Source organism: Phoxinus phoxinus, assembly GCF_949152265.1.
Source record: "Phoxinus phoxinus genome assembly, chromosome: 13".
NCBI lineage: Eukaryota > Metazoa > Chordata > Actinopteri > Cypriniformes > Leuciscidae > Phoxinus > Phoxinus phoxinus.
Window position 1 is genome coordinate 2039376 of NC_136888.1, and position 144179 is coordinate 2183554.

The 144179-nt window shown below is 40.1% G+C and overlaps 5 protein-coding genes and 2 long non-coding RNA genes across 8 annotated transcripts; 6 read left to right on the forward strand and 1 right to left on the reverse strand.

Annotated features, from left to right (window-relative positions):
• The first annotated feature begins 6920 nt into the window (after positions 1-6920).
• Positions 6921-8247, forward strand: LOC307009212. Its single transcript, XR_013799966.1, has 3 exons — positions 6921-7204; positions 7288-7376; positions 7466-8247. It is a non-coding gene; the product is annotated as an uncharacterized lncRNA (long non-coding RNA).
• An 8121-nt stretch (positions 8248-16368) lies between these two features.
• On the forward strand, positions 16369-46229 carry LOC307009381 (nuclear factor 7, ovary-like). The gene is made up of 6 exons (XM_079633087.1): positions 16369-17029; positions 42929-43024; positions 43237-43467; positions 43544-43566; positions 43648-43766; positions 44747-46229. Exons 1-6 carry the CDS (start codon positions 16628-16630, stop codon positions 45235-45237), a joined length of 1362 nt encoding a protein of 453 aa, XP_079489213.1. The 5' UTR covers positions 16369-16627; the 3' UTR covers positions 45238-46229.
• LOC307009398 lies at positions 20675-23305 on the forward strand. The gene is made up of 4 exons (XR_013800026.1): positions 20675-20731; positions 21058-21102; positions 21876-21985; positions 22955-23305. It is a non-coding gene; the product is annotated as an uncharacterized lncRNA (long non-coding RNA).
• A 982-nt stretch (positions 46230-47211) lies between the features above and the next one.
• angel1 (angel homolog 1) lies at positions 47212-79213 on the reverse strand. Of its 2 annotated transcripts, none has more exons than XM_079633075.1 (11): positions 79060-79213; positions 75467-75639; positions 69613-70057; positions 68102-68319; positions 65735-65804; positions 62685-63115; positions 60016-60142; positions 56293-56418; positions 56002-56032; positions 53734-53897; positions 47212-47895 (listed from the first exon to the last, which is right to left on the reverse strand). In XM_079633075.1, exons 1-11 carry the CDS (start codon positions 79121-79123, stop codon positions 47738-47740), a joined length of 2007 nt encoding a protein of 668 aa, XP_079489201.1. In that variant the 5' UTR covers positions 79124-79213; the 3' UTR covers positions 47212-47737. The 2 variants fall into 2 exon arrangements, with proteins under 2 accessions (XP_079489201.1, XP_079489200.1); XM_079633074.1 differs by having other exon boundaries at positions 47213-47895; positions 56239-56418.
• A 1345-nt stretch (positions 79214-80558) lies between these two features.
• Positions 80559-97196, forward strand: lrrc74a (leucine rich repeat containing 74A; the record flags this gene model as incomplete). Its single annotated transcript, XM_079633287.1, has 13 exons — positions 80559-80673; positions 83212-83393; positions 83466-83573; positions 83668-83761; positions 85661-85710; positions 86843-86924; positions 87009-87094; positions 91298-91492; positions 92003-92098; positions 92785-92928; positions 93187-93291; positions 93903-93988; positions 96632-97196. The coding sequence occupies 13 exons, from the start codon at positions 80559-80561 to the stop codon at positions 97194-97196; spliced, it is 1908 nt and encodes a 635-aa protein (XP_079489413.1).
• Positions 97197-103673: 6477 nt separating this feature from the next.
• On the forward strand, positions 103674-105853 carry olfm4.1 (olfactomedin 4, tandem duplicate 1). The gene is made up of 4 exons (XM_079633121.1): positions 103674-103900; positions 103985-104197; positions 104687-104834; positions 104912-105853. The coding sequence occupies exons 1-4, from the start codon at positions 103721-103723 to the stop codon at positions 105745-105747; spliced, it is 1377 nt and encodes a 458-aa protein (XP_079489247.1). The 5' UTR covers positions 103674-103720; the 3' UTR covers positions 105748-105853.
• Positions 105854-111873: 6020 nt separating this feature from the next.
• olfm4.2 (olfactomedin 4, tandem duplicate 2) lies at positions 111874-120433 on the forward strand (the record flags this gene model as incomplete). Its single annotated transcript, XM_079633084.1, has 5 exons — positions 111874-112036; positions 112168-112335; positions 113495-113707; positions 113782-113926; positions 119628-120433. The coding sequence occupies exons 1-5, from the start codon at positions 111980-111982 to the stop codon at positions 120431-120433; spliced, it is 1389 nt and encodes a 462-aa protein (XP_079489210.1). The 5' UTR covers positions 111874-111979.
• Between the last annotated feature and the right edge of the window lie 23746 nt (positions 120434-144179).

Genomic DNA, 144179 nt, shown 5'->3' on the forward strand with positions numbered 1-144179 from the left:
GATGTACTGTATGACCACTAAAATCATTTACCTTATCAGTGTCCTCTTCAACTACAAGTCTTTTGCCGAGCGACAGTTTGGTGATGGGGGATTTTGACACCCTAAAGACAGGCTCAGGGGTTCCCTGAAGGAGTCGGGATGCTTCTTTTGTCCAGTATGCAAATCTCTGTCCATGATTTTGGAAAATATGTAAATGTATGCACTCTATTTGTATAAAACCTTTTTAGTGTCACTTTTCTAACAGTGATACTGATATTTTATCTGTAGAGTCTGTCATACCCTTCTAGGCAAAAACCTCTCCATTAGCTGAGTGCACCACCACTGGCGAATCAATGTCACCTCCTCCTAAAAACAGACACGGCGACATGTCAATGTGAAATATCAAAGGTGGCAAAAGTTGACACATTCTTAAGTATAGATACTTGTATAGAAAAAAAGAACTGCCAAAAGTAAAAGTAAAGTACCACCTCTATAGTACATTACCCATTCTTTCACGTCCAGGGGTGTTTCCCGTAGAACGCCGTAACTCGCCACTTCACTACAATAGTGCGATACATCGTTGGAGAAATCAACTAGTCACGACTGTTTCCCGAACCCATGTTGTCGCAAAGTGGCCGTTCAACCACTTGGTTAGTGATGTCACGCAGGTGGTGGAGTAATAATGAAACTGTTTGAGATTGAATAAACGCTAAATGTTTTGATATAAATGACAAACATGGCATCTGAGGACTATTTCGCATTTATAATTATTTTGCTTTATTTCCATATTCAATCATAGACTCGTTCTTGCGCACTAGAGCTCGATCACACACACACACACACACACACACACACACTCTTCAAAAACTACGTTTTAAATCTGTTGACGAACTAAAAGACGTAAATTACATTTGTACGGGTTCTAAATAAAAGACACAGATTGCACTGAATGTCAGCTTGCTTATTCTGCTCAAGATTTGTTGAGTCCACATGTCATGTAAACTAGAAATATGCTTCTAACCACAGGTCGAGAGCTGTCACTCAAACACACAACTCTGCGATGCTGTTTGCGAATTTTCGTTAGAACGATGGTTTCGGGAAACGCCGACTCGTTGAACTGCTGATAACGACAGAACTTGCGAACATAGTCGGCTAACAATGCTTTTGGGAAACGCACCCCTGGATAGTTGTAGACCAATAGTAGCCAGCAATAACCCAATTTTGAGTGCTTCTGACGCCACTGATTGCCAGTCCCAGGGTTATTGTGGCTGTCCGTAAGCTTTTCCTCTGACAGGACAACTAGCCGCATGTACGGCCTACTGGAGCCGATGTAGAAGAGTCTGTCGTCTGTTTTAAAAGGACAAAAAGAAAACGTCTAAAAAAGTTGAAGTTCTATGTAAAAAAGAAAAAGATCACATTACTATCTGATATCTGACAGATTAAAAGTCACTTACATATTAATTAGAGATGTTCCGATACCCTTTTTCCCTTCACGATACCGATCGCTGGATTCCGAGTACTGATCCGATACCTGGGTGTGTCTACAGCTGCAATTCAAACTAGCCCTGTATGAATTGATATAATTATGTTATGGTGTTCTTCAGACTCTTAATAAAACATGAACAAATACACACAGTGAACTAGAGTATTTTTATTACCTGACATACATTTTACCGAAATCTATAATTTATTTTTCTAAGTGAAAAAGACCTTCAAATGCAGCCACAAATCTAATACTGTAAACTGAAAAAGGTATTTTAGTTTTAAATAACTGTATAAAAAACAGTGCAACAAATAAACCTTGTCAGGGTTCTGTCACTTCTGTCTGGTCTATTTCTTGGTTTTGTGACAGAGCCCTGACACTCCTATGTTGTCTTGTCTGTGTGCCTGGTTTCATGTGCTTTCATGTCTTGTCCTGTACTGTGTATGCAGCTTGTGTTCTACACTAGCTGTGTGCTTTCATGTTGTCATGTTTTGTGTGAACACGTGGCTTATGAGTGTTTTCATTAGCTGCGTGTTCATGTCTCGTTTTGTGTGAACACGTGGCTTATGAGCTTATGGCTTGCCATGCATGTTTCCTTGTGCCATGTGTTCTCCAGTTAATTGTCTAGCCCCTCCCATCTTGTTACCTTATTATTAATTCATTTGCCCCACCTGTCCTCCCTCGTTATCTCCTTATGTTTGTTCTCCCTATTTATTCTCCTTGTGTTTTCAGTCCTGGGCTGTTTCGTTGTCATATGTACACTGTGTGTTTTCCTGTCAAAGTCAAGTCAAGTTGAGTCAAGTCTAGTTAAGTAGTGGTGGGCAGATCGAGGCTCACTTTTTTAGATATTTTTATTCAAAAATATGAATTTCTCTGCTGTGGAAGGACTTAGCCTACTTCTTTTTTGACAGATAATTTCTCCAGCCTTTGAAAAAATCCTCTCACAAGGGACACTTGTTGCTGGCATGCAAAGATATTTTTTAGCTAGGACATACAAAAGAGGAAAGATTAATGCTCTCTCTTTCCAGTAAGTTAGTGGATCATGAGTTCTGGGCAAATACGCATCGTTGATGTATTTTTTCTAGAGCTGGGACTTTAACGCGTAAATTAAGATGAATTAATTACACAAAAAATAACGCGTAAATTTTTTAACGCATTTTAATCGCACTTATTTTTGCACCGCGGAACGTTTCTCACTGGATGAGTTTAGGCGGACCGATTATACTGGAGCACCAATAGCGTTCATAACCGTCTATGTTCATAACTTGATAACTTCAGACAACAACAAACCACAGTGAACATGAACACAGAAGCTGACGAGACTGCTTTGGTCGGCCCCGTGGATGGGACATTTTGTTATAAAAAACGAACGGATGGAAGCGTCGATAAGAGCATGCTTGTGTGCAAGCTATGCAACAAGGAATTCGGAACGGCTAACGTTATTGCTACACTTAATGGCAAAAATAGCACTGGTCTGCTGGACTTGGTTGAACAAAAATAAACAATATTTTGTTGCTTAAGCTTATGTATTCAGTCATTATTCAATGGTATACTAAAAATCCATGTGAAAAAAATTACTTCTCACTGTTCTCAGGTCAAATATTTATATGCGATTAAATTCGATTAATTAATTACAAAGCCTCTAATTAATTAGATAAATTTTTTTAATCGAGTCCCGGCCCTAATTTTTTCACTTCCACTGTGGCATCAGCTGTAGCATTGTGTATCATTTGGGTTTGATGGATACGAGTATCAAAAAGTTCCCATAAACAAATCTATCTATCTATCTATCTATCTATCTATCTATCTATCTATCTATCTATCTATCTATCTATCTATCTATCTATCTATCTATCTATCTATTAATCTAGCTGTCTATATATATTTATATCTATGTATCTATTAATGTGTCACTACATAGCCTACTCTGTCTCTAGCCTATCAGTCAATGTGTTGTGTAAATTTAAATGTAAGCCTAAATATAACTAAACAAATCGCACTATAAATGTCACTATATCACCAAAAATCCGCTATCTCAAAATCAAACTCCTCTCACAGAAACCCACGAGTCAAGATGCGTTGACTTCACTTTTATACAGATGTGCGATTGTGTGGTCTGTTCCCGACCTTGTCAATCAAGCGCTGATTCGGCGGATCACACCTGACGAAACACTTTAGTGAAACACTTCGAGGCTTCGTTTGGCCATAGTCACGTGACATGGGTGTTTTGAATCACGCTTCGGATCAGTGTTTCGAAACATCTGCGCTTCGGGATCTCGCAAAGCTTCGGAACGACTGTTTCGCGTCAGCCATCCCTATAGTTAAGTCTGTCTTGTTTTCCCCCTCGGGGTAGTTTTTGTTTGTGTTTTGTTTTTTCTTATTATTAATAAATTCTCCTGCAATTGAGTCCTCGCTTCATCTCCTCAACCCCAAACCCTGACAAATCTAGGAATCTAAAAAATGATAAGAAAATAAATCTCTTTAAAACTTAAAGTCCAGAAACAATTGTGTTAAATAAACAGCATTTCAGTTTAAATACAAAAGTAAAAAAAAAAAAGTGCAACAGTAACTTATACTCAATCTAAGTAGTCCTTACTAAATGCTGCCACAATGTAGTGAAATAAGATACTTGAGTAATAGAGTACAAATAACCCTCAACTAAACAAGTTAAAATTCAACAAGAGCAGTATTAAACCCATAATAAAAGCATACATATTTCAAGTAACTTAAACTAGGTTACACACTGCTGTGAGAACTTAGTATTGCTCACAATTTCAATAACAATGGCAAGTTCTTCTTCAGAAAAATTAGAATTTCAGCGTTCTCTCCTCCTAGCATCCACAATGTTAGATAGTTAGTCTCTCACTGTCCACACTGGTACGGGGCACAGAGAAACATGCAGCTGTGGCAGCCAGAGTGGGAAGTTAACTGGCCAGTACTGGAATGGGCTGCCTGAGTGTGAGATAGTTTGCTTCATCACTATTCTGTCCCTCTGTTCAAAAGTATTGTATTAGTTCGCTGGTGCATTTCTTTATCGATGTTGTGATGTTCGACAAAACTGTTTTTCTTATATTTGTTCAATATTTTTTATACTATTATGTTGACTATTGTCATGTTTATTGTTTGTAATATGACTCACTGGCATCAAAATAATTTTTTTTAAAGATAAAACAATAAATAAAATGAAGTGTCCAACATTCCAAACTTCGTTTTTTCCGTTAATTTAGTGCATCATCCGGGTATTTAAAGTGCACTATCTTTTTGGAATTTTCAAAATGTTTGAACAATCATCGCAGTCGAACCAGTGAACTTCTACACGGACTCCAAAGTAGTGCTAGGCTACATCTTTAACAAAAAGAGACGCTTTCATGTTTATGTGCACAACAGAGTGGAACGTATTAGGCGCTTCACACAAGCTCACCAGTGGCATTATGTGCCCACTCATTTAAATCCTGCTGATCATGCCACCCGAGCACTACCCGCTGAGCAGCTCTCTAACTCCACATGGATCACTGGACCCGCTTTCCTTTCCAGTGGACTAGTTGCACGGGTTGGTGTTTTTCTATTTCCGCTTTATTGAGTGTACGCTTGTACACTTCCGGTCCCGAGATACAAGCGACGATAAGAAGGATGCCGCTTCTTTACTCAAGATGCCTCCAAGATTTACCGAAGATAACTATCAGCGATGTACACCGGCTAGTACAAGCGGCAAGCGCAGCCCCGAGGAGTAAAAGGGAAAAAGGATTCAAGATGTATATATCTAGTTACATCGACAACTATGAAGGTAAGTTATACAACAGCTAGCTGACTGGCAAGCTAGCTAGAGTTAGCTCTAGGTAACGTTACTGTCTAACTTTGACAACTTGACAGGCTATTTGATCCAGTGTAGTGTTTTGATGATGTGCTATTAGTGTATGATAACATGAATGATGTCCAATTCCCCACAGTTTCAAACAAAGATTCATCAGGGAGAGTGAGCGTCAGGGCTGCCTGTTACAGTCGATGAGAAAGAGCGAGAAGCCTCACGACCTCAGAGTAGGGAGTAGAAATAACAAGTGTTCATTAGTTCAAAGCCTCAATCAGGTTAATGTTCTGTGGTTTTGATGTGGCTAGTGGAGATTTAGGATTCAAATAAGCCTAGCTAGCTGACGTGAAAGGGCTAAGTTATATATTTATTTTCGTTTTGCATCCCTGTGTTTAAAATGACAAATTAATGACCTACATCTACACCTAGCCTTCATGGAAACCCAGAAAGCTAGAAAGCTTTGACGGCTGCTGTTCTTTACTGTATGTTCAATGATCACTGTTTTACTAACACTATATGAAAGTGAGTAAATTGAGACTGGTGATAAAGGCTTATCTATTTGGATGTCCTTAGATTACAGTATTGTGTATGATGCCATTGATAACCTGACATGATTGAGCCTATTCCCATACCTACTAATTACCTGATCAGCCTGCTCTCAGCTTTCTCATTTTCTGTGTTGTTTTTAAATAGTTTCCTAAATGTGAAATGACAGACATTTTGTTTTAATGTGTAGATTGTCTTTGAGGACTGCTCACCAGTGGACATTTCAGTGGCAGAGTGTTCCTGTGTGGCTGGAACAGCACTCTGCAACCACAATGTTGCACTGTTGTTCCAGACCGCGCACTACTCCACACTGAACCTGGCTGCTGTACCCCCCGTCCTTAGCTGCACTGAATCACGCAGCGCTGGCACAAGCCAAGAACCATGGTAAGTATGTGTTCACAATCACATGAAAAAATATGTATTTAGTATATAGTATTTACTATAGTAAATTGTATTATATATATTCTAGTTTTTACAACACTTTAATGAATGCTACAGCATACTGTAGTGTTAACTATAGTGAATTGATAAACTAATAAATACTGTAGTATACGTTAGTTTTTACTACAGTAAACTGTAGTGTGGTTGTAGTATAATATACCCTATAGTTGTAGAAAACTTAGTACAGTATTGGGTAAAGTAATTTGTTTATAGTACTATAGTTGTTATATTACCGCAATAAATTAATTCAAGTACTTTACCATAGTAGTTTTTAATGTGTGAAGAGCTGATCTAATATGTTGCATCAACAACCATTTCAATTAATTTGATCATTATTTTGTGTAATTAATAGGGTGTGAAACCAGGCAGAGTGAGTGACATGGTGTTCATTTCCACTAAGCCGAAGCAGTTCACGATTGTTGACGGTGTAAGGTAATATCTATTGTTTTATGTAATTGTACAGCCTACTATACAGTATAACTTTGTGATTGTTGTTTGTGTAAAATTGATCTTAAAGTCCTAATTGTGAAATTAAATTATTCTGTAACACTTTACAATAAGGTTCATTAGTTAACATTAGTTAATGTATTTACTAACATGAACTAACAATGAGCAACACATTTGTTACAGTATTTATTAATCTTTGTTAATGGTAGTGTAACCGAATGAATGATATGAGTGGTGGTGATTGACGGTTGTGAACACCAATCCGCAAGGAGGATCCACTATTTAAGAGCTGGTTGGTTATGGCCTGGGATGCGTCACGTCCGGCTCCTCCCGTTCTTCCGTTGTTGACAGTGGACACAGGTATGCTTCATTAGCCTGTAGCAAGTTTTGTTGTTTGCTGTGTGCATGACAGTAATGATTAATGGTGCATTCTAGCCTGTCTTTTCTCCGCCCGGGTTCCCTCGGCTTGTTTTGAGTGGATGCTAAGACAACTAATCTCTCAGGTATGTGCAAACTGTTTTATGGAAAGCAGATTGGTTAGCCTTGTGGGGTTTGGGGATTAGTTGACGTTTCGCGTTGTGTGCAGTATTCCCTGTATCTCAGCTGAATGGCCGTTAGATGAATACCGTATACCCGTGCCTGTAAAGGGATAATAGAGCTCATCTCCATTTTGTGGTAAGTGTTATGCGCACAGTGATATGCGAAGAATTTTAGCAGGTGAGGTACGCATTTTAGTAATTATTTTCTGTGTGGATTTGTCTCAGGATTCTCTCTCTCGCTCGGGAGCGATTTGTTTCTGCTGTAGTTGCAGTTCCGGTTGCTTCTCTGTTGCCATACTGCGAGAACGCCGTATCGTCCAACTAATCAAGAGGATTGTCGCTGTTTGGTTTCTTTAAATTATAGTTTAGTGTATTTGAGGTGACGTTCACTAATTTGTGAAATAAGGAGAAGATAACCCCGCGGTTGCTTCTTTCAAGCTGGTCTGAATTGAGTTAATTTGTTTCTTTTCTTTTTCTATTGTATTAATATCTGTATATTGTTTGATTTGATATTACTTTATTTTGCCCTGTTCTTGTGATCAGTGATGTAATCAAATTGTGATTTATTGTAACTGTTTTGAAGTTTGTTTCTTTATTTTCTTTCAGTCGCCGGGGTCCCACGGGTGACGGTCTCTTGTGGTGGTGGTGGTGCTCCTCCTACTGTTGCCGTGCTACACTTGTGAAGTGTTTTGGTTGCGTAATCTGAGTGCACGGTGTTGTGTGTGTGTGTGTGTGTGTGTGTGTGCTTTTGCTTAACTAGCTTAGTGACCCCTTCTTCGTGGTGAACCCCGGCCCTGTAAGGTTGTATTTCTTTTCTTTTCAGTGTGTACTTGATGGTGATGTGAATCATTGTATGTCACTTACTGTTTCTTTGTCTTGAAGCCGATGTCAGCCATGCACTGAGTCATCAGACACATGCTGGTGCAACGGAGGTTATTTTAATCTGAATTTCATTCTCTTTTTAAATCTAACTTAATATCAATAAAATTTTGTACTACTTCATGATACCCACGTTTCTGCCTACCTTCTTAAAGAGAGTCGAACCTGTGTGACCTAAATTTTTAGGTATCATTCATATTTCCCAGGGTGAAATTCCCATGGGTGGCGTAGTCGAAATTCCTTGTGTCCGAAACCTGTACTACTCCGTCACAGTAGTTATTTTTTAAAAAGCTGTTCATTGTTTGTTCATGTTAGTTCAGTGCATTAACTAAATGTTAACAAACACAAACTTAGATTTTTCACGAACACTGATTTTTACTATTATTCAAAGGAGTACACGTTACAAGGCAGTGCGAGGGGAGCTGCCAGATCCAGATGTCCTCAAAGTTGACGAGGTGTACAAAGACTTCTTGCCTGACATTGCTTCACTCATCACCACCATGGCGATAAATGCGGACGTCCCACTGGTTGACTCCGCTTTGGGGAAAGTCCAGGAAGGCAGTCCCATATCCTACCAGCATCCATTACCAGTGAGCCGGGTTGTAGTACGCCACCCAGATGCCCCTCCAACACCACCTCTACCTGTAGATAACTATAGGCTGGAGCCTACCAGCTGTCAGTTTGTCTGCAGTCACCAACAACACCTCCATCTACAGTCACTTGTCACTACAGTAGACATGGCAAGGAAAATAGAGGTTGCCACCAGGGAGCAGAGCAACACTGTGGAGTGGCACCGTGTCAGGAGGCCAAGAATAACTTCTTCCCGATTCAGGGAAATATGCCATGTCAGAGGTCAGAGTTCTGCTGAAAATTTGGCACAACGAATTAAAAAGGGAGTGGCTCAAACAGCTGCAATGAAGAGGGGACTGGCACTGGAACCGGTTGCCATCCAGGAGTACTGCAGAGTAAAAAACACAAATTACTGGCCTTGTGGGTTCATCATCCACCCAGACGCCCCCTGGTTAGGGACATCTCCTGACGGTCTGGTGTTTGACCCAACTGAGAGCCCACCCTTCGGACTGCTGGAAATGAAATGTCCTAACACAAAAAAAGCTATGTGGACTGTAGCTACTTGAAAATGCAGAGTGGCACATTGAAATTAAAGCAGACTCACAGCTACTACTGGCAGGTGCAAGGCCAGCTCCTACTCACAGGGATGGAGTGGTGTGATTTTGTTGTTTTTGCCGAGGAAGATATTCTCATACAACGCATCTACAGAGACTGCGAGGTGGTTAAAACCATCAGGGAGAAGGGAGATTATTTTTATTTTTACATGTTAGTTTGAACGGGGTTCTCTACCACTTTTCTGCATTTAAAGTTGCCTTTGATAGATAAGCACTCATTTTTTTCTATACTGTACTGTACCACTATACTGATTGCATTATTCATAACATTATTTATTACAAATCACTCCTGTTATGTATAATAAATATTACCTTAAATGTGCTTCTATGTGAGGGCTCCTCTTAATGCTATCATGCTTTGAGCCAGGTGTGTAAAACAATGCAGAACTCTAAACTTAGTTGTAACATGTAACTGCCCGTCTCATCACCAGTTGTGGAGGAGGGGGTTTAAAGAATGCATATACATAGTTATTTTTAAATAATTACTTTTTTAATAATGTAAGAGCTATGTCAACAAAAGGCTGCTTAATGAATCAATTCTGGTAAGTAAATGTTTAACAAAACTATAGAACATTCATTAGAAAATGTACAAGAAACTATTAGAATTAGAAATACATTCATTCGAAACTATTAATTAGCAAAAAGTGAAATGTCATTAATACATGAGTCCAGAGTTATTCATTGTCGAGTTGCCCATGCCTTTACCAGTGGTCCGTACTGGTAGTTGACCAGGAAGCAAGCCACATTGAATAGCTCCTCGATGCTTCCACACACAGAAAGTGGTATTTCTCTGTCAAAAAGTTTGTTCTCTTTCACCCTCCTGATGCACCTCTCCACATGGACCCTCAGACGTGCAATGGATTGAGTCTGCATGACATCCTCTCTACTCATTTGGGTGTTTCTTGAGAGAAAGGCAGGCCGGTAAACCTTGCAAGGAGCCAGATTGTCCACAAGGAACCCTTTGTCAACCATAATTGCCATGTCCGGTGTGAGTAGGTTTGCGATGCCAGACAGCTTGAAGATCTCACGGTCACTCATGGATTCTGCATACAGACCAGACACAAATGTAATGGCACCATGGGGTGCCATGCCGATCATGGCCTTGAATGTAGCATGAGATTTGAATGCTGAAAACACCTCACTCTGCAACAGGAGAGAGGATGGAGTCTGGCAGAATATTTCAGTGCAGTCAAGCACCACTTGTGTGTCAGGGAAAGCTGAAAACTCTGGTGGTAGGTGAGCTATGACAGTTTCACGTGGAATCCACAGACGTTGGCTTCCAAGCAGGTTGTATAGGAAGTGCGTCCAGGTGGCAATAATCCTGCTGGCTGTGGTGCGGTGAATGTCAAACCGTTCTGCTAGATCCATGAGAGGCAGCCCCACTGACAGATGCATGAGGAACAGCAGCAGCTCATCTATGGGTTGAAGTTTCTGTGAAAATAAAACAAGCGTTAAGTACTGTTATTCACAGTGGTGGAATGTAACTCAGTACATTTACTCAAGTACAATTTCATGGTTAACAGTTTTTTACAGTGTGGTATTACTACTTTTATTAAAGTAAAAGATCTGGATTATAATTATTGTACACGTGCATACCGTTGTTGGTTGAGAAAACTCAGAGCTGCTGGCAGATGCAGCCTTGGCGTTGGTGATCCGCACCATCTTGGTGTTGACTGCAGGCTCCACTAGTTTCCAAAAGGCCTGGAAATGTTTGTATGAGGCAAATCTAATAATGAAATAATCTTCATGTTAGGTTTATAATTTTTTTATTTAGCTTCCTCAAAATCAAAGACGGGACGTACATTTGGTGTCCAAAAGGCCATTAATTTAACATAAAAGATAAATGTGTCATATAATATGTATAATGTATAAAATTAAATCACTTAACTTTTACCCTTCTTTTGACCCAGAAATTGTGTGATGCAAACTATTAAATTAAGGGAGTTACTGAGCTCTAAAGTGTCAACTTGTCATTAATATCAAATCACAATAACAATTATTATTAGCTTTATTGTCGGATATAACTAATATAAGGGCATAAGTGACACTCCAATGAACATTAAAAAAAGCCTTTTAGGGAATTATAATTGCGGTTTTATTTTTTGTTACTTTGAAAACATTATACGTATTTTGACCCACAAAAAGTTATAAACCAACCTGGTGTAAAAACGAATGTGCTCGTCCGACCCTGCGAAGCGTTGTATGCCGAAACGGGTTCGCAGCTGTAACACTTCCAGTTGGTGCTGGAGATACCTAACCTTCCGATGTAAGGCTTCATTCTCGTTGGCCATCTCATTTGCCATCACTGGCGTCGCTGGAGTCACACAGTAATCATGGTCAGGGGCTGCTGTTTCCATCTCGGACTCTGAGCTTGCAGTCAAGAACGGGGTAGGGCTTAGGGTTTTCGAGTTGGAAGATACTGCTTAATGCTATATCCAAACTCCAACACATTGCCCAGTCATTTAAGCCGAACACAGAGAGCTCCTGTCATGGCTGGCACAGCTGTAATGAACATTTGACTGAAAAACAGCTCAACCAAGCCAAGAACACTATCATTCACACTGTTCAAAGAGAAGTTTACGCAGAGGACATTAGACAAGTTGAAAAAGGTGTGCCCCTTAAAAACTCAAGCCCACTTAGCAAACTGAGCCCTATTGTCGACACTAATGACACTCAGAGTGGGTGGAAGACTAAAACGCGCACAGTTGACATCGGACGAAACAAATCCCATACTTATCCCTGGAAAGCACCCCTTTGCCCAGCTCATTATAAAACACTTCCATGGGAAAGTATGCCACCAGGGCAGGCATTTTACTGAAGGGGCAGTCAGAACTGCAGGTTTTTGGATTGTGGGAGGTAAAAGAGCAATAAGCAGAGTGACATTCACCTGCGTCACATGCCGCAAACTAAGGGGCAAGACAACAGGAACAGATCATGGCGGAGCTACCAGAGGCAGGCTGTCCACGGACCCTCCTTTCACACATGTAGGCCTTGATGTGTTCAGCCACTGGCCTGTCATAGTCAGGAAAACACGTGGTGGGCAATCGGATGCTAAGCAATGGGCAGTCATATTTACATGTATGAGCACACGCACCATTCACATTGAGATTGTAGAATCGATGGACACGTCGTCGTTCATAAATGCCTTGCGTCGTTTCTTCGCCATCAGGGGTGCAGTCAAACTTCTTAGATCCGATTGTGGGACAAATTTTGTGAGCGCCTGCAAAGAACTGCAAATAGACAAACAGGGCTGTCACAACAGCAAACTTCACAGCTTTCTCAAAGACTCTGGCTGCAAATGGCATTTTAATCCCCCACATGCATCTCATATGGGTGGCTCCTGGGAGCGCATGATTGGGGTCACACGCAAAATCCTTGATGCAATGCTCCTAGAACATAGAAATGCAAAACTTACTCACGAGATCTTAGTGACATTAATGGCTGAAGTCACTGCAATAGCTTACCCCTGCCATGCTACTTACACAAAAAGTTGCGACCCCACCAGTCCCACCAGGTCAGTTTGAAAGTAGGGATCTTTTCAGAGCGCAATGGAGGCGCGTACAATACCTCGCCAATGTTTTCTAGAGCCGATGGCAAAGGGAATACATCTCAGGACTTCAGAACCGCCACAAATGGAAAACAGTAAAACCAAATCTACAAACAGGAGATGTTGTTTTGCTAAAGGAGGCACTTGAACATAGGAACAACTGGCCACTTGGACTCATCACCAAAATCTTCCCAAGCGAGGATGGACTTGTCAGGAAAATAGAGGTAAAGATTTTCCGCAAGGGTGAACTCAGATGCTACATAAGACCTATAAGTGAGGTCGTGTTATTGGTATCTAAGGACAGTACTTAGAATCATGGTACTTTATCTGTATTTACATGCTAGTTATGGATGACATTCTACAGATGTCAGACGGGGAGTATTCTGTCCCTCTATGTTCAAAAGTATTGTATTAGTTCGCTGATGCATTTCTTTATTTTCCCACTAGGGGTCAGTATCTCCGTTAGTGTTTTTGTTACACGCTGTGTGAGGAAATGTCCGGAGGTGCTGACATTCTACACTCCTCTCAGACCCCTTATATCTTTGGGAAGCTTTGACATGCCATAATCTGTAAGTAATTAGTGGTCAGTTTTGTTTTTTAAATGTTTTGTTACTTTTCTGTAACTTAAGAGGTTATTTTAACTCTTACAAGCAAAACATTGTTTGCGATCTAAGCCAAGCTAATGTTGCTAGCTTCTGTTTAGTATGTGGTTGCAAGTCGATGTTAACACTGCTTTTCACACAATCCAGGTTGTACATACAGGTTGTCTAAAGTAAAAATAAGTAGTTTTTGTTTTTCCTGTGTAGCTTTAAAGAAGGCTTTCTGAATTCATGTTCTGCTAAATCTAACTAAAGAGGAAAGACCTGTTATACTTTTACAGAATAGTGAAGAAAGAAACGAATTTACAACTTTCTTCTACAGTAGCAGTAAATAAATGTTGGGATTACAGATGTTGAACAGTGTTTTGAACTGCCTGTGAATATGTGCGCTGAAAGCTGCAATTAACACCATCCACATGGTGGCAGACTGACACAAACCGTAATGTAAAAAATGTAATCTTGTGATTCTTATATCTTGAATTCTGATCACTTCCAGTATTTAAATTCACAGCAATGTGTCTTGGTTTGTTAAATTATGTATTTTTAATAAAGTTTGTTTGTATGTTCACAGTTTTACAAAATCAAAAAAGAGAGAGGTCTTCAGTAAAGGCACTAAGAAGAAATCTGTGTTCTGTCATTCCTGGAACCACCTTCTCTTACTGAATGTTTAGCTCGCTGCATAGGCTGAGTAGCCACTCACTCAACCGAGGGCAGAAGAATCACATATGTCTGAAGTTGAACATGTGTGCTTGTAGTACCTGCTCCTGTTTCTCATCATGCTCCTGCAGGACTTCCTCAAACAGGCCTGTAGTCTGGGCTACACCGCGAGAAAGCAATAGGCTCTCCTGAGAATTAACATCTGAGCTCTCTCTTGCATATAACAGCAACATCCGTGACGGGCCACACAGTGCAGCTCACACCTCACTCTTACCGTCTCATAATTTCCCCCTGCTCCCCCTCTTCTCCTCCTCACCTAGAACTCACTAAAAACCTATGCAATGTTAAATGTGTACAATAAGTAATTATACATGTTTGGTATCATTTGAAATGTTTTAGTGTGACTGGTACAAAGGTCGCATTCCCAAAGAAGTAAACCAAAAGGTAATTTATTTATTCTATTTATCCTTTATTTTACCAGGATAGTCCCATTGAGATATAAAATCTCTTCTTCCAGGGAGTCCTGGCCAAAATGGCAGCATAAAAAAGTTTCACATAAACAACATACAAACGCAAAATCTTACATAACATTTTATCCAGCACTCCTAAAATAAAATAAAGAATACTTAAAGCCACACTGTGGACTTTGTGACCTAAAGAGTTGACACATACGAGTTATTTTAAATGATTCCTCAGGCCAATATACAGCGTTTGACACTATTAATGCTCCGAGCGGGGCTGCCCTCTTGAAATACCGCCTATGTAAGTTTGGAAAAGACGGACCGTCATTGGCCAGGTCATGTGACCTGGAGAATGTATCGCTTTACGGCCGTCCATTTATTAAGTGGATGTCTTCTAGACTTTTGCGACAGTGCTGCGGCGCTTGTGGCCTCTAGGGGCGCTAGACGTGAAAGTTCCGCAAAAGTTCCGCGGTGTGGCTTTAACAAAACATACACACGTTTCCTTTAGATTGGTCAATAAGAGATTTTTTAAAACTTTTAAAGAGGGGAGTGTTTCTATCATTATTATACTCTGCAGCTCAGTCCATAACCAGGGAGCATAGGAAGAGAAGGCAGTTTTACCCAGCTCTGTACAGTAAAAAGACAACTTTGTCGTCTTTTATCTTATTACACCTGTAATTATAGCACTAGATCTAATGCTAAATTGCTTTTAAAGGTTCCTAGAGTACCTAGGAACCTTTTAAAGCAATTTAGCACTAGATCTAGTGCTATAATTACAGATGTAATAAGATAAAAGACAACAGATATAAACTGGTAATTTGCCTAACAATGCCTTAGCAATAAACATCAACATGTGTATTTTTCTCCTTTGAAACAAAGAAGTCCAAATCCCCAATTCGTACAAGGTACAATGATGAGTGCGTGAAGAGGCACTCGTCACAAAACGTAAGGCAGCATGGTATACACAATCTAACTTTTTTAAAGAAGATGATCTTGCATGCATATAAATCACATCACCGTAATCTACTACGGAGAGGAAACCACTTTGAATAATTCTCTTTCTTCAAAAGGAAAACATTTCTTTAAACGAAAGAGGAAACCCAGTACAAAAAGTACAGTACAAAGATGACACAATCTAACACGTGGTATTTTATCATTTAATTATATTTAATTTAATTATTATGATGGCCTCTCTGTTATGTCTGAGTCTGACTATTAAAATATAATATGTCTCAACCAACATTATAAAACCATGTCAAAATGAAGATACGTACCGGTACTCATAAAATGTAGGCTATTGTGGATAACGTTAAACAGGCTGACTGAGCATGTGACAGTGAAAACATTACGATTATTTTAACTGAATTAAAATGGAAAAACAATGAGTAATTAACAAGCTTTCAGAACGAACATGCTAAAGTTTATTGTGCTGTCAATAAGTCAACACAGGCTTATCATGCAACAGTTCCGTTAAATGAATGTGCTCTAGCCTAGTGTATGCATTCAAGACTATTTACCAAATCACCATTACGTTGGCTACGTTAACTTTCCAATGAAATGCATCACAATTGTTTTTAAAGTTAAACTAATAAAAATGAATTTGCATTTGATACTCACACTCTGATTGTAATCCATCTTCGCTGGTCCCCTAATTCGGTAGGTGGTGTTGTCACTAAAAACCTAGGGTCCTAGAAATGCGGTCCTAAAATGCGGTCCTAGAAATGCAGCCTCCGGGTTTGCAGGCAGATGCTACTCAGAAATCCTGATGTTGTTCTTTGAACCAAATGTGATCATAAACTCCGCCCTCTTACAACACTAACTAGGAAGAGACTGACTTATTATTCCTCTTTCTGTCACGCTGACTCACTTCTCTCTCGACAAAAGCAATAAAGAAGCAGCGATCAGTGGAGAATGAAGACAAACACTTTCAAGAAGGATTTGTGAGACATTTGTTTCTGAACAGACAGCAGATCGTTGTGATTCTCAATGTGATTCATTTTTAAAACCGTCGTTCAGAAAGTGAAAGTAAAGTTTATGTTGCTGGAGCTCAAACGGTGAAAATGGCTTCACTAAATGTATTCGCAGAAGAGCTTTCTTGTCCCGTGTGCTGGGATATCTTCAAGGCTCCTGTTGTTTTATCATGTAGTCACAGTGTCTGTAAAGAGTGTCTTCAACAGTTCTGGAGAACCAAGAAAACTCAGGAGTGTCCTGTCTGCAGGAGAAGATCCACAATAGATCAACCTCCTCTTAATCTGGTGTTAAAAAACTTGTGCGAGTCGTTCCTGACGGAGAGAAATGAGACGCGTTCATCAGGATCTGAGGAGATCTGCAGTTTACACAGTGAGAAACTCAAACTCTTCTGTCTGGAGGACAAACAGCCTGTGTGTGTTGTGTGTATTAATTCACAACAACACGACAATCATAAATTCAGACCCATCAGTGAAGTGGTTTCCTCATATAAGGTAAGACAGATATCTCTTGTTTTACATGTAAATGAAACTAAAACTGAAAGTGATGAAGAGGGTAGTACACACACACACACACACACACACATGGTTTTTATACTGTACAGACTGTATATTCTATCCCCTTACACTGCCCCTATCCCTAAACCTACCCATCACACACACACACACACACACACACACACACACACACACTGCCCCTATCCCTAAACCTGCCCATCACAGGAAACATTCATTCTGCATTTTTACATTTTTAATCAAACATTGTTTTTTATGTTTTTGAATTATGAGAACTCATGAAATGTCCTCATAAACCATGTTTAAGTTGTAATACCAGTGTAATACGCATATCATCATTATACAAATTTGTGTCCTCATGAATCACATAAACAAGCACACACACACACACACACACACAGCCCTATCATACACCCAGAGCAATGCAGCGCAGCGCCAGGCGCGACTCAAGTGTGTTTTGCTAGTTTAGCAAAAGTGGATTCGGACACGCCCTAAGAAGTGCACTTGCGCCCTTGTGCTATAGACCATGAGCTTAGATCATTAAAGGAACACTCCACTTTTTTTGGAAATAGGCTCATTTTCCAACTCCCCTAGAGTTAAAGGTACAATATGTAAGATTTTTGCATTAAAATATCCCAAAATCACAAGGCCAGTGTTATATATATTGTTAAGTTGATTACTTACAATATCCCAAATGTTTCCAACTATTTTTAAATCGTGAGAAAATTGCGATTTTAACCGAGGAAGTGGGGCGTGTGAGCGCGGGTGAGCTGGAGTCGCCAGTCAGTGGCGTCATATCCGCTTTACCCTCGGTTTCCACTCGTACTGCGCGGAGTCCTGGACAAATGCGGAAGTTGTACCGTCTATCAAGCAACAAACGTCAGCTTGTTTCATGCAGTCGTTATAGGAACACGTTATGGAGCATTCAGTAATAGGCTAGTTATGTTTATCACATCGTCATCAAGCTACGCTGTTGTTGTTGTTTGGAATGTAGCGCCCTCTAGCGGCAGACAATCTTGCATATTGTACCTTTAAACAGTTGAGTTTTACCATTTTCCAATCCATTCGATCTCCGGGTCTGGCGGTATTCCTGCGTAAAAATGTAAGGAACTGCTGCCGTACCAGCAGCATAATGATATTACACACCGGCACTAAGTGTGTAATATCATTGCACTGCTGTACGGCAGCAGTTCCTTGATTATTACGCAGGAATGAGAGTATAGTTCCTAGTCTATTTTTAACTTTTTATTTTCTGTCGGTCTTAGTTCACGATGTAACTACAGAAGAGTCAAGTTTTAAATAGGAAAAATATAGAAACTCTTTGGTCATTTTTTTGAGAGAGATGCTAACGGTCTAATCAGATTCAATTATCTATGCTAAGCTATGCTAAAAGTGCTACCGCCAGACCCGGAGATCGGCTGAATGGATTCGAAAACGGTAAAACTGTTTAACTCTCGGGGAGCTGGAAAATGAGCCTATTTCCAAAAAAAGTGGAGTGTTCCTTTAAAATAGGGCCCATACTCACAGACACACACACACACACACACACACACACATAGCCATGACTTCCCTTTACTTTGATTTGTAAAGAACAATACACAAAGCATTGGAAAAACTAGTTATTCAACCCGAACCTCCATTGCAAGGACGACTTGAGCAGGACTGTTTAACGCTACTCAGTTTGAGAAACATTAACATTAACAAGAGTATGTCCATCAACAAATGTGTATATTTCTAATTTATTGTGGTGCACATGCAGGAACTGTATCAATAACAGCGCAAACGTAGGCCTGTCGCGATATATACGTAGGCCTGTCACGATATATGGAAATGAGCGCGATCAGTTTTGGTGCCGCGATATATTGCGACTGAAAATATTTATTTTTACATAAAAATGAATGTCACAAACATTTTAGTCGATCGCGCTGTCATCTTGTCTGCTCTATGTGTCGGAGGCGGGGCTCAGGCAGCGTCTCCGTCTACACACACACACACACAGAGCGGACACCGACAGGTGAAGAGAAGGCGTGAACCCACTGTGTTATAAAGTGTTCTGTTTCGTGACATCTAGGTTAGGTTATCAGTTATAAGAAAAAGTCCAACATGGACTTGGTTTCAAAGCCGCAATCTTCAGCTCCGGTGTGGGAACATTTTGGCTTTAAGCCGAATGAGAGAGGAGAGCCAATTAATGTGAATGAGCCGGTATGTCGACTTTGTTTTTAAAACAGCGGCAACGAAAAGAGGCAACACAACTAACCTAAAATCTCACCTAAAACATAACCATCCCACCACAGCTGGTAGCATTGTTACCCAAGAAAGATCCTGCCTTAAAGGGATAGTTCGGCCAAAAATGATATTAAACCCATGATTTACTCTCCCTCAAGCCATTCGAGATGCATATTGTTGTGGCAAAAATTCATCAAACAAACATCACTGCGTAAGAGACAGTCAGAGTCAAATTATAAAATAGAAGTATTTATTCTTGCAAGAATAGGAGCAGTCTAATACACAGCTGTTACCCTGTGCAGAAGAGTGACACACCCCTTGACAGACTGAACCACCTTTTATCTCAGTTCCAAGGCCTTCTTCCTGCCAGAGCCTTCCTACCAGTACTTTTCCATAGACTAAGCCCTCCTTCACCAAATGGCCTTCTGACATCTAGGTCAGAGGTCCTTGTTCGTCTGTTCTCTGGAGTGTCTCTCCCTTCTGCCTTCCCAGGTACATAAAAAGAATCTTCTCTCACTACAAGTGAGAGTCACACATGTGACATTCTTTGAATCATCTATATTTTACTAAAGATCAGTGAATATCATAAAACTTCCACCACAACTCCTCACTTTTTATCATTATTAATCAAACATAATAATAATAACAATAATAATAATTCAAGTTCAAGTCATTACATATCACATAAAAGATCACTCTCCTTGAACCTGTGAAGAAAAAGTTTAGAATGAAGAAGCATAAGGCTGTTTTTGTTGGGGGAAAGCCCCATAATTATTTAGCAAGCAAGTAAACATGTTTACTAATGCCGGGCTGAACTGAAAATCTCTGTTTTCGCGCTCCTGTAAGCAGACCCTCAGTCACACTAGTAAGGAATAAATAGTTATAACACAGTAGTAAAACAAACAGATAAAATACAAATGGTAAAAGCATAAAAAAAATCAAATTAAATTCAAATCATAAAGTGTAATAAAAATCCCTGTTTCAAAACCCTGTCCTTGTACGCCATCTCGTAACACGGATGACTGCTGCTTTTGACCCTCCTTACATATCAATCGTTCTCAGAAAGAAAAAGAAAACATCAACTGTAATCTCTACTTGAATCATCTGCATAATTTTGTTCATCATCATCATCATCATTCAGATAGACTGTCATTTTCACCAATTGAACAGACATTCCAGTTTTCTCATATTCACCCACACTGTAAAATATTTCCAGGATTTCACAACATATAACTGTAATATTTCACAATAAATTGCAGTGTTACCAATTCACAGGCTTTAACTGTGATATTTCACAATATAATACTGTATTTAGACTTTTATTGTGAAAATAATGCAAGGCGGGACTATTACAATAAACTACTGTGAATTCCGTCTTTTTCGCGCTGCAAATCTGAGATCTGTCATCTGAGCTCTCATCTCCTCCGTGCTCTCACTCGATGGATTCAGCGGCCGGTAAGTGTTTAAAATATCAAACTTTGTCATTTTGGTGGCTGTTTTTTTATATGATAGTGCATGTTATTTAAAAGTATGAACCAAATTAGCGTTTGTTGTAGGTGCTGTTGTCATGTTTTTGTAACTTAGCCGAAGCAGACTCGCGTCTAGGTTTGAGCGCGCAAATTTGAATGAACAGACGTTGGTTGTAGTGTTAACGTTAATTGTACCGTATTAAGTTAGTAAGGTTAACTGTGAGACACGTTAGCTAAAGTTACATCGTCGAAATTTGTACTTTTGCTTAATGCTTTTCTTAGTTTCTCTAACAGCGTTCTCTTTTCCCACAGCATTTTTCTATGGTGACCACCGGGAAATAAAGTTAACGTTATAAGGTAAGCTGTGGCCTTATATGTGGGTATGACAGTTATTATCAACTAGATCAACTATAGTGTTGTCAATTTGGGCAAATAAATGCTCAAATACAGTTCAAATGTCATAAATTCATCTCAAATTAGTAACGTTAGCTGAACTTCATCATTTTCTCCCCTGCTTTGTGTGTGAAACGGAGCAGCCATTTGTCTGTCTCGTCAACAGAAAAATTAAGTGTGTTGCAAAACAACTGGATGATTTTATTGTGAAAAAGATATAGTAAATTAAATGTTTATCACTGAATTAGGGGAGCTTCGTTAGTTGTGCTATTCTACATTAAAAACAGGTCGACATCTGGAGATATTAGGAGCCATTTTGTCTGAACGGGTAATAACGTTAACTAATTCTAGAAGGAAGAGTACGTTCAGTTACAAGCAGAAACAGACATAGGGAGATGGACAGGCCAACATGCTCTTACTCCATCCTCTGCAAACAGTACGTGCACGTTGTTGTGTGCATAATGCTTGACCTGGGTAAATCACACACCTCTACTTTGTTGCCAGACTATTTTTGACTGTGTTTGTGATGGAAAAATGTTTTTCAGTTGCTGTTATTTAAATGTTTGCTGTTTAACTGAATCACAGTAACTTAATGTCACCTTGTTAAAACTGAGCTAACTTTAGTTTAGCTTTGTACTGTAAATGCAGTGACCCACTAAAGGTGGTGACTGGGACTGACACCTTTTTCATCCCACTTGAATAAAACTAACAGCTTTCTTCTGTCTTTTTGTTTATAGGTGCTTCTTGGGCATCAACCCAGAGATGGCAGAGGCAGAGAGGACACATAAACCAGCAAGTCTGCACACTGATCAGGGAGCTCTTGACTTAAAACGGATGTCAATCTAATGTAAGCAATCTAAACTTCAGAGCGGACTAACGAAACACTGTCTCTGTGTTAAGCTAGATGTAGTTATGCAGTAAGATGTTTATTGAAGCTATTAAAGGGTTAGTTCACCCACAAATTAAAATTCTGTCATTAATTACACTCCCTCATGATGTTCCAAACACTTAAGAATTTTGTTCAACACAAATTAAGATTATTTTAAGAAATCCAAGAGCTTTCTGATCCCGCCTATAGACTGCAATGTTATAACAGAAAGTTAGTAAAAACATTGTTAAAATAGTCAACTATAATAGTCCACTAGTCCAATATAATAAAAAAGTGACCACAGTGGCTCAACCTTAAGTTTATCAAACGACGAGAATGCTTAATGTGCGCAAAAAAAAAGAAAAAACTTTAGTGCTGCGCTGTTACACTACATGAACTCACTCAGAGGCCCACACAGAAGAAAATGAATAAAGTCGTTGTTTTTGCGCACAAAAGTGTTCTTGTTGCTTGATAAACTTAAGGTTGAGCCACTGTGGTCACTTGGACTATTTTAACGATGTTATTACCAACTTTACTAACTAACTTTCAATTACACATAAGCCTATGGAGGAGTGAGACAGCTCTGAGATTTAATCAAAAATATCTTCATTTGTGTTCCGAAGATGAACGAAAGTCTTACGGGGTTGAACAACATGAGGGAGAGTAATTACTGACAGAATCTTAATTTTTGGATGAACTAACCATTTAACCACAATCATGTTACTTTCAGTCCTGTTACTCATGAAAAATAACAGGACTGAGTAAAAGTAACAGGAGTGAGTAGAGTCCTTGAGTAGAGTTTGTTGATTTAATATTAATTGATATAGTACTATTCACATGATTTATGAGTTACAGTTTTACAATTGAAATGACTTAAATTGTAGACATTTTAGGATTAGTTTTACAATATGAGTAACTTAAACTTTTTGTCTTTCTTATCTTTTGTAGATAGTGGACGGAACCCATACTATGCAGATGCCAGCTGCAAGGGAAGGAGCGAGACGCATGCAACACTCTTTTCCCACCCTAATTCTCTTTTCACCTCCTACGTTGTGAAGTACCATTATCACATAGTAGACACATGCACACACATATTGACACACATTCCTGTTACCCAGTGTTCATTCCTGTTATTAAATTGTATTTTTCAAGTACCATTATCACATATTAAACATATGCATGCATGCACGCACACACATTAATGTTACCTAGTGTTCATTCCTGTTACCCAGTGTTTATTCCTGTTATTAAATTGTATTTTTCTTCTACAAAATAAAAGTTAAACCACTGTTTTTATCAGTTTTGTTGTTTGGTCCATAATTTTTGCTAAATCACAGTAATATAGACATTCACAGGTAAATACAGTAATTATACAGCAGCCTACTGCTAAATTACAGTAATAAGAGACACTAACTGTAATTTTACAGTTAAATACAGTAATTCTACATTAGCTTACTGCTAAATCACAGTAATAAGACAGCATAAATACTGTGAAGTCACAGTATGCAGCGGCCATTTCACAATTATTTACTGTAAAAATATTACAATATTTTACTGTGAAAGTCATGCAACTGGTAACCTGCAATTTATTGTAAATTGTAATTTACAAATAATTAACAGTGCATGAATAACAAAATTATCAGAATAACACATACAATCATAACTCCTACACATTCAACATTTTCCCCATATCCATTTCCCTAACCATATTTTGTTCTTTTACTTTTAATTCAATCAGGCAGTGGTTCTACCTCAATAATAATCCCTATAATTTACATTAATTAATAGATATTCTCTTCCTGAAAACATTTACCTTAAATATTTTCTAATAAATCAGTAACCAATCAAATCATTTGTCATATACCAATATCAATACTAAGCCCTATTTCAATATAATCAAATAAAACCACATTCTTAAACCATTAGTTTGGCCACATCCTCCTCCAGGCGTGTTTATCATCTCGTTCGCCCCATGGACCTGAATGGAGACCTTAAGTATTTTGTTAGTGACCGCTTGTCTTTCCCTCGTCCCTTTTGGTGTGACCTGTGGAATTTTCAAAATCATTATTTTCATTTCATTTTCAATTATCATTAGACATTTCTTGCTTATTAGAGTCGAAGTCCTTTTCCCCTGAAAAACACTTTGCTTAAGTTAACAAGTCAATATTCATACATTTGGAAAACAGAATCAGTTCAGCTTGATGCAATCCATCCTGACATTCTGCAAAAGGAAAATTTTAAAGTTATGCTCTGCCATTATTTCATTGGGCACATTTTGCCCTGTCTCCCAATCCTGCATGCTCTCTGTAAAGAAAAACAAATTTCGAGGTTATTGTCAGATAGTAAAGTACGTCCTGCCACAGCCTTCGATGTCCTGGCGTTTCCTGTTGAAACAATCCAGACAGCAATTTTGTTAGGCAGAAGAATGGCTTCTTTCAGGGCTTTTACCCAATTACCCCTTAATAAACCATATTTGGCAATTGTTATACCATCCCCCTTTTGATGGTCGACACAACTCGATCATCAATTTAACATAACATTTAACAGACAAATTTCCTCCAGACATCTTTCTCTGCCTCTGAAACAAAATATTACATTCTTCACTTAAAGCCACCATTTCATTTTCTTATCGAAGTATTTGAAGGGCAACGGCCCTCAGTCTCACTGCGTATCCTGCTTTTCAGGCCTGCTCGCAACCATTTTTAAAAGTCGTCGCTGTACAGACTTGGTCAATGTCAGTCAAAAAAAAACATTCTCCTCCTGTTTACGATAATCATAAATGGTTCTCTGGATAATTTGATATTGACTTAGCCAATGTGTCACATCTTTGTTGTTGCTGTCAAATCTAACATCTTCTTTTATTTCAACCCACGATCTACAACTCCACAATTCCAATTTATATAAATACCAAAACTTATCCAAAAGTAATTCAAATCCACATCATAAATGACAAAAGTAATTACTACCAGACGGAGCGTGATGACCAATCAACTTAAAGCTCGTCCCATGTTCTCTATCATCTTCTCATCAGATTCACTCAGCATTTGCCTTCTTTAAAATTTGTCACTTGCCTTAACCCATCTGTAATGATAAAACACTCTCCAGAGGTTAAAGACACAATATACACCTACAAGACATAAAGTGCTGTCACCATCTCACACACTCATGCTAGACACACATATGCTAACTGCTCATTTCCAATGTTCGCTTTTTTTTATTAACTCTAAAAGTATAATATTTAAAGTTCAAATTAGATTGAAGACTTCACATTCTCCTGTAGCTTTTATATAATTTTACATGGCCTTTCAAACAAATGTTCATTATTTTGTCTTTAGAAAAGTCTGGGTTGTTTTGGTTCATTATCATTATTTTGTTTAAGCTTGCCTTACCAGGCCTGATAACAGAAAGACAGACAGAGTACCAATCCCTTCCTCCACTCAGCAGCCTCTCCCTCTATACACAAATAATCTTTTCAAACAGCCTCCTAAGACTGAAACTTAATTAATCATAGTCTAGAACCCTTAATAGTTCACAAATGTTAATATACAAATGTTTAACTCAAATTAGAACCATTACAATAATCATAAAATACATTATGCTATGAGTATTTATAAGGTTATCTTTAGTTTGAATACTTATATAAATTCTCGATTCACCTAACCTTTGTTATCCAAAACTCTACAAAAACTGTCTTAATCTTTAGCCACCCACCATGTCTAATGACCTTCAGGAGTTAAAACCATCTTATAGACATATTAGTTCAAAATCAACACTTCTATAATTTTCCTTGCCCATAAGGCAACAACATCATGTTCCTGATATAAATTAATAAGTTATGTTACTGTCTCCCCAACAAATAATGACAATGCCTATGGTCTCAGCTGGCTCTTGAAAGCACATTTCCCATTAGCTCTTTATCTATAATTTCCATCAGACTTGTCACAATTGAAAACAAGCCATACAGTGAATTGCGGGGTTTTTTCTCTGGTGAGTGATATAGAGGAACTCACATTTTCTCGGGTCAGAGCGTCGCGATTCCTCACAAAGCATCTGACCTCTAAATGCTCTGCTGACCCCAGTTGGCCTCCAGTAATCAGCGCTCAACTCTCATACCTTTCTCACATATTAACACCTCCATGCGGAGATGCCCAGTGTTATTGCGTGACCTCCCTGCCTTAGGTATAGTCCCCTGGCCAGGAAGATCTTCCCCGTCGTTGGGTAGGCCACTCGTACCCACTGGTGACCCGCTCACACAATCAGTTTTCTTCAGCTGTTTTCTGGAGCTTAGGAAAGGCACGTTTAAGAGTCACCTCCATCTGGACTGCCTAAGTTAAGGGAGACAGGTTAATAACAACAGTATTTAATCACTCAAATCTGTTAGACCTGTCCGAATCAACAAAATCTCAGTGAACTTTATTCACATCCGTCTATTCAGTGTACATCTATAGCCATGGTCATAGGTCCTGTGTCATGGTGAAGGCTAAGATCAGACAAATACGTTACTGGTCCTAAAATAACAAGTACAAAAATGTCACTTCAATTCAGGTCTACATTATTATTTTAAAGACTTCCTTAAAGTCATTCAGTTTTACAATCTAAAATATTTAAGTACTAATTGCCCTCTGAATGGCAATGATTTCCTTTAACATGATTTCTTTTAACATCTCATTATGCTATAATTTTCAGCTGAAACTGTGCTTTACTATAAATAGCTTGTTGTCATGACAGGCTAAGATAACAGCCTTCTGACACTGAATGAGAGAGAGACTCTGAGGCCTTCAGGACTTGGTACACTGTTTCTCATCCCTAAACATTCTCTACTTTAGCTACTTTATCTTTTAATTCTAGCCCAGTTTAAGGCATCTTTGCCAGCAATTACATACATTTTCAATATAAAATAATTTTATAGTTGTCTTTTACTCATACAGGGAATTTAGACATTACAAATTTCCACTCATATTGAGACTGTCATACTGGCAGTTTCAGTCAAGTCCCAAGCTTATCTTTTGAAACCAAAACATCAGCTTCTTCCTTCATGGTCAATTTCCAAGCTGTTTGTTTAATCAGATCCATTTCTACAAAATTGTTTTTACATTTAGCAACCCAGTGCTACTTCTACTTATTTGATCTTAAATACAAATAGATATTCTAGTTCTCAATAACGTTTCATTAAAAGACAATCATCTTTTTAGTTATCTTTACTTTTACAAATATTTTTCTTATCCGTAATTTTACATTTACTGGTACTTTAGTTATTTTCCTTTTAACCTTCATGCTGTATTAGGCCATTTTTGGTCATTTTCAGTTTAATTTCTTTGACCATTTTGGCTGTTTTAATGCAAATGGTATGTAATTTGGCAAAATTATGACTTTTTGGATAAATTTAAAAAATTTGATCCCATGTTGCATAATATGTATAACACACACGGTGTAGATCAAATATGAACACCTAGCACCATAATGACCAAAAATGGCCCATTGAAACCCATTAAAACATTGTTTAAAGCCGGGGCCGTCATTAATACATGAATCATGACTTATGTTGAAACATCCTTTCATTTTGAAGCAAAAGCATTATATTTACATTATATAGTGTATTCCACCAGATGACGTCACTACATAGGTATTCCCTATGGGGGGAAATGCACGTTATTTTCCTGGTTTCCACTAGGGGCACTATTGAAGGTGTTATGAAGCATTTTAATGGCTCAATGATCTAAAATGATGTTTCTGAGTTGGTGTGGATGTCTGAGAGCAATGTGTGTCTGCGTTGACAAAAGTGTGTGTGTGTGTGTAGGGCCTAAATATAATACATGGTGTTTAGGCGAGTGAAAAAAAAACATAATATCCTGAAGGTCATATTTTACCCTTTCTGTCTATACTCTCTCTCTCCCTCTCTGTGTGTGTGTGTGTCGGTGGTGTAGGATGTGTGTGTAGGCGTGTATGTGTGTGTGTGCAATAGAATTTATAAAAATAAAAATTCATGTTCATTGTGATCTTGTAGTTTTGCTTTCTTTCTAGAGTAAATTTTTATGTGTAGGGAGACAGGCACAGGTTATAGTCACCTAGTAGAAATCAGGAAAATGTTTGCAATACTGCAGATGTTTGCATTATGTCAATTATATGAAAAATGGTACCAACTGGTAACCTGGGTTTCCCCATGCTGCCTTGCGCGCAGCTCGATTTTATTCACGCTGCTAGGCAGCCTGGATTAGCCTGACTACGTCAGACTTCGTACTACCGCTCAATTTCATTTCGCTTCTGTACTTAGTCTGAGACATCGACATGTCTCTCAGTTTTCCTCCGGCCTGAAAACAGCCGGCCAATCAACGAACAGAGGGCGGGCTGAGAGCCGTGACATAGACGCTAAGCGCCGATGTCTATGCGACACACCGTCTATGCGACACACCGAAGCAGTTTGTTTATATCAACATGTGCACTGCAGATTTACCTATGGAGCTAAAAGAGTCTCAATAAAGATAAATGCACACACTACATTCACATATGCACACACATGATTCATAAATACACACACAGGATACACAAATGCGCACAAAATTCACAAATGCACACACAAAATTTTAAAAGCACAGAAGATTCACAAATGCATACAAAATTCACAAATTCACACAAAATTCATAAATACACACACAATTCAGAAATGCAAACAAAATTTACAAATGCACTCAAGATTCAAAAATGCACAGGGCAAGATTCAGATGTGTATTTCTGATGCACACACAAATATATATTGATTTACAAACTGCTTGCGGTCTGTGAACTTCACTGCATTTGTGTGTGAATTTTGAGACTCCCTTGACTTGGCTCGACACACAAATGCCTTTTTTTAAACAGGGAATGATCAGCAACCAATCAGATATCTCCCTTGGTTTAGCCAATCACAAGAACGCACCCCGCGTGGGGCATTGTTTACTCATAAGCCAATCACATGAATGCGTTCACACAGCGCGATATGCATGTGGCGCGGGCGCGGTGGAGTTCTGTCTGTCAGTTGGTTGAGACCTCAACATGGCTTCTGGCAACGACAGGGGAGCGGTAAGTCGTTGCCAGAAGCCATGTTGAGGTCTCAACCCATAGATATTATATAGAGACTTAGAACTGGTGCGGACCAGGGGAATCCGACTGTTTAATTAAAACAAAGCATCGGAAAGGCCCGCGGCGGGTGTTGACGCGATGTGATTTCTGCCCAGTGCTCTGAATGTCAAAGTGAAGAAATTCAATATATCTATATGATGTCTAGGCAAGGTTGCCATGAACCGGGCCCGAGTGCGATTGTCCCCCCTCCCCCTCTGGCCTGCACTCACATAGGGTTTCAGCATTCGTGCCGGAGCACGCTTACGTCATTATGGTGCATAATGAAGAGAAGTGTCACACCATGAAATGTAAACAGAAAAAAACAGCAATGAATTCGGCAGTTTAGGATATCGCACAAGATTTGTCAACACAGAAAACATTTAATCATTTGGAGTTTTTTTTCTCTCGACACCAGTGGCGTAGACAGGGGAGGGGCCATGGGGGCACTGGCCCCTCCTGAAAACTGATTGGCCCCCCAGTGTGCCCCCACCAGTGATGCGCGGGTCAATGTATAAACAACCCGCACCCGACCGACGTTTTCAACTAACCCGCCCGCAACTCGGACCGCAAAAAAAAAAGAAAGAAAATATTGTACCCGACCCGCTTCCTGACTCGCGTTTTTTTAAAGTAGCTAGTAAATGCTCATCGTAGCGTCATTAGGCCATAGACGGAGGAACTAGGGGTGCGCATTTTTCTGAATGCTGTATGATATAGGCTAGCCTAGTGTTTTGTAATAAAGGCTTGATTTATTCATTTATTTCGTTTCATTTTATTAACAATTAAGATGCTGCATGTGTTTATCCAGTCTAATCGACTTGTGCGTCTCTCCCCCGACTTTCCCAACAAAAATCCCCCCGCCCCCCTCTCAGCAAATAGCCTACATAATAACATTACAGAGCTATATGCGTTTAAAAGTAGCCTAAAATGGCACAATGGCATTGCTCAGTTCAACGTGTTGGGAAATCGGGCATTTTGTCCCGCGTCAGCTTTTATTCAAAAGTTAATAACGCGCTCAACATTCAAAAGGTAAATAAGGATTTCCCTCTTTCATCTCTGCAGACTGAGCTTGTGCGTCATCCTCGCGCAGTTATTCAGCCAATAAAGTGCAGTAGACCTATGTATTTCATAGAACATTGTGTCTAGGCCTACTATATAAATGACAAATGTTTAATTGGCATCTTTATTTCAAACGACCCGACCGACCGCGACCCGAATATCATTAAAAATATTTTTGGATGACTCGTAACCGCGGGTGACCGCATGAGTCATGACGCGGAACAACATGGGTAACGTTAGAGGAGAATCTACGAATATTGTTTGTTGGGTAAACACCAGAAACATAAACCTATTATAAGCCACATTATAGCCTACATGAACTACATCCACTGTATTTAGTCTGTAGGACAGTGGTTTTGTTGTTGTTGTTTTTGTTTATTTGTTTGGTCAGTATTACAGTTGTGAGGCTAAAATAGAGTTGTATGTAATTTCTATATCTTGATGTTTACTTTTCTTGTTGTACAACAAGATTGTAGTTTTGTTTTGCTATGCTGTGTGGCACAATCAGGCGAATCGTGTGTCAAACAAAGTTAATGAAATGAGTCTCAAATTTGGTGTGTAGTGTGTAGCCTACTGTGTTTTCACAGAAGTGACAAAACGTCCTTTGATGACATCCAGAAACATTCTCAAAAAAAAAAAAAAATCATAAATAAATAAAAATGCATGATTAACCCTTGTGCATTGTTCAAATTATCATCCTTTTGTTATGTTCGTGGCTGAAAACAGCCCCAACAGCACATAAGGGTTAAATAGCTAAATAAATAATTAATACTAAAATAACACTGGATTAATTAAGCCATTCTAAACTGTTTCTAGAATTCACATATTTTACGTTAAACTAAAGCTACCTTTTTGAAAAAGTAGCTGTCTAACAAAGTAGCCTATTGATATATGATATTTTACAATCAATATGCTCAAGACTAATTAGCCTTCCTCGACATAAGTAGATTTGGTCTATTCATCAATGCAAATTTACTGCAACTGCTGATATGCTAATTGAATAGGATGTGGGAAAAAAAGATTTATTATATAACATTTTATTACAGTTATATGAATTCATTAATTGTGTTTATTATATGAATGATTCATATAATTATGCATTTATATAAATAAGGCTACTATTATTATTTGTGAGTTGCACACTAATACATTGGATTATTTTATTTATTACAGTTTTTCTTTCACTTTTGTAAAGTGAAAAGTTAATATAAATTGTATTTTATTGTTTGGATTTAGAGCAGTGAATAACTGCTATTAAAAGATAATAGGGTATCACTGTTTATTGCTGATTTTAAAGCTTACTGAACTTGAAATGATTTGGATATCTACAGTTCTACATAAATACACAACATAAGAATGGCCCCTCTGTAATAATTGTGGCCCCTCTTGTGCCCCCCAGTTGAAAAAATCCTAGAATCGCCCCTGCTCGACACCATCGTATGTCGAGAGAGAGAGAGAGAGAGCAGACAGCGCTCGGGTGAGTGCGCGCGCGCGGCCTGGGCTCTCTCTCTCTCTCTTGCTGCTATGCCCTGTCAAGCGCGCCCTCTTAAACCGTGACGTCCTGTTCCGTGGTCCAGCACGGTTAGCGCTCACACTGCATGCGAACCGCGCCCGAGTCCAACTGAACCGTGCTCTGGCCCACCTCTTCCAAGCGGGCCAGGGCCGGCTAATCGAGCCGCGCCCGGGCACGGTTCGGAGAATCGGAGCACTCACACTAGTCAAACGAACCGCGCTTTGGTGGTCAAACGCACTCGGGCACGGTTCAAACTGGCTAGTGTGAGTACACCCTATGTCTCTCAACCAACTGACAGACAGAACTCCACCGCGCCCGCGCCACATGCATATCGCGCTGTGTGAACGCATTCATGTGATTGGCTTATGAGTAAACAATCCCCCACGCGGGGTGCGTTCTTTTGATTGGCTAAACCAAGGTAGATATCTGATTGGTTGCTGATCATTCCCTGTTTAAAAAAAGGCATTTGTGTGTCGAGCCAAGTCAAGGGAGTCTCAAAATTCACACACAAATGCAGTGAAGTTCACAGACCGCAAGCAGTTTGTAAATCAATATATATTTGTGTGTGCATCAGAAATACACGTCTGAATCTTGCCCTGTGCATTTTTGAATCTTGAGTGCATTTGTAAATTTTGTTTGCATTTCTGAATTGTGTGTGTATTTATGAATTTTGTGTGAATTTGTGAATTTTGTATGCATTTGTGAATCTTCTGTGCTTTTAAAATTTTGTGTGTGCATTTGTGAATTTTGTGCGCATTTGTGTATCCTGTGTGTGTATTTATGAATCATGTGTGTGCATTTATCTTTATTGAGACTCTTTTAGCTCCATATTTACCTTCTACCCTCATGTTTGTCTTGGACAAACGGCAATAGTCGCTGAACACCATCGGGTACACATAAATCTACGACCTATCGTCTTCTTCCTCGTCGAATTTCTGTCGCTCTACATACGTCATCTGGTATATTTGAAACGATTGGCTATGAGCTACGTACAGGTGCATTTGATAGACCTTCGTAGCGCCCAATAAACGGCTCTGGGCATTCGTAAACCACGCCTCAAATACGAGAAAATTGACATGTGGTTTCACGTTAGCCAGGCTAACCAACTGGTGGAAACATTAAAAAGTAAATATTTTACCCCAAGGCTTGGTAATGACAGGGTAATTGAATAGAAATTATGATTTTATGATATTATGACAGTGGGTTCAAATGTTTTTATTTTAATGGGTTTAAATAGGATCAACTTTGTCCTTAACGCGCTATGTGTGATTTTGGAAAAAATCTGACATAGCACAAAAAATAAAAATGCACCAAAAATTATTTTGCTGTTAATCTTTGACATACTCAAGACTGTGATAATCCAAAGCTAAAGTTTTCTCTTTGCATTTAGTGTATGGAAAATAATTACATTTTTGTGTTTTTTCCTCTTATACAAATTGATGGTATCGTCACCAAAACTGGAATTTAAAGGGTTAAAATCCTGAAATTAAATAAATATTTGGCAGTTATGATAAGGACTGATGCTGGTTAAAATATTTAACTCAGTAAAAGTGGAAAATAATGATAATATATAATATTTTAGGCAGTGTTTAATATGTGACCATTTTTGGTCCTTAACGCGCTAAGTGTGATTTTTTTTTAAAATCTGACATAACACAAAGATTAGGGGCAACATTATTTCTGGTGCATTTACAGATTTTTACATATGCAAGACTGTGATAATCCAAAGCTAAAGTTTTCTCTTTGCATTTAGTGTATGGAAAATAATTAAATTTTTGTGTTTTTTCCTCTTATACAAATTGATGGTATCGTCACCAAAACTGGAATTTTAAGGGTTAAAATCCTGAAATTAAATAAATATTTGGTAGTTATGATGAGGACTGATGCTGGTTAAAAGATCTAGCTTAGTAAAAGTGGAAAATAATAATAATATATAATATTTTAGGCAGTGTTTAATATGTGACCATTTTTGGTCCTTCATTAGCTAAGTGTGATTTTTTATTATTATCTGACATAACACAAAAAATAAAAATGCGTAAAAATCATTGTTGCTGCTAATCATGGACACATACCAGGCTGTGATAATTCCCTCCCAAGAAATCCACCTAGCATGTAGTACACAATTGTTTTTAATTTTTTTTATGTTTTTTCCATCGATAAAAACAGTGGCATCATGTAAACAAATGGCATTTAAGGGGTTAAAATTCTGAAAATTAAATAAATATTTGGTAGTTATTTTCAGGACTGATGTTGGTTAAAATATTTAACTCTTGAAAGTGGAAAAAAAAAAAGTAATTTTATGGGAGTGTTTAGAGTGGACATTTTTGTCCCTTAATGCACTCAACGTCGTAAAATATATAATGAGTCATAAAGGTTAAAAGAATTTCCTTACGACTTAAATCTTTCAACTTTCTTTTTTCTTTCAATCTACTTACGACTTAAATCTATCAACTTTCTTTTCAACTTTCTTTTCATTTACTTGCACATTCTTTTCACTTTCCTTAGCACTGCATTCACATTCTTAGTTCTTTCTCAGACGAAAACTTTAATATCGTCTTCAAATCCTGTTCTACTTTCAAACCCACATTAATACACGTCACTTTCACATTCCATCAACTTTCTTTTACACCTTTCTGAGTGGGCATTTAACAGTTACTGCTAAATGACCCCACTGACCACAATTAAAACATTCTCTGTCCCCTTGCCTATAGTTCGATCTCTCTGTGAGCTTTCAAAACAGCTCCAACTTACTGCACACACTTGAAGCAGTGTGTTCCACTCAGGAATGTAAACACAGCTGATAAGCTGTTCTCTCTATTCTTTTAACAGTCCACCAGTGGCGGACTCAATCACTAGCCAAAACATAATCTTCATCATTATTGGCAGAACATTCATTTTCATAAACTGCACGGAAATGCATAAATTGTTTCTAAGTTGTTTTCACAAGTTTCTGTTTAAACTTTAACACTTGTCCAGGGAAATTATCCCCGACCCATAATTTCCTTTATAAAACAGACAATGTCTTTTTTTTTCACTCAATGACTTAATATCAAACAAAATATCCGACATTTTACATTATTGAATTCCAAAATATGTCTTTACATCTCTCTAATTCGGTATTATCATCAACAACACTGATTACAATAGCAAATACACATTTAACATCCGGAAGCCGGGCTGAATAAGCACACGCTGTTGCTGTACTCCCAGCTGGAGTCTTTAGGTTCAAAAGATAATGGTTGTCAAACCAAAAATAAACATAATTTCACTCTTTATTTTACCACTAAAATATAGAATTGTTCCCCATTTTGCTTAATGAAACTGTCACGACACACACACAGGAAAAGGTAAGGTCCAGGCGCAGTATTTATTAAGGGGTAATCCGTACTCACAATCCAGTCCAGGCAGAGGTCAAAACCACATAAGCAATCCAAAGAAACAAGACAGGGACAAGAAACGGGCAGCAACAGGAACGGAAGTGTGGGGACATCAAACAAGGACTCCGTGACAAACACTGAACCTGACAGGGTATATATACACAAGTGCTAATTAAGGTGACAAGAAACAGCTGAACACAATGAACACTAAGTGACAGACAGGATCATGGGAAATGTAGTGAGAATGTGGATGACACCGTGGGGAAGAGGACATCTAGTGGACACCAGGAACACACAAACCAGACACTGTGACATAATCCCCCCTCTACGGAGCGGCTACCAGACGCTCCAAGACCCACAAAAACAAACAAAACAAGAGTCCAGGCGGGAGGTGGAATGGTGGAGGATCAGGGGGAGGGATGGAGGGCCAGGACCATGAAGGGGAACAGGAACAGGGGATGACAATTTAACCGGCGGCCGTGGCGAAGCAGACAGTCCATCGGGCGGCCAGGGCGGAGACGACAGTCCATCTGGCGGCCAGGGCGGAGACGACAGTCCATCTGGCGGCCAGGACGGAGACGACAGTCCATCTGGCGGCCAGGGCGGAGAAGACCCCTCGGGCGACGACAAGGACGAAGACGACCCCTCGGGCGGCCACGGCGGTGAAGACCCCTCGGGCGGCCACGGCGGTGAAGACCCCTCGGGCGGCCACGGCGGTGAAGACTCCTCGGGCGGCCACGGCGGTGAAGACCAAGGCGGAACAGAGACAGACCCTGGCTCAGGAACTGGAACAGACACCACCGGCTCAGGAACTGCAACAGACACCACCGGCTCAGGAACTGCAACAGACACCACCGGCTCAGGAACTGGAACAGACACCACCGGCTCAGGAACTGCAACAGACACCACCGGCTCAGGAACTGCAACAGACACCACCGGCTCAGGAACTGCCACAGACACCACCGGCTCAGGAACTGCCACAGACACCACCGGCTCAGGAACTGCAACAGACACCACCGGCTCAGGAACTGCAACAGACACCACCGGCTCAGGAACTGCAACAGACACCACCGGCTCAGGAACTGCAACAGACACCACCGGCTCAGGAACTGCAACAGACACCACCGGCTCAGGAACTGCAACAGACACCACCGGCTCAGGAACTGCAACAGACACCACCGGCTCAGGAACTGCAACAGACACCACCGGCTCAGGAACTGCAACAGACACCACCGGCTCAGGAACTGCAACAGACACCACCGGCTCAGGAACTGCAACAGACACCACCGGCTCAGGAACTGCAACAGACACCACCGGCTCAGGAACTGCAACAGACACCACCGGCTCAGGAACTGCAACAGACACCACCGGCTCAGGAACTGCAACAGACACCACCGGCTCAGGAACTGCAACAGACACCACCGGCTCAGGAACTGCAACAGACACCACCGGCTCAGGAACTGCAACAGACACCACCGGCTCAGGAACTGCAACAGACACCACCGGCTCAGGAACTGCAACAGACACCACCGGCTCAGGAACTGCAACAGACACCACCGGCTCAGGAACTGCAACAGACACCACCGGCTCAGGAACTGCAACAGACACCACCGGCTCAGGAACTGCAACAGACACCACCGGCTCAGGAACTGCAACAGACACCACCGGCTCAGGAACTGCAACAGACACCACCGGCTCAGGAACTGCAACAGACACCACCGGCTCAGGAACTGCAACAGACACCACCGGCTCAGGAACTGCAACAGACACCACCGGCTCAGGAACAGACGCGGGCACCGGCTCAGGAACAGACTCGGCAGGCGTGACGTGAAGCTCAGGCTCGGCGGGCGTGACGTGAAGCTCAGGCTCGGCGGGCGTGACGTGAAGCTCAGGTTTGGCAGACGTGTGCTTCCTCCATGCATGCAGAACCGCTACTGCGTAAAAGAGGAACACCGCCCTCTTGGCTGTGGCCGGACTGATGGTGGGCAGTTCCGAGACGACAGCGGGCTGCACGGGAACGACCTCCGGGACGACAGCGGACTGCACAGGGACGACAGCGGGCTGCACGGGCACGGCCTCCTGGATGACAGCGGACTGCACGGGGACGACAGCGGGCTGCACGGGCACGGCCTCTGGGATGACAGCGGGCTGCACGGGAACGGCCTCCAGGATGACAGCAGGATGCACGGGGACGACCTCCGGGACCACCGGCTCAGGAACTGGAACAGCAGACACTGGCTCCGGCCCTGGAACAGCAGACACTGGCTCCGGCCCTGGAACAGCAGACACTGGCTCCGGCCCTGAAACAGCAGACACTGGCTCCGGCCCTGGAACAGCAGACACTGGCTCCGGCCCTGGAACAGCAGACACTGGCTCCGGCCCTGGAACAGCAGACACTGGCTCCGGCCCTGGAACAGCAGACACTGGCTCCGGCCCTGGAACAGCAGACACTGGCTCCGGCTCTGGAACAGCAGACACTGGTTCCGGCTCTGGAACAGCAGACACTGGTTCCGGCTCTGGAACAGCAGACACTGGCTCCGGCCCTGGAACAGCAGACACTGGCTCCGGCCCTGGAACAGCAGACACTGGCTCCGGCTTTGGAACAGCAGACACTGGCTCCGGCTCTGGAACAGCAGACACTGGCTCCGGCTCTGGAACAGCAGACACTGGCATGTCCAGGATCCGAGCCAGACGCTCCAAATAGTCCATCACTGCCCTGGCGGCCCCACAAATGGGCATCTCTAGACCAGTCTCAATCTGAGCAGATGGGACGTGAACAGTCTCTGACTGGGCAGACGGGACGTGAGCAGTGTCTGACTGGGCAGACGGGACGTGAACAGTCTCTGACTGGGCAGACGGGACGTAAACAGTCTCTGACTGGGCAGACGTGACGTGAACAGTCTCCGACTGGGCAGTCGTGACGTGAACAGTCTCTGACTGGGCAGACGTGACGTGAACAGTCTCTGACTGGGCAGACGGGACGTGAACAAACTCTGGCTGGGCAGACGGGACGTGAACAAACTCTGGCTGGGCAGACGGGACGTGAACAGTCTCTGGATGGGCGGACGTACGTCTTCCCCTTCTCCGCCTGCGATGGCGAGATGGTGGCTCTAATCCGTCCCTCACCAGTCCAGGGACGAAGGGGGGCCAAGGTGGAGGGTGGTGTTGGTCTTGTTCTCGACCACCTCCTCCTCTGTGACCTCCCCGGGTCCCACGAAAAATAGCTAGGCGGGTCCCCTCAAAACAATCCCTCCTCTCCCGCTCGATGGCTGGGGAAGAGAAGTTGGAACACATACCGCTGGATCCTTGCATTGTGACGGAGTCCTTCTGTCACGACACACACACAGGAAAAGGTAAGGTCGAGGCGCAGTATTTATTAAGGGGTAATCCGTACTCACAATCCAGTCCAGGCAGAGGTCAAAACCACATAAGCAATCCAAAGAAACAAGACAGGGACAAGAAACGGGCAGCAACAGGAACGGAAGTGTGGGGACATCAAACAAGGACTCCGTGACAAACACTGAACCTGACAGGGTATATATACACAAGTGCTAATTAAGGTGACAAGAAACAGCTGAACACAATGAACACTAAGTGACAGACAGGATCATGGGAAATGTAGTGAGAATGTGGATGACACCGTGGGGAAGAGGACATCTAGTGGACACCAGGAACACACAAACCAGACACTGTGACAGAAACATTCATTATCTTGGTAACACTTTACAATAAGGTTCATTAGTTAACATTAGTTAACTACATTAGTTAACGTTAACTAATAATGAACTGCGCTTATACAGCATTTATTCATCTTTGTTAATGTTAATTTCAACATTTACTAATACATTATTAGAATCTTGTTAACATGAGTTAATGCACTGTGAACTAACATGAACAAACAATGAACAGCTTTATTCATATTAACTAACATTAACAAATATTAATAAATACTGTAACAAATGTATTGTTCATGTTAGTTAATACATTAAATAATGTTTAATAAATGAACCTTATTGTAAAGTGTTACCATTATCTTTATATCATGTTAATCCCTGTTAATCATACTCAATACCTTATTACTATTATTATTAATCTGAACCTCACTTTTCATACCATTTCTTAATCTGACTTAACAGCCGTTCATATATAGTTCCATAAATTTTATCAGAAATGTTATTTTCATAACATACATTTTCTACAGTTGTTTTCTTCTCAAAATGGTTAGTCTGCCGATTCAACAACTATTATCATTACTGTCTCTGTACCACTTATCTCTACTGTTTTACAGAAACCAAAATATCATATTACTCATATCTCAATCCTTCACAAAGACAGCCTTATTGCTGCTTGCTACTTCAACTTTTGTTACAAACAAAATCTTCTGACATCTAATGTCATGCATCCATCTAATGGATGAAAAAATAAAAACCCTTTTATCAGTTATATTCAATCTTACTATATGGCAATACATTCTACATCGACTCTGTTCTCTTTTATCTGCTTCAAGCCAACAACTCATTGTCTTTTCACACTTTTACACACGTTGAACGCAGACACAACAACCTTTCTGTTTCTCACTGCCCTGTTCAACTGCTTCCCGCACCATCTTTAATCTTGTTGTGCTCAATATCATACATTTCTGCCCTTAATTTCTATCTCATTTGACAAAACACCGGTGTACCAAATTTCGCAAGCTTGCTTTTGAGACTTCCCCATATTGGCTGCTTATCTGTTTTCTGTGGATTTCTCTTTTACGCGCGTTCTCTTTATTTGTCAGGCGTCCCCGACAAACCCGATCTTTCTTTTAACCCAAATCGGACGGGTTACACTATTAGTGCACTCCTAATTACGGTTTACCAAAAAAAAATCTGTTACGACTTTCTTGGCTCCCCCTAATTAGCCTCAGCACCCAAAAATAACTTGCTCCGTGGTGGAACAATTAATTTCCAGGTACCTATCTGTATGAAATGTCTTGGTCTGTCACAGTTCTCAATTAATTCCAGATTATTTTCCTCGTATCTGTTTGAAATATCTTGATCTGTACGTAGATCTCAATTAATTTCAGATTATGTACCACAGAAACAGTTCTCAGCCAATATGGTTCAATTTCACTCTCCCCCCAATTAAACTGAATTTAATTATACATTACCCAGAGATGTGTTGTTCTGAGCCACCTCGAGTTCTTTTGATTCCAGTGTCCGATTCTCCCGGCCCTGACATCCGTCGGCCTCTCTCTCTCAAGTTTACGAGGTAGAGCTGGAACTTACTCAGTCCAGGTGGCCAAACACCGTCCGATCTCAGGTCCAGGAGGCACGTCCAAGGAATCCCACTATTCTGACACCAAATTGTTGTGGCAAAAATTCATCAAACAAACATCACTGCGTAAGAGACACTCAGAGTCAAATTATAAAATAGAAGTATTTATTCTTGCAAGAATAGGAGCAGTCTAATACACAGCTGTTACCCTGTGCAGAAGAGTGACACACCCCTTGACAGACTGAACCACCTTTTATGTTCCAAGGCCTTCTTCCTGCCAGAGCCTTCCTACCAGTACTTTTCCATAGACTAAGCCCTCCTTCACCAAATGGCCTTCTGACATCTAGGTCAGAGGTCCTTGTTCGTCTGTTCTCTGGAGTGTCTCTCCCTTCTGCCTTCCCAGGTACATAAAAAGAATCTTCTCTCACTACAAGTGAGAGTCACACATGTGACATTCTTTGAATCATCTATATTTTACTAAAGATCAGTGAATATCATAAAACTTCCACCACAATATGTCAATCATTTTTCAGACGAACACATTTTCAGTTATTTTAGAAAATGTCTTAGATCTTTCAGTGGTTATAATGTCAAGTTATGGGCTCCACCTCCTTCAAGTCCCAAAAATGTGCATGCATCCTTCACAAAAGTAGTCCATCCGGCTCCAGGGGGATAAACGAAGGCCTTCTGAGGGTAATCCGTGCGCTTTTGTCGTAAAAATATACATATTTAAAACTTTATAAATGAAAATAACTGGCTTCCGGCAACGGTCGACGCGCGTTCACGGGAGATGGTTGCCGACATAGGACGTAGCGTAGGAAGCGTCGTGATGTAGAACGAACGCGACAGCGCAGCCAGAGAGCAAAACAAAACTCCACTCAGGCTTTCCGCCATTTAAAAAACGTGTATTTAAAAAAAAATGTCGGAGGATTTTGATATTAGAGAAGATGATATTGAGTTCTACGTCACGACGCTTCCTACGTTATGTCCTACGCCGGCAACCATCTCCCATGAACGCGCGTCGACCGTTGCCGGACAGAAGCCAGTTATTTTCATTTATAAAGTTTTAAATATGTATATTTTTACAGCACGGATTACCCTCAGAAGGCCTTCGTTTATCCCCCTGGAGCCGGATGGACTACTTTTGTGAAGGATGCATGCACATTTTTGGGACTTGAAGGAGGTGGACCCCATAACAATGTGTGCTGATGAGTCCAGGCAGAGGATTATGGGAGATGTAGTTGTGAGGGAATGACAAAAGTCTGATGTGGAGTGACCTCTGCTCTCAAGGGCACTCCAGCTGGTGACGTTACAGTTACGTACACTGTAAAAAATAAAACATAGATTTTATTTATATTTAATTAATTAAAATGAGGCAACAGATTACAAGCAATATTATTCATTAAATTTAACAAATTAGAATTGAGTAATAATTAATCAAATTAATTCCTTAAATGTTAACCATTTAAAATGAGTAAAAATTACAAAATACATGTCATTGCCAACATTGAAGACACCTGATGTTAACAAGCAGAATCACTGAAGGAGAAAACCATAATTAAAGTCACCATTATGGAGATGAGTGTGTGTTTTAGTTGGGCTCTTCACCCTTAAATTATTAACTTTAAGTTTTGTTTGGCTGCTGTACATGAGTTATAACAGCCAGATGAACAAATAGAAACGTTGATCTGATGGTGTTGGTTGTGTTTCACAATTTCACAATCATTGACTTGAATTACTGATCTCATGTAGAGTCCAATTTATAGATTTAGTTAGATTTATTTTATTAATTCTAGCTGCATAATATGATTAGCCTTTTCAATGAAATCAAAATGATCAAATCAATAATAATAAAAAATATATCTGTGTTTTTATTTAGGCGTACACAGACATCAAGATTTAGCATATGAATCTCAGCAATGGTGACAACCTCTGATCATAAGCTCATTATTTATTCATGCAGCAATACATGATGGGAGCCATGAATGAGTTGTGATTGGTGCAACACAGAATATGCCGGGCACAGAAGTGAGACTGGAGTCACTGACGACTCGTTTAGCCGGATCTGACTCGATTCTTTCTATTGGGAGACAATAACTTTATTTATCGTGCACTTTCCACTTTACAGAACATTTACATTCACAAACAGCCGTATTACACACTGCATGAAAGGGAATATTGGAAAAAGCATAATAGGGCATTTTAAGACCTTTTAACCAACTTGATGCTGTTGAAAAAGTCCCATTTAAGTGTAGATTAGATTGAATAGCTGCAGTGATCAGGACTGGTTGTGTTTAGTCCAGCTCAACCACATTATACATACATTTCAGAGATCTGAGGAATTAGGAACTACAGGGGCAAATACATTTTCACGTTGGTGTTGGATAACTTTTTGCTTTAATTAATAACATTGTCTTTTACAAACTGTACTTTGTGTTTACTCAGGTAATCTTTGTTTTATGTTTTAATTTCCGAATAAATTTAATATGAGATGTGCAGAAAAATAAAATAAATCAGGATGAGAGAAAATACTTTTTCACTGCTTTATATGATCATATCACTGTATTGTCGTCTCTTCTTCTCTTCACTGTAATCTTGTGTTTTATGTTTTTTGTTCAATTCTAGGAGGAGTTCAATACAGCGCTGAAGTCCTTACAAGAGAAACTTACACGCAATGGAAAAATGAAAGGAGAGTTTGAGAAAACAGTTCAACACATCAGGGTGAGGAAACAGAGTCAAGATCATGTATAGCATCACTGTATACAGTTATGATTTAATATAATGGATTCCAGTTGATCATTTCTGTAAATGGCGAGCATTAATCTGCTTCTGGATCCGTTATATGTCGGGTATCCGAGTTCATCTCTGATATGAATGATGTGAAGTGTTGATGTGTGTGGATTGAGATTGAAGTGAATGTGATGTGATTTCAGACTCAAGCTGAGCACACAGAGCGTCAGATTAAACAGCAGTTTGAGAAGCTTCATCAGTTTCTCAGAGATGAAGAAGAAGCTACAGTCACTGCACTGAGGGAGGAAGAGGAGCAGAAGAAGCAGAGGATGAAGGAGAAGCTGGAGGAGATGAACACACACATCTTAGCTCTTTCACACACAATCAGACACATGGAGGAGATGATGGAAGCCAATGACGTCTGCTTTCTGAAGGTCTGATCTCACATCATTGGTTGATCATTGGTTGATTGATTGAGTTCTTGATGATAATGGTGTGTTTGTTCTGCAGGAGTTTCCAGTCTCAATGGAAAGGTGAGTGATCTGCTCCTGTCTCTGGTCTCTCTGGTTCTGACCCAAAGCCACTGCAGTTCTGACTCCTGAATGTTCCTCCAGAGTCCAGAGCTCACAGCTGGATCCACAGATGGCTTCTGGAGCTTTGATTCATGTGCCACGATACTTGGGCAACCTGCCGTTCAGAGTCTGGAAGAAGATGCAGGACATCGTCCACAACAGTGAGTCTGACTGCAGGAGTTTATAGATATAGAGAGAGAGAGAGAGAGAGAGAGAGAGAGAGAGAGAGAGAGAGAGAGAGAGAGAGAGAGAGAGAGAGAGAGAGAGAGAGAGAGAGAGAGAGAGAGAGAGAGAGAGAGAGAGAGAGAGAGAGAGAGAGAGAGAGAGAGAGAGAGAGAGAGAGAGAGAGAGAGAGAGAGAGAGAGAGAGAGAGAGAGAGAGAGAGAGGGATAGATAGATAGATAGATAAATAGATAGATAGATAAATAGATAGATAGATAGATAGATAGATAGATAGATGGACGGACGGACGGACGGATAGATAGATAGATAGATAGATAAATGATAGCGGCTTATATTCGGTCACGGCACTTACTGCAGGAAGACTCATCTCCTCTTTCTCCCGTTACAGACTCAGGTCACTCAGGTCTCCGATAATTCAGAGTTTTTATCCTTTTTAGGAAAACTGTAAAATCGACAGTCTGAAGGTCTGAGTCGAGTGTGGAGGTTGTTAGGAGGAGCTACAATTAGAAAAGTCTCCGAAAAATTATTTCTCAATCCAAAATAATTAGTTAGTCAAACACAAAAGACCGTAAGAACAACTGTATTAAACCGATACACAGACTATATTATTTATTATACAAGACGTTTGAACTACGTTATAACGACCATTACATATTTTGTTTACCATTTTATTATGTTTCATATAGGCTAGTCTACTACCGAAGCTATAGTTTAAAATTAAACATTTCTCGTTCTTAGTGTTTTTTTAGTTAGCATATATAGTAGCATAGCATTCAGCTATTCCGAAATTATTAGAGATCACGTTTTTCTCACCATCTAGGATATATTTTGATAAAGTTTGGAAAGTGTGTGTGATCAACAGGACGAGTGTCATAACTCATAATAATCTGTGTTGGGTTCACTGTTGATCATCATATGAAGATCAGAATAAAAGCCTCTGTTGATTGTGTCTCATCAGCTCCTGTGATTCTGGATCCAAACACGGCTCATCCACGTCTCGTCCTGTCTGATGATCTGACCAGCGTGAGATACAGCGGGAACAATCAAACTATTCCTGATAATCCAGAGAGATTTGACTGTGATGAGTGTGTTCTGGGTTCAGAGGGTTTTGACTCAGGAACACACTGCTGGGATGTGGAGGTTAAAGAGAGGAACGTCTGGACTCTTGGAGTCTCTACAGCATCAAACCAGAGGAAGGGAGATGTCTTCTTCAACACTGATGTCTGGTGTGTGTCGTACAGATTGACTGCAGGTTCTGGTTTTCCTGTTAAACAGAAGCTTGATCGTGTGAGAGTGAATCTGGACTATGACGGAGGAACGGTGTCGTTCTCTGATCCTGTAACTCACACACATCTACACACATTCACAACCACCTTCACTCACACACTCTTTCCATTCTTCTGTTGTTACTTTGGCTCTCTGAGGATCTTACCGGTCAATAGTCAGTAAAGTCGCTCCTGTAGATCTGGATCTTCTGCTCTCATCATGTTTCCAATATTGACTCCACATCTCATGAGTAAGAGTGCTGTTGATCTGAGTATCGGCGGCTGTGATTGGGCCGTGATGATCACATGACTGATATCCAGCACTACAGCAACACACACTCTCATGTTGCTTTAACAGATCAATAAACAACAGTGAAGTTTGTCACTTTGCTCATTTTCAATATTTTTGTCTAGAAACTGAGCCTAATTCTACACATGCACAGTTTCAATGAATTTGTAAATAAATAATTGTTTATTTCAGTTTAAATGATAATTTTCTCACTTAAGTACATGGATGTAAATGATAAACATTATATGGAGATGAGCGCATGACACATAATTAATACACAGACGCCCCATTGGCCGGTTTGGACCGTTGCTGCGATACGTCAACGAGTCGGCCATATTGATCAGGGCAAAAAGCACAATAACGATTATATTTCTCAACCGATGTCAGTGGTTTATGATCTACAAGTTCGAAAAAGGTTCTGTCTGAAATTATTAAGACTCGCAGGTTAAGAGCTTGAAAATCTTTAATGGTTAATTATCAATTAGAAATTGTGAAAACTGTTGTGAAAAAATTTTGTTTTGTTTTTCAGGGTTAATAATTGTAGAGATGTTCCTAATGTAATGAAATATGCATAATGTCTTTTTCTGTCTTAAACTCCGTCATATGAGCTTTTTCTCCAGATCCTTTATCTTTCTGTCTTCAATCTCGTCATAGGATGATGTCACAGGGCAATTTAAATGAATATGAAGATAATTTGCAGCTCAAAACCTCAGTTATCTTAAGGCTCTTTTCATTTATATAATTTATTTCTATATATAGTTTTCCTCCTAACATTATGCTTGCAGTTTAACACACAAGTGTTAGTTTTATTATTCATACTTAAACAATAAATGTCTTTATAGAAATTGTATAATATAGTGATATAAATAAAATTATCTTCTTTTTAAATGTTTTATTGGGATCTAAAAAATTTTTACTTTAGACTTTATTGTAATTTTTAGTACAACAAAATTGTCTAGTGAATCTCAGTAAAAGACCTAAACACAAACTAAACTTAAAACAAACAGCAAAATAAAGTTGTGTGTTGCAAGGAGGCTAAACCGGCGAAATGAAAGTCTCAAAATCCAAATGAATCAAAAAGGATCGACTCAGAAACCAGTTAATGAATGAATGCGTGTCTGATCCACACCCACATCTTCTGTGTTGTATGCGCAAATTATGATACACTAATACAAAAGAAAACATTTGTATTCACAAAAATTAATCTATTTGTACAAAATACTGCACATTCATTTAATTCAGAATTTTGCACATGCAAGTTGAAAGGCATTTGGTTGTGGATATAAAACAATCCTGCAACATTTATCAAGTTTATGGATAATTCTGCATGCATGTTAATAATATTGAGACTAAATTCACCCCATACAAAAGTGTATTTTTCTTCACAAAAAGAGTCCATTCTTTTAGGGGGTAGTGTAAAGGCCATTGCACACCGAGTCTGAAATTTTCGTATGCGTTTTTCCGTATTCGTGATTCGGTGGCTCTGAATTGTCAAAGCACCATTCAAACACCACTCAAACTGCTTGTTACGGATGCAAAAAACGCAGAAAATCGAACCAGTTTAGATTTTTTTTTATGACGGACAAAAGTTTCGGAGGCAGTGTGCAAGCGTGATTGACATAACGTGAGGTCGTATTTATTTTTTAACGTGCTAAAATGTCGGATGCGAATTTCGGAGTGTGCAATGGCCTTAAGTATGTGAACTGACGCAGGGTTTATCTCCGTCACGTTGGAGTGGATCAGGAATGGTCGTCCGCTCTCACGCTCAGTTTTCAGATGTGATTCGTCTGCACTGGAAATGGAGTTCACGTAAAGCAGATCCGACTCAACGCACAAGCAGAACAACAAATGAGACGCCACACAAACCATGCCGATTCATGTTGTATTGTGGATAACTGCTTTTCCTTTTAGCTTGCAAACTCTTTTCAGTTCGAGGTTCAGCTGTTGTTGCTTCAAGCTTCTGCATATACCCAAGTCATAGCCTGACCTTTCATTTATTATGAATATGATTTTTAAAAAAGTGAAAAACTGTATCAAATTCATCACACAGGGTATAATGCTGTTTACAAACCCTGATAATAATGTGTGTGTCTTCAAACTGGAACAGTACTTACACTAAAAGCAAAAACCACAGCAGCACATGCACTTATTTATTTAGGTCTGTTCAAATTCTAAATAGAAATGCAAAACCAAAACAAAAGAAATACAAAAAGTGTATCATAATTGCAAGAGCATTTTGATTAAACTATAGGAACCGTAAATGGTGCATCTTCAAATGCCATGCTGGAGAATTCACACGTTCTGTTACTGAATAGAAAACTAAATATTCATCTGACCAAAAATATATATTTCTTTCCATTCACAATCCAATTAAAGTGATAAAGACAAACGATCCTTACACTAGACGACTATTAGAGCCGGACAGTGAGCGGAGCTGGAGCTTGACCAGCAGACTGAGGTGATCGGAGGGGAAGGTTTGGTTGGGAAGACCCTTCAGACACCAGAGATCAGCCGCCGACAGCAGAGACAGACGCCCCAACATCTGCAAACCACCTGTGCGGACACACGCACACACACACACACGCACGCACATCAGCAGTCATGTGACAGTCAACAAAAAGAATTTCTGTTTATTGAACCTTTAGACAAAATATTTAAAAAAGACGTTTGCATGTGTTTTTTGTTGAGTATCATATTTGATACACCAGGCTTTTATGGCTCATATAGTCTGATAGAGTGAGAATATGAGGGAAAAACAGCTGAGTTTTATTCACAGGCCCAAAGTGAACAAAAATATGCAATTTGCTGCAGATGCTGATATTAATATGAACAAAAAGAGGAAATTCTGATGCTTGTGATCAATGAGATCTTTATAACAGTCTAGCAGATACTTACATAAAATCCATATAAATATCAATATCTGCCAATAATATGTCTTAGTAAGCTGATATTTAAATTTACGCTTGTACAGTTACACTAAAATACTTTTACTTGATAAAGAGTGTAAACTCTCAGTCAGAGACAGAAGAGCTGAGGAGATCGTGTGCGACAGGTTTATCAGATCATTAGAGGCCTTAGGAATTTGCATATCAAATATTAGCATTAACACGAATTGATGAAAATTAACAAGACAATTAAATGCCAATTTAACAGATAAAATTACGATTTGGGATGGATCAAAATCAGTGCAGTTACAGATATTTGATGGCTTTAGGCCTTGTCCACACTAATACGCTTTACTTTGTAAACGCACCTTTTTCTCTCAGTTTGGGTCTACCGTTCACACTGAGACATGTTCTTATTAATGAAAATAAAGATTTCTGAAAATGCTCTCCAAAGTGGATACATTCGAAAACGCTGTTCCCTTTCGTTGTCACTTCGAGTTACGTTGAATGACGACGAAATGGGGTTCGCTAAGAAGCCTATCATCTTCAAAAGAAATAAAACAAGCCAATGGCAAGGAAATGCCATAGGTCTGCGGGATTTGCATAGCATAACTCCGTCCACCGCGTGGGTATATAATGGAGGACGCCACAACATGCAGATATGTTTTTGCTTCAGAGCTAAGAGCATTCTTCACTCCACAAGCCATTCTGAGATCATCTCTCTTCACTCTTCAAAACGAGCTACTCTTCAGGTCTTGGTGTGACGGCAAATTCCAGCGAGCTTCATATTGCCTGCCGATCTGCACAGTGGTCTGCCAGTCGTGTGTCTCTCCCTGGGCGCTTCAACACTGCTGTTTGAGTTTTATTCTTTCTAAAAAAGAGAGGATAACATTGCGGGAACATAACCATCGCAATGTAACGATTGAGACTCGATGATCTCCTTGGAGAGAGAGTCCCCTCATCCACACCCCGATCTATTCTCTCCGCAAGGAGGGGATACTTCGGCTGGTGGCCAGGGTGATCAGAGGCTGCTGTTGTGGAACCAACCCAACGATCTATCCTCGGTCCACACACACCTCTTCACATTGCAACCCGTGTGGTATCCGGATGAGATAGCTGACCAGTCCCGGCCAGAGGTCGCGGACGGGCCCAGCATTTCATTCGCCGCCCCCGCAGATGAAATCTTGTCTATCGCCGCATCACAAGGTGGGCATGAGTACGCTGGAGAAGACTCGGCTGTGCTGCCTCTGGGTGTGCCACCATTGCTAGAGTCTTAACCAGAACTCTGCCATGCTTTCCCTGATGGCTGATGATCGTTTTTTGGGGAAGCACCGCCACACGTCGGCCCGCCTCCAAATCTTTTCTTCCTGGACGTGCATGAAGAGGTCATGAGACTACTCAGCGGCCTCTTCCGCCTTCTCTGCCCGCAATGAGGTCGCGGCCAGTGGGTACACTGGGGTTCCCACCTGTGGAGTGTTCTGTGGCAACACAACGGTGTCCCCACAGCGCCTCCACTGGCGTGGCGACCCTAAGCACCCACCCACCCCAAAGCCTGTAGGTTTTTTGTCTACTCCGGTGGCAGAGACCTATAGAGCTGCGGGGCTGGCTGTTGCCTCACTGCATGCTATGACCATCCTTCAGGTCTAGCAGGCCAAGGGTGCTCATTGCTAGGGTGGGGCTGGTCCAGTCAAGGACTCTGCCCACAGTTCTCGGCTGCCCAGAAGCAGACTGAGGCTCTGAACCCGCGGCCAGCTGCTTGCCGCCCGAGGGCGCCCTCCTGCGACAATCCCCGCTGGCCCAGGCCGTGCCGTGGAGGTAGTCGCAGGAAGGCGCCCCAGCCGGTACCAGCCCCGATGCGGCGCTCCCGTTACGGGCAGCTCAGAGATGGGTTGCAGTTCTTTCTAGGAGGTGGTTGCAGGGCCACTCCTTCCCCCGGTGGAGGGCCGGGGGAGAACCTCTTCTACCAAAGAACTGTCATTCCCATCTCTGAGCACACAGAGTTCTCGGACGACAGTGCGCGCCGCTGACGGGCCTCGCCACTCTCGTCCCCCTCTGTCGCCAGACCCCTGGCAGAGCAGGCCCCCGTGAAACGCTGGTCCTTCCCTGGCCTCCTAATTCAGGACGCGACGATGACCATGCCCCCACACCGGGCCGCTATGCCACCCACGTCCGGGCCGGTCATTCCGCTTCGCTGCATCACCGAGGGTACGTCTGTGGTTCGCATGACCCTGCTGGCACAGTCCTTGGCAGCCAGGCTAAAGCTTCCCAACCTGTCCCGCTGGGTCGCGAGAACCATCAGGCTCGGCTACGTGATTCAGTTTGCGCGGTCTCCTCCCCGCTTCAGGGGAGTCCTTCTTCACTATGATCGGTGTCAATGCCCCTGTCATGAGAGCGGAGGTCGCCACCCTACTGGCGAAGGGTGCGATCGAGATTGTCCCTCCAGCCGAAATGAGGTCTGGCTTCTACAGCCCCTACTTCATTCTACCCAAGAAAACCGGTGGGTTACAGCCAATCCTGGACATGCGCCTCTAGAACCGTTCCCTTCACAGGCTTCCATTCAAGATGCTAACGGCCAAACGCATTTTCGAATGTGTGCAGCCACAGGATTGGTTTGCAGCGATCGACCTGAAGGACGCCTACTTCAATGTCTCCATTCTTCCTCGACATTATTCCTTGCTTTTGAGGGGCGGGCATACCAGTACGCGGTTCTCCCATTCGGGCTCGCGTCTTCACGAAGGTCGTCAAGGCAGCCCTTGTGCCGCTACGGCAACATGGGGTTCGCATCCTGAACTCTCGACGACTGGCTGATCCTAGCTCACTCTCGAGACCAGGTTTGCGAACATAGGGACCTAGTGCTCCGGCACCTAGCTCGTCTGGGCCTTCAGGTCAACTGGGAGAAGAGCAAACTTTCCCCCGAGCAGAGGATCACTTTTCTCGGTATGGAAATCGACTTGGTCGAAATGTGCGCACAGCTTACGAGTAGCGCGCACAGTCACTGCTGACTTGCCTGAGACAATTTAAGGGCAAGAGTGCGGTTCCACTGAAACTCTTTCAGAGGCTCCTGGGGCATATGGCATCCGCAGACCCTGAGCAAGATCAGGGAGGACGAGGAGCAGGTCATATTGGTTGCACCGCACTGGCCCACCCGAAACTGGTTCTTCGAACTTGTACTCCTCGCGACAGCACCTCCCTGGCCCGTTCCTCTGAGAAAGGACCTCCTTTCTCAGGGACGGGGCACCCCTTGGCACCCTCGTCCTGATCTTTGGAACCTCCACGTGTGGCTCCTGGACAGGACGAGATAGGTTTGAGTACCCTACCACCAGCGGTGGTGGCTACCATCACTTCCGCTAGAGCATCGTCCACAAGACATGCCTACACGTTGAAGTGGAAAGTCTTTGTCTCCTGGTGCTCTTCTCGCCGAGAAGACCCCAGAACATGCCCGATCAGTGTCGTGCTTTCCTTCCTGCAAGATGGGTTGGAGCAAAGGCTATCTCCCTCCACGCTGAAAGTGTATGTTGCCGCTATCGCTGCACATCACGACGCAGTCGAAGGTAAGTCCGTGGGAAAGCACAACCTGGTCATCAGGTTCCTGAGAGGTCGTTCCCTCTTGGGACCTCTCAGTGGTTCTAACTGCCCTGCAGAGTGCTCCCTTTGAGCCTCTGCAATCAGTGGAGCTTAAGTTCCTGTCAATCAAGACAGCGCTCCTGGTTGCATTGGCCTCCATCAAGAGGGTAGGGGACCTGCTCACATTTTCTGTAGATGAAGCGTGCCTGGAATTCGGGCCGGCCTATTCTCACGTGATCCTGAGACCTCGGCCTGGATATGTGCCCAAGGTTCCCACCACTCCCTTTCCGGGACCAGGTGGTGAACCTGCAAGTGCTGCCCCTGGAGGAGGCAGACCCAGCCTTGGCACTGCTCTGTCCAGTACGCGCCCTCCGTGCTTACGTAGACAGAACGCAGTGTTTCAGGACGTCAGACCAGCTCTTTGTCTGTTATGGTGGGAAGCTGAAGGGAAAGGCTCTCTCCAAACAAAGGTTGTCCCACTGGATAGTGGACGCCATTGCTTTGGCTTACCAGCAGCAAGGTCGACCGTGCCCCCTTGGTGTGACGGCCCACTCCACCCGGAGTGTGGCCTCCTCTTGGGCTCTAGCGCATGGCGCCTCGCTAACAGACATCTGCAGAGCTGCAGGCTGGGCGACACCCAACACATTCGCCAGATTCTACAATCTCCGAGTGGAGCCAGTGTCCTCCCGTGTACTCGCTTCAACCAGCCGGTGCTAGGACCCGCTCAGGTGTCTTCGCTTGCTCGCCATTCCACTCCACGGACTAGATACGTGTGATATTCTCCTCAGGTGAGCCTCACAAGCCCTGAGTTCCTCCAGCGCTGTTGATGTCAATGCCAGAGTTATGCCTTCGGCAGCTTTCGCGATTGGCTAGGTGCCACCATGTGCATGGTTCCCCCTCTGGGTGACCCCCACATGTGTATTCCACTGTAAGCCTCTCTGAGCATGCGTCTTTCCCTTGGCAAACCACTATGCCACCCTGGGGTTGAAATATTCCACCCTGCGGGCTGGACACCCCAGTGTCATATGTGTATTCTTTAAGACGTTACGTCTCCCTGCCAAGTCCGCTGTACAGATGGAACAGCCTGAGTTCAGTCTTGGCTCCTCAGCGAAGAAACATATCTGCATGTTGCGGCGTCCTCCCTTTTATACCCACACGGTGGGGCGGAGTTACGCTATGCAAATCCTGCAGACCCATGGCATTTCCTTGCCATTGGCTCATTTTATTTCTTTCGAAAATGATAGGCTTCTAAGCGAACCCCATTTCGTCGTCATTCGATGTAACGTCTCCGTTCCCTACTTCCCTACATCCGTAACCGAGACGTTTAGTGTAGTAGTGTGGAATGTGAAAACAGAGGTATTTAAAAACGATGACGAAAGTTTAGTCATGTGACTCATATTGAACCAATATATATTCATGTTTATAGCGGTATTGTGCCTGTTATGTGCTGTTCACCTTCACACTGTTACTAAAATATGTTAGTTTGCAAACTCTTCATATCGCAGTCCTGCAAAGATAACAGAAATTCAGTAACATTTGCTGTCCTGCAGTAAAACATGAGAGCAGTTTTAGCGTTTTACACCAAACAAATAATGGTGAGTGAGAGCGACCTGGAAGATCAGTGAAAGCTGAGATATTCTGCTAAACAAAATTATCCTGTCAGAAGAATTGCGCAATAACTTTATTATTTATTTTTCCGTCTGTATCATCTCAGTGAGCTTCTGTGAGGGTTTACGCATGCGCAGTAAAGGTGAATTTAGCGTTTTCCAACTTTTCAGTGTGGATGAGAAACTTTTGGAAAACGCCTGAAAACGCTAGTGTGGACGGAGACCGTTTTGAAACGAAAAGGCATTTTGAAATGTATCCGGATTAATGTAGACGTAGCCTTAAACTGAGCTCATCTTCATGCTGGGATGATGGTTGATCGAGCTCAGGTCATTACCTTCCTCTCCAGCAGACCCGCTCCTCCGGGTGGAGTAGAAGATGTAGTCAACCATGGCCGCCCCGTCTGAGTTCAGTGTGGAGACCGCAGGGCTCTGAGTGTCGGGACGCACCTCACTGTAAGCGGACGCCAGGCTCAGCGAGTGATGTAAGGTGAGCCCGAACCTGCAAACACACAATCAGATTCACGTGAGAAACGGCAGATGCTTCTGATCTGGAGTCTCATTTGTAAAACTGTGCGTAGGATCCTCACTAAAAGTGTACGTGCGCACGAAAGCCAAAAATGGCGCACGGCAAAAAATATTTAGACTTATAAAAGCGTGCGTACGCCAGAACCTGCAAAATTCACTTTACAACTCTCAGTCAGTGGAAGATTGTGCGCACAAGCGTCTCCTCCCCGAAATAACCATATATGAGTGCTTACAACGCCTTGTTTTACTATGCATATCCTCATCTGCATATTCTCATTTGCATATCCTCATCTGCATATCCTCATCTGCATATGCACATTCATCCACGTGATCCCATGTTTAATCCTCGCTGTATTAAAACATTAAAACACAGCATGCCACAGGAAAAAGTGTTCAAAAGCATCGCATCCACTACAAATATTTATATTTATTCGAATATAAAAATAAAAAAAATACTTCTCAGTAATGATTTCATGTAGTTTAAGTGCTTAACTCCATTCATGAGAATGGCATATTTAATCTAAATGTGTATATCAGATGTAAAACATACCTTAAATCATTATTTTATTCATTTAAACTGTTATTGTGAACATGCACTGTATTTATGATTAGGACTCATAATGAGGATTTAAAGTGGCTTTCCTTCATCTGCCGTCAGTCCCTCAGATCACCATCGTACGCATGGGTCAGAGTTTTCTTACAGGTCCGCACAGTCTCCCGTCAAGTTAGTTTTTACAAATCACAACTTATGCGTGGAAGTGGCGTACGGCTCTTTCAGGGCCTGTTTTGTGCGACGCGACGGTTATAAATGAGGCCCTGGTGTTTCCAACGGCTGCTGAGTTTCTCTTCCTTTTCTCCATGGACCATAAGGACCAGCTGACCAATGAGCTTCCAGATGTGAAGCACTAGAGATGCACAGCATAACTGAACTGAAATTATGGTACAAAATAAAACTATACATTAAATGTACAGTATATAGGCCTATCGCAATAATCAATATATCGTGCAAAAGTTCATTTATTTCAGTAATTCAACTTAAAAGGTAAAACTAATATATTATATAGACTCATTACATGCAAAGTGAGATATTTCAAGCCTTTATTTGTGAAAAGGTTTTCATAAGCTGTAAGCCATAATCATCAAAATTATAACAAATAAAGGCTTGAAATATCTTACTTTGCATGTAATGAGTCTATATAATATATTAGTTTCACCTTTTAAGTTGAATTACTGAAATAAATGAACTTTTGCACCATATTTTTCACCTGTATGTTCATGACCTCAATCATTTTTGGTGACGCAATATGTCGCCCATTATGTTTACATGACAATAAATGTCACCAACATTTTGCCAATTGTTCTGTCATCTTGTCTGTTCTCCATGTCGGAGGCAAAAGTGAAGATCGGTCAGTTCTTTTATACACGTCGACAGGTTTTGCTAACGGTCAATTATAGTGACATGTTTGCTAATGAAATAAACCAATTAAAAGCCATTTGTGTGGAGTGGCATTTGTGTTCATGGTTAAGTGCTATTCTAATTTGCATTCCTGCTAAAAAACAAGCGTTCTAGCGCGAAAATCTTGCCTATAAATAGTGTTGTGCGAGGTTGATCAAATGATCAACATCTCCTCTATTTTGCTTGGGAACTAATGTGGTCGGAACCAAAGTTCACAATGCGTTCCCTGGAATCCTCTCAAACGGAGCACTTCTACATTCCGATTGGTTGCCGCCGAACCGCGTCATAGCTCATTACCATAAAGTTGACCTGACTTCAACTCTCCTCGCCGCTCTCATTGAAAATGAATGACTTCCACCACTTTGACGCTCTTGCCGGCGGCGGTGTGAACCCTTACTTCACAGAGAAAAGAAGGGCAGGGAAAAATCTGTACATGGAAAATCTCCATAAGTGCCTTTTGTGCATGAAACCTAATTTACGATGATCACTAAAATATGCGAAAGGAAAAAAAGGCAATTTAAATAAGTGTCTAAAGAAAGAAGCCGATTCTCTGATTAATGCTTTTCTCTTCAGGATTACGGCTTGGCAAAGACTTGTTAAACCTGAACACCAGCTGACTCACCTTCTACTGAACATCTCCATGTCTTCTGGGTCTGGAAATAAAAGAAGAAATACCATCATTGCAAACACTTCAGACACAAGCAGAAGTCGTCCACAGTTACGCTTTAAGTTCTTCAACTGGAATGTAAAATCCACTCTAGAGACTTAACTAGTTCATTATTTTTTAATCAACTCTCTACATTTGTTGCACCATTTGTTCTTAAATCAACTTGAATATATTTACAGAATTTTGAATTACATGTCGGATCTAGGCTCAGCGCTGACTCGAGCGCAGCCGGTGTGAGTCGATCACCTGGTGTTTTGTCGGTGACTCCTGGTATGAGCTCCAGATCCGCGGGCCGCACACACGCCGCCGGACAGTACCGCAGCTGAAGCATCGAGTCATGGCTGTACTGGCGATTACACACTGGGAAAATACCTTTATAAACAGAATTAAACATGCATGTTGGGAGTCAAAACCAACTGATGATTTTGGTTCCTTAACAATGATATACATTATACACTGAACAAAAAACAATGCTATGTTTGATATCTTAAAGGATAAGTTCACTTCAGAATTAAAATTTCCTGATAATTTACTCTCCCCACGTCATCCAAGATGTTCATGTCTGTCTTTCTTCAGTGGAAAATAAATGCAGGTTTGTGAGGAACACACTCCAGATGTTCTCCATATAGTGACTTCAATGGTCCAGCGGGTCGAAGGTAGGGATGCGCCGATCCGATATTTGTATCGGGTATCGGGGTCGATACTGAATAAAATTCTAGATTGGGTATCGGCGACAATTGCCCCGATCTGCTAGTCGATATAAAAGTTTATGGAGATGCCGGCGCTTTAAGGATTTCGCGCCGCCGCTGTGCGCACTGCGTGACATCATAGCAACGTGCACTGTACGCAGCACATTAACAAGCTAACAGCGAACAGCATGGAGCGAGCCAAAACATCTGCGATTTGGAGGTATTTCACAATAGTTATCCCAACGAGTTCCAACGCGGTTTGCTGTATATGCCAAGTGAATGTTCCGAGGGGTGGTGTCGTGATAAAACTTCAAATTTTAATACTACAAATTTAATTAAGCATTTACAGAGATTTCATCCCAAAGAGCACGCAGAGTTCAACGAGCTAAAAAAAACAAAAACGCGACGGCAAGCAGTTAACTTTGGAGGAGACAACGGAAAGAAAGCAGACATTTCCACACAGTAGTGTGAAAGCAACAAAAATCACTGAAAGCAAACTGAATTTCATTGTTATGGATGGGCAACCGCTGTCTGTCGTTGAGAACAAGGGCTTCCGACTCCTAATAAACCATCTAGAGCCACGGTACGATATGTTGAAACGGAAATATTTATCCGAGACTGCTCTACCTGAATTGTACAAAAAAATATGCAAACACATATATTTGCACTAACTAAACAGTTAAAGAGATTTTAATTCTATTTATTTGTATCCATTTACCAAGCTAGTGAAGCTGTAGTTTTATTCAGCTGCTTTTGTTTTGGATGTTTCATTCCTATTTGCAGTGCAAATAGCATCCATTAAACATCCTGTGCAAATTTTGCACTTTAATTTTGAATGTCAACAAGTTTAAGCTACTGAACTTTTTATTTTATTTTGCACTTGTTGCTCTGGTGCTGGTTTAATAAATCACTAAACTTGTGAATACATTGTTTGTCATTTTGTTTTACAAGGCTAAAAAAATATTGTTTAAGTTGAGCCTGATATCTTGCAAAGTAATGCATACAGCTTATTAAGTAATTTAGCTCTTTTAACATTTTACCTTTGTATCAGATCGGTACTCGGTATCGGCCGATATTGAATTGCAGGTATCGGAATCGGTATCGGAAACAAAAAAGGTGGATCGGAGCATCCCTAGTCGAAGGTCCAGATGTGAGTTTCAGCTTCAAAGTCTCGACACGATCCAGCCGAGGAATAAGAGTCTTATCTAGACAAACCAGCGGCCATTTTATAAAGAAAAAACATTTATACACTTTTAACCACAGATGCTAATCTTGCACTAGCTGTGATGTGCCACACATTACGCAATCATGTTAAAAGGTCACGCGTGACGAAGGCGGAAAAACCGACCCAGTGTTTACAAAGCCGACGTGCAAAGACTAGTTAGCTGAGCGTAAGCAGCGCGTACTTTTTCCGGCGTGCATGTTAATCAATGAGTGCATTCACACCGGCAGCAGGAGCGGCGCGTCAGCATCAGTGCCGCGATCGTTTCGGCGCAGAGTCTATTTCTGCTGCGCTGCTCCTGCTCAATTAAAGTGAAAGCACACTTTTGATGGACAAAATAAATATGATTTCACACAAAAAGTGGCCAAAATGCACAGAATTTGCATGTGTGTTTTAACAAGAACTGGAGTAGGCCATGTCAGAAAAGAAAATGAGTCTATAAGACTCAAAAATATAGGCTGTAGAAAATTTACCCATTTAAACTTGTTTTTATTTCAGTTTGGGTGAAAGTAGGCTATGGTTATGATAATAAAAATAAATAAATAAAGTACACTAGCCAGAAAATATGGTAAACTTTATTTGAGTTTATTATGTATTACTCGGACAGGCTAGCACTACCCAAATAAAACCCGAGTTTGTTGTCTTTTTTCCCCGCCGGTCGAGTTTACTGTCCAGTTCAGTCCATTTTTATACATGAAACATGAACAAGTGATTTTAAGGAAGAATTACAATCACAATTAAAAAAAATACATAGAAAACATGCATTTCTCAAAACAGCACTATTTACAAAGTTGTAATGAAACACTGGTTTATTTTTTTATACATTTCATTGTTTGAAATGGTTCTTCTGTCGGCGTTTAGTAGAGAAAACACACTTTTGAGCTTTTCTTGCTGTGACGCTGCACAAACGCTTCCAGTGTGAATACTCTTGTGTGAATACGCTGACGCTTGCGGTGTGAAACCGGGGTAAGACTAACGACATTTACACAAATAAATAAATAAACAAACAAACAACAATGTCAGACGATTTTGAAGTTGGAGGACATACCCAACATTTATAAACCTGAACACGCGTGACCTTTCAACATGATTAAATAATGTGTGTCGCATCACAGCTAGTGCAAGATGAGCATTTGTGGTTATAAAGTATATAAATGTTTATTTCTTTATAAAATGTCGGATGGTTTGTCTAGATGAGACTCTTATTCCTCGGCTGGATCGTGTCGAGACTTTGAAGCTGAAACTCACATCTGGACCTTCGACCTGCTGGACCATTGAAGTCACTATATGGAGAACATCTGGAGTGTGTTCCTCACAAACCTGCATTTCTGTTCCACTGAAGAAAGACAGACATGAACATCTTGGATGACGTGCGGAGAGTAAATTATCAGGAAGTTTTAATTCTGAAGTGAACTATCCTTTAATATTGCTCCTGTCATTTTTACTTTATTTTTTCTGAAAATGCTGGTTAATGTTTTTGCATTGGACTAAAACTTACCGGCTTTGCTCACACAGAGTACGACATCTTCCCAAAACATTTTTTAAAAGTTTTGTACTTTTAGGTTTTTTTCCACCACCTTTTACGCTTGCTGGGTCAAAACCGACCGGCCAACAAAAATTGCTAATAAATCTCTCTTTACGCTTTAAGCTTATTGACTGCCAGATATTGAATACTATCTTTTTTATCAACTTGTTTGCATTCATTTAGCGCAGGTTTCGTATGTTTTTTAACTGCCTCATTGATCTGAGCTCATGCGCCTCAGTGTTTGAGTAAAACACTTTTACACAAGCTTATTGACTTAAAAAACTGATCAGATCAATCAGTTTCAAAAACACATACAAAACCTGTGCCAACCGAAAGAAAACAAGTCGTCAAAAAGATTGAATCCAGTTTTTGGCAATAGTATAGCATGATTAAAGATTTACAAGCAATTTAAAATGTCGGCCATTTTTGACCCGGAACACTAAATTAGGTCTAAGGTAATAATAATAGACTGTATTTTCAATCTCAAGCACCGACAGAAAGATTGTCCTCATCCGATGGGATCTGGCACTGACCTGAAGCTGCGGTCTGCGATTCAGACTGGTACTGACAGCGGTCACTGACGCCGAGGCTGCTGGGCCACAAGGGGGCGACAAGCCTCGGGTGATGGACTTTATATGACAAATCCGTCTGTCCTGAAACCTGCAAAGCCAAACAATACATTCAGTGTTTTCTACAAACTGCTGCAGTGATCCACTGTATGTATGCATCACGCATACAAGAAGTACACAACAGGAAATATTAGCCACTTTTTTGCTGTAAATTCAGCAAAACTTAAAATATCAGATGATTCATTTCAAATGAATTAATCTGTCAGTGTAAAAACTCATTCACATTATGAAACACCCGAGTTCAAAACTAAAGACAAAAAAAAAAAAAAACACTTAGAAAACACATTTAGATTCTGACTGGATGTGCCATTTTTGACATGCTCGCTCCTGTCACACACATCAGCTCAATTTCACGTCGATTCGATAAGCTCCGATGCTTAGAAAATTAATACAGCAATGTGTTACGGAAAGGGCGATAGGAAGAGTGCAGAGTTAGCTCTGCCATGTGATGAGAGAGAGGACGAGTTAGCCAAATGATAGGGATCTACTTATTTTTGGTTTGCATGAGTTCCAAATATATATTAATCTATCAATTTCTAAAATAAATGTGCGATTAACACTAGAACTCCCAAGATGGTAATTTTGACCGTTTTTATTTTACAGAGTAATAACTTTGTTAAAATAAAATCAATTTGGCTGTTAGGACTCTGACTTTTCCTAACTATGTGTATATTTTATTCTGACACTGTTATTTTATTAAAATCACAAAACAGTTCTGACTATTTCTACCTAGAATGGCCAATATCGGTCATTTTGACCGCACACATTATTGATAGTTTTCTTGTTTAGTTAATGTTCATGTTTTTTCTTAGCCTGTTTTTGTGTGCAAGTACTGGATTGTGCTGCATACGTTTCCATGAAAGTTTTTAATGTATTAAAATGTTTATAGTGTTTTTGTTATTGCATATATGTTATAAGTTATTGTATCATAAGATTTTTTTTTATTGTACAAAGAAAATATTTATCAATTAGGCTGGAAAATACATTTTCACATTTGAATTTAAATGTTGTGTCCTTGTCTTTATTATTAGCCTACCTACCGTAACATTGTAGATCCATTTATTTTTAGATTTTGTATTGATTATTGAACTCGTTTACAAACAGGGCTGTAGGCTAACGGTATGAAGCTTTGACGTTTCCTAACATTTGTTGCATGTCTTTTCACGTTGTGAGTGTGGTGAAAAAAAATAATAATTTGATGCAAAACTTTCCTCACATAGGGTCTCATTCATGAACATGGTAAATATACGAGTAAATATGTGAGTGATCTGCGCGTAAAGAGATCTTCCTGAAAACTCTTCTCCTGATTCACAAATACTTCGTAAACGTCAGATGTGATAGTGAAACGTGTGTGTGTGTGTGTGTGTGTGTGTGTTAATGAATTCCAATCAGTCGTAAATGGGACACGCGTGCACGCTCATTCTCAATTACCATAAACCCCGCCCATTAAATCCGACTGACAACCATATATGGGCATCATATTATGACACCAAACGAAGGATTTCAACATGTCTTCTCAAAAGCGAATGAAAAAGAACAATTTCTCATTATCAGATCATATTTTATTATCAGAAGTTCATTCAAAACGCCACATTTTATTTTCAAGCGTATATAGTGGCGTATCAGGTCCTAAAAAAAGGAAGCTTGGCAGATATCACTGGAGTTTCATCTGTTAATCGAACAGGCCCAGAAGTGAAGAGAAAATGGTTCGACATGAAGCTCGACTGCAAAAAACAAATTCGTTCACTTCGAAAAAATAAAGCCCAGCGCTATTAAGCAATTAATAATTTGATAAAAGTGTTCCGTTTGCAGATATTACTGGCTCTCATAATGAAAGTAAAAAGAAAAAACGAATGTAATTACTATAAAGCCTATATCATATTTTTTCAAAATGCTGTGTAAATATGTAGCCGATTAAGGTGAATTAAAATGCAGCCTTATTAATGAGCAAAACGTTCGGATGTTAAACGCACTCTTTACGCGTGGCTGGCAGCAGGTGGAGATTTCTTTCGTACCGACTAACATTTGGAAAATACGAACATTTTAATGAATCCGAAAATTTACGCCAGAACCACTTTACACACGATTTACACAAACATTCGTTCTGCTCGTGTTTCATGAATGAGACCCATAGAGAGGCAGCACCTGTCGGGGAATCTTTCTTTTGTGCTCGTTTTAAGAGCGATAGCGTCATAACATGATGACAGGAATTAAAAGCTTCATTGGAAAACATAAAAAGAAGGTTCCAATATAGATATGACATGACGAAAATGACGTTCAGTACGGCCATATGAACGTCAAAGTATGAACTCCGGTAGTTCTAGTGTTAAATAGAAAATATATATATATTTTTTAGTGTGGTCACCATTTTCCATTGTGGTATATGGCAACGTTTCTCTAAGTACCCCCCGAAAAATATTTGGGGATTTGTATGATTGAAGCTATTTCATGTAATAAAACTTAAACTTAAACTTAATATTTCATGGTTAGAACATAACGCATACCCACAGAGGGCTACATCTGGGTCCTGTAGTGAAACCTGCGGTCCCACGAGTGAGTAAAGGGTCACTCACCATCCAGGTTGGTAAGCCGTGGTAGTAGAGCTGTCCGCTGCTGACGAACCTCCACAGAGGGCTGTTGGGTAAAGCGTTAAAGTCCCCACACAACACGACCTCACAGCGCCTTCCTTCACTCCTGCACTTCTCGATCATGGCGTCGATCTCGGCGAACACGATGGCCAGCTGCGCGAGCTTCACGTCTCCTCTCCGGGGGTTGAACAGCAGGTGTGTGTTGGCCACACACACGGGGCTGAGCGCTTCGGTGTGCGCCGACAGTGGCTGGAGGAGAAGCACGATGGCCACGTTGTCCCGATCCAGCAGCTCGCAGTCCGGCCGCCGAAACTCCAGCAGCTTGACGGAGAGCTGGGTAAAGCGCTCGCTGGAATAACACACCACACAGCCGTCCGTTTTGGATCCTGTGCGTCGTTTGTAGATGCAGGTGTAACCTTGAAGAACAAATTACTTGATTAAATGGGAGATTAAGAGAAAACTCACCACCTGTCTGACTGAAGTTCTCAAACTCAGGTGTGCATGTGAAAAACGTGCATTTGGGGATTTAATTGTTGCAATTGGAAAATGTGCATAAGTTGTAAATGACAAAGAGGCTCTTCAAATACAAAATTAAGACTGCCGGACACCTTTCATAATGCATTTAGAAGCCATAGAGTGACATTTAAGAACAACGGAATGAATATGAAATAGTGACTGAAACGCGACCCATTAAGACAAAATCAGCTTTTCCATCCAAGATGTTAATCTGCACAAAAATCCTGATAATCGAGCCGTCGTCTGATGAAATCAAATACACATAAGATAAAGACAATATCTGCGCTGTGATTTCGGCTATACTTGCATGTAAAATTAGAGAAGCAACATAATATCTGTGTTTAACTGAATTAAAACGTGATAGAGAGAGGTGCGCACGTGCGCGAGACGCAGAGCGAGAGAGAGAGAGAAAGGTGCGCGCGAGTGCTGGAAGAGAGAGAATGAATGAATTATCAGTGCAATTTTCAAATAAAATAATTTTCTGTTGAAAACCAGATTCTTTCGTCTTATATTCGGGGTATATACGGTATATATTGGTATCAAACTTAAGTTGTATATGTTCTGTCCACCAGAGGGCAGTGTATCAGTCAATGTCAATAGGCAGGCAATGATGTTTTCAGAAGAAAAACTAAATCTAAATCAGACCCTGGATTAACACTAGAACGGCTATGACCGACATTTTGAACGTTTTGAATTTAATATCTGCAATAACTTTTCCTAAAAGTGTCTGTATTTTCATTTAAAATGTTTTTCATATAAATTACACATATTAAGGCAAAAAAACAATGAACATATTGACCGCACCGAATTTCGCGGTATTCTTTTGTTACATTTCCCGCGGTTGACCTTTGTCTCTCTCACTGTCAACAGAAAGGTCAGTAGCGGTCCTGAGTGTTTGCATATATGCTAATTTCTACAAACAAAAAGTATATTAGATTAAATTTGTTGATCAGAAATAGGCTAATAATACCTGACTACGTTACGTAGATATTATACACGAGTTATTAGACTATTTTCTCTGTTATTATATTACAATAAAATGTTTTATAATTAAATAAGATACTTTTAGTTGTTATTATTTTGTTCTGAGTTATGCTGAAGAATGGATATGGAAATATAGCCTCTGTAGAAATAGGCTATTAATACCGGACTACGTTATCTATTTACGTAGATATTCTCTATTACCGGTATATACGAGTTATTCAATAATTTTCTCTGTTATTATATTAAAATAAAATGTTTTATAATTAAATAAGATACTTTTAGTTGTTATTATCTTGTTCTGAGTTATGCTGAATGTATATGGAAATATAGCCTATCTGTTGTGAATATGCGATAATTACGGTAGGCTACTAATGATATTATTATACAGTTCTAGTAGTTATGGGATTCTGGCACTTCTAGTGTTAAACACACAGTATGCTTTCGACGGGTTGTGTGGGCTCTCATGTTGCTGGTCGTCGCGTGGTATGTGAGTTCGGTCCTACATATTTTACACATCACTTTGTCCTTACACGTGATTTTTCCCTGTTTCTTTGGGAACCCAAAGTAGCGCCACACGTTGCTTTTTAAATTGTCGGGAGTGTAGATTTCGAACTTCTCGTCAGGCGTGGGTGTTGTAGGCGTTCGCGCGGCCATTGTTTTGATATACAAAATAGGCGCTAACCAGGATGCTAACGTCACCTACAGGAGCCCAGATGACCAATAAAAGCCTTGCTAACGAGCTCGCGATTCACAACTTCACCAGGCGTGAAAAAGCCTTGGAATCTGAATTGAAAACAACGTTTACAAGCAAACACATTTACAAAAAATAATCCCCATAACAGGTTCGAATATTAAAGGCTGCCTAATATTCGTTCGAATATCATTATTTTTTAAATATTCGAATAACGAATAATCAGAGTCAAAGCCCTATCAACTTGTGATCGTCAACCAGTGGATCTCTGAGTGAGTGAGTGGAGGCGGGGCTCATTTGCATATTCATATAACCACGCATACTAAATGAGGGAAGGGTGTCGAGTTACATTCAAGCTATTTTAAGGCATGAAGAAATTTTTTTCAAGGAAAAAACATTTAAATATGTCATGTTGGTGATCAAAGATGAGTTTTAAGGGAAACAATTATTGACTACAGGGGGACTTTAAAGCTTTAACCAATTGAATCTCCGTCTGCGTGCCGTGATTGTTTGCATCGTTGTAAAATGTAACTATATTGTCGCACAGCTCTAACCTGATAAATGTGACTATAAGGCATAAAGATATTAAGATTAAGATATAACACTAATAAAGCTGCTTTGAAACAATGTGTATTGTGAAAAGCACGATACAAATACATTTGACTTTATCTACACATTGGGTCATTTATTTCATTATGCATTCTTTTTTTTCTTTTCTTTTTTTGCAGGCTTGTTCCTCAACAGGGGAAGATATCCTCACTGTTATGTTATCAGCGGCAGAATAATTCTTATAAATAAAAGTTTCCAGGATAATTCTGGCAGCGGTGTATGTTCGGCACCTCACCCATCTCAGCAAGGACAGGATACATCTGCTTATGAAAGTGATCTTCTTGAACTTCTTGAAGACAAATAATCTGTACAAAGAGAAAATATTGATATTAGTGCAACAGTTGGTCTACTACGAACTACAAACACAAAAAAAAAAAGTAAAAAAAGTAACAAAACATGGCGGATCTGTGAGCCTGACGGTTAAACCTCCATTCATTTTCTACATAGTGGAATTGATTTTTAACGATAACTTATAACCCTTTAAAGACAGACTTGTTCTGAGCTCCATGGCTGTTAGTTGATGGTATATGCTTTTGCTAAAAACATCTGTTCACACTACTTCAACTTCCCTTTCGAGGGAACTCGCGCTGCGTCAATGGCGCTTTGGGAACGCCCCTGCGTGATTGCGTCTGAAGCACGTGTGTCAACCAGTCCAATGGCGAGAGTGAGCGTCACGTGCAGGCGACGTCACGACCAGGAAAGGATAAAGTACATCCAGTCTGACCGGCGTCAGCCTCGATTTAGCCGAAGCAAGTCGATCACAGGAATGCAGGGAGTACGGCAAAGTGACGCAGCGTCTCGTTCCCTTCTCAGAGAACTAGCGTTACAGTCGTAACCTGAGACGTTATTTGACCTACATTACCCATGATGCTGTGAAGAAAATTCCACCAATCGCAGAGTTGCACAAGCAAATTGTCCACGAGCTCTTTAGCTCCGCCCACTACCATGAAGCACCACTAATGATATAATAAGAGTCCGTTTCCCTACGCTCTCAGAAATAGTTTCATATTCGTTATAAATTCATTTGTCATTCGCCATGCTTCATGGGATTGTAGTTCTCTCACTCATTAAAGCCATCAAGTACACAGTCTTCAATTTTCAATTTTACTTTTCAGGGTGTCTATTTACACTAACTCCGCCCACGTCTGATTGGGCCAGACAATATTAGGAAAGACGCTGTATTCAGGGTTTCCACACCTTGGTTAACTTCAAATTCAAGGACCTTTCAAGGACTTTCCAGGTCCAATACCCTCAAATTAAGGACTTAATTTGGGGACACGTTGAGGTACCATCGTAGTAGTTTTGTGTACTTGAACGTCATGGCAACGTACAACACAAAGTACCTCACGCGGGAAACACTTGATGTAACGTGTAAATGCGCGTAACTAGCGTAAATCAAGCAAGCTAGTGCGCGTAGGCCACAAAGTGTTGGCGAAATAACACATTAGCGCACCGGAGGGAATAATATGGAATTTTTTCCAGAAAACTTCTTGCACAAAATAAATTCAAGCACTTTCGAGGACCAGTATCTGTGTGTGTTTATTTTCAAAAACTTTCCAGGGCCTTTTTTTCAGATTCACAAACTTTCAAGGATTTCAAGGACCCGTGTGAACCAAATAGACCCGAGTTCCAATCCACCTTTTGCCGAACTCTCTCTACTCCCTTTTCCCATCACATATCGGATCATAGAGGCATTTATTTACAATAAAATATAAAAAAGTGGAAATAAAGTGTCTAACGTGTGTTTAATAATAAAGTGTTTAAGTTTAGGGGTAGCTGTAGGTAGGGCTTTATTGTCCCAAAAAGACAGAATCCATTTAATAATTTTTTATTAAAGTTTAATGTACAACAACAGTGTTGCAAATAGTACCACTATTTATAAGTATAATATAAATAGCATCTAACTACTATTTATACTTATTGCAAAGAAAATAATGCTATTTTTACATAGTGTAAATGGAATCTATTGCTATTTAAAGGGATAGTTCACTTGTATGCATTGCTTTCTTTTGCTGAACGCAAAGGAAGATATTTTGAAGAATGTCAGTAACCAAACAGTTAACTGGTCCCAATGACTGACATAGTAGGGGAAAAAAATACTATGGAAGTCAATGGGACCAGTTAATTGTTTGGTTACTGACATTCTTCAAAATATCATCATTTGTGTTCAGCAGAAGAAAGAAACTCATACAGGTTTGAAACAACTTGAGGGCGAGTAAATGATGACAGAATTTTCAATTTAAAGTGAACTATTCCTTTAAACTGTGCTGTAGTGATTCTCCCCATAGCTGGTTGGTCCTGTTCATGGCTTATAATGCTTTAACAAGGACTTTTTAAAGGTGTCTTTAAATCGCCTTAAAGGTGGACGATGATGAAATTGTTTTTTTGCATTATTTTCATGTTATGTGAGGCTGCTTTGATACAATCTGTATTGTAAAAAGCGCTATATAAATAAAGGTGACTTGACTTTTTAATATCCCCATGGGAAAAATGAATGGAAAACACACTTCAGGAACCAACGGTGCTGAAGAAGTGGACGGCACTAACGCACTCGATTAGAGTCGATGTCCGTCATGTTTCTCAGGGCTGCCTGTGGTCTTACGTCAGGTTGCCAGATCTGCAGCTCCCTCAGGATGGTCCGGAGCCGGGCGTCCCACGCTAACACTTCCTCCGGGCAGTGTGTGTACAGACCGGGGTTCGCTTCCAGCAGATCCTGAGCCAGGATATTGTACGACATGATGCTGAAGTCGAACGCATCCGCCGCGTCCACAAAGGCGCCGGTCCGGGATTCACTGAAGTCCTCCCACACTCGCCACGTCACTGGCAAAGAGGAAAAAGGACATTGTGTGTGATTACAATGAACAGTCATTTAAATGGAAGATTGAGTCGTCTACACAATTATTTAACAGATTATATCTATGTGTAACTTTACCAGTCAGATGTTTGGACACATCTATTATTATTTCATATTATAAATTTTGTGCTGCTTCATATTTTTGTGAAAAATTATACATTAACTTTTTCTGGAATGTTTGATGAATAGAAAGTTCTAAATAACAGCATTTATTAGTGATAGAATTTAAATGTAAACATTGACTAACAGATTTCACATTACTTTTACCCATTTGATTAATCATGTACATAAAGACCATTGTTTATTGCTTTTCTAAAATCTTAAAATATGCAAATGATACATTACCTAATTAAATGCGCACCAATTTGTATACATTTCCAGAACAGAAATCTGAACATTGGATAAAGCCAAGTTCATAATTCTGGTTTTATATTGTTAATATATTAGAGTTAAAAATTCATAAAATCCATATTAGAGTTTGGATTTCTCTTTTTATCCCTCCATAAATCAGAAAATACTTTCAACAGACAGAAACATAACATTTCCCCATGTTTTTAGGAGTAAAATGTTAACCAGGGGAATGTTATATTAACAAACCTTCATAATATAGATAAAACTGTAAAGTTTGGTGTGTGTAAATCTGCTTAAGTGGACTTTTAATTGAAATCTACAGATGCAAATAGATAAAGTGCAAAAAAATGAACACTTAATTGTGTGTTTTGGATGTTTTCTTTCTACTAGTTTGAAAGAAGAAAAGTTACAGAAGCCAAATCTCAAACCTGACCAGCACATGAAAAAAAAACAATGGTTTTGTCTTTGGTTTTTTTTAGGACTGTGCAAAGATTAGGCTAATCGCATCCAAAAATAAAGTTTGTGTTTACATTATATATGTGCATACTGTGTATAATTATTTTGTATATATAAATTCACACACATTCATGTATACATTTAAGAAAAATATGTTATTTATTTATAAAATATTTATATTTGGATATAATTTAAATTCTATATAAATATATACATGCAAATTCTTAAATACATGCATGTGTGTGTATTTATATACACAAAATAATTATACACAGTACACACACATATATTATGTAAACAAACTTTTTTTTGCATGCGATTAATCGTTGCACTAGTTTTTACATATTTCAGTCATCGAAGCGGACACCTTTAAATCATTCAGTCAGTGCGTCTAAACTTCTGTCTGGGAGAGTGTGTATTACTGCAGGATACTGTAACTCTGAGAGTGCCACCTTCAATACTGTCATTGTGTTGAAAGGCAGGGTAGTAGCTGACGTCAGGAAACTGCACGTAAGGGCGACAGCACATCTGAGACAGCCCGAGGCCGGTGGGGAAGTGCCAGCCGAGGGGCTCCGCTGCTGTCTGGACCGGCGGAGAGTCTGCGAGCAGAGCGGACAGGTCATACACTGGGCTGCCGGTGTGCAGGAGAGCCTCGCTTCCAGAGCCCAGGTACAGGTCCGCCAGGGAGGAATCCATCATGCGGTCAGCATCATAAACCGCATGAGCAGCCATCTCGACTGCATGAGCGCAGCTGTGTCCGTCTGAGTGAGTCTGACCCTCAGTTCTGGAGAACGCTGGGTCATTCATCACAGGGTCACGAGCACTTGCTTCTTCCTCCCGCACCGAAGCCGCTTCCTCATCGTTTCCATCGTTCACACAAGTTTCCATGCAGGCCATCTGCAGGGGTTTACAAATCAGATTTTAAGACCAGCATAAAATTATTACCACATGGGCGGGGGTTTATACTGTATAATGTATAAACTACATTATACAGTTCAAATACAGATTTTGACAAAAACAACAAGTAAACCTCACATTTCATCCTTTAAACCATTTTTTTATGGGACGAGTCAAAATGATAAGTTATTATATTTATATTCTGTTGATTAAATTTAAAATGCATGATTATGCATGATATATTATATATTTAAATGCATGATATTTTATATATGCATATATATGTTTAGATTTTCTAAACTTTGAGTCAAAAAGTGATAATACTTATATTCTGATGATTATATTTAAAATCTATGATTATGCATCAGAATGCACATTTGTTTCTTTTTGATCCACCGGTTAAGAAAACTGCATTTTAAAAGGTCTTAAATTTGGATACAGAAAGGAATTGCTATATGGCTTACAGTTTTTGCCCGTTGCTTAAACACTATAGACCCATGCTTAGACTAAAGTAACACAACTTGAAGCATTTGTTACCATACCTCTAACACATGTACCCACACCTTAAACAAAAGCGCTGCTTTGCACTAGTTGCAATTCTGCAACACACTTACTCCTTTATGCAACACACTTGGTCCTGCATACTACACTCTATTTCTTACATAAGACACTTCGTTCAAAAATGAAAGCTCAGGGTGCCATTTGGAAAACACATGTATCCAAAATACAAAACACATCAGGTAATTGCTACCACTCAAATACACACCTGAAGACACTTACTTGCAAAACTGAACACCAATCAGCCAGCTACAAAAAGCCCTCAGTTTAGCCATTTCAAGAACTTTGCAACGAGGAGGAGGATGATGAGGAGGAGGTAGAGGAGGAGGACGAGGATGATGAGGTGGAGGAGGACGATGAGGAGGAGGATGATGAGGAGGAGGTAGAGGAGGAGGACGAGGATGATGAGGTGGAGGAGGACGATGAGGAGGAGGATGAGGCGGACGACGAGGAGGAGGATGATGAGGAGAAGGTGGAGGAGGATGAGGAGGTAGAGGTAGAGGAGGAGGTGGAGGAGGAGGAAGAGGACGACGAGGAGGTGGAGGAGATGGAGGAGGATGAGGAGGATAAGGAGGATGATGATGATGATGATGATGATGAGGAGGATGAGGATGAGGATGAGGAGGATGAGGATGAGGATGAGGAGGAGGATGAGGAGGATGAGGAGGATGAGGAGGATGATGATGATGATGATGATGATGATGATGATGAGGAGGATGAGGAGGACGAGGAGGACGACGAGGAGGAGGAGGATGATGATGATGATGATGATGATGATGATGAGGAGGAGGAGGACGATGAGGAGGAGGTGGAGGAGGAGGATGATGAGGAGGAGGATGAGGAGGAGGATGATGAGGAGGAGGATGATGAGGTGGAGGAGGATGAGGTGGAGGAGGAGGAGGCTTAGGTGGAGGAGGACGACGAGGAGGAGGAGGAAGAGGACGACGAGGAGGAGAAGGAGGAGGAGGACGAGGACGAGGAGGAGGTAGAGGAGGAGGAGGACAAGGAGGATGATGAGGAGGAGGTGGAGGTGGAGGAGGATGATGAGGAGGTGGTGGAGGAGGATGAGGAGGAGGTGGAGGAGGAGGAAGAGGACGACGAGGAGGAGAAGGAGGAGGACGAGGAGGAGGAGGACGACGAGGAAGAGGACGACGAGGAGGAGGATGAGGTGGAGGTAGAGAAGGAGGTGGAGGACGACGAGGAGGAGGATGATGAGGAGGAGGTGGAGGAGGATGAGGAGGTAGAGGAGGAGGACGAGGAGGATGATGAGGAGGAAGAGGAGGTGGAGGAGGAGGTGGAGGACGAGGACGAGGACGAGGAGGAAGAGGACGACGAGGAGGAGGAGGAGGTGGAGGAGGAGGTGGAGGACGAGGAGGAGGAGGAGGAAGAGGACGACGAGGAGGAGGAGGAGGTGGAGGAGGAGGAGGAGGAGGAGGTGGAGGACGAGGAGGAGGAGGAGGAGGAAGAGGACGACGAGGAGGAGGAGGAGGTGGAGGAGGAGGAGGAGGTGGAGGAGGAGGAGGAGGAGGAAGAGGACGACGAGGAGGAGGAGGAGGTGGAGGAGGAGGAGGAGGTGGAGGAGGAGGTGGAGGACGAGGACGAGGAGGAGGAGGAAGAGGACGACGAGGAGGAGGAGGAGGTGGAGGAGGAGGAGGAGGTGGAGGACGAGGACGAGGAGGAGGAGGAAGAGGACGACGAGGAGGAGGAGGAGGTGGAGGAGGAGGAGGAGGAGGTGGAGGAGGAGGAGGAGGTGGAGGACGAGGAGGAGGAGGAGGAGGAAGAGGACGACGAGGAGGAGGATGATGAGGAGGAGGTGGAGGAGGAGATGGAGGAGGAAGAGGACGACGAGGTGGAGGATGATGAGGAGGAGGTGGAGGAGGAGGAGGAGGAAGAGGACGACGAGGAGGAGGATGATGATGATGATGATGATGATGATGATGAGGAGGAGGAGGTCGAAGAGGCCATGCATGGACCTCTATTTCCGATGATATAAGAGCAACTTTCATCAAGCATGGCCTGACTATGAGGGAAGCTGGGCAGAGACTCCACCCACATCTAAGCCGCTTCACAGTGAACACAGGTGTCTTCACCTCTCTACCTTCTACTCTACTCAGATGGTATTTACAGCACTGTACTACAGTATATCACATTACCACATCACGTGTACAGGGTATTGCAGGGTGCTAATGCTTCCTTTGCAGCCAAAGTGGTCCTTTTTGCAGCCATGGTGAAACATACCATGATTCAGGGGTGTCGGACTGGGGGTAAAACCAGCACTGATTACCAGGGCCCCAAGGGGAGAGAGGGCCCTTGAAAAGTCTGGAATATATTTTATTTGGAACATGGGGGCCCATCAGGACCGCCTATACATAGGGCCCGGGATCTTGTGCTACGCCCCTGCATGATTACTTACAGTATATTGAGATATTTCAGTACAGTGGATGATACAGTATATACAGTAAAGTACTGTAAGAAAGATAAGCAAACCGATGACAATTTGTGGTTGTATTTCTCTAGAATGACTAGAAGACCTTCTGGGGGAGGACGCCAACGCCTGTTCACAAAAGGAACTTGCCGTTGTGGACCTAGTGAGGGCAGACAATGCCATCCGTCTCCACCAGCTATGACAGAAAATACTTGCAGACAGGCAAGTGTTCAACAACATAAACCATGTGAGCATCACCACCATCAGACGCATCTTGGGAAAGCACAACATCACCATGAAGCAGCTCTACAGGGTCCTATTTGAGAGGATTTGAGTGTCAGGGTCAAAGGACTTCGAGCTGAATATGTACGGGTAAGTGTAACTATCCTTTACATTTACAATACAGTATTGGTGAAATCCAGTAGCAGCTGAATATGTACCATATCAGTACCACATGGATCCATTCGGAGAACTACACAGGTACCTGTGTGATGGGGTGAGGGTTCTGTATATATAGCACTGTAGTACAGTAATATTGTTTTTTTGTTTTGTTACAGAGAATCTTGGCCATGGATGGAGCTGCACAGCCTCATGAATTCATTTTCATTGATGAAGCTGGATTCAACCTGAGCAAAACAAGACGACGGGGTCGTAATGTAATTGGCCAAAGGGCAATTGTGCACGTCCCGGGGCAGCGCGGGGGAAATATCACATTGTGTGCCGCCATAAGCCTTCGGGGGCTTCTGCATCATCATGCAAAACTAGGTCCATACAATAGCCAACATATACTCACATTTCTAGATGCTCTCCATAATACAGTTGGACAGAACAGACCAGATCAGCCCAGGTTTGTAGTGGTATGGGATAATGTCAGTTTCCATCGGGCTGCTCTGGTCCAGGCCTGGTTCACCAACCACAATCAATTTGAAGTGGTATAGCCTACTTGCCCCCTTACTCACAATTTTTAAATTTTTAAATAAAGAATTATTTTCGGCTTGGAGATGGCGTGTATATGAACGCCAACCACATGCCCGCATGCCTCCTCTGCAGTAGGCCTATTTGCTTTTTTGAAAATGTGCCTCCTGAAAATATGCCTTCTGAATAAACAGTGAAAATCAAAGACTGCAGTGTTTTATATAAAGTAGACTAGTGTGTTCCCCCTGATCTGAAAGTGTATGCATATGATGCAAGTGTGTGTCATTTTGTCATCAGAGTTACATTTTGACAAAGGAATGTTAGGTTTTGATAGCAGAGTTTAGGTGTTGATAGTAGAGTTTCAATTTGACACAGATGTGAATGGTATATTGCCCAGTGTTGTGTCATGTTTACTTGTGTGTAGAGTTTTGGCACAATGAGCGAAATTTTGCAAAATGTGTTCAAGCAACGGGCAAAAACTGTAATAATGTGATTGATTTTTAACTTGAAAAGGTGATGATTTACAGCAGGTGCTGCTGATGGACCAGCAGAAATATAGCGGTTACTCTGGTAAACCCAGTATACAACGCTGCACTGGGCTAATAAGAACAGCTAATTACTCCGAAAGGCCACAATTTTGCATGCAATATATAAACACTATAAGGTTCAACAATGTCATAATAATTCAGCGCTGATTTTCACTGATTGTGAGCTGTTCTATAACCGCGAGCCTGTAAAACAAGCAACAGCGCCGCATTTTTAATCTGACACATGCAGCGCTCATGATTACATCATCACCTTTTAAAGATGAACAATTCATTTAAGCCATATCATGATTCCTATTTTCTGTCCACAAATTGAAGACCTCTTGAAATGATAATTAAACATTTTAAATAAATCTTTAGATAAATAAAGATTTTTTTCCAAGGAAAACATTTAAATGTCATTTTGGTGACCGAGAAGTGCAAAACAAACCACAGTTCTGAAAACAAAACAACAAATTTATTACACAATGGAAAGACTAAAAACAAATTAACAAGTTAGAAAACACAATAACATTTCCGAAAATGAGATAACAAATCAGAAAACACAACGACAAGTCAGACAAAACGGAAAAGGTAGGTATAATCAAGACATGCAGAAAGTACAGCATGTCTTGATTGACAGATGTCTCGTCCAATCAGCGGTCAGTATTCCATTCGCCACATATACCTACCTTTTCCGTTTTGTCTGACTTGTCGTTGTGTTTTCTGATTTGTTATCTTATTTTCGGAAATGTTATTGTGTTTTCTAACTTGTTAATTTGTTTTTAGTCTTTCCATTGTGTAATAAATTTGTTGTTTTGTTTTCGGAATTGTGGTTTGTTTAGCACTTCTCGGCCACCGTAGATCAAAGATGAGTTTTAAGGGATAAAACTATTGACTACAGGGGGACTTCAAGGCATTTTATGGCCTTAAATTAGATCAAACTGGATTGAAGACTTCTTAAGGAGCGCAGGGTCCATCGGTCACCTCCAGCGCTCCCTGAGGACTCTCCGTCTCCGCGTGGTCTGGACCGGGACCGGTGTCTCCAGCGCTGTGCCACTGCAGTGACAGGCCCGTCTGCTGCGCTCCAGAAACAGCGCCGCCACCATCCCAGACCTCTTTCCCATTAACATACACACACGGTGCCTTGCGCCACAATTCTGTCGAGAGAACATATAAAAGTGACACAGATCTATTTGGAAATTTATGTCATTTCCATGACTAGGTCACTCACTTTGAAGAGACACTTGGTGTCATTTGTTTCTTAAATTTATATCAGGTTTTTTTGCAGTACTATGGTGCAATCTGGAGTTTCTTGGAAAAGGATAGTGTATGAATATGGTAATATTTCAGAGCCAAGGGCCGATTGGGCTAGTTGTCACATGGGAAACTTGTCATGATCTAACGATCAGATTTTGAATAAAAAATTAAATTGCACAAATTGTCTTATTTTCTCTAGGTTAGTTTCAAACACTTAGATTTTTAAGTTAATATATGAATTATGAATTCTTCCAAAACTCCACTATTATTACTTTTTTGTGTTATACTCGGCTTGTCTGTGTTTGTTCCATCCAGACAGACTGTCAGTCTGTGTGTTGTAGGTGAGGATTTTACCATGACTCTTTCTGCATGTTACACTGTCACACCAGTAGGTGGCGACAAAGTGACTGTCTTTATGAGTGAGTCATTGAATCATTCATTCAACCGATTTGATTAATTTAGGAACTGTTGCTGCACCCCAATTCACATCATATCCATCCTAAATGGGTTTCAAAATCAGAAATCAGCTGAATTTGTGGTGAAAAACTACATTACTAGGGCTGTAACGATTTACGATATTAAACCGAAATCGCAACACTCAGATCCACGAACCTGTGTCGCGGTGTGAGAAGGCAGATCGCGATCGACACACCCCTTCCCAGACTTATCTTTCTCGTCCAGAATAGATCCTAGGGCTGTGACGGGGTCTTTTACATATTAGGTATGGGAATTTCAAGCAAAAATAATATTCGAAGATCGCTGGGTATCATTTGATTATTATTCAAAAATCGCACCTCTCCCCCACACGCACACACGCGCGCGTGAGCACACACATACAAGCAAACACCAGAGCAAGTGAGCAAAGCGCGGTGTGTGTGTGTGTGTGTGTGGGGGGGGGGGGGGGGCACCGGCGCGCGCGTGAACTGGAGCTCACCTCATAAACGAATCGAAACTTATATAGAAAGCTTGAAATACTTTTACTTGATTTAACGTTAATTCAAAACATAAAGAAATGGCGGCTTAGGCTAATTCGTAGGAAGTGTGCATTTCTCTATATAGGCGCGTTCACTTTGTGGCAAGCGTTATTCCTGCGCTTGAGATGCGGGTCATGCGGAATAGGCAATATATTATTTGTGGTTTACAGCACAGACAGTAAGCCTCGGTTACCTCAGAAGAATTTTTAACATGCTCGAATCATCTCCACAATGGAGTATAGTTCTGTTTGTTTTTCAAAAGTATTTTGTTACAAGAAAACAGAGTTATAGCTTTAGCTATTTATTTATTTATTTATTTGGCTTTTAAAATCCTCCCTCCTCACAAGAATCGCGGTTTGTATCGAATCGTGGGTCAGAAATCGGGATACGAACCGAATCGTGGGTTTGCTGTATCGTTACAGCCCTATACATTACCCATGATGCTGTGCACAAAATTCCACCAATTAGAGTCACGGTGATTGTTTAGGTCCGCCCACTCCCATGAAGCACTGCAGATGATGTAATCAAGTCAAAATATATAGTTTCTTTCTAGAGATATAATCAAAGAATTTAAATGAATGGTTTTATACTTCTCTATTGATTTTAATTAGTTTTTCATTCATAATGCTTCATGGGATTGTAGTTCTTTCCCTCACTAAACGTCACTGTCTTGCATCTCTGCCTTTCTGTCTAATTTTCATATACTTTTTTGTTGTTGCTTCAATTCAGTTTGTAATGTTGTGATTCTCCTCATACTGAAGCTGATTGGTTTGGTTAACGCTTTAAAGCTACACTGTGTAGGATTTACTCGCATCTAGCGGTGAAATCATATAGCCTATGACTACCAACTGAATATTACTTTCTAGCTCCTCCCACTCCGAGGGCGTTTTAACTCCTACGGTGGCCGTATTATTCCAAGTCTGCCGGCAGTCGCGAGTAATCTCCCGCTCGCATTCGTCACGGCGCCACTGAATGTAAAAACGTGAAAGGCGAAGCTTGAATTTTTAGGTTTGTCCCTCTTTGGCTAATGTATTTACAAGATAGAGACGCAACATGGCTGCCGCCATTCGAGCAGCTCACCCGTATGTATTATAAATGGCAGATTCTACGCTTACGAGAATACTTGATTAGTTGGGTTGAAGTAATTACACATGAATGAGCACATATAATTTTGAAAGAACAAAGAGTTTTTTTTGCAAAGAATCAACTTAAAAAAATTGCACAGTGTAGCTTTAACAAAGATTTAATTTAAATCCTCACAGGCAAAACTAATGGAAAAAATACTTCCGGAACCAACGCCACAGAAAAAATGTCCGGCACTAAGGCAGGAGGAACCGGTTCAGAACTACAAACACGAATAGGCTAAATGTTCAAAAAAAACGACAAACATGGCGGATATGTGAGCCAGACGGTTAAAGTCAGCATGAAATGGAAGTTATGCTGGTCTTTTCTTCTCTATTGTGCCCTATATTTAGTGAAACGCTTCTGGAACAAGAACAAATGTGGGCGGGGCTTGATTTTGTCCGTAGGGAATTGATTGGATGGTTGTGGTTTGCTATTGGTGGATCTTATGCGAGTGACAGGATGCCCCGCCCTCGTCATCAGAGAAGAGACTTCACTCTTCTAATCACTCTGATTGAAAGATTGCAAGGCACATAAATAAATAAATAAAAATAATTATTATAATAAATACTGCAATGTTCCATAAAAAAACAATTGACCATTTTTATTTCATGGTGACTTTCTTAAAGCCCTTAACATGTTTTTTTTTTTTTTTTATGTTTTGTATTCAAATAAATTGTAGTTAAATTGATTTCAATTAATTAGACATGCTTGGTTTATTACTAACATATAGCCTAATTTAACCATAAAATAAGTGTCCAGGGAAAAAAAATAGAACTGAATTCATAGGTTCCTAGGAAACATTCACAAATAACCCAACCCTTAGAGATATTAGCCTATTTACTTGAATAAAAAGTGTGACAACCAGCCCCGGACTATTCCTAAATCAAAGTACCGTTCCCATCTAACACCATTACTGCACCAGATGGGTAATTGATTTGATTGGGTGGTTTGACAGCATTGACGGACGGGTGATTGATTGATTGATTGACAGCATGCACATAAATGAAGGCCTGCAGAACCCAACTATATATCAGCATCTGCGGATCGCTTATTCTGTCGCCACACTTTATATCCATTATTCAACCCAAACTTCGACATGCTGCGGGTCTCACGGACGCTGCCTCGGGCGCACGTGCTCGTGCTTGTGCTCGTGCTTATGCTCGTTCTCGTGCTGCAACATCAACAAACGGCAAACGCAACGAAACACCGTGACCTTCTTACCTGACAGTCTTCCGAAGAACCTCGAGAGCGGATAGAGCGCGTAAAACATCACACTCGCTATCATGATCCACAGGAGCACGGGAACAAACTTTATTCATAACGCTGAACGTAAACAGCATGACGACCAACGCCAGCGGGATGACGTCACGGCCATGCGGGAGGACCTGTCATGTTATTGTTTAAAAACATTAATTATTTTTCGTTAAATTGCATTCGTTCTATTTACAGTATATTTTATATATTGTGTGCCTGCATATTATTGTTTGCAATGTTATGAGTTAATAAAAGCTGTTTTTGATCGGTAATATTGGATGACTTTATGGATGACGTTATCGATCAGAACTGCGTGCATTTGCATACATTGCAGCATAGCCTACAGTATTTAGTGACGAGCTTAGCATGCACATAATTATAATGCATCATATTTAGTTGTTATAGCCTGAAATGCTGTTATAGCGCAACATTGAAAAGATAGCTTGACTACCTTGGAAAAAAGTTGCCAAAAACATGTTCAGATGAGTAGGCTAATGCATAAGAACTGTTCATGCTTAATCAAAACATTTATGTTTTTTTTTTTTTTTTTTTTTACTTTTTTATAAATAAAAAAAATTACATTTACACGTTTTGATCTGAGCATGAACATTTGTGAGATTTATTCCGTTTGACCAATTCTGAGGATTATTATTATTTTTTTTCATTTATTTTTTTGTCATTTAAGTATTTTCAAGGTAATAGGACATCTTTTACATTTCGTTCTATAACTAAATTGGCAAATTGTTTGTATTTATTTTGATCATGCATTACCATGGCAACTTATTTTAAAGTCCCCCTGTAGTCAATAATTGTATCCCTTAAATCCCTTAATCTTTTATCACCAACATGACATATTTAAATGTTTTTTCCTTGAAGAAAATGTTTTCATGTCTTAAAATATCTTGAATGTAACTCGACACCCTTGCCTCATTTAGTATGCGTGGTTCTATGAATATGCAGATGAGCCCCGCCTCCACTCACTCACTCACTCACTCAGAGATCCACTGGTTGACGATCACACGTTGATCTGATTGGTTACAAGGTAGTGTGTGACGTCAGAAACACCAGCGATTTCACACCGTGTGTTTGAGACTGTCTTTGGTTCACTGCAGTTTTAAGCAGAAAATACTCAGCAATGCTGTCCACTTATGAACTTACACATGGTTTCTCTTAAAGCGTATTAAAAACACAACATAGACAAATAAACAACATTAAAAGCTTGATTTTATAACTCTGCTAGTTTTTAAGTGTTTAATTTCACTGTTATTGTTACCATGGCTTCATCTGTAGGAATGTGAGTCTCTCTCTGACTGTGCCTGACATGCATTTTTAATGTCTCTCTCTCTCCCCTCGCCGGATTCCAGCACTAGTGCAGGTGTCACATATACACCTGTTGCTAAGACACGTACGCCAGCTTCATGTTCCTACACACATCAGCAGGAGCGCTGTGGAAGTGTGTGTAGAAGATGAAGGCTGACGGCCTCGGTGTCCACAGCCTCTCTCTGGACTCCCTCAGCCTGACCGAACATGAGGATCCACACGAGGTGACCCTGGAGGACGAAGCTGACGCTGATGCTCCGGGTAAGACTGGAGATCTCAATCTGCTGCGCTGTGAAGCCTTCAGGCGTGTGTGTCGAGCTGAAATCCGCTACCAAACAGGATTCAAATGCAGTAAAATTCAACAAAATGTGTTTAGAATAATACATTTCCTTTTCAAATTACCCTTAAACATGTTATCATATTTCTAGTTGTAGCATTAGATTAAAGGATTTCTGTCAGGACCACTATCGTCAGATATACGACTGACAATTAGCATACCGTTTGGATTGGCGGTATGGTTCTGTTCTGGGTGAGCACTCCCTGTGCAGCCGAGCATGAATAAGAGCAGCAATAACCCTCATTAGGGTTAACGGAACAGAACCAACATTAATGTATTGCAGATATCATTAATTCAAGATTTTAAAGTACAACATAATTTGAGAATCTAGTCTGATTCAAGGGGAATCATAATGCCAAATCCTGACTGACGAGAGGTGGAGCTGGGGATGGAGGAGGGTAATTGACCTATGGCTAAGCCACGCCCCCAAACGCGATGAGCCAATCACAGTGCGCATAGCTAACCCAACACACTCGGACATTCTCTGTTTCCACGTCCATTGGAATGCATTGCAGTTAGTCCGTTTTCAGTCGTTTTTATGTTTTTTCTTGTCGTTTTAATTTTAAAATGGTCAAACGGTGTGCATATGGGGTACATGACACTCCGACACTAGGTATCCCGAGCGGCTGAGCGACGGCCCTTTCCCGAGCCACATCTCAGCCGAGATCAGCGTCTGCTCTGGGTTAAGTTATGCGGTAGACCACAACACCAACTAAACGTTGATACATTAAACCAGGATGTCTACATCTGTTCTAAGGAAAGTCAACAACGTGTTTGAATGTTATCTTTAACATCTCTAACGTAACGTTAGGCTAACATTAGAAAAACAAAAACACACCAGGCTTGTTCGAGATGGTTCGGCTTCTCGCAGACCGATCGCCGCGTGACATCAAAGCACTGCGAAAGCGATCCAAAAGCACAAGGAGTCGTATGCTCTCCAAACACTCCCAGAGCTCTGATCGGTCCGCGCCGCTCCGATGCATCTCGAACAAGCCTTACATCAACAATGGCGATTTTGCGTTACTATTGATGCTCATGGCTTTGCGAACCTACATCGGCATCCAAACACGGCGAATCAAACGCGTTCGTGCAGCTCGCCGTAACTTGCATAGACGGAGATTACAATCGAGCAGCTATTAGCTCGATTAGCAGCTATTTAAAAAATGGCGGTCACAAGTTTCTTTTCGTCTTGTTGGTCACGGTAACCCCGTCCCCAGCCCCTGACGCAAGCGGTTCTTGCTCTAGCCCAGCAATGTTTTGGTGCTACTTAAGAACCACTTTTACTGGTTTAGAGCTGGTGCTTTGGTGGTCGAAAAACAAAGAACCGATTTGAAACTAGGCTCTGGCTCCGAACCAGCACCAGCTCTGCCTTGGTGGAAAAGGACCATATTTAATTTGATCATGAACCATTAATTACATATTGAAGCACAACATTTTAGACAACTTTCTACCAAAACAACTGGGGAACTTCGTGTTTTTTGGGGGGTTTTTTTTGCGGTTTATCACGTTTACACTGACCTGTAAATTTTTGCCTGGAGCTGAAACTTTTCATCGACCTTCTCAACAATAAAATGATTAATATAACCCTCCAATGCATAGTTAAGGCCCTTTTGGTGACTTCGAGATGATATATAATCTTTCTGTCTCCAAAAATCATCAATTGCCTCCTGTGAAGTGTCTCCTACTGTGACAGCGGCCATAGCGCCCGTCACCGAATGTTGACCGTTTGTCCGAGTGAGTGGAGGGGGCGTGGCTTAGCCATAGGTCAATTCGCTCATGAGAAATGCGATCTCTGCTGATAATACAGAAGGAGCTTATATGAATACAGTAACATTTTACAGTTTTTTTGTGTGTATTTTTAATCAAATAAATGCAACCTTGGTGAGCATAAGAGACTTCTCTTAAAAACACAAAAAATATTACCGATCCAAACTTTTTCACTCTCATAATTATGACAGTGATAATTTAGACTTTTTATCTAACAACTATGATTTAATTTTGATATGAGTCATAAATTATTATAGTTAAGTTATACATATTGAGTCATAATTATGAGTCAAAATTCAGTCAGTTATTAGGTAAAAAGTGAAACTGACATACTTGTTCATAATTATGAGATAATAAGTCAATTATGACATACCAAGTCATATTTATGAGACAAAAAAATGTATTTGACATACTAAATCAGTTATATGAGATTGTCAAATGGACATACTATCTCATAATTGACATACTACCGGTATCTCATAATTGACAAGTCATAATTTCAGCTTTTATGTCATAATTATATGCAGTGTACTGTATATACAGTAAATAGACATTTATCAAGACATTATGAAGAAAAAATACAGTAATATTCTTAAACAGTGAATTTTACCCCACCCTGTTTGCATTACTACTAAATCAGCATCACATGATGATGATGATGATGATGATGATGAGAAAGCGTGTGTGTTGTACAGTATCAGATCTGAAGCCCGTCAGGCAGGATCGGTCCACTGAAGAGTTATACCTGCAGGCCTGTGAACTGGTGGGTGTCGTCCCAGTCAGATATTTCCTCAGAAACCTCGGCTGCGCCACCATTAACCTCAACCACCACGGACTCGGGCCCTTGGGAGGAAAAGCCCTCGCGATCGCCCTCGTGGTAAGACAGATTTAGTTAGACTAAAGCTGAGGTGGCGATGCTGACGTGAGCTCTCGCTCTCTGTGTGCGCAGACAGACATGCACACCACAACTCTGGAGTTAGCAGACAACTTTCTGCTAGCCGAAGGGGCCAGGTACTTCATGGAGATGCTGAGGGCCAATTTCACCATTCAGAACCTTGTAAGTCTGTCTCATCCTCTCATCTACCTGTTGAAATACATTTGTCCACTAGAGGGAAGCAAAATGTTAACATGTGACATCTGGCGTCTTGCAGGATCTCTCCGACAATCACCTTCAGTCCGCTGGAGCAGAGTGTGTTGCTAAAATGCTCTTGGAAAACATTTCCATTAAATCATTAAAACTTGCAGGTATTTCATGTATATGTGCATAATATGGATGCCCATTTCTGTCTAATAAGAAATAAATACTTTGGTAAATCTTATGTCATAATTATGAGATTAAAAATTCATAATTATGCGATAAAATCAATTATGACATACCAACTCATAATTATAAGATTAAAAAGTCAAAATTTACAAACTATGACTTGGTATGTCATAATTGAGTTAAGTAGGTATCTCATAATTATGAATTAGTATATCAGTTTCACTTTTTATCTAATTATTATGACTTTTCATGTCAGAATTTTTACTCTCATAATTATGACAGTGATAATTTTGACTTTTTATCTAACAACTATGATTTAATTATGATATGAAGTCAAAATTGACTAAGTCATAAATTATTATATTAAGTTATACATATTGAGTCATAATTATGAGTCAAATTCATAGTAAATTGTTAGATAAAAAGTGAAACTGACATACTAGTTCATAATTATGAGATAAGTCAATTATGACATATCAAGTCGTATTTCTGAGACAAAAATGTAAATTTGACACACTAAGTCAGTTATGAGATAATTTCTCATAATTGACAAGTCATAATTTCAACTTTTATTATGTCATAATTATGATTTACCAAATGTAACGAATTAACTCTATGAGATATTAATAATCAATAATAACTGTTTATAATTGATTATGAATATGTGGATCAGTTAATATAATTAACTTAATGTAGTAAAATTAATATCACAATCAACCCACCTGTTTGTCCCGTGAACACTCAGCGTTAATTGTTTATTAATTCTAAGAAATATTAATTTCCGGGGAAGGGAAATGTCTTTCTTACTGTACAGTACTAAGAGCCTGTAGTCAAAATCTAAATCATGAAGTAAACTTTGTTGACAACAAGAGAAACAGAAGCAAATACTTATTGTGCACAAGTTTTATTAACTAAAATTACAAACATAACTAATCTAAACACACACACACACGGGTAAAAGGGTGAGTGACAGAATGGAATCGGAAGCCGGAAATGGAAATATGGGAAAGATCCATTTAACTATGAAAATACCAATCAGCTTATCATTTTCAGAGTAAATCATTACATACTTGCATGGCATTTGCAGGGAAACATATTGTGAAATTTCTGAAGAAGGATTCTTCATGGTTCCATGAGTCTCAATCGATTTCTTCGGTGTTGACTGAAGAAATGGTGATGAACTTGCCTGGTTAGTTCGACTCTGTTATGGTTGAAGGTTTTCTTTTTCTCCATGAGCACATGCAGATTGTGACGTTAGGACCGGAGAGGCGACACGCATGCGATTCAGTAATGGAAAAGTTGCAGTTTTCCTCTGAGTTGGATTGAAGAAATTACAGTCTGACTCTGTTGGGAGAGTGAAGGCCTAGCAGGCTGTATACACCTGGTATAGGTGACCATTGATTCTATTGTAAAATACACAGCATCAACAAAATAATAGTATTAAAAGACATTACACGACAGTAAATCATTCACAAAATGTTCTGGGATGCATGTTCATTTATAGATCAGTTCGTCGATAAATGAATGTAGGAAAGTCTGTTTCAATGTCTATAGGTTGTAATGGCAGGGAACCTGACCACATTTTGAACAGCAATAAAACCAACTTATCTGATCGTAGTCATGGTAACTAAGACCTTCTTGCCCTTGTTGGGGGATGGGACCACAGCTCCCAGAGTGAGTTTTAAATATTATTTGTTAGCTATAACAAATAATTGTCTGATTTGTCTCAGTCGTTTCATAATTTCAACTTTTATGTCATAATTATGATTTACCAAAGCATGATTTTGTTACTTATATGGTAGAAATGGGCTTCCGTTGCACAGTAGCACATGCTCACACAGTGAACCTGATTCACATTGACACAATGTTTACATTCACAGGGAATAAATTTGCTGAACATGATGCCAAATGGTTTGCAGATTCTTTTTCGGTAAGTATAAAAATGAGTGGCAGCAAACAGAACAGAAAACAAATCCAGTTACCATAGTCACACATTCATCTCTCTGGGTAAAGTGGAGGGAAAAACCAGTAGATGTGGCTAAATCTCGATAATAAAGTTCCACAGAGACGTTTACTCAGGGCTCTGTCGTCTCATATCTTGTATCTTGTTTTGGTGCGTAATCTATTTAATTATTCCTAGAATACAGCTGTGATCCGCACTCAGAACTCTTTTAGGCACTTTTGTTTAAATTTTTTGTTGCGCATATATTCGCTAAATTTCAATAAGAAACACACTTACACAATGTTTGTACATGTGTGTTTTTCAACGAGTGGATCTCTGAGTTGCTGTGAGTGAGTGGAGGTGGGGCTCATTTGCATATTCATAGAACCGCGTATACTAAATGAGGCAAGGGAGTTACATTCAAGACATATTAAGTAATGAAGAAAAGTGTCCAGTGTAATTTTTTTCTTGGCTGTATACATTTTAAAGGAACATTCCATTTTATAATTTTGCCAACATGGGGTCGTTATTTTTCAATGTTCTCTGAATGTTTTGAAACAAGTAATACAATTTAAACAGTTCAGGAAAAAAAAAAAGTTTCATGAACAATGTATAAATGTTTTTGTGTTAACGTTTTGAGAACATTATTAAAGACGAGATAACTTTGAACAAACATTCTATTAATGTTACTGGAGGAACGTTTCTTCATTACTTTGAAATTTCAAATGCCAAATTTCAGCAAATATTCCGTTGGCTGGATTCCTGTTGGTTTTAATGGGTATTGTAGAAAATCACTTTATTGAAAATATTATGATAGAAAATGCATTTTGAAAGCACACATTACATTATATTGTCCAAAGCTAAAATGGTCAAATGAAACATTTTCCCTTTCTTAGTGTTTTCAAGTTAACTTAGCATAGTGTAAACTGGTTTAAACGACTCTCTTGATGATCTAGAGTAAAGCATCATGTTAGCATGCTATGTTTTGATCAGACATTGAGCACTGCACTGCTACTGGTGCACAAATTACACTCTGCGCCTTTAAGAAGTAATGCGTAAAAAACAAAGTTATACTGCAAGAAATTGTGTATATAGAAAGATCTCATCTGTATCTTTTCAGAGCAACTACAGAGTCAAGGAGTTGGATCTGAGCCACAATCAGTTCTGCGGCAGAGGCGGTGAACATCTGGGTCAGATGATCGGTAAATAACACACGTGTGATGTGATAGAGTTAAACGTACACTAGAATGAAAGAAAGCACAATAATTAAATGTCTATTCATGCAGCAAATAATGACGGTTTAGAAGTTCTTGATCTGAGCTGGAATCATCTGCGAATGAAAGGAGCTGTAGCTTTCTGTGCTGGACTGAAGGTACGGCCACACAAACACAGTGTTTAGGGCCCTACGAATGTAATATGGGTCACACTCACACTCCATTGAATTTTTATGTATTTACGCTGATAGTAAACAAGACACACTTTTTAATCAGCCATTCAATAGTTATAACAATTGCATGAATTATGTGTGATCTAAGCATCATAGTCACACAGTAGGATGTAGACATGATATTGAATTATAGGCAGAATTCTAGGCAGAATGTGAGTCTGATACTACTCCACAGGGCTTTGATTATGAGGCGTGTCTTAACCGAACCAGAAAAAAAAAAACTGCACTCAATTGGATAGACCTACAACCAATCAGAGCAACGCATGTTGAGCGACGCTTAGCTGTCAACAGAGCTCGACTGCACGCACGTTGGAAGAAGTAGTAAATTAATGTGTAAACGATCTTTGCCGTTGTTGTAAAAATAATTTAAGAATCCGCGGAGTAACGTTACTTACAAGCACGAATAGCATTTTTGAGAGAAATACAAAAGGTGTATGTATATACAAACAACAAGTTCTCTGTTTAGGATTAGATCTCGACAATAAAGCAAATAAATCTTCTCGCATTTGTCAGCATTGTCTCAACTTTATAACACGGTTGCAACGCGACTTGACTGATTTTAATAAATGTAAAGACGACGAAAGAGACCAGGCTGAAGAAGCGTGTTCATCTGAGGCTTCAGAGAACAGAGATCTTGAGCGCATCCCTTCCACTGGTTTACATTGCGTCCCATCTTCTTAGCCACCATCGGAGCCGGCTGATCAATTAAACTTTTGCCGAATCCCGTAGGAAGGACGGCAAACACATCTTTCCGATCGACAAATGCCTTGATTGCGGTTCTCTGTTCGTCTTTTAAAGTGAATGCGCTGTCGATTTCTTTTATAACAGACGCGATAGCGGAATCTAAACATCTCAGTTCTCCAGCTGCAGTCGTCTTCATCTTTGTGGCAAACCAGTTCAACCCAAGCGCTCTTTCATGACGTGGTGATTACGTAACTGCAGATCATCTGTCCATCATCGATTAAAGCCCGCCCTGGCAATTTGATTAGCTCGGCCTTTTGGGAGCTGAGCATAATTACTCCTCAACGGATCGAGTCCAGACCGAACTTCGAGCTGGCACCCAGGATAATTGAATTATGCTGTTGAACGATGTTTGATTAAGTCCGTCTAGCATTGTTTTGAAATGATCTGATGCATTTTGATGTGTAAAAGACATTTCTGTGGGGTTCTCTGTGGATTTCAGCCCTGTGTTTAAGAGGTCACTCAGAGGTCTTTAAAAAAAAAGGTCTGTTTTAAGTCTCTTTCTTGGGGGTCAAACAATCCTTGGCGTTTTCCTTGTGTGGCTCGAGCTGTGCCATCTCCAAACCAATCTGTTTTTTTTAAACTGCCTAACGTTGACATCTTAAGTGTTTTGTTTTTTTTCTGGCTGGGATTATGTTTTACAAGCAGGCTTGGTCTTAAAACTGTGGAGTTGGTTAGTTAGCTCAGACTGAATAAAGTCTCAGATCTTCTGATTTAGGGTCAGTAGTGTTGAGTGTTGAGGAGTCATTTGAGTCTGGTTCGCTCTGTTACTGCACCGAATACATTTGAAAACGCATCTCTTTCTCTATGTTTTGGCTTTCTGTCCAGACTGAGAAACATTGATTTGAAATTTTTGCTTGTAAAGTAATCGTGCCAGAAGAATAGCGCAAGAACTTTACGTCTGGTCTCTCTGTATCATCTCAGTGAACTTTGATTACGTTTTACGCATGCGCAGTATGATGATTTAAGCGCCTTCCAATGTTTCAGTGTGGACGAGAAGCCCTTGAAAAATGTTTCAAATCGCTGGTGTGGATGGAGACCATTATGATATGAAAACTCAGATTTCAAATGTAGCTGGATTAGTGTAGATATATCCTATGTTTGCCCCATGTATTTATAGCCCTTTGATTTCAGTTTTGTTTGTCGATTGTCGTGTATGAGTAGTGTAGTTGTGTTTGATTAGCATTTCTGCTGCCTGGTTTTTGTTTTGTAAATGAAGACTGTTTTTTGCTTTGTACTTCAGCTTCTTCCTTGTCTTGTGTGTTTCACAACCACTACGTTACAGAACAATCAACCGCAGATAGGATTTATAAAAATATGGACTTCCCAGCAGTGCAAATTCTCCTCCTGGACCAAGAGGATCATTCCCTTGAATGATGTGCCTTACTCGATATCCAGACCACACTCTCTCTGTGTGTTCTTCAATACCAACATCAATGAGCGGTACAAGGCACGTCACGTCCGGGGAAAGTCCTCGTGGGATGTTTGCGGAGTATGTGGAGTGGGTGCTCCTGAACTGCAGATCCCTCTTTACCATCTGCGAGGCAGATGAGGAGGAGCGCCGACCATGGACCCAGTGCTGCCATGTCCCGGAGCCAGAGCTTGCCACCAAAGCGGTCCCACTGCCCGGTCCATCCCAGAGCCAGGAGCATATTACTACTTGATTGATTTTGTGGTCCGTGGATCCAGGCGCCAGCCTTGTACCCCCTCTCGAAATCTCTCCTTTTCCACTGGTCCCGTCCAGTTGAATTTATTACCCGGTCCCATCATGAGTTCTTCCTCCCCTGTTGGTCCCATTCTCTCTGCTGGATCTGTCTAATTCCCTGGTTCTGCCACCTCCACTGGTGTCGTCCCGCTCACCCGTCCCCCCCTCGGCTTCACTGGGCTCCTTCTTCCCTCTGACTCCACCTTGGTCCTCACTCCCTCCAGCGCCGCCACGGTCTGCCGAGCCTCGTCTACACTTTGGTCCCACAAGCCAGCGGCTCCGCCTTGACTTCTGGGCCTTTGTCACCCTGGGCCATCGTCTGCTCTGCTCTGCCCACACCCGGACTGTCCACCAAGGCTCCTCCCTCTGTTGGCTCCACCTTGGTGTCACCCTCGGCCAGCTCCTCCAGGGTCCTGTCCGTCACCAACTCTTCGTCCACTTCCAAGACCCCCATTGTTGTTGGACGTGTCTTCTGGGAGGGGGGCTAATGTAATGTTTATGTTCTGTTAAGTTGCCTTTTTTTTGACAATTTGTTCCTTTTCTCAGCACTATTTCGTTTCGGTTTCCTTGATTTCTGATGATGTCCTCTTTAGTTTCCTTGGTTACCCATAATGTTCACCTGTGTCTCGTTTAGTTTTCTTTGTTTGCCCTACGTATTTATTGCCCGTTGATGTCAATTGTGTTGATTGTCATTTACAAATAGTGTGGATGTTTGACTAGCATTTTTCATGCGTGTTTGTAAATAAAGATAATTTTTGCTTTGTACTCTTGCATCTTCCACATTGTGCGTGATTTACAACCACTACATTACAATTTTAAAAAGATTTAGTGATAAAATAGTGCAGTAAATTTTGTAATGTGAAACATGACATAAAGTACTGTTTCCTTGGTATTGCAATGTCCAATTTTAAAACCGTTTTCACAGGAAGAATTTTGAGTGTTTAAGCTTTTATGATGATTTCTAAAATATGCAAAAGGAAAAAATTATACCAAGTGCACCGACAGTTAACGGGTTAATGGTTGAATAAAATTTTAGTAATCAAAAAGCATGTCTATTTAACTGTAATCATGAAACATTCAATAATCATATTTATTTTTTTATAATTTTTCATTTTCTGGGCTATCACAATTAAAATAAGTTTTGACTATTGATCATAGATTTATCAGTTTATTCAGTTGGAAACAATGTATTCTAGATATCTGAATAAATAGGTTTAATAACTCTAAATTAATAATGTAATTATGCTTTATCGCAAAACTTGTGTCTAACTATTGAAACTCATGTTTGTAAATTACTCTTCCTGTCATACCAAATTCACACTCATTGATTTAAAGCAAGGCAAGCCATTTAAAATTCAATACCATTTTTACTGGCATGATTGTGCTTACATACAATATTGCCGAAGCATTAAATACACAACAAGCAATGACAAGAAAAATAAATATAGGCCTACAATATAAAAATAATTGTTTTGACAAAGTTTAATAATTACGTCACCGAACAGCCGCATGCCATTTTAAGCGTATTTACAGGATTCATATTTTAAATTATTTAAGGTCAGTGATTACAATTTTTTTTTACAGTATAGCTACAATTATTTAGTGATTTTTTTTCTCGAAGGATCACATGCTTTTCAGTGTCACATTGTGCAATTCATGAAAAGAGATTTCCCTCTCATCAGGTCAACACGACTTTGAAGCACTTAGACCTCTCCTGGAACGGCTTTGGAAACGAGGGCGCTTTAGCTCTGGGTGAAGCACTAAAGTTCAACAACACGCTGGTGCACCTGGACCTCAACAACAACCGCATCACTGATGAAGGAGCAGGCCTGCTGTGTAAAGGCCTGGAGGCCAACGATACTCTCAGAGAGCTGCAGGTGGGACGCCTTTAGACTCCATAACACTGATTACTATGACAGATTAGTTTGGATTCACCGTTTTAAACGCAATGCAATATGTTCATATGCAACAATTCATTCCATGAGCAATTCAATTACACTTTCTTACTGTATTTTTGTCGTTTTCCAGTACAAAAATCTAAACAATCTTAAATCAAGATACATTTACTTTTTTTTAAATGTGTCAGAATGAAGTGAGGTTGTTGTTGTTTTTTACCCTGCGGACAGATACAGTATTTTTTCTTGTTTTAAGCAGAAACTCGCTTAATTTAGAATTTTTTTCTTTATTTTCCGAAAATAACACAATATCATTTTGCTTTCCTGAAAAATGTATCTTGATTTAAGAATGTTTAGACATTTGTACTGGAAAACTAGACAAAATACTGAGGAAGAAAATATTTTTTGCAGTGTACTTTAACATTGTACTAAAACTACACATATTCAAGAAGTGTCACTTGCTGTTATATACTGGTAATTGTCTCCTTACAGCTGGCGTATAACTCTTTGACAGTAGAGGGAGCTCTTACTTTGATCAATGTAGTCAAGAACACACCGAAAACCGCCATTGAGGAGATCAACATATGTGTGAGTGCTGCTTTTGCTTTAGGACTCTGATTTTAAGGGCCGAGCAAGCAAAGTACCGTACTCAGTCTGCTTATCCTACAACATGTACTGAAATGTATTAGCATGAGCATAGACCAATCAGTATGCAAAATAATGTATTTTTTAAATAAACTTTATTTATTGTTCTGATAAGGCAAACACTTCTGCAACAACTGTGAGGTTCAAAAGGGGAATTTGCGGTACTACATTTTAATAATGCAAAAGATTAAGTCATAAAGAAAAATAGATAAACTAAGTATAGATTTTTCTTCTCACAATTGCGAGTTATAAAGTCAGAATTGCGAGATATAAACTTGCAATTGCAAGAAAACAAGTCAGAATTATGAAAAAAATATTTGTAATTACCTTTTTTATTTTTCATTCCCAGGTGGAAACAAGCTTTCATAAATACAGGCTTCCATATTTTCCAAAAGAAATCTTCTTTTATATGTCTTTTAATGTGATATGTATTTGTGTAAAATTCTGTAGAGTTTAATTGACCTTTATGACCTTTGATCTCACATACAGGAAGTGTTTTGTCCTTTTACTGTTCTTACAGTGGTTAGTTGCATATAGATGGGAACCACTGCTCAACTGAATATAACAGTAAAATACAGAATTGAAGTAAAATGTGTTTTCTTTGCCCGATGCGTGTGTTTGTTGTGTAGAACGTGCTGGTGAATGAGAACTTCGTGCAGCTCTTAGAGTTGATCTGTCAGGAACATCCCAGTCTGGAGGTGCAGTATGGAGGCGTTGGAGGCTTTATCGCCAAAAAGCCCCGGAAACGCATTGACCCCATGAAAGTCATTCAGGTATTTACTCTACACTCATGGGAATTAAAACGGCTTAAAGGGATAGTTAACCAAAAAATTTATTTTTAATATACAACTCTGATAGTATTTGAAAGAAGAATGTTATATACGCCTAGGGTGACTTGAGGGTGAGTATAAATCATGGGCTAATTTTAATTTTTGGGTGAACTATCCCTTTTAAGTATAATTAGCAAATTGCCAAATTTGGATTTTTGTATTTCTCAAGTCTGATGGTTTTGCTGAATTATCATTTCGAAGGATTACCTTGATCAGCGCAAGCTTCGTCTGTGGGACTTCTTCCGTAACATCGACAAGGATGGGACAATGCGCGTTCCTGTCGTAGACTTCAGAAAAGCCGTTCAGGTATTGATACTGTGTCTTTAAAAGTCCAATTTTTCTAAAATTACAAAGTCAAATCCAAGTTGCTTGATGAATGTCCAGAGTGAGCAGAGCTGCAATCTAGACAACAAAAAGCTTGAATAAAAGAGTTTTTATTTGTTCATCATCACCCCAGCCAACAAAAATATGTCCTAAGAACGTTTTTCTACCATTCCCATTAAGTTCCGACAACATTGTTTCTGAATTTTAAGGGGACATTCCATTTCATAATTTTACAAACATTCCAGGAACGTTACTTTTGTTTCTGAACATTCCCAAACTAGTTACATTAAAAAAAAAAATTTAAACATTCAACTAAAATGTTTCAGAAATAAATAAATGCTTTTGTGCTAAAATTATTAAAGACTAGATAATTCTGAACAAACTATTAGCGTTAGTTCATATCTTTGAGAGAACCTTGCCAGAACTTTAGCCAGTGATCTGAGAATGTCCTCTGTCATCTGGGACTGCACGATTATTCTGTAGAAAATAGTTAAAAAAATGAGTCCACATGTCTGGTAGTGTAAAACTATGTAAGAAACCCTAACCCTGAGCATCAACTGACATGTGTTGTTATTTCTGGTCCCACCTCACAGCAATCCAGCATCCCACTGGAGAGATTCCAGATCGAGGAGTTGATTCAGAGACTGGACAGAGACCGGACAGGCATAGTGGACTACAGGTGGACTGTCTTTTACTGCTCCAACACAAACACTGATAATGGATCATTAAATATTAAATGGATGATAAAGCACACAGACCGGGATCGTTCTCACCAACACAGTAACTTTATGATCACGTTCACACACTTACAGAAGGTCATAAATCATAAACTCTGATCAACCCTAGCAAGTTGTGTTACTGTCAAGTGAGTGTTCAAACATCAGTTCTTCACTGCAATATTTCAGTAAGCATGTGGGGCACATGTATTTCTTGTATGTTTAATTTATGTGTACTAGCTGTTGTTTGGTTGTTATAATTATTAATCACCTTGTTTTCAGGGCCATTAGTCATTAAATCTTAAGAGTCATCATTAAAGGATCTGGTGCTTTAATTTGAGTTGAGTTGATCTCTAAAAACCACCTCACTTCGGGGGTGACAGACAGGAGATGGTGAAATCCCAGTCAGTGACTCTGTAATTAGTCTGTACAGGGTCATGCCAGTTAATTAAATATACATACGTCAGAGTTAAGAACTCCCTAAAGTGAAAGAAACCATCTTCGAAAAAAACAAGTGTAACTGGATTTTTTTTAGTTTGGCTTGTGTAGTAAATTAGCCCACGGGAAATATGAAATAATTAATTATAACCCTTTATAATTAATTATAAATATTTGGAGCAGTTAATATAATTAACTTGATGTAGAAGAATTAATATCACAATCAACTAACCTGTTCGTCCAGCGAATGCTCAGTATCAATTATTTATTAATTCTAAGAAATGTTAATTTCCGGGGTAAGGGAAATAACTTACAGTACTACTCAGAGCATGTAGCCAAACTCTGCATGATTAGGGACGCCAGTATATGTGCGGGAAACACGGACAACTTTACATGTGACACAAAAAAGACTTTATTAACTACATTAAACACTTAAACTAATCTAACATATCACAAACAGTTTACCAAGGGAAAGAGAGCTGAAGCAGAATACAGGAAAGCAAGAAGTTATAGCATAACTTAATGTATCAAATAATGAGACTAAGTTTGATACTTGCATGTCTCGCCCATTTGAACAAAACTGTCCTGAAAAAATCATGGCAACAGACGTTGGTAGGCAGCCACCGCACTAGACATTATTATTATTAACGGAAGGAGACGTAACGTTAGGCTTGCTAACAAAAAAATTAATGTAAAGACCCTTACTGTGAGCGGCACATATGAGGTGTTTCTCTCTCATTTCTGCTCCGAGGTCTTGATTGTGGCATTTCTTTGAGGTTTAGAATCCAGTATTCCTGTAATTTTTTTGTCTTTTATGAATTTAATAAAGAACTCTGTCTCGTATTCTGTCCAAACACACCGTGCCTTCTAAGTCAGGTGACTGTAAATGCGCAAAAACTGTTTCCATTGCAGTTTTGTGAAATATTTATTTTTCGAATTGCCTGAAAAACCTCCTCATGCGAGCGTAAAAACTTTTTTGCGATAAATGGGAGTTTTTGCGAAATTGACGTGTTTCCATTGAGCGTATTTTCAATTCGCAATTTCAATTTGCGCAATTTGAAGGATAATGGAAACGCGGCTACTGATGCCAAACATGGTACACATGTGATCTTAGTTAACCATAGTATGCAATTCTGAAACATGAATCCAAAAGAGTTTGAATTAATACAAGGGCCAGACCCTATAAAAGGAAATTCATGAGATGGGATACATGTTTATACATTTCTCAAGTGGTTTTACTGTATATAGAATATGTAGGATTAAAAGGGGTTATTTGTCCTTTTCAACATGAGACAAAACTCTCTCTAAATTTATTTGCGTCATAAAACAGTCTTATCAGTCTTAATGTGTCCTGTAACCGGACACCTGGCTCTGCCTGTGTGGTTTGGGGGTAGTTCAGATAACTCAATCCCAGTTTGCGTGTTGGGTGAGGTATATTATGGATTATTTGTTAAATACAACAAATAATTTTGTGTCTGATATGTCTGTCGTAAACTCGCATCCCATTACATGGAGAGGGTGGGGTTTATGACCCAAACTGCAGCCAGCCACCAGGAAGAGACTCAAATGCTTTGGCTTCACTCTTCAGGATGAGTGCGGCACATTTGGTGTAAACAGCAAAAACACACAAGGTTGGACTTGATTTTGGACAAGTCCAAATTTTATATCATTCATCTAGCCTACGTCTAAACACGTAAATCTGATTCCCCAGTGTGCGAAAGTGAGGGAAAGATGTCTGTGCATTCGCAAACGTAAGCACTTGCACAAAACTCAAAGCTTCTCTTGTTGAGGCGGATATTTTGAACCCATAATTCCATTTAGTCGAACGTGTAAACTTAATCCCACCACTCTTGCCTTCTAGGTCTTACCCATACTTCCCAACTGACCGACATTCAAACCGTTCAAAACTTGAGGGTCAATGTGGCGCTCACATTAAAGGCCAATGCAATACGGGAGATTTATGTAAATACAGATATCAGATACAAGTCAAGTCGTAAGTTGAATGTAAAAAGGTGGGACAATAAAACAGGCATGGTCAAAAGATTGAATCTGTGTATTAAGCCTAGAATAAGCATAGAAACCACTTTCCATTCTCATTGGACTTTGCTGACCAAAAATATTTTCAAGTGCAACTATTATTGCTGAACTATTGCCTTACTACCCCACAGAGGCCTGGCAGATACTAGGAAACAGATGATGCGAGACCACCGGCGCCAACTGCGTAAAGTGGAGTCACGGCAGAAGAAGGAGAAGCAGAAGAGCGACAGGATCCTCAAAACCTTTGAGAGCGCCGTAGAGGCCGTCACTCCACGGAGCTCCATGATAATATCACCAGGAGCCGGCAAAGAGGACTCCAGCGGCCCCCAGCACTTCTCTGCCACGCCGCTCAGCTCCTGGCACCATATAATCATGTCCAACAGCAGCCGCTACTCCGTCAATAACATGAGCAGCGAGCATGTGCACCTTCCCATGATAGGGAACCCCTCGAGATCACCAGACATGCGCTCATTTTCACAACCGAATCTTTTCGCCAGCATCCCTAAAGCATCGACCAGCAAACCCTCTTCTGCTCAAGGCTTGCACTCCACGTCTAACCCAAGTGTGGCCAGCAGTAAACTCAGCCCCACTGCTCACCTGACCAGATCCAGGCCGGCGTTAAACCCTGAGCCCGCCAGCAAAGCAAAGGTTAAAGGGAAGAAAAAGAAGACCAAGAAAATAAAAGAAAAGATATAATGGCAAAAGGATATGGTGTCCATGCCCGTCAAGCTCCACAAAGATACATTTTTCAGTGAATAATGAAATTGAGAAAAACTTGCAATGTGGCACAATTCTTATGATATTTCTTGACCTTTTTAACATTTTACATTTAGCAGACGGTTTTATCCAAAGCGACTTACAAATGAGGAGAGCAATAGAAGCAGTTAAACCAGGGGTCGGCAACCCGCGGCTCTAGAGCCGCATGCGGCTCTTAAGCGCCGCCCTAGTGGCTCCCTGGAGCTTTTTCAAAAATATATAAAATGGAAAAAAAAACAATTTTTTAACCCTTTCGCACGTGTACGATCACACCGATGTGATTAGAACGGTCAGTGCATCACATGATCAACTGCTAAATTCAAACGTGCTTTGGCGCGTTGGCTGGCGCTGAGCCAGAGACGGACGCGCTCAGTGCTTGTCATATATCACAACTATTCAGTGTTTTCAACCACATAATGGTTATTTTAGGTTTAAGACATTTAAGAATCACATAGGTACTATAAAAAACAATGAATTTGATGTTGTAAAATATACACTGATGTCTATGGAAGCGGCAATAATAATTCTTTATAATATAAAAAGACGACACGTTTTATTCATATCAGATACACATTGTGTATAGCTTTACATTTTACCCTATTCTTCTCCCAGTTCACCAGCCACTTACTTTCATGTATTTCGGGAGAAGTGGATGAATTGACGTGTTGTAAATCCAACAGATCCGATTCTCTGAGCTGTGACACAAACTAACATGGCGCCGCATACAGCTTAACTAACGCGATCGTTAAAGGTGTTTATACAACAAAACACATCCACATGCACATATTTGACAATCGGAATATCAGTGTTTCATACTATAAGCTCACTGATTCTTGAGAGTCGGGACAAAACACGTTTTAAAAAACTTTTTTTTTAAATACACACTATATTAATTAGAGTTATACGTTTCTGCAGAGAAAGGTCTTAGCTATTTAACCATGTAAAGGAACAGGTTCTAAATAAAAACACATTTTAAACAAATTTACATGTTTCCCTTCAGAACTGGATTTGTGTCAACTCCGTCAGACACACTAAAAAGTAAACAATTTAAATTCTTCCAATCCAACAAGAATCTAAAGTTATGAAGTATATTGTAATAGTGTTTAGTTACTCTGATATGTAAACAAAATACAATATATAAACTTAAGTTGTGATTTCACACTATTCTGAAAACTCAGATTTCTAAATATTTGCATTTTCAAACTTTGATTTTAATTTCAATATTGTAAAAACAAATTCCTTAAATAAATAAAACCTAAGAGGATGTAGATCAGATGGTCCTTTATTACAAAAACAACACCAACTGAAGGAAGAATATTTTTTTCCCCAAAAAATTAACAAAAACATACATCCAAACGTCGAAGATCTGACGGTGTTGACGAAAAACTGACGGTGTTGACGAAAAACTGACGGTGTTGACACAAAATGTGTGCATTGCTGATTAGTGAACAGATGTGCTCTTTAAACACTACTACTAAAACTACTCCTTGTTATTAGAGTACTGAACTTACTGTAAAGCAAACTATAATAAACATATTGCACATACACCGTTTCCAACTATTTGAAATTAAACCGTTTCCAACTATAAAAAAAAAATAATAAAAAATAAGGGAAACCAGGGGCTACCCTCTGCCGTGATAATTTTTTTTGGCCATATCGCCCAGCCCTACACTGGCTTCTCATTTGTCTATCTGTCTCTCTATATATATAAATATATATATATTAAAGTGCTGGCAAAGTTACACGTTACACAATAATAAGCAGACCACTGCCTGCCCATTCTCTACAAGTCAGATGCGTATGGTTAAATAATGTAATGCATGCTATGTATGTGCATTTATGTGTAAATAAAACCCTGAAATAACAGTTTAACCCTTCACTATATTCACAAATAATATTATATTCGCACATTAAGAGGTTATTGGTGGATTTGTCAACTCCGTCATCGTACAGGTCAACTCCGTCAGACATAGAACCTGATGGAGTTGACGTCTGACGGAGTTGACGTAAGGGCATGTATTTTCCACCAAAACATGTATTGAACACTGCAGCTAGGTAGTTTTTCCTCAGTTGCTAGCTGTCCCAATAACCTCACTAAAATGCTTAAATTCAATCCACTCTGGTTTAAAAAAAAGTATCTTAACAGAAAGACGGTATTGACATGGTGCAGCTGTGACCATAGGAATATTGACATTGTTTGTCTAAAATATAAAAAAATGTAAAACGTACTAGAGCATGTGTGGTATTGCTGCATTCACCACAGGCAGGGAGATGAAAAGGGGTCCTCAGGGATATAGCTGACCATGCTATTTCCTGATTTAAAGAGCTTTATGAAAATATCTGACGGAGTTGACAGAAACTGAGGACACAACTTTAATAGGCAGATTTCTATGGAAAATATTGTTTGATGTTCACTTCATGCATTGTTTTTTATATGTATACCCCTTATTTTGTATTTGATATATATCTTTTCACAATTGTAGAGCTTTTTTAAAGTTTTTTGGGATGGTTAATGTTGTGACCTCTTGCTGAGGACAAGTGCAATAACATGGACCTTCTACATGGACCTGTAGAAAACCTTCAAATTTTCCCCAAAAAGATAAAAAGTTTATTCTAAAAATCAGATAGGTATATACAAATCCTTTAGATTTAACTTTGTAAGTATGCCAATCATGATGAATTTCTTAATTTTTGCTATAAATTAGACTTTTCTGTGTGGGACATGTTTTGTCCCGACTCTCAAGAATCAGTGAGCTAATAAATGTGTGAATATTTTTAATAAAAAGGAAAAATTACATAAAAGCAGATCATCATTCATTCAGCGCTGTGTTGTGGTTGCACTGTGTCACGTGACAAACAATGACGCGTAACCATGGAAACAATAAAGTGACAGATTCGAAATAACGGTTGCCTTGCTCATTGTATTTGTAGCCTACTTATCATTTTGCTAATAAAGCTAATATAGACACTTACAGCATTGCCTTCATTATAAGGCTTATATAAGGCTTTTAATTTTTTGCGGCTCCAGACAGACAGATTTTTTTTTTTTTTTTGGTCCAATATGGCTCTTTCAACATTTTGGGTTGCCGACCCCTGAGTTAAACTAACAATAGGACAACAATATGGAAGTGCTGTGACCCTTCCCAGTTTAGTCTAACGCAGTACTGGGTGTCATATTTGGAGGGTTTCCTCTGGGGACTCTGGTTTACCCTACAGTCTAAATACATCCCAGATAGCAAATTGATTTTGGGACCAATCTGGTTGATTTTTGGCTGTGAGTTTGGACCACATGGAAATATGGCCCAAGATTGACCCAGAAGCTACTTGCAAAAAGTTAACCAGATCAATGCCTGAAGCACACCAAAACTCACCCACAACGTCTTCCATGTCCCCAGAAATCAGCCATAACTGGCCCAAAACAGGGCCAGGATCCTCAAATGCCAGCCAGAAAAAAAGCCCAAACTGCCACCCCCTTTACCCCAGAACTCACCAACAACAGTCAGTAAATGTATATATTTGGAAATGTTTGTTCTTTTTAAAGGTGCTCTAAGCGATCGTGGGTGATGTCACTTCTTGTTGACGTTCGAACTATTGTCAAACAAAACGGAGGCTAGCTAGACCCTCCCTCCTCCTCATCTCGTCTCCAATAAATGAACATTCAAATTCATAACAAACAGTGGATAAAAACAACCATTCACATAAATTGTCGCCATACTATTAATTTGATTGATCATGTACAATACAGATTGATCTCTAGCTGCTACTAACATATGTTGTATTCACCAAAGTTAACGCTGACTGCATAGTTCTAGCTAATTATATCCTTGTGTGGGTTTGGCGAACATAAGCGTCAATTTAGAAGAAGAAAAAAAGAACGTTACCCACCTGTCAAGCAAAAACAGAGCAACCTGAATGTTGGACTTGAAGCCCTTCTGTCGGCGGAGTTCTCGCCATCTTTCGAATGCTTTACCGATGTAAATTCGGTACTTCGCGCATTATTTATCCTTTTCCCTCTTCTTTGTAAGTTGATCAACGGAACGTCGTCTCTTTGGTCGTGTGTCGCCATTATTCAAACTTCCCTCTTGATGCTTCTCTCCTTCACTCACACACCCCCTTCATGTGCACGCGCACTAACCCCCAAGACCCACCCTCAAATACTTCTTGCCAGTTATTGGCTGGAACATTGTTTGTTATGTTTCGTGGACGGGTTAGCCCAGTTTGTTTTTGTTGCCGTTTGTGGAGCCTGTGGTGTCTACAGAGACCGCGTTTTTTTACAGTGTGTTCAGGGGACAGGTAGCTAGCGGATAGTGAGATGTTTGCTGTATGTGACAAAAATTGTATATTTTGGCCTGACATCACTTAGAGCACCTTTAAACTACAGAAACGAAGCAAATGCAAAGTATAAAGTTGTATTGATGCTGATAAAAAAAACAACGAAAACTACTCAGAACTCAGCCTAATGCCTTTTGACACAAGATAAAATAAATAAAAACAACGCCAGAATCAAGTCAGGAGTGCCAAATGTAAGCCGGATTGGGCCCAGACTCTGTTGCTATCTAGGATGCAGGTCAAACTCCGCACAGAATGGTCTCCAGGTTCAGCCGGGACTCGAACCGGGAACCATCTTGCTGTGCTTCCCTGGAGAAGTTCGTTCCACATCAAATGCAGCACATGCTTCGACAATACATGATTTCAGGCGCAGCTATATTGTAGATCCCAAAGGGTCCGTGGTGTCAATGCTGGGGACTTTTATCTTAGTTTGTCAATTATACCGTATAGTTTTTTCCCCTCAGTTGTGTTTGTTGTTTTGCACTGTTTTATTTGTATGCTAATTATTTGGGAATATGAATGTAAAATATTTGACATCAATAAAATTTAAATTGACAGAAAGAGACGATTTTAGTGTATGTGATTCCAGGTCGATTCCCCAAATTAAGTAAATGAAAAAGTATGATTTGCAGAGCTCCAGTAAAGTTATATATAGCTTTATATAGGCCTAAACTTATATAAAGTTATATATATTACATATAGCATGGTCATGTTTTCTACCACCAATACTCCTCCTAAATACTGCTTCAGTAATTTTCTAAATGCCATTTTAATGTATACAAAGCACCAGGATACACATACAATTTATTTGTCTATTCCAAATTATAGCTGATATATCAGAATAAATTGAAAAGAAATAGCCGGTTATGATTTATTGCTCAAAAATATTTACAGGGTTGCAGATTTAGCCCAAATTAAGTTACTCAATAGTGTCTTGCTTATTTGGGACCATAGTTAATTTTTCTTATAGATTGTTGGTAAACACATTTTTTTATAAATAAAGAGAAAACTGTTTTTTTTCCTATATATAATTCTCAATAATAATTTAGGGGACCTGATGATAACAAACATCCTCAAGAGTTTCTTTACATCATTCCTTTTTAAGTGCTAGTGTATCTAAATTACACAACACAGCCGAGTCTTGTCCTGAACTGCTGATGACATATTTCATGTGAATACACACCTGTTTTTTCCTCTCAGTTTCAAGTTTATACACACTGCCTTAAATCCATAAAAAAAAATTGCCTTGGCAGTGTTGTGTAAAAAACTAATTTGAACATCGTCCTTTGTCAGACAATAATGCTGTGAAAAATCCAGATGCTGTTTATGGCATATAAGATAAGATGGGCTTTAAAAGCCAGCGAGCTCTGTTCCTGCAACACAACTGATGCACGATGATCGTCACACTCCTTTATTTCGTCCTCTTCGGGTCTGCTGTTGTCGAGGGGGTGAGTTCAGTTTATTTCTTGACGTTTAAAAGCAACAAACTCTTTACAGATAAATTTAGCAGTAAGCAGAGGATACATGAGACTTATTGATCCCATTGTCATTGCTTTGACTCAGCAGCTAAAGGAAAAAGTAGGTCTTGAGATGAGATTTGACTGGTTTAACAATATAAAATGATTCCAGTGTAGGAGACACCAGAGAAATCATAGATTTTAAATTGGAATATCTCACATCACTGCAAATGCAATGTAGTTTTGGTACTGAATCTTGTAAAACCTTAAAGGGTTAGTTCACCCATAATTGTCATCAATTACCCTCGTCGCTCCAAACCCGTAAGATTTTCTGAACACAAATGAGTATATTTGAAATGAAATTGAGAGATTTTTGTCCCTCCATTGACAGTCTAAGCAACTACCATTTGTTGCTTCAAAAAGTACACATGAATCGAGTGGTTTAGTCCTAATGTTCTAAACAGACTTGATCGCTTTATATGACGAACAGACTGTATTTATTCATACTTTGATGCTATAACTTGAGGTGGGTCAGAGCTGGCACCAGCAACACCAATGTCATGGGTTTGATTCCCAGTGAAGGCATGAACTAATAAGATGAATTCCTTGAATGCAATGCAAATCTCTTTAATTAACAAATACATGCATGCAAACTGATGTAGAATAGGAGAAAGGCTGATGGCCTTCACCTCTCTTCTGTTGGCACAGAGTCTCTGGACTGAGGGCAGTGGAGATCCCAGTGGAGAATGCATATGTGAGGCTTTCCTGCCCAACAGCACATTTCCAATCGGAGAGCTCATCTTGCTGGAGAGCACAGCAGTTGAGATCAACCACAAACTGGAGATAGAGATTAGCAAGGTTTGGTACAATCTCAATAACGCACAAGACTAAACTGAAGTAACATGCAGATGCTTTAACGGTTCTTTAACGGTTCTTGTGCAGGTGGAGACTTACGAGGTTAAACTAAGCATCTACATAGCAAAGATAACAAACCTGACAGTGCTGATCAAGCTGATGGAGAATAACCCCGACTCCTACAGCGAGCTCCACTTGGAGGAGGTGAAAATCAAGATCATGCAAGTGGAGGCTCTAATTGTGGAACTGCAGGCGTCTATACAAACCACCTCTGCTGTGCTAATAACCATCCGCGAACAGGTGACACTTTCTGAACCTCCGATCAGTCAGCATAAACTGCACGTTAAACAAAATGGTATGGTTTCAAACAAGCTTGAGTTTGATTCTTTTCAAAAATCCCTGTTCCAAGATCAACATCTTGTTTGATCCTGGAACAACATTACAAACAAACAATATTTGAGGAAAGATTTTACAGTTTAGGCTTACAAACAGGGCTAGGTGCTTCTACATCATTCACCACCTATCATTTCCCTCTGATTTTAGGGATAAGTTATGGTTAGGGTTAGGTTTAGAATAGGGATATGGTCAAGATAAAATTTTAAGACAGGAATGTTGTTTCAGGATCAACAAAACAGGTTGAGTTTGCATGTTCTCTAAACCAAAGACTTGAGGTGAATTGGAGACATATTGCATAATTTCATGCATGTGAACTCTGTGGTGGACTATTCTGGGTGATTTCCTGCCTTTAGCTTGATTAACTTGATCAAATTTTCTTTTTGATGAAAACAGATCAGTGTTATGGTTTCTGTGCTGACTCAATTGGAGATCACCTACGACAAGAACCTGGTTCTTGTGACACGTCGAGAATATTTAATTCTTCAGCAGAAACTAGAGGCGTGTGAGATACGCCATAATGAAATCTTTAACCCCAACATTGGTAAGTCTTTCTGTATCAAAATACTGAATGTGTACCCATCTTGAATAATTTATGAACTAATTTACTTGTTTTAACAGGAATCTGCAATCACAGTGGAATTAGAAGAATCAGCAAACCCATCATCAGCCAGCTAAACGCAGACTTGAATGGAGGTTTCAAGTATGGAGGATGGGGTAAAGACTCCAAGCCCTTGCCTGGCTCTGAGAACATGTACTGGTACTACGGCTATACGGACACTCTGGTCACTAAAATCACACGGTACTCTGACTACTACAAGCTGATCATGAGACAGGTCTTTAAGACACATGAGCTTTACGTCAGATATCAATATGATTGGCAAGGCACTGGAAACAACTACATTGTGCGAGAAAACACCCTGTACTATCAGTTCAGAAGCACTTTTGGTATGGCAAAGTTCAACATGACTAGTTTAACAGCTCAGAACAAGGTGATTCCCCAGGCTAGCACCAGATTCTCATACCATTACTCAGCCAACCAGAACCTGGACTTCGCAGCCGATGAGTCCGGCCTGTGGGTTACGTACGCCACAGAGGAATCGAAGGGTAAACTGGTTTTAGGGAAGATCAACGAGGAGACATTTGAGGTAGAGAAGGTTTGGCAAACCAGTATTTTCAAACCATCTGTAGGAAACACTTTTATGGTGTGTGGGGTTCTGTATGCCACCCGGTCTGTAGACTCTAAAACTGAAGAGATCTTTTACACCTTTGACACTCGCACAGAAAAGGAAAGCTATGTTAGTGTTCCCTTTGAGAAGTTCCAGGACTCCTATGTTTACCTGGACTACAACCCCACTGATCAGAAACTTTACATGTACAACAATGGTTATTACGTCAGCTATCATGTTTGGTTCAACCACGAGGGCTCAAGAGATAAACTCTTGATTGGCGACTGAGCTGAGAAGAATATAAGAATATTTTAATGAGCTGTCAAAAACAGAACAGCAATGAATGTGCTGTATTTTACTTTGTGTAATAAACACTTATGAGCATTATGATTTAAGTGAGATTTCTTCTTATTATAATCAATAACTGTGCTTAATTCATTTTTGTCTTTGAATTCCTTATAATTTCTCAAACTTCTTCAAACTATGTAGAGTCACGATTAATCTACCATTGTAAATATACGTTTTTGTGATCAAAGCACCTTCAGGAGTGGAATTCTAAACAGAATTCTTGAATAGAAGTCTTTTGATACTTATAAATGCTCAGCCATGCAATATACTGATTAACAGTTGGACCATTCCCGAATGATAACTACGCCACTATAAATGCAACCCTAATATTACATTTAAACAAAAGATGTTATATTGTACCCTGTATGATGCATGTTATGAGGCTAAATTTGCTTCGGCACAACAATTTTACCTGCCATGTGGTAAATGTGTAACTGTGTGGAAAGTTTGGTTTTAACGCTGATCAGGACATTGTACAGTCAAAAACATATACAAATGCACACATGCACTCATTCACACCCATCTTATAAGGTTATTGTAATGTGCAGGGGCAAAGAACAGGGTGTCCACATATCCTTTAACAAATGTAAGACATTAAGACTTTTTATGTAAAAATAAGCATTAAAATGTCTTAAATTCACGTTTCAAAGGTCCGGATAGTAACCGCAGTGAAGATTAATATTTTATTTTCACTCGTTACTTTCTGAAATCTTACAACCGTGTCAATGCGTTGTGCCATGACTGCTTAAAGTAGCCTAAATGATATACGCGTTTAAACGATAAAGAAACTTGGGAGAATGAGAAAATAAAAGGCAAACCATGCTTGATAAGTTATTAAAATTGCAGTAAACCACGCAAAAGATCTGAATTCAGCACTCGCATCCTGACAGGCATCCCTCCGTGAGCACATACTCAAAGCGTATGAAAGCCTTCTGAATAGCTTTTGAAGCATATTTAATTAATACAGTGAAAACTATGCATTTAAAAAAAAATTTTTTTTGAGGACCATTCAATTTCTGTAGTATTTCTTTCTTGAAAAATAGGCTACACTTAAAAATTACTTCAGACTATGGCCAACAGAAGGTCTTGCAAGGCTGACGCTTGGCTGAAGTGGATTCACACGTACATGAGTGAGGCAGTTTCATGCCCCGCCTATACCCCTATCTAGATCCTCTTCTGGGGGCGCATTACAGAAAGATCCTAACTTTAGAATCCTATCTTATCTGCTTGGTAACCATGGCAATTTCAGTTTGGACCTCATTTAGGACAAAAGCTATTACAGAAAGACATTTCTTAAGTGCATAATCATATCTTAACTACGGATAAGAAAAGGGTATCACAGACGCATCTTAACTCTACAAAAAATCCTAAAAACGGTCTTAACTTTAGGACAACCCCACTGGTGTCCAACCTTCAAAAGTATTTGAAATCCAACTATAAAAATTTCATAACAATAGCCCTGTCTGAGAATGGCGTCACATTTATTAATGTTACAAGATGAAGAACAGCGATGTTTGATGGTGGAAAGACTTTGTGAACACCCAAATGATGTGCTGCACTTTGATGACAAAACTCAGATGAAATAAAAGGATTGTTCCTTCACACAACAACATACCTTCGTTACAACCACTTATTTTGTTTCTTCATTTTAATCTCTAGAGTTTTTCCGTTTTACTTCACACAGCAGCTGTTTGTGCATCGTAGGTTGCTTGGTAACAGACCTGAGAGTTGATTAGCCAACTCGATCGAGGGGTTTAAGATTTCCTAACTACATACAAGATGAGATTTTGTAAGATAGGATAAGCATTCTAAATCAACTTACGATTTGCTTCTGTAATAAGAATTTGTGAAAAACCCAAAATTAACTTGTCAGATCTTAACTTACGATAGACATTTTCTGTAATACGCCCCCAGGGCTTCAGAAGAGGATTACTTATAATAGTCTTATAACGCGAATAACCAGGGTGACCTGAGGATTACAGTGAGGGATTTCCCGCCAAGTACATCTCCATGGGCCCCTCACTCCTCTACCGCATCGCAAGCTGTGAAGCTTCCAGGTGGGGTTGCTGGTCCTTCTCATGGGGGACCTAGCATTTAATTCGGGGCTCCAGCAGAGGATCAGATGTCAATCGCTGGATTGGGAGAGAGGGCTGTTATGTTCTGAAGATGAAGGTGATGCTGAGCTTCCCACTATAATGGTGTGTTCATGCTGAATCAGACTCTGAGTTGACATCCATGCTTTCCAGGGCTGTTGCACCGGGGGTAAATCGCCGTGCACCGCCTCGTGCCACTTTCCCAGATGTGCCTGAAGAACTTTGGCAGTATGGAAGCATATTGCTGCCAAAAAAATGGAACGCAAAAGCTGCCAAAACCTGCTTAAAATGTTTGCTCTCATGCTACCCTTAATGGTGGGGCAGTCAGGGTTCATGGGGATTCCCCAGGTGGAGTGTACCCTGCAAGTCTAGTGAGCCCCTTCAGCCCCTTTGTTTCTACAGGCAGGAGTTCCCCTAGAGCAAGTGTCCAGCCATGCTGTTGTCTTCACGTATGCCATATCACGTATGGGACTGCTCAGTCGTCTAGCCGACGAGCTCTCATGACAGCCTGCGCTTCCGGGAGAGTGGAGACTCCATCCCCAGGCGGTCCAACTGATCTGGAGGCGTCCAGAAGACCTGTTTGCCTCTCCGAAACCGTCCCTCTGCCAGTTGTTTTACTCTCTGACCGAGGGGACCCTTGGCACGGATGCACTGGCATACAGCTGGTCCCGGAACCTACGCAAGTATGCGTTTCTCCCAGTGAGCCTACTTGCACAAACCCTGTGCAAAGTCAGGGAGGACGAGGAGTTGCCCGTATTGGCCCAACCAGACCTGGTTCCCAGTACTCATGCTCCTTGTGACATCCCCTCCCTGGCCCATTCCTCTGAGTTTGGACCCACTTTCTCCATAGACGGGGCACCTTATGGCTTGCTGCGCCATTCCCCTCCATTGGACCGGATGCGTGCGCTATTCTGCTCCTGTACAGTTCCCCAGTTTGCGAACCCTGTTGAGTTCCTCCACCACCCTCGGCAGTCAGACGTGGCGAAGCGCCTGACGCCGGGCCTAACACTCGCAAGTACGTCCAGTGGTTGACCCCTGTGCTAAGCTAGGTGCCCATATGTTGTGTTCCCTATGGTGATCCCACATGTTTATTCTTCCACAGTACGGCAAGCCTGTGTCTTTCCCTTCGTCTCTGACTGGGTATCGTCTTCCCCCTAACTATGCCGGACCTACCTCAGAGACCTTCCATAAGTAGTACTGCCCTAATGGCCAGTCCATGTGTAATCTCCACATGATACTGTCCTATGGGTTTCCTCCGGATTCCTCAGCATCCTTTTTCCAAAACGAGTTAGGCTTAGTGAGATCCCAATACATCGGTGACGTCAACGTGACGTCTCTGTTCTCTCCTTCATCGAACGAGGATTACATACATAACCGAATTTTTTTTTTCGATAATGGAAGAATATGTAAAAGTATGGTATTTGGGGTAAAATGTGCCAATGCTGTTGGGGCGAAAGGCGCAATAATTAACATGATAATAAACAGCTGGCTGACTTTCTTATTTGTTGACATCATGACATGCTTAGATTCAGATGGGAAATATCATATATTAAGTTGGGTGTCCACCTTTATCACCATATTTTATAATGAAATCATCATAAAAAAATAAACATAAAAAAGAACATGTATATATTAGGGGTGGAACAGTTCATGTATTCGTATTGAACCAAACGGTTCGGTGCATGAATTTACAGGGAGAATACATGGTATAAAAATATATAAAACTAAAAAATAATAATATTGAAGTTGTACCGGCAAAAGTGCGTGTTCAGTGCTGTTTGCGAGTGTCACGAGTCAATCAACTAACGTTACAGCTCCTGCACTGGGATTCAAGCAGCTGCAATTTAAGGTAGACTGATGGGGATTTTTACAACAGCAGCGAAAATGTAAAAGAAGGCTTTATAAACTTTAATATATCCTTTATTGAAACTTTTATTGCCTTCTGGCTTGCTTAGTTGGGGACATTTAATATTCAACAATATTATAGATCTGCCTTAAGGTGGACAATGATGCAATTTTGTAAAAAAAAATTCATGTTATCACTGTGAAGCTGCTTTGATACAATCTGTATTGTAAAAAGCGCTATATAAATAACGGTGACTTGACTTGACTTGAAACTGGTGCTTTGCTGTGCAAAGAGACATTTCGAAACATTTCACCCGCTGGTAGGCTACTTTCACTTTTGCCGCAGAGACCATTATATCCTATAAATGTGTCGTATTTTTGATAATCCGTGCAGATTTCAGTTGACGATTTTGTTTAAAGTCATTAATAACAAAACATGAATGAATGAGAAAGAAAAAAGCAGGATGTACTTTATATTGAAAATAAATATTAAAGGCGCGATAAGTCGCGAAAGAGAACTGAACTCTACCGACAGGACGCTGTGCGCGCGCTCCGAGTGCAACACGGACACGCATAGCCTTTGTCTTCGGCTGCGCGCCTAAACGGCCAAATAAACACAGTAATATATCAAAATGCCAAGTCGAGTATTCACGTAAACACAGTAGTTGTACTGTGTAAGTACTGTGTGCATTCAATCTCTCTCTCTCTCTCTCTCTCACACACACGCACACAAAGAGGATTTATGCTCATCAGTTGGCAACTCAACCTCACAGTGAAAGTCATGCACAATTAATTCCATATTGCAACTTATTTATTGTTTGCTGAATATTTGTTTGTTTTTAGTTGTCTATGGACCTAATAATTACTACTGTTGAAATTTTATTGAAAAAAAGCATGTCTTATAGGTTATAATAATTTAATATTATTTTTCATGGCTCTTTTGGAAAAATGCATTAACCAAAAATGGCTCTTTGCCCTGAGACATGCACAATAAAAAAAAAAAAAAAATGAATTGCCTTCTGCAATTTTGTTTTGCTTTTCCCTCCATTGTACCGAACTCATACCGAACCGTGATGTCTGAACCGAGGTATGAACCGAACCGTGTGTACTGTTCCACCCCTAATATATATATATATATAAAATATGATTTAATGTTACTACTGTACATATTAAATTATGGGATGTCATTCAATGCTTTCAGAATCTTTACTTTTTAAAATAATTTAAATGAACATTTTAAATGACAGTATATTTATTGAACACAAAAACAACATTATTTTAGCTGAAGTACTTGTATCAATACTGTGTCTCTTTTGCCCTGTGCTGGTTTTACCCCGTGTGCCTGAGGGGTAAAAGACCCCCTCGTGACCTCATACATGTATAAACAAAATAAACCACTTTTATGATTTATTTTCACACAAAAAAAAACAAGAATTTTTTTCTGCGATCATACACTATGTGAATAGTGAAAAGCAAATTGTTTAAGTTGTGCCTTTAGCCCCAGTGTTCCCTATTTTTTAAGAGACAATACATGTACCTTTACTGTAAAAAAAATGTTTTTAGTATGAACTACTTTAAAATTAATAGAAGTTGTATACTTAAGGCAATTTGTATACTTTTACTACAAAATATTGCATATTTTGATATTTTGGTAGTGAAAAGTCAGAGTCACCTTATAATTTAGAAAGGCACATTCCCTGGAATATTTTTTTTATTAAATTAAATTGAATTAAATTAAATAAAAAAATATTAGGCAAAAGCACACTTAAATTTAACTCCAAGGCCACCCTCAAAATAATTATTTTTATTTAAAAAATATTGTGTGTTACCAGTTATGCTGCTTTTTATTAGACACTCCATAGAGTTTATTGCATTTTTTTTAGCATGTACGGATTAATAGATGGACGCACAGAAAGGCGGACAGACAGAGGTCTAGATCACACCAGCACTCAGTCATTGTGATGGCATGTTATTACAGTAATCCATGAACCTTCACCAGGTTTGGCAAACAATGTTTCCTCTCAGGTCGATTATGACTCTGTCTTATGATAATCAATAAAACAGGTATTGAGCAAACATGAACTGTACGCACGTCTCAATGAGGAACGTCATCGTACATCAATTGGATGTCAAACACAACTGTCATGAGAATAAGACATGTGCTGTAGATTAGTTCTGATAACATGCTGCATATAATAAGACCGTAGCGGAGAAAGAGAAACATATTTGGACACATGATGGATCTCCTGCTGCTTGTGCTCCTGCTCGCGGCTCCTGCTCACACATGGCTGGTAAGAGACTAACTAAGAGTCACTTTGACAACACCATCTCAGTTTTGATTCCTTGCTGAACCTTTTCCAAAGATTCGATTTTCAAACGCATCTTAAATGTTAAGATGAATAAGCCCATAATGTTTTTCCAGTCTCTAGAGGATTGGGGCTCCGGCAGAGTCGACGGCTCCGTCGGGGAGTTTGGACAGTGTGTTTGCAGCGTGTTCCTGCCGGATACTTCATTCCCAGCGGACCGTGTGGAGCACATGCAGACGTCCTCAAACCAGCTCTCTGTGGAAATCAAACTCCACATCAGCAAGGTAGATTTATGTTTATATAGTCTAGATAAGCGGATTTTATATTCAACCCAACCATGTTATTTTAGCATCATTGATGCTTTTATAATTTGTATTAATTTAAAGTTTGATTTAATTAATACTATTTTTTTTTTAAATGTCTATATAGTTTTTATTCATTTTATTTCAGTACATTGTTATAAACTAAATGAAAATGAGAAAAGTTTCCTTAAATTTGATTCCAGTTAATGTTTATTTTATTTCAGGTAAAAAATATGTTTCTTTCTGGTTCGATTTTTTAAAAATGTTTTTAGTTTTAGTTAACTACGGTATAATAACCCTGGAGCCAACATTACCACTAGGGGTGTAACGATACCCTCGTGTCACGATACGATATCATTGCAATACTCCAAGACATATGGTAAAAGGTCAACAAAAATATACTGTTGATTAAAATGCAAAATTTGGTTTTACATTGTGTGTGAATGAACAGCTTGGACTTGGTGCTGGAAACCCAAAGCACAGGACAATAGAGACTCCAGAATAACAATATTCATGATTCTGAAGTTGAAAATACTTAATTATTGTAGATGAATATGCTTGATCTCCGTCACTGACTATATATTTAGAATAATGTCGGACACTTTTTACTGGTAACATCAGACATTTGACATTATCAGAACCCAAAAATATTCCCACATTGCATTGCGACACTAAAACTTTGTAAACTTTTCTTTTTCCTCACACAGTAATATTTATTTTGGGTGAACTATACACAATAGATATTGTTGCAGTTTTGTATTGCGATAAATTGTTACACCCCCTAATTTCCACAACTGTACAAATTTAATAATTGAACCAAAAACTTTATATAATAATAATTTGAGAATTGAATTTCTAAATGCCTCTATTGGTTTTCGATGACCATGCTCATCCTTGTCGTATTTTCTTTAGTGTAGTTTTGTTGATGTTTTTTTGAGGATGAGGGCGTCACACAACCTGTCCATATCTGTTTGATTTGATGAGTTCTACCAACTGACGAGTTTGAGAAGAGTTTGTGATCGAACACACAACCGTTGACCTCAACAACTAAAGATATTCTCCATCTCGCTGTTAAAAGTCAATTAAATCAATGCATTTTGCTATGCTAATCATCTATTTCTCTTTTTTTTAATGTGCTCAGGTCAGCAGTCTAAAAGTTCAGCTAGTCATTCTTCTCGGCCAGCTCTCCAACCTGACGGCTCGCGTGGAGAATCTGGAGAGCGGACCGGACAAGTTCATCAAACTAGAGTTTGAGCTCCTCCGCATTGAGCTCAGAGAGTTTGAGGCTCTGGTCACGCAACTGAAAACTTCTCTAAACTCCTCTTCACCCGCCTTCGAGAGTCTGTTCATAGAGGTGAACCTTCCTTCACTTATACAAAACATGGCATTATAGTGTGTGCACGGCTCTAATTCGGTTTCTTTTGTAAGATTCGCAATATGAGTTTAATTGTGGACCAACTGGAGAGCTACGACCGCAGCAACTTAGAGGTGATTCGCATCGAGTTTGCCAAACTTCAGCGGAAACTGGAGAAATGTCAGGATGATAAGGATGACTACTCTAATGCACAAATAGGTAGGCTAATACTCCTTTTTTGAGAAAATTATACACCTTTGGCTTATTTGAAGTGTTGTATATGATGCAAAGGGCTGCACGATCAAAAAGATGGCGGCGGGTGTGCAGGGGATAGCTGTGGCGCTCCTTGTTTATGTGCTGATTTTAAGTAATCTCAGCTCCATTGTTACTGGACAAAGTTTTAATAATAGTTTTTTTCCTTATGAGGACTTAAAATTATCCTGTGCAACTCAACGCCATTTGATGGCGAGTCATGTAAATAAGCATTTTGGTTTTGGGAGACATGCTTTAGCTATCACCTTCATTCATCCACATCTCTTCAGTAAAACAAGAGGACGAATGTACAAAACTGTACTTCACCAACAACGAAGCCTCGCTTTCATTATCTCAATCTGTCTATTATTATCTGGCGACATTCATCAATGCCCTGGTCCAGTCAGCGCACCAACGCGGGCGGGGCCGCGTGTATCATCCATTTATGGTAGGAGCTACACTGGAAACCTACAGGTATGCTCATCATGTACACATTGCTATGCTTTGGAGCAACCGATTGACCTACCGGTTTCTGTTTCTTCGGTGGACGCTGTGGATTTGCCGGTGGTTGGCGTGGTGACGGCGGTTGGTGCGTTGGAGGGGGAGTGTGGTCTGTTTCGCAGGAATGGCGTGCTCTGCGGGGGTTCGCGGGGTGTGCTGGAGGGGAGCAAGGGAGATGTTGCTTGCCCTGCTGGCGTCCCCGCTGCTCAACGGAGATCGCCGTGTGGGTGTGATGATACGGACGGTGACTTGGCAATTCGAAAATTGTTACAGTCACAATGTCATTCTACTGAAGGTAATGCTGATATGGGTAGCTTAGCTACGATCGGAAGTACTACAAATCAGATCAGGAAGTTGACGACAAACCGAGCAGTAGTGAAAAATAGAAAGTGGAACGTCTGCAGAACTGTGAACAATTCTAAAATTTTATGGGACCCCAGTATAAAACCAAAGGGCTTATTTGGCGGTCATCTGAATGTACGTAGTCTCATGTCTAAAATGGAACAAATCCGCCATTTGTTATTGGACTCTAATTTGGATTTCTTATGTCTGTCCGAAACCTGGCTTCATGAGAATTCACCTAATGCAGCTATCACCATACCAGGATATCAAATTTATAGAAATGATAGAGTGAGATCTAAAGGTGGTGGTGTTTTAGTGTATATTAAAAATAGTATTCAATGTGATGAAATTAACTTGTCAAATAGTGACTTGGACTTGGAATGTATTGGATTGAAAATTATAGTATCGCCACAAATGTTTTTTAGTTTGTTTGTAATTTATCGCCCTCCCTCTGCCAAAGTTGATTTTTATGAAAATTTTCGTAATATGCTTCTTAGATGCAACTTTGAAAAAGAGGTTTTAATAATGGGGGATTTTAATGTTAATTGGGAAGACAGAGTAGCTAGGAAAAATCTTAAACAAATATGTGATAAATTTGATTTAACACAGGTAGTCAAGGGTCCTACAAGAAAAACTCATAATACTGAAACACAGATTGACTTAATCTTTTGCAATAAACCAGAAAGAATTACTAAATCCTTTAATATGATCACTGGATTATCGGATCATAATTTAGTTCTGGTGACAAGAAAGTTAACTAGCAGAAGGTTCTGTGTTTCAACTGTTAAGGAGAAGGAAGTATTGAGAATACCCAACAAAGTACGGGATCATTTTATAGATACAATAAACAGGCTTAACTGGAGTGATTTGCTAGCTGGGAAAGACGTACATGATGGAAGTACAGTGCTTACAAGTAGACTGCAGTATTTTATTAAGGAGTTTTCCCAAAAATTTAGAAACAGAAATTATAAGAATAGTCTCCCATGGATTAATGCTGACATTTTTAATATGATGAAAGAACGGGATCTTGCAAAAAAAAGGGCTAACAATTCAAAATTAAGTACTGATAAACACCGTTTTACAATGTTGAGGAATAAAGTTACATCTCAGTTAAGAAAAGCAAGGGCTGACTTTTTTCTAACCATTATAAACAATGCAGGGGGCAATTCAAAATTGATTTGGGATCAATTAAACAAATTGCTGGGGCAGGAACATAAAGACAGAAAACCTGTTGAACTTGTGTTGGATGGGAAAAGTATTTCTGATCCAACTGTGGTTGCTACAGCTTTTAACAACTATTTTATAGACTCTGTTGCATCTATTGCACAGGGTTTCTCACACGTAGATATTAGTAAGTGCCCTATCTTGTCGTCAGAGCACAGCCTTGTGTTTTCCAGCGCTTCGGAAAGAAATATTGAATCCTTAATCAGTTCACTTAATACTTCTAAAGCGAAAGATGTCTTTGGTATGGATAATACAATGTTGAAAGAATTAGGTTCGTCCTTGCTTATCCCCATCACAAAAATTATTAATCAATCTATTTCTGTGGGGGAATTCCCAAATGCTTGGAAATTATCTATTGTTTCCCCTTTATTTAAATCAGGAGACAGACACATTATTTCCAATTATAGACCTATCAGCATTTTGCCAGTCATTTCTAAGGTTTTAGAAAAATGGGTGTCTCAACAGATTAGGAATCACTTGAATAATTCAGTCTTTTCCCTTCATCCATTACAATTTGGATTTAGGACGAATCACTCCACTGAGACAGCAAACTGTTTTTTTTATCGAAAATATTAAATCATTGCTTGATAGGAACAAGGTTGTTGGAGCTATTTTTTTAGATCTTAGGAAAGCCTTTGACACTGTTAATCACAATATTCTACTGTCTAAACTATCTCATTTTAATTTCTCAGATAATGCTCTAAAGTGGGTAGCCTCTTATCTTTTTCAACGATCACAAGCTGTACGTATTGGCAGCTATTATTCTGAACCTCTTCAGTTGTCCACTGGAGTGCCTCAAGGGTCTATATTGGGCCCCCTTTTGTTTTGCATGTATATTAATGACTTGCCAAGTGCGTGCCCAGAAGTGAGAGTTCAAATGTATGCAGATGACACTGTTTTATATATACATGGAACAACAAAAGCAGAAGTGGCTGCCAAACTTACGAATGCTATGGTTAAAATTAGTGAATGGTTAAACCACTGTAGCCTGCAGTTAAATCTTTCCAAAACAGTTGGTATGTTTTTTAGTAAAACCACCAACTCTGCAGTCGATCCGGACATTTTTATTACTGGTGAAAAAATTCAAATTGTCTCAGAATTTAAATATCTTGGCATTATCATTGACTCCAAACTTAAGTTTAATTCTCATATTTCAAATACTGTTAAGAAAATAAAATTTAATTTATCTAATTTTCGATATATCAGGAATTCAATGTCTACCCAAGCGGCCAAAATGTTTATGCACTCTATGATATTTTCGCATTTGAATTATTGTCTAACTACTTGGTCTCAGGCCAACCACTCCGCCTTGCTCCCAATACAGACTATATATAAACAAACGCTAAAAACTTTTGATAAGAAACCACGTCATTTTCATCATTGTAAGATTTTATCAAAATATAATTTGTTGAGTTGGGAAAACTTTGTTAAGTTCTCAAATGGCTGTTTAGCATATAAAATTCTCAATGGCCTGGCTCCACCACCTCTTAGTGAGTTTCTGAGTTTAAGATCAGAAAACAGTCGTCTCACTAGAGGTACATTTAGAAGGGACTGTGTGATTCATTTCAGGAAAACTGCTTTTAGTCAGTCTGCTTTCTCCATTAAAGCCTCAAAAGAATGGAATGACATCCCAACGTCAGTTAGAGAAGTAAATAGTTATTATAGATTTCGTTCTTCTTTTAAAATTTGGCTTTTTAGTATGCAAATATGTCAACATTGAATGATTTTTCTCTCTTTCTTTTTTTCTCTTCTTCTCTCTGCTGATTTTAGAATTTGTAGGGTTTGTTGTATTTCTGTATAATCTATGTTTTTGCTTAAATTGTTGTATTGACATTGTATTTTTAGGTTGCCTATTATACATCTGGCCTAGGACTGCAGATGAAAACTAGCCTTTTGGCTAACTCTGGCATATTTTGACTTGTCATGTTAATATGCATTGTCCTTGTAATAAACTAAACTAAGATTATGACAAAAATCATAATTGCCGATTATTCTCATGAAATTGTAATTGCGATTATTAATTACGATTATCACAATTTACACTGAAAAAAAATAAATATATATTATAATACATGTTTACACAAAAACTGCTAACACACACAAGTACTGTCCCCCTTTACTTAACATACGCATAAATTGTAAGAATATGACTAATAGTAAAGACTACTAATAAATAAACATTAGGCCTATGCTAAAGCTATTAAATAGCAGTTCCAAACTAGTTTTTGTTAAAACAATGTTGGTATGAGCCACCACAGTCATTTAAAAATATTTTAAAAAATAACACAAAGTGAAAATAAAGTGGCATTTTGGGGTTAATGTGGAAACGAGTTACCATGATGAATACACATTACTAACAAGAACTGTTAATGAAACATGGAAACGGCTCCTGGTGAATATAATGAACATCATTCCTGCATGCTAATCCCTCTCAGCTAACAGACGATGTACCAGTAACGTGATTTATTGGTATTTTACTTTCATTTTCGTTACTTACTAATTTACAACGTGACGACGTTGCATGCTCGTTTCTTTTGCACTTTACATACAGTGAAGCGATACGCAGCGTGCGGCGCCGCATTTGCACGTGCAATTGAAGTGCGCGCTACGAGCACAGTATAACGGCGGACAGGAAAGTCAGTTTTTCTGAGGTGAAAGACTTTATTTCAGCATACACTTAAGTCACGGCCTGGTAGTTCCTGTTGTGCTGGGTTTTCTGAAGTAGTCGTGATTTGTGATCCAACGGATTGAAGGTCCAAATGTGAGTTTCAGTGCAGCATCAAAGTCTCGACACGATCCCAGCCAAGGAATGTTCTTGTCTTATCTAGACAAACCATTGGTAATAAACATTTTTTTTAAAAATGTTTTCGCTCTCTGATGCGTAATCACATTGGAAGGACACGTTTTCTGGTTAAAAAATGTAGAAGAGTGGAAAAAAAACCCCTCAAAACCCTCATTTCTTTTCGACTGAAGACAGACATGAACATCTTGGATAATGTGGGGCAAAGTAAATAATCAGAAAATGTTAATTCTGAAGTGAACTAATCCTTTAAGGGCTAGTAACAAAATTCTCCTTTGATTTGCCTCAAGATTCGACTGCACCCTATGCCACTATGTAATTTTCCATCGTGTCCAAAATGACACACTACACACTTATACTCTGCACTATGTACTCAACCCACAGTAAATAAAGATAATTTTGTCATTCATCATCGGAGTCTGAAGCCCCTCCACTCTGCTACGCAACTAAAACTGGGATAGTCGAATGCATGAGGTGTCAAATTAAAGTGCACTGTTTTCCAGTGTGAACACACTAATTGCTCAACTTATAATACAAAATGGCATATAATAGAGCACAAGTATGTGAATTGGGACAGAACCCTATTTTTACCACCTCCTCCTAGACGGTTCATCCATTTTTACGAAAATGCGAATCTTCAGACTATGCTGACAATAAAACATGGAATTCAAGCTCAGTTAAACCATTCGCGAAAACCCCACACAAATTCAACAATATTTATACATGGTAGTTAATGCATTAATGTTAACAAATTCAGTGTTATGTGTTATTATAAAAGTTTTTTTGTCTAAAATCTCCAAGGGTCCTGTAAGCATGGAGGCCTTCTCAGGATTGGAAAACCCGTCGTCAGCCAGCTGAACGCAGACTTGAATGGAGGTTTCAAGTATGGAGGATGGGGTAAAGACTCCAAGCCCTTGCCTGGCTCTGAGAACATGCACTGGTACTACGGCTATACGGACACTCTGGTCACTAAAATCACACGGTACTCTGACTACTACAAGCTGATCATGAGACAGGTCTTTAAGACACATGAGCTTTACGTCAGATATCAATATGATTGGCAAGGCACTGGAAACAACTACATTGTGCGAGAAAACACCCTGTACTATCAGTTCAGAAGCACTTTCGGTATGGCAAAGTTCAACATGACTAGTTTAACAGCTCAGAACAAGGTGATTCCCCAGGCTAGCACCAGATTCTCATACCATTACTCGGCCAACCAGAACCTGGACTTCGCAGCCGATGAGTCCGGCCTGTGGGTTACGTACGCCACGGAGGAATCGAACGGTAACCTGGTTTTAGGGAAGATCAACGAGGAGACATTTGAGGTAGAGAAGGTTTGGCAGACCAGCGAATACAAGCAGTCAATCACAAACACATTCATGATATGTGGCGTTCTGTACGCGACCAGGTCAGTAGATACCCAAACAGAGGAGATCTTTTACACGTATGACACCAATAAAAACGAGGAAAGCCACGTTAGCATTCGCTTCGAGAAGTTCCAGGACTTTTATGTGTACCTGGACTACAATCCTGCCGATCAGAAACTTTACATGTACAACAACGGATACTATGTGTATTACAATGTGAAGTTCAAGGCTGCTTAGATAAACTACTGCTTTCAAACTTTACTGATAATTGACAATGTAATCTTTTCTGTGGAAATGCAAATATCACAATAAAATTACACACAAGCATCACCTCTTGCATTGTTATAATCAGATTTGTGCAGGTTTACCAAACATTTACTTTTTGTGAAACATTCAAAGCTTAAAAGCTGACAGTATAATCTAAAGTGCTTCAGCTGACATATAAAAATATATATTAAACATAAAACAAACTTATACAGTCAACAGGAATAGCCAAAGTCTTTTCTTCAAAGTTTTAGGATATTGACTTGGCATTCATGACTGCTGATGAACTAATGAATAAAAAAGGTATTTTAATCAAATATGGTCTTGAAGTCTGGAAGTGCAAGCATCTGGACTGGTCTCTTTGCACACAATGCATGCTGGGAGATGCAGCCCAGTCCATCTTCAGACTGATGCAACACACACACTGCCTTCTCTGCATCACCAGCAACATTACCTTATACAACAGCGTGCATGATCACAAACGCTCTTAGTGCCGGCATTAGAACAAGCCAGTGATGAGGCAAACCGAAAACAGCGGCACATGGTCATATTAGTTGTGTTTCTGTAAGAAAAAAACATCACAAAAAGTAACATTAGAAAGAGCCATGTAAACCGTGAATCTACATTTGGTTGTCAGTTCCCCTTTTAATGCTTAATCCCATTCTGTACACTCAGTTCAGTAATTTATGAGAGTGACAACTGCATTCTTCAACCTAATAAATTACCAAAAAACTTGGGCTAAAAGTCCTACCTTCAATTAAACATATCTCAAACAAAAGATACAATATGAACATAGATTTTAGAAGACATGCCCACACCCATGAAGTCACATCCATTAAAGGTCAGACAGTTGAATGTACCCAATCTTACAAATATCTTGGGACAAATATTGACTCAAAATTGAACGTTGAGACAAATTGTGAAGCTGTGTGCAAAAAGGGGCAACAGCGCTTGTTTTGTTTGAGGAAACGGTCTTATTTTAACATTGACAAAACCTTGATGGTCTTGTTCTACTGCGCTTTTATTGAATAAATATTAAGTGGTCTAGCACAGTGTTTCCCAGTGTGTTTTTTTTGCCAAGGCACAATTTTGATAAGTAAAAAATCCCACAGCACACCACTATATAAAAATACCAACAACAAATTTACACAATCATGCATTGCTTCAAATTACATAAATCTAGATATTAGGCTATATTAAAAGTATTACTCACATTTAAAGTAAAACCTGAGCTTAAGTCAGGTAGGAACACAATAAGTATGATGTTGTTGGTGAGGGTAAAATAACAAATGTACATATCGCTGTCGGACGGAAACCTCGTATTAAATTAAACAGTCGTTGAAGTTATTGTGGCTTTATATAGCTATGGTCAAACACTTGCAAATGTCATTATCATATTAACATATGAAAATCAAGCTAAAATTGAGTTACAAGGTTTTTGACCAGCGAATGAGTTTGTCTGTCACTGGAACCGCCACATGTGCATCGCATTATGTTTCCAACAACATTTAGGATAGCCTTTAAAGTTTATTGCAGCTATATGAGTTTTCTTGTTGGAAACTCAAGATCAAAATCTCATGTTACAAAAGATGAAAAAAGACACAAAAGCTCTATAACAAGATATTTAAAACACCATGTTTGCTTCTAGTCTTGACGGTAAAACTAAGACTATTCTCCACTCTTCAAATACAAAAAACGTTAGCCTTTATGGACAGTGTTTCTTGAGTAAATAAAACGCTGTACCTACGCAAACATCAGTTTTTTATTTTCCCTTGCATTGCAAACAAGCAGGTCTCTCCAAACTGTGGCCGGTATATTCTAAATGGAGGCGGGGTGGAGTTGTGAGGTTTGACTGACAGTTTGAGGAGCCAATGGTTTAGTCACAACCTCTTTTAAATGCTTTTTATTGGTTAACATGGACGTAAATGATGACCAATAGCATTAATAAATAAAAAAAGTGACAAAATATAGAGAGATTCAATGTTTTGGCACAACAGCGCAATTGTATATATATTTTTTGTAGCATTTATTTGTAATTTAGAGTTTGATCATTTTCCACAACACACCTGACAACCTGTCAGGGAAACACTGGTCTAGTAAGCTGATTGGTGCGTCAGAGCTTAACCCAGTGTCCCTGTACACCAGACAGGCTCAATTTTAAATGATGATTCACCCCAAAGTGCAGAACAAAGCGGTATCAAAATAGTTTTGTTCCAGCAGCCATCATTCAGAGGAACAAAATGCAGACAGAAGCAATATTATTTATACATTTCATTTATTTATTAGTTTATGATGTTTATATATTGTGTCACGACCCGGCTCATAGGTTGTGACAAAAAGTTAGGATGCAAAAACTTAATCAAAAGATAACCAGTTTATTTAACGAATTAAACACAAAATGCCGACAAAAGCAAACAAAACAAAAAGTATAACAGAGAAGGACACGCGGAAGAGAGAAACCCGCTGTTTGTTTCTAAAATGTGTGGATAACTCTGACATTGCAAATCATAATCTACCTACGGGTACAAATAAAGTAACCTGAAAGGAAATAATTATATGAAATCTGAATATAATTATAAGTCTAAATATATATGCAGTTGTAATCGTAATTATTCAACCCCCATTGCAAATCAGGTTTATTGGCAAAATGTACAGACTTTCTCGTTACACATGTAACCCTAGTTCCCCTGAAGGAGGGAACGGATGACCGACAATTAGGAATCTCCCTAGAAAGGCCAATCTACTTCGAGTGTAACTAAAACGAGGCAATGCACATTGGCATGCGATAATTGCAACAGCTATGCTGCATCGTGGTACACGAGTAAATTAAACATCAGCAGGTGCAGCAGCAGTAAATAAATCAGCAGCAGGTGCATCACATCTTCAAGTTTTGGCTGAGGAGCAGAGCCGGTGACCTGGCTGTCCCAGCAGGGCTGAACAGATGTGGCGACCGGACGTGACGTCTCCGTTGCCACCTTCAGGGAACAAGGGTAACAAACGAAACCAAGACGTTGTGTTGAGCCATTTCAATTACTTTTGTTTGATTTGTTCATTGCAAACAGCTGAAAGTATGTACATTTTGCCAGTAAAACGTCACGTCGGATGACCGACGAATAGAAATCACCCTACAAAGCGACACAGCTCCTGACCCCATCCAGCGCCCTGTGTAAACCTCCTACTCCCTCTTACCTGATTGGACAGTGCTTACACAGAGAAGTCCATCACTGCTGTTCCGACTCAGTGAGACTACAGGATAACACTGGGGAAGAATGGCCTTTCCATTGGAAAAGGAACGCTGCGGAAGCCACATTCTTCCCCAAAGGAGTCATGTGGAGATAGCATATGGACTAACTTCGTGGGGTTGTTTACATGGAATTACTGGGGTGACACCAATCTCCTAAGAGATGGGTTCTTCCCAAGGGAAAAACACAGGCTTCCGTTTAGGAGCAACCGTGGAAGCAGCAACATATGGGATCCTCGCAGGGTCAGACATATATGGTACCCAGCCTAGACTCGGTTCTCAAGGATTCAGCGGGAGATAGGCCAGGCGGCAGATGTTCTGCCACGTCTGGCTCTGAGGGTGACGAGGACTCAACAGGTTTTTCACTCGAGACATGAGCGCAACCGTAGGCGCAGCAAGCCGACAAGAGACAGGCCTCTCTGTGCTTTGAGTTCAGAACACAGGAGGAAACCGGCTCTACACGTAGGCTATAGAACCTAGTTAATTTGTTAGGTGGTGCCCAGCCCGCAGCTTTACAAATAACTGTTAGCGAGGCGCCACGTGCCAGCGCCCAGGAGGATGCAACACTTCTTGTTGAGTGACCTCGCAGCCTGAGCTCGCAAGGCATACCTTGTGCTTCCTAAGCGAAGTAGATGGCATTCACTATCCAGAAAGAGCAAAGAGCTGGTCTGAGGTCCTGATGCTTTGAGTCGCAGAGCGCGGACGGGACATAGCAAAGCCAGGGCTGGGTTCCTTCACTCCAACCTGTGCTGCAAGAAGAAAAGCACAACACTGATCGAACATATTCGGGGGTCCTCTCGGTGAGAGGAACACCACTAGAAGAACAGGTTTCACTTCAAGGCATAAGCATGTCTCGTAGACTGCTTGCGGTGAAGTGATGGTGTTCAGTACCTCTGGGGGAAAGTCACCTAGAACCTGCGCTTCCCATTCAGGGAAAGGTCCTTCCTCAGAGAAATGCTTCAGGGAGGGGAAGTCGCGAGGAGCATAAGATCTGGGAACCAGGTCCGGTTGGGCCAGTAAGCTCATCATCCTCCCTGCCTTTGCACAGAGTCTGTGCAAGTTGGCTCACTGGGTGAAACACATATTTGCGAAGGCCCAGGGGCCAGCTGTGTGCCAGTGCATCCGTGCCGAGTGCTCCCTTGATCAGGGAGAAAAACAACTGGCAGTGGGTGGTTTCTAAAGAGGCATACAGATCTACCTTGTGATAGCTTGTCGGCCACACGGTTGAGCAGCCCAGGGACATGAATGGCCCAAAGCGACCTCAGATGCTTCTGACTCCAGAGGAGGAGATGGCGGGCGAGCTGCGACGGGAGTGTAGACCACCTTGTCGGTTGATGTACGCCACAGCCGCAGTATTGTCTGTATCCTGCCCTTGAACGTATATTCAAACAGTTCAGCACTAATCGAGCACTTTCCTCTGTGAGGCGTGCTGACTGTTCGACCGAATCCAACCTCTGCACGGGGGCGAGTTTGCTCTTTTCCCAGTTGAACCAAAGCCCCATGGGAACAAGGGCAGCCTCTGCAACTTTCGTGAAGACACAGGGAGACAGGAACAGCCCGAAGGGTAGGACTTTATACCGATATGCTCAACCCTCGAAAGCAAAGTGCAGGAACGGCCTGTGTCGATAGAGAATCGAGACATGAAAGTACGTGTCCTTCAGGTCGATCGCTGTAGCGCGAGGGAATCGTGATCCGAGATGATATCTTCTGGTAGCAAAATTATTTTGAGACATATGCTTCCTTTAAGTTTTTCATTGAGGGTTTAAGAACAGAAAACGCAAAGTGCTGTTAGTAACTTTGCTTAGCACACTGTGTCTCTGCAACATCTGTCAGCGCAGCGCGTTTCCTCACTCGAGCATGTTGATATTATTGTTGTTCTCAGCATGAACGTGAAACAATATACACGATAACCATATGCTGACTCGAGTGCATATGTAGGCTACATTCTGTACGATAACTGCGCAGTCTGCTTTATTTTATTTTTTTCGTTCGCGCTGCTTGAGTTTAAATGCTTTTGTTCTTTATATTTTTTTGTTTACACATTGTTTAATGTTTTCAATCAAAAGAAAACCTTAATATATATAGGAAGTGTTAAGTTAAATTTGAGAGAGAAAAAAAAGTATTGATTCATCATTATTAAATAAAGATAATTTGAGATCAAAATGAGTGCAGCCTATTGGTTGTGAACACATAGTGCAACCTGGGAGAAACAAGGAAGCTGATTGACCATTGAAACTGCCCATGCCACACATAACCAGGTGTGTGTGAGATTACCAGCAGGCAGAGAGATCTTTGTGAGCAGTGGATGTGCTTCTCTTACCCAAGTTGGTGGTTTTGGTGGTTGTAAAACCAAAGGAGAAAGATTTGTTTGTACCTTTATTTTTTACAGGCAAGTCATTAACCCTCTGAGGTCGGCAAACGCGCGGGCGAAATATGAAAAAATATTAAATAAAAAATAAGCTGTTAAATGTCTACTTTTTTATGTGTCCACTTACAATCGAAATAAAACATTGTGCTTTTGTAAAATAAAGAAAATATACAGGGAGTGCTTTCTGCCTCTCCGTCTCCATGAACTTTTTTTCTGAAGCACGTCTCTAAACTCAAACAAAACTCAGCGAATACTATTCACTCAGACATGAGCTATATCTCTATAATCATTTAAGTGTGTAGTTTTAAATTATCTAATTCAAAACTAAAAGAAATATTCTCTGTTTATGTAATCTATATAAAAAGAGAGAGAGATCAGCCGTTCTCATTATCGTTTTGCCAGCTCATTACTCTGCTAATGTGACACGCCCATCGAGAGCGCGCCACTATTCAAACGCAGATCTGAAGCAACACATGCAAACCAGTCAACGCCCACAACAGCTGGACAACACACTCGCTGTGAGGAATAATAATATCGTGATAATCCTGGAAATTTTACCTCAAACGTGGTGGAGTAGCCTAACAACGGATCCAGCTGCAGATCATCAGTAAGTGCTTTGTTCTAATCGCGATATGAAATGGTGTCTGTAAACCGCAAAAGACTCTTTAAATTTGAATCGCGTTTCTGTGTTTGAATGAATGGCACATATGCATGCATGCATGTTGTTGTTGTTGTTGTTGTTTACTACAGCTCACGCGTGTCTGTGTGTGAATGAATATCGCTTTTAGCAAACTATCTATATTGCCTACTGAGATGAGTAAAAATCGACTGAATACGTTGAAATAAAATGTCTTTGTATAAGCAACATATTAAACTGCAAATTAACATTTATGCCCTAGGCTAATATATATTAGCCTAAAAAAGACGATAGCCTATGTTACAGACGAAATATGAAAGACAACATTTCGTTTTGGATAGATTATAAAGTTTTTACTGCCACATCAAAACCTAATTTACAAGGTGCAAACAAAATCTTAATTGATCAATATAAGCCTTAAATTATTTTTGTGTTTTATTAGTGACAAATTTGGGGAGAGGATAGCCTACATACAAAACTTTCTGAAAATACGAATGAGAATTAACTGCACAATTACTAGAAATGTTTACCTTGGATATTATACAATTTGCTTGTGGAAAGTTTGTGGAAAAATACACTTTTTTCAAGATGTTTCCAACTCTGAACCAATTCTGTAGTATATATATATATATATATGTATGTATGTATGTATGTATGTATGTATTATGTGTGTGTGTATATATATATATGTGTGTGTGTGTATGTATATATATATATATATATATATATGTGTGTGTGTGTGTGTGTTGTCTTTGCATTCTATCTTGTGGCTCAGTGACACCTATGAAATGCTCATTAGTATGCAGCATTAGCAGGTCTTTGTCTTCAGGTGTGAATGAGGACATTATTCATGACCTTGTTGGATCATTCACGCCCACCTGCATATTGCCTTACCAAACAAAAAGTGTCTTACAAAATTTAAATCAATCTATTGTTTAATGTGAACGATTAGCCCGGATGATTTTCCCGGAGACATTTTGAAGTAAACACTTTAGCCGACAACATCCATTAGTCAAAAGTATTGTGGGAATATGTGAAGTTGGTCGTATGTGGTCTTATATCAGAACATTTAAGTTTGAGTTTTTTGAATAACCACGCATAAATAATATTCTCTCAAAAATGCAAACATGTACATACATGTTGCTCACATATTATGATAGCCATGTTCGTGCTAAATAGAGTGTAATTACACCTTTGCCATTAATATGTTTATAAGCAACTGAAAAAAATACAAATATCAGGTCATGTCAAAACATCTCAAGGACCCCAAAAACACCTTAGACTCCAGAGGGTTAAGAACAAGTTCTTATTTACAATGGCGGCCTGACAAGTGGAATAACCACTTAGGGAAAGGGAAGCAGGGCTAAAATAAATACATTAAATACATACAAGATACAGTTTAAAACACAACACAGTAGACAACAGACACTTATAACCAGCTAAGTGTATAGGTACATAGAAGTAATAATGGATGATAATAACAAAAAAATAATAATAACTATGTAGAGAAGCAGCTGCATATATCCGTGAACAAGGATGATATAATAGTTTTGAATGATTCAATTGAAATGAATGTCTCCAGTTTAATAGTATTTTGCAGCGTGTTCCAATCGCGAGCAGCAGCAGATTATATAGTGCGCAATGGTGTGTACTGAAAGGAGCATTTGTAGCAAACCTAATAGCAGAATGGTAAAGAGTGTCAAGTTTTGATAGAGTGGACTTGCAAGCAACCCTATATATAGTATCTCCGTAGTCTAGCATGGGTAGAATGGTCATTTGAATTAGAGTAAGTTTGGCCGAAGTAGTGAAAGAAGAGCGGTTTCTATAAAGGAAACCAAGCTTGGCTTTGACCTTAGATTGCAGCTTTGATATGTGGATGGAGAAAGAAAGTGAAGTTTCCAACCAGATGCCCAAGTACTTATATGCAGTGACTTGTTCTAAAGTAGTCCCATTGCAGGTGGTGATGTTAAGGGCAGGAGGTGGCGTAGCACCCTTACGGTAAAACCACATGATTTTTGTTTTCGAAATATTAAGAGTGAGTTTGAGTTGTGTAAAGGACTGCTGTAGTTGGGAAAAACTATCTTGCAGGATAGCCTGAAAAGCATCTGGAGAGGAACCTGTGGCATAAAGGATTGTATCATCAGCATATAAGTGAATGAAGGAATTACCAACTGTCTGGGGAATGTTATTAATGTAAATTGAGAAAAGTGTAGGCCCAAGGATGGAGCCTTGGGGGACACCCCTAGTAACCAGAAGGGAGTGGGAGAAGAGGTTTTCAAATTTAACACGTTGAACCCGGTGAGAGAGATAATTTGAAAACCAAACCAGTGAGTGATCAGTGACTCCAATGCTGATAAGTCTGTGGATAAGTGTGTTGTGATCCACGGAATCAAAAGCCTTTGCAAGGTCAATGAATATAGCAGCGCAGTGTTGTTTGGTATCTAACGCGGATGTAATGTCATTAAGCACAGTCTTTAGTGGTGGATGTAACACAACCATACCCTAATCGGAAACCAGACTGTGCCCCAGAGATGATACCGTTAACATTGAGATGACTGATTCGTTTATTGACAAGTTTTTCCAAAATTTTAGACACACACGGCAAGATGGAGATTGGCCTGTAATTGTTTAGGTCAGCCTGATCACCGCCCTTATACAGAGGAAGCACAACAGCTTCTTTCCAAGCAGGTGGAATCTCGGCTGTATGAAGGGAGAGATTAATGATGGCTATTAGAGGAGCCGCAATGACAAGGGCAGCAATTTTAATGAAGAAAGCGGCAAGATCATCTGACCCAGCTGCTTTCTTGGGGTCCAGAGCAGTCAATTCCTTTAGGACTTCCCCCACTAAAACAGGCCGGATGGAAAAACTGTGAGGAGGTGCTGCAAGGCTGCAGGTATTAGAGGCTGCAGAGGCTATAGCAATATGGCTTGACGCCTTGGAAACAAGGCCAGAATTTATGAAGTGGTGATTGAAAGCTTCAGCCATTAAATTTTTATTAGTAACAATTATATCATCTATATTTATGGACAATGGTATGGTCCGAGGTTTGTTTTCAAGTTTTTTTACTGTATTCCAAAAAGCTTTTGGGTTTGCATCACAGAGTGTGAACTGCTCTTTAAAGAAGCCAGCTTTAGCCTCCCTCACCGCTTGTGTGGCCTTGTTCCTAATTTGATGAAATAAAAGATTGTCTTTAGCAGAATGTGACTTGCGTGCTTTGCGCCAGGCTGTATTTTTTTGCTGAAGCAGAGTGGCTAGATCACGATTAATCCATGGGCTGTTACGTTTTTTTATGCGTATCTTTTTGTTTGGGGCATGTTTGTTGACCACAGCAGTAAAAAGATCTTTAAAGGGGTCATGACATGTTTTTTTATTATTATTATTATGTTCCCTTAGGTGCAATTATTGTATTACTATAGTTTTTTTTACAAAAAACTTTTAAAATGTAGTGATTTATGACCTTTTCCCACCCTGTTTCTCATCCTCTGATTCAAACAGTCTGTTTTGGGGGTGTTTCCCCTTTAAGAGTTCAGTGTTAACGCCCACTGTTATGATTGGCTAACGTCAGTGCCTATGCATCAATTATTAACGCCCCCAGCCAGAATGCGGATTCAGCGTATTTAAAAAGTAGTTTAAAGTTTAAAAAATATTACTTACAGTTTGCGTCGTCGTTGTTGAGCCCAGAATAGTCGGCACGGACTTATCTTTGAGCAACAGTTTTCTGGCAAAGCCAGCATCATTTTGGGATTTGTTCTCAAAACAGTCATCCTTCAAACACTGCCGTGACTGAGATGTCCGCAAAAAATAAAGTGCATCCATTTTTCCCTGACGACTGGATCTTTCGCAGCATATTCAAAGATGTTGTTTGTCCACAGCCAGGAACAGCACATCTGCGTGGCATCGTAATTTCCCTGTACACAGACCCACTCGCTGTCCGTCGACTGAACACTTGTGAGGCGCGCAGCGCCCGGGCGCGACAATGATACGAAATGAGTGTAGTTGCCTTGCGCTTTAAGCGTAGTTGTCTTGTGCTGGAGGCGGTCTATATGCAAACGCTGGTACGTCACTTCGTACCGTGACGTCACTTCTTACCATGGATCCAGAACGAGCTGTATTTAGAGCTTGATTAAATAAATGATTTGTTTATAATGGGGAGGACGTCTTAAGCTATGAAACTTGCAGGACGTTTTAATGGTACAAAGACCTCTTATATACCAAAAGATCAAGGCAAATTTGGTTTCTCATGTCATGACCCCTTTAAACAACAACCATGCATCATTAACAGAGGGAATCAAGTTGACTCTATACAAGTTTACATGGGCCAAATCACGTAAGAAAGCTTGAGCATCAAAATGTTTCAAACTACGTTTAGTAGTGATTACGACAGGCTGTTTAACAGAAAGGTGTTTTCTAACACAGGCAATGAAACAGTGGTCGCTGAGGTCATTGCAAAAAACACCCGATAGGTACATGAGTGGTGCGTTTGTAAACACAACATCTATCAATGTGGCCTTGTCACAACATTTTGGGTTGTATCTGGTAGGTAGATTTATGATTTGATGAAGGTTTAGGCAGTCAAATTGTTGTATAACTTTCTCAGGGGGCTTAAGCATGTCCCAGTTTAGGTCACCAAGTATGATCAACTCAGACCTGGTGAAAGGGGCAAGAGCATTGCTTAAGGCCTCTAGGGTACATGCTGGTGCAGATGGAGGGCGATAGCAGCCAGCCACAGATAAAGAAAAGCTGTTTGATAGTTTCATGTTAAGAACAAGAAGATCATACTGTTTGGGTATAGACTTTGCCAGGGCTATACTACATTGAAGATGTTCTTTGGTGAAAATTGCTAAAAGATTTTCAATAAATTGCTTCGATGATGAAGAATTAGATGCTTTGAGTTATTCCATGCACCCTCAAAAGTTGATTGAAGCCTTTTTTCAAGTTTGGGCAGACATTGAGGCAAAGAAACTCTGATAACTTGACAGTAAGCTTGTTGTGTATGTTGCCTAATCGTACACTTGTTCAGAAATGGAGACAATCTGTAAATGGTTAAAAAATAACGTCTTAAAAAAACGCCCATCCCTACCTCAAACTGATGCATCGCCGTCATTCACAGCCACGTCTGCTTTCTTACTGTAGTCGTGGTCAGTGGTATGAACTGAGATTGTTATAAAATAAATTGATTAATTGGCCATTTGAATACATTGAATTTTGATCAAACTTTGAGCCAAGTTCTGACTCACCATTTTTTGTCCCAGCGTCCAGCTCATGTTTGCATGTCTTCAGACGGGACACGGTTGCTTTCTGAACACAGCCAGACTCATCTGGCAGTGCAACCAGACCTTGGCTTGAAATATTTCTCACCAGGAAAGGTCCGGTCCAGCCACTCTCCACACATGTGTGGTCTTCTTTTTTCATGTTTACCAACAGTATTTCCTCTCCTTCATGGAAATGTAATGGTTTTCTCTTTTCGTGGGACTCTTCGAAAGGCTCTTGCTTCACCGGAGCTTTTTCTGTGTTAAACAACACCTGACAGAAGAAATGCAAAAAAGGAAGATTTAGAATAATTTTTTTGCAATTTTTTTATTTTTTTTTATTTAGTGTTTTATCAATTATAAATGTACCAGAAAAAAACAGAAAGAAGACTGTCTGAACATTAATAATTTATTAATAAACTAGCGTTTTCTGAAAGTTGACGACACTGACTAATCTTTACAGTACAGCCTTTAGAGAGAAATGCCTGTTAAGTTAACCATGTCATGAAATAAGGTACTATTTTAGCTTCCCAACAAACACTTATAATAAACACACGCCTAATAATAGCGAACATTTCAAGGTTAACATTAGAGCAAGAGGCCATGTAAATGTTTGGCTGCTACTACTACTACTACTACTTCTACTGTTAAAGTAACACTCCACCGTTTTTTGAAATGGGGCTTATTCACCGTCTTTCCTACATTTAGATAGGTGGGCAAATGCATTTCTGTCTCAGTGCATGCCTTGTTTTAGTTTGGCAGGGTCGCCGCTAGCTTAGCATAGCATAATGAATGGAACCTTTGTTGCCAGCTAGCATGTCCTGAGTAAAAGTTATAATAAAAATAAAATTATATTTTATTATAATTTTTTATAATATATTTTATTATAAGTTCCTTTAAGCCTTGAGGGCGATGAATGAAAGGCGAACATTTGGATTTCCTGCACGATGCTGTACAAAGGACATACAATTGTTGCACAATAATAAAATGTCTGTTACCATCTCTGAAAACAACCACAAGTAGGTGTAGTTCATCACTTAAACAGGCATACGACTGACAAAGGACATTCATTTTCAAAACAGGACACACGAAATACAAACCTTAGCAAGAAATGTTTTCAGACAAACAATTTCTTTCTTTGCCAAAAATGGCAGACTGCAGGAGCGTAACACCTCTTGCTTAACATTAAGTCAAATTTGTTTATATAGCACAATATCATAAATACCAATCCAAACAAAATACATCAAGCAGTTAAAAGTACAGCTCCATTTTCCTATAAATCATTAGAAAGGTCTAAAGTTTTATTGTAAAATATTAATTATACAAATCTGTGACTAATTTCTCAATTTCAGGAAATCTTTTGCATCCACTCCTGGAAAAACTTATGGATTTGCATGTTTACTTCAAATTTCTTTAGAGAGAAGTATTATTTTTTCCTACTACTATGGCCGTTCATGTCGAGTGCGACGAACTGCTTCCCGCTTTGAGCGTCTCTCTTCCAAAAATGACTTGTAGGCCTCCTGAGAGTCCCTGCGGCCGTTGTTAATTGCTGCGGCGCCAGTTGGGTCTGTCATTTGCAAGTGCCTCCCAGTTGTCCAGGTTGATGGAGAAGGCCTGAAGATCCCTCTTAATAACGTCTTTAAAACGTAGATGGGGGCCGACCATGTTTGCGGGGGGCATTTGCCAACTCGCCATATAGCAAGATTTTTGGGAGGCGAGTGTCATTCATTCGATAAATATGCCCAGTCCAACGGAGGTGGCGTTCACGAAGGATGGTGTACAGGTCGCTTGCTCAGTTTTCCAAACATTGATGATGCCTTCCCAATGCGCATGTCAAGTTCTGCGTCAAGGTTATTGTTGTTTGATACTGTGGAGCCCAGGTAGGTGAATTTGTCTACCACAGATAGACATGTGTTGTTAATGTATACTGTAGGGTTTAGGGTTGCAGGTTGGGCAAGGATAACTGTCTTTTAAGACTAATCTGCAAACCAAACTCTAGACATGCAGCTGCAAATGATGTGCAGAGTAGTTGTAGATCTGAGTGGGCAACAAAGGCAGCATCATCAGCATAAAGCAGCTCACGTACCAGAACATGGCGTACTTTAGTCTTCGCCCGTAGTCTGGCCAGATTGAACAGTTTTCCTGAGCTACGGGTCTGTAGAAGGATACCCGAGTCATCAGGAAATGCACGGCGTAGTAGGGCAGAGAAGAAAATTCCGAAGAGGGTAGGGGCAAGGACACATCCCTGCTTTACCCCACACTTTATCTGGAACTCGTCAGAGCGAGTGCCTTCAGACTGTACAGTTGCCTTCATGCCCTCATGAAACTCAGTAATCACCTTCAGTAACTTTGGAGGGCAGCCAAGTCTTTGTAAGATGAGGAAAAGTCCTGATCGACTAACATCGTCAAAGGCCTTGGTCAAGTCTACAAACACCAAAAACAGAGGTTTACGCTGTTCAATACACTTTTCCTGTAGTTGACGGACGCAGAACACCATGTCTGCTATGGAGCGGCCAGCACGAAACCGACACTGGCTTTCAGGGAGGATACGGTCAGCAAGGATTTGTAGACATGGTAGAATAGTACGACCAAATATCTTGCCAGCAAGACTGAGCAGAGATATTCCTCTGAAGTTGTTACAGTCTGCACGGTCCCCCTTGTTTTTATAAATGGAGATGATGTTGGCATCTCTCAGGACATCTGGGAGAAATCCACTGTTCCAGCACATCACAACCAGATGATGTAGGACAGAGGCAAGAACATCACCGCCTGCCTTATAAGCCTCAGGGGGGAGGCCGTCAGCTCCGGGAGACTTGTTATTTTTCAGTGCTTTAATTGCAGATTTGATTTCCTCGATGGTAATGTCTGCATCCAGATCAGAGATAGGTGGGAGCTCAGGAACAGCAGCAGTTATTGCCAGTGTGTTGGCTGTGACAGGCTGAGCATAGAGAAGGCTGTAGTGCTCTGCCCATCTCGCCAATTGAGATTCCAAATCGGTCAGAAGTTCGCCTGATAGGGAACAGAGTGGAGAGGATTTTTTGGGACTGGACCCAAGGCTTCTTTCAGACCCTCAAAGACACCTCGGATGTTTCCAGTGGATGCACTTACCTCAATACGGTCACACAGTGTGCTCCAGTAAGCCTGCATGGCTGTGCGAGTGACCCGTTGGACATTGCGACATTCCTGCTTCAATGCTGCCTTATTTGAGCGAGTGTTATGCTGCAGGTAGGACAGTCTGGCTGAACGCTTAGAGTCAACTGCAGGTAGGAGGAGGCTGGCATGGGTTTTGAACCAGTCAGGCTGTGATCTGGATCGCTTTCCAAAGACGGAGAATGCAGCCTTTGTGGTAACAGAGTGGAAGTGCTGCCAGGCAGCCGTGATGTCCACATGAGGAGGTGAAGAGTCAAAGCTGGAAGCAAGTAGTTCCTGGAACGCATGATGTGACGCAGGAGCATAGGTTGCAGAAATATCCAGACGAGGAGTAGGCTTGGGCCTGGCGTAATGAAACTTGCTGAAAAAAATGAAACTCATCCTTAGTTTACAACGTAGAAGGGCGTGATCAGTGTCAAAATCTGCTGAGTGCAGTGATCGGCAGTGTGTTACTTCCTTCAAATGCTCACGCTTCACCAGTACATGGTCAAGTTGGTGCCAGCGCTTAGAGAGTGGATGACGCCAGGTGACTTTGGAGGAGCTTGAGCCCTGAAAGAATGAGGAGGGGACACAGAGTTTGTGAGTGCTGCAGAGTTCCAGTAAGCACTGACCATTGTCATTCATGTTCCCATATCCATGGCTTCCCAGAATGTCAGGCCATGCACTAGAGTTAGCACCCACTCGGGCATTAAAGTCACCAAGAATCATCAAACGTTCTGGAAAACTTCCATTATTTTTTCCTATTTCTACCTAAATGGGGTGTTGTGAGCATTAGTGAGTACACACGTAATGAGGGCACCCTCGCGCAGAAAGTCCACAAGTGAGACTCTTAGAAGTCATAAAACTTATTACGTTCCAGGAAATTCCTTATATGGATAAAGGCATCCAGCTATCGCTGCAGCAGAAAACAGATAGACGTTTTGACTGATGAAACATGAAGACAAACATATGATTGAGACAATATATAGCTGTGTTCTTCTAGACAACTCAGGTATTTTCATAAGGATAAAGTATTATTCTAATGCAATGCTAATCGACATACAGTAGCCTTTTCACTGTATAAAATAATATAAATTGTGCCTAATGCTATAAGCCAAGTCAGATCACAAAAGCAAGTTTTTTCAAACACTCAAGTCTGACGTTATGAACTCATGAAGTGAGATTTCAGTAAAAACGTCATTAAATGTTCTCTTTTGTTGGATAACAGGTTCGTAACCGCTACTTATTACAAGTTTGAAAAGATGTTTGGCGCTTGTTGCTTTTGACTCAAACTCACAGCGCTTGCAGAGATGGAGCAGCATTTACTGCGAACTGATCGATCTGCTCTGATCGAGGTTCTGCACTTCACCATGAAACACGCTGCTCATTTATCTATTTCGTTAAAACTCCAAATCATGATTTTGGTTTTATTTAGGTTAATAATGCAGCCTCAGAATAACCTCAGACACAAACAAGCACACACACAAATGCTCACTTCACACAATCAAGCAGCTCTGTCTCACACATCATGTGAAATGCATCAAAATGAACCGTTTAAATATACTGGCATTATCCAATGGATGTCTATTTTGTCAAATGACTGCGGATTAATTCACAAAGTGCAATGCAAACCAGGACACCAGTAATTGTCATTAGTTATTAGTAGGGGTGTAACGGTACGCAAAAATCACGGTTCGGTACGTACCTCGGTTTTAAAGTCACGGTTCGGTTCATTTTCGGTACAGTAAGGGAAAGAAATGCAAACATTAAACTGCTGGTTGTTTACTATTTTACTACAACTTTAATAATTTGTTTACACTTTTTTAAACACTTTTTAATAAAATATATATAAAATAAATAAGAAGAAATAAAATACTGCTGCAAAGTTCTCCACTAAATAAAATACTCTCAAACCAATATCACATAATAAAATATAATGAAAAATATAAATAACTATGGATTACAGTGCAGCATTACCAATCCCAGCTTGTAGGCCTGCTCATATTTAAAAAAATATATAACTTTTCAAAAGTGTATAGTGCAGCATCAACAATTTCAGTTTTTAGACCTGCTCAGATTCATTCAACTTTCATGTTTTTTGTCAAAAAAATTAACTTGTCTGCAGAAAGGGAAGATCTGCTGGCAGTTACAATGTCTCCAGCTGTAGAAAATACCCTCTCGCTAGGGACTGAGGTAGCAGGTACAGCAAGGTAGTGCTTTGCTAACTTGGCAATATGAGGATATGTGGGCTCATTGGTCCAACCCACCATTCAAGTGGGTTGGAATCCAGTGAAATGCAGTCCACAGCCTTATATAAGGTAACCTCTTCCTTCACCAGCTGCAAAGTAGGCTTGTTTCCCACCTGAGTCTTGAAGAGTTCACCGAAAAGTTCAGCCATGGCTGACTTCTTGACAGGAGGAGATGATGCCTCTGGGTGTTCTGTCACTGGGGATGAACTAACTGCTTTGGCCTCCTCACTCTGCAAAATAAAATGACAAAACTTTAATAAACTACTACTACTGGCACTGTAGCAGCAAGTATTTCAAATTATACAATACACACAAGCAAATTAACATTATACCTGTTCTTCCATGGTTGCAATCTCTGTGATGAGGTTGTTGTAGATTCTTTCACGACAGGCATAATCCACATGAGGAAGGGCCTTGAACCTTGGATCAAGAACTGTGCATTTGTGGAGGAAGTCATGACTAGCAGAGTATCTGTTCTTCAGGTTTTCTGTGATGGCAGCCTTGATTTCTCTCACAGTTGGACTGTCTTGCTCATTGGGTGCCATAGAGTTGAGGACTGTGGTTTTGAGGGGGAGGATCATTGATACTGAAGGTGTGGATTCAGTGCTCATCAGTGTTGTGAGGGTTTTTAGTGGTTTAAGAACCTCAAGTACCTCCTCTGCTATTTTCACATCCTGGTCAGACAACGTGCTTATGTCTTTATTCTTCTTGAGGGCCTTTTCTGTCAGTGCAGAGTACACAGCTGCTTGCTGTTCAAGGTACCTCTCAAGCATATCATAACTGGAGTTCCAGCGGGTGGTGACATCATGAATAAGGGTGTGTTTTGGTATATTAAGCATTTCCTGTTTGCTCTTCAATATATGTGCAGCTGTTGGGCTACGGTGAAAAAAAGACACAACCCTTCTGACTCTACCTAGCAGCCTGGACACCTGGTTGAGACCTGTTGCTTTCTGTGATGCTAAATTAATTGTGTGTGCAAAACATCCAATTTGAGGGCCCAGTCCAGCTTCACTGACTGCATTGACAATATTCCTAGCATTGTCGGTTGTGACAGGAATTGTAGTTCCTGGCCTCTCCAACTTCCACTCCAACACTGTCTCCTTAAGTCCCTCTGCCAGATTTGTGCTTGTGTGTTGTTCATAAATGGGGCGGGTTTGCAGAACATGGCTTACCATGTTCCATTCTGGAGTAATGTGATGGACAGTCACTGTTAAGTAGCTCTCTGTAGCTCTAGATGTCCATCCATCAGTTGTGAGTGCTACAGCAGATGCCTTGGACAGGTCGTGGACAACAGCAGTTTTGGCCTGTTCATAAAGGGCAGGTATAACTTTTTGGCTGAAATGTGGACGAGAAGGAATTTCATACCTGGGCTCAGTCACCTTCATCATGTGCTTAAAACCAGTGTTCTCAACAACCGAGTATGGTCGTAGATCAGCAGCTATAAAAACACCAATTGCATTCGTTATTGCGTGTGCCCGATCGGAATTACCAGCAAAGGTCTGTTAAAAATGCCAACGGGAGCTGCGTTTGAACTACGGCCGTTTTTTTCCTTGTAGTAGTGATATTCACATTCGCGTGATGCCTTTTCAAGTGCGTTAACAAGTTTGAAGTGTTGCCAGCAACATACCCGATCATTACTGAGCAATGTCGGCACACTGCTTTCGTCTTATCGACTAGTCTTTGTCCGTTGACGTATTTCACTGCGAAACCGAAGTGTTCCCAAACAGGAGACCTTAAGGCTATGGGTGGGTCTTCAAGCTCTGACTTGTCTGCATTGGCCATGACGCTAGCTAGCGAGAGGCTGGGCTAAGCGTGCCGTGTATGTGGTTGTACAGTTGTACAGCACGCGGTGCGGGATTTTTTTTTCACCCAAACAAACCTCAGCGGAAATCCCACCCTGCAGCCGATTTCATTGGTTTAGGTTACAGTGACGGGTAGGTTTAGAGATCAGTGTTTGGTGTAGACAATCTGTACAGTGATATGACCAATGACAACTTTAGAATCAGCTGCAGGGCGGGATTTCCACAACACGGAGACTTCCGACACTTAATATGTTCGTGTGGAAACCCGGAATTGACCTGTGTTCCGCACACAAAACTAATTTACGTGAATGATTGCATTCGGTACACATGTGCACCGTACCAAAAGTGCTGTACCGAAACGGTCCGGTACGAATACACGTACCGTTACACCCCTAGTTATTAGTGAAGTGAATTTAGGAAGAGGTATTATTACTAGGAATTACATTTGTGACGTAAATGTGGAACTACTGCCATGCTCATTTATTCAGTTGTGTGCTGTGAGACCTCCACATGAAAGACAGCTTTTCAGCATTAATCAGCATAAATAAGTTAAACTTTTATTCATGTGGATAAGAGTCTATCTGCTGGAAGCCATTGGCTTATTCATAAAACATGAGCAGAACAAATGTATGTGCAAATTGTCTAATACCAAGCTTTCGAAACCTTTCACATTCAATTGAAATAGGGCAGTTTACGTATGAATGGATGATTTATGAAAATTCTTTCTGCTTGTGTTTTGTAAAAAAGGCTAAGTCCCAAATAACAGCAATTTGTATTCTCTGTTCTGTAGCTTTCAGCAGTCTGTAAAAATATACCTCAGATTTCTTGTCAAATCTATTTGTACGGTAAATCTCAAAAGCTCTTTCCCGTTTTAGATGTTTTGTGTGTTTTTCACGGCTGAAAACATATGCTGCCGTTCAGTGATGCTCCCACTCCGCCGGTGACGTCACGCGCATACACTATTGTAATTATTGTGTGGTTTTTATGAGGTCAGGGACCTTTTAAGTATGACACTGTAGGACCATTTGAATGAAGAAAAACCCAGTGAAATTGTTTAAAGCCTAAAAAGAAATGGTGACCAGTTACAGAATATACATCTTTCTACACAAACCGATTTAAACAAAGTGCTGAACATCACAACTACCCAAACTCAAATGACTTACCCAGCATTATCTGGCAACACCTCGGCGATCTTTGTTACAGTGCCGAACTCTGGATTGTCAATGACAATGTCTGCCTGCATTGCTTCGACTTTTTCGTAAAGCAGCGGATGGCGGTTAAACATGTAAAAGAATGGTGTGGCCTTCATAGATCCCTGAAAACACAAAATGCTGCTTAAAAGACAAACAAATCCTGCTAATCATTATATAATAATGACTGTTGTAGCGTACCTGCTTTAAGGTGTTGATAGCGTACATGATTGTACTCAGGTGCTCGTCCCAGTCATTCAGCTCAGCATTGCAATACTTCGGCAATGTCCTCTTGATGATGTTATTGGTCCTGTTTACTAGCTCTTTCGCCTGGGAGTCGTAACCCGATGTCAGACACTTCCACACACCGAAGACTTCAAATATGACCTCGTTCACCTGTTTTCAGAAAGTATATGAAGCACAATTAGGGCTGCTCAATATTGGGGGGAAACCTGACATTGCAATATTTACTTATTCTGCAATATTGCGATATGAAGAAATACAGGAATGTTCACCTGCTTATTTGAATAGCTATGTTTGGACCATTGGTTCAGACCATGCTGTTTTTCCTATAAATCTTGACATAATACAATCTAATTTAAATAATGAAAAAATGGTGTAGCAGCATCCTTGTTTGGATTTTGATTAAAATGCAGTGATTACAGATTTTTTGATTGAGGCCAGTTTGACCTGTTCTAGAGCAAATAAACAACAAATACATTTAATAAAAAAATTAAATAAAAAATGATATCAGAATCAGGCAATTTGCTTGTAAAAAGAAATTGGAATGGCAATAAAAATCTAAATGTGCATCACAATTTTTTTTTTTTTTAATAAAACATAAAAAATAAAATAAAATCTTTTCGCAGTAAAACCAAATGCAGATTTTAAAAAAAAGGTAATTCGGCCAGCACATGCTTACATTTTGTCCCCATCTACCCTAAACCTAAAATGACTCTTTACAAGAACAAACACAAAACTCTTAAAGTAATATGGAAGCTTTTTTTTACCACAAAATAAAAAAATTAAAAGGTTGTTGCAATTTTCTATTTCTTCACAATTCATACTATAACTTGGAACTGCAAGTTTATATCTCACAATTGTGAGGGAAAAAAGTCAGAATTGTGTGATAAAGTCGCAATTACATTTTTATCTTTTTGATTCCATGGCAGAAACAAGCTTTCATAAAACAACCAGAGTTTGCATAGGGCATATTCCCACTTTTAAACAAATCTGTATAAAATAATAACAGATTTTTTTTGTGATTATTTATTAATTTATATATTAAACAAAATAAGAAACATTGTATTACTGTGATTATTGTACTGTAAAATAATAAATAATTGTATATATACGCAATATATATTTATTGAATTAAAGGGATAGTTCACCCCAAAAAAAAAAAAAAAAAAAAAATCCTCACTTTTTCACCCTCATGTTGTTCCAAACCTGTATGAGTTTCTTTCTGCTGTTTGGAACGTGAGGGTGAAAAATGAGGACATTTTTTTCATTTTTGGGTGAACTATACCTTTAAATATATTCATTAATTTTATTTAATTTGATAATCGCACAAAGCCATATCATGATATTGATTTTATTTTCGATATATTGTGTAGCCCTAAGCACAATAAATTCATAACAATGTAAAAATGTAACTTGCAATAATAACATACCTGGTCCTCGAACTCCATCTTCTGGTCTGTGATAATTCTCTTCACTTGTCCGAATTCAAATAATTTTTTGATGACGACTTCTGCCACCTCATACGCAGTCGGACTCTTTATGGGTTCTGCAATGGCCCATTTTGTGAAGAGGTCAGTCATCGTCAGTATATGACTGTTCCCTTGAAGACTGACTGGGAAAAGACTCGTCAGATTTATGACTATGACGGTCCACGGTGTGGTGACAATGTACGGGTGCATCATCGGAGCTTTTGTTTCAACATCATTGCTTCTCTGACATTGAGGACAATGGGTAATCTGAAAGAATTATCATGTTAGTAATGTTACAGGTAACCAAGGCTGCAACTAATCAATATCTTGATAATTCAATTAATTTTTTTTTTTTGAAATCCATAAAATTCTCCAAACAATGTGAAAAATACAAATGAATAAATTTAGAAAATTATACTTCACTAATAATGTTTATTTTTATTTTTATAATAGTCACAATAATGATGATATCTAACAATGCATCCAATCAATGAGCGATATCAAAATGCTTTGTTTGCCTAATATAGTATGTGATATTTTTGCTTGTGCAATACACAACTCCAGTTTAAGATGTTAAATTATATATAAAAAAACAAGTTGTTTTTTTAAGGTTACTATGGTTGTTACACATTTATACAAAATACAATATATCTTGATTAGTACTAAAGTAAATAAAAAATAATAATAAATCACACATTTTTCTATAACTAATGACGATTAATCACACCTTACATTAGTTTTTTATATTGTAATAATTTCACATTCAATCTCCAAATTAAATAATTAAAACATTTAATGTAACAGTATATTTTAAATGTTTGAACTAAAAGGAAAGAAATATACAGACATTGAATGGTTATAAAACACCTGTTTTCATTGCATAAAATATAAATTAAATATAGATTCATTTTTATTAAGGATACAAGTTATTCAGTAAATAGCAGCGACTGATTTACTATTTTGTTCTTTGATTAACAATGACAGACAGCTGCGTGTTTATTAGGCTGCTGTCACTTTAAGACCCGCCAGACATTGTGAATCTGACACGCATCCCATTTTCAAAACGCCTTACACCGATAAAAGTTATCTTTTCCATGTTAATCAGAGTTTTTGTCCTAACCAGCCGCAGCGCAGCGACAATTCCATTTTAGAAACGTTTTTAATTTTCTGCGACGTCGCGCTGGAACAACAAACACAAAGGGCCCTATCTTGCACCCAGCGCAATTGACTTCGAACACCGACGCATGTATCATTCGTATTTTGCACCCGCGCACAGCGGACTTTTCCCTCCACAGACGCACGTCGGTAAATTAGGGAATGAACTTGCGCTCGCGGGGGCGGTTCAGCGCAAAGAGTGTGTTCCGGCGCAAAACTCCCCTGGTGCTATTTTCCAGTTTTAGAAAGCAATTGCGCCACTGACCAGGAAAAAAACAAACAGTCTAAAGACAGTGGCGCGTTGCGCGTTAGTGATAGTATTTTAAGGGCGCGTGCTTGGCCATAATGTAGCGTGTTAACGCACATCCACTTTGATTCTCTAATAATTATAAACAGACGCAGCAGTTTTCATTTTTGCAAATCATACATTATTACAAGGAAAAATATTAACACATGAGGGAAATCATTGTTGTGTCCGTGAAGATGTGAAAAAGATCTATCTAGATTTTAAAAAAAAAATCTAGATTAGGCTACACATTTACCCAAATTATACGCCTGTTTAACCGAAGCTAATTTGGGTGGGTTTCTCCCATCATCCCCATTGTCACTTCTCTGTGTTTTACGGCCCTGACGAGAACGTCGTTCTCCTTGGCTGTGAACCGCTCCTGGCGTGCGCTGGCAAACCCGCCGTTATAATAGCGATCCGCCGTGGAACAAGCGCGCCGGCTCTTAAAGGCCATCTTGCAGGGTTTTTTTTTCTTCAAAATTAATATATAACCTTGTATGAAAATACCATATGAAAAGTAAATGCAGGATTTAAAATCGTTTTGCAAGACATAAGGGCACAAATTTTGTAGAAAACGTGACCGTTTCCTTGACCGTGTTGAAAAACCGTTTTTTTTCACCATCGCGTCATATTACGTCACATGAGGTAGTCGTTTGCCGCCGGGCTCTGCGTTGTGCGTTCGCTCAGTGCAGAGTAGGTT

Coding starts and splice junctions, on each gene's coding strand:
- angel1 (XM_079633074.1), bottom strand. CDS start 79,123: ATGATAGCGAGTGTGATGTTTTACGCGCTCTATCCGCTCTCGAGGTTC. Junction 63,116..65,734: donor TCCTGTCCTTGCTGAGATGG/GTGAGGTGCCGA, acceptor TTGTTCTTCAAG/GTTACACCTGCATCTACAAA. Junction 47,896..53,733: donor CGGGTCTGCTGGAGAGGAAG/GTAATGACCTGA, acceptor GTGTCCGCACAG/GTGGTTTGCAGATGTTGGGG.
- LOC307009381 (XM_079633087.1), top strand. CDS start 16,628: ATGGCTTCACTAAATGTATTCGCAGAAGAGCTTTCTTGTCCCGTGTGC. Junction 43,025..43,236: donor AAACAGTTCAACACATCAGG/GTGAGGAAACAG, acceptor ATGTGATTTCAG/ACTCAAGCTGAGCACACAGA. Junction 43,767..44,746: donor GCAGGACATCGTCCACAACA/GTGAGTCTGACT, acceptor GTGTCTCATCAG/CTCCTGTGATTCTGGATCCA.
- olfm4.1 (XM_079633121.1), top strand. CDS start 103,721: ATGGCCTTCACCTCTCTTCTGTTGGCACAGAGTCTCTGGACTGAGGGC. Junction 104,198..104,686: donor TAATAACCATCCGCGAACAG/GTGACACTTTCT, acceptor TGATGAAAACAG/ATCAGTGTTATGGTTTCTGT. Junction 104,835..104,911: donor AATCTTTAACCCCAACATTG/GTAAGTCTTTCT, acceptor TTGTTTTAACAG/GAATCTGCAATCACAGTGGA.